Here is a 144,179-nt window from a genome sequence, read left to right as displayed (position 1 = left end):
CAGCCAAGCAAAGGAGAGGGTGTGGAGCATGCCACTATGGACATGGCCCAAAGGGGAAGCAGACAGAGCAGGGCTTTGCGGAGCAGGTGACATGTCAAGGTTTATGCAAAGTGGGTTCTAATCTAGAAGTGACAAGGTCCATCCAACCTAAATTTTTAAAAGATCCCTCGGGCTACTGTGTAGATCAGAGGAAGGCAAAGGTGTAAGCAGGGAGACCAGGGAGTAGGGTTAGAGGATGGAGCTGGAGGGGAAAAAGGGTGGTGGAGAGGTTGCTGGATTAGCAATATTAAGTGTATTTTGGCAGATGAAGTGGATGTGAGGGTGAAGTAGAGCAACAGAAGTTTGGTGAGAGGCAGGATTTGAACCTAGGATGGCCTTTGGGAGCATGAAGGAGTTGCTTAGAGTTAAAGGGTAAAGCTGTGGAGCAAGAATGCCAGGGTTCAAATCCTGGTACTGATAACTCACCAGCTGAGTGACCTTGGGCAAGCATCTCTATCAATTTCCTCAAGCATTTAAAAAGATAAAGGAAGATTGTCATTTTAAGGTTTGAATATGATGTTTATCACAGAGCCTGGGAAAGGGTAGGTACTCCATAAACTTTGGATATTATTATGGATGTTGTTGCTACTCACTCCACTCACCTGCAGCTGCCTCTTCCAACCAGAACCAAGCTCCTCCTCTTCCCACCTACCACCAACACCTTGGTTTGGAGAGCAGTTGAAAGGGTGGGGTCATTGAGAAGAGACCCACTCAGTCCTTGTTCCCTAAACTGACTACTGGGACTCCTCCTCGTCCCAGGACTCCAACTCACCATCCTGCGGTAACCCTCCCAGACCCACAGTGGTCTCAAAATGCCCCTACCCTCCCTGCCTTCTAGGGCAGTCGAGAGCATTTTATATCATTCATTCAATCAGTTGAGCGACCCTCCAGGCAAGGCTGTGGTGGGGACAGAGAAAAGCAAACCCAGGCCGTGCCCTCAGACAGCTACTCGGACAATCAACACCATCGCAGTTGGTTCTGGCATCTTGTGCCATAGGGACTCATAGTAAATAAACAAAAGCTTCCAGAGGTGAAGTGCCTAGCCCAAGATCCCACAGCGATTAAGTGGTGGAACTGGAAATCAAACCCCAGTCTGGCTGAGGCCGAAAGGAATTGAACCATTCTACCTGGTTTCATATGCTGCTAAATGCAAGGATGTCTCCAAAAGGCCTTCACCCAAAGTCCTGTGGAGGTGTCTTTTACCCTTCCTCAACTTTCCTATGTGCTTCCATCTTCATCTGAATCCTCTGGAGCCCAGCGTGGTGCCAGGTATGCGGTAGGTGCCCGAGGACTGCTTCAACAATGTAGAATCCTTTTGGCAAGCAGTGCAGATGCCTGTCCTCACCTTCACACCTCCCTTTGGGCTCTGGGCCCTCATATAGCCCATTTGGGAGCCTGTCAGAGCTGTTGACTAGAAAAAGGAAAGTTCTGGTTTGCATAATATTTGCATCTGCTTTACATACTGTTCACATAATATCAAAATGCATAGAGGTCAGGTCCTGGTACCCCATTTGCCCTCTTGGTATCCTCTCCCACTCATGACCTAGAACGGGTGGGGGTTTTGAGGAGTACCCATTTAGGGTCCCTCTAAGCTTGTCTACTTCCAATGAGAGGGCAGAGATGGGAAGGTTCCTGCTGACCTCATCCTTCCTCCCCTCCATCCTTTCCTGGGGGAAGTGTGGTGGGTCAGGGCAGGGAAGCCAGTGGCAGATGCCAGTGTGTGCATGCGTGTGCAGGTACACACAGCAGTGCAGCAGGAAACATCTGGCGTCTGGGTGCCTGCCACCCAATGACAGAGGTTGAGCAGAAGGGAAAGGAAGAGGTATTACTGCAGTGCTGCTGCTGCTGGTGATGGCTGGGTTACCCACAGTTGCATTCTCATACTCCAGCCTCTCTTCACATGGGGCCAGTCTGCCTCCCCGACAACTCACCTCACACCTACACACCCTTATGATGTGGCCGCTTGGGCTAAAGGGAGAGGAGGGGCGGGACAGGAAGAGACAGAGGTGCCAGCAATGGGATTTTAGCAAAGACTGGAAAGAAGGAAACTGTAGCTCTGTGATCCTCGGGGAAGAGAGGGTGAGTCTGTGGACAGCCTGCACTCAGCCTGGACCTTTAACCAGGTCAGTACCTCCTAGAGACCCTGACATGGGGATGTAGGAGGAGGGAGCTGCTGTGATTGGATAATAAAGTGTGACCCACGTGACTTAACAGAGGCCAATAATTGGACCTCTGATTGGACCCAGACACCATTGTAATGAGTGTCTTGAGGTCTGATTGGCCATGAGATGTCACCAGTTAAGGACTGATTTGCAGAGGCATCCTGAGCCCACATGTGGCCCTTCCCTCCACTCCAGGTTGAGATTTCAGGCCTGGAGGCACCCAGAAGCTGAAAAGGAACCAGAAATTTAGGAACTCAGAATGGTGGGCTCACCTGGGGTCATTGGACGGAGGTAAGGAAGCAGGATGTTCACTGAGTGGCTTTGTGCCAGCCATGGGATGGGCACTGCGGGTGACACAGGGTGCTGATAGGCTAACAGAGATCCTCAGACCTATAAACAACCACTGCACAAACACTATCCTTCGAGCCCTTCCTGGAGGAGGCAGCACAGGGACTGGGCTTCAAAAGGTGAGTAGAGAAAGTTACAAGACATATGACTGAAGGCACAGTGGGCAGGGACTGCTTCAGGTTTCCTGGGAAGAGCAGGGATAAAAGAGAAGGGAGAGAGGGGCAAGGCCTGGATTGTGCCAGACCTTGAATGGCAGGCCTAGGAGCCAGTACTTTGACAGGCAGGAGGAAACATGAAAGGTCAATGCAGACTGGAAGAAGAGGTCTTGAGATGCCTGACTGGCAGGGCCACCATCACTCACAGCTCATACCCCTGCCCTGGGGCAGGGAAAGTGTCAAGCCTGTGTGCAGGTCCCCAGCGTGTCATTAACTCCATGCACCCCCACGCTGCACAGTATGTTGGGTTTTGCCTCTGCAACAGACTGAATGTTTGTGTCCCCCAAAATTCATATGTTGAAATCCTAACCCTCCATGTGATGGTGTTAGGAGGTGGGGGGTTTGTGAGGTGTTCAGGTCATGAGGGTGGAGCCTTCATGAATGGGATTAGTGCCCTTATGACAGGGACCCCAGAGAACTCCCTTGCCCCTTCCATCATGTGAGGACATCTAGGAACTAGGAAACAAGGTATCACTGGACACCGAACCTACTAGCACCTTGATCTTGGATTTCCCAGTCTCCAGAACTGTGAGAACTAAATGTTTGTTGTTGAAGCCACCCAGTCTACGGTATTTTTGTTACAGCAGCCCAAATGGACTAAACCTTCATACCAGGAGGCTCCCTAGGGTGCCCTCAGCTGGGCTCCCAGAAGAAACTTCCACCCTGGTGTGGCCTTTCCTGGCCCCTTGCCTCTTCTCCTTGTGTATGCCCCCATCCCTGGACGATGCTCGGCTGAGCAATCAGGCTGGCAGAGACCTTCACAATTATCCCCTCAGCCTTACACCTCTAGGGGCACAGTCCTGGGGGAATTTCTGTTAACTTACATTCACAGAATCTCCTTGAGCCTCAGTTTCCTCACCTCAAATGGAGATAACACCAACTTTCTAAGATTCTTGTGAGAATTAAGTTGGATGAAGTCCTTCACAGAATGTGTGCATTTCATTTAATCATTCTCTATTTATTGAGTGCCTTCCATGTGCCAGGCCTTGTTTTAGGCACTGGGGTTTCAGCAGTAAATCAAAGAGACAAAGTCCCCTGTTCTCAGGGGTTTCCGTTCTAGAGAGGGAGAATGAATATAAACCACAAATATGTAAATGAGAGAATTTCACATTATGACAATCCTGTGAAAATATAAACAGAATAATGTAATAGGGTGACATAACAGCATAACTGGAGGTAGGGGAGGGTGATTTTGGATAAGGTGGTCAGGGACCTTGTGTCTGAGATGTCATTGAAGCTGAGACCTGAATAATAAAGAGGAGTCAATCATAGTAAGAGGCAGAAGACGTGTTCCAAGGAGCAGAAACAGCAAGTGCAAAGGCCCTGAGGCAGGAAAGAGCTTGCCCTGTGGGGAGGCTGGTGTGGCTAGAGTAGGGGGAGCAGGAAGGGCAGAGGCAAGGGTGTTGGGGGTCCTCAAGGACCTTGGCAGTAGTATGATTTTTATTCCAAGGGCCATAGAGAACCTTTGGAGATTTTCATCAGGCTGTTGGAAACTGATTTACACAGTAATTGTTCAATAAAGGCTTGCTGTTGTCATTATGAATAAATACGAAGCCCAGAGAGGAATAGCAATATGCCCAAGGTCACAGTGTCCCCATCCCACAGCCCCTTCCTCCTTTGATTGGCCTTCCCCCACCCCTAAGGAGCCCTGTGGATCAGCCCCAAGCCTGGCGGGAAGGAGGTGAGGGCAGCCTCCCTTCCCTCATTCCCGCTCCTTCCCTCCGGCCATTTCCCGTGCTCCCGGCGCCTGCGTCCCAATTAGCCAGCAAGGCTGACGGCCTCAGCTCCGAATGACAGACACCTCCTGTCACCCCCTGACGGGCGAAGAGATTAACTCTGAGCAGCACAGCTCCAACGGACAACCTGGGAGGGGAGAGGCAGGGGGAGGGGATGACCTGGCCTCCCCCGACCAAGGGCCCCAGTGCCTTGGAAGAAAGGGGGACTGGAGGGGACCCCTACTCTCAGAGAGGAGCACTAGCAGGCTGGGGAGGATTGCTCCCACTTTCCTGATTGGCTGCTCCAGCCACTGTCCCAACTTCCATCTTCAGCAGCTCTGAGGCCAGGGACCCTGCCCTGCCTGTGGGTGCTTCACAGCTAGATTCTCAGTTCAGGGCACAGAGTGGGTGCTAAGTAAACATTTATGGACTGACTGTGCTAAGTACCTCTTTTCATGCAGATTCATTCAATCCTCACAACACCCCCATTTTAAAGAACAGGAAACTAAGGCACAGAGGTGGAGGGACTGGTTCAAAGATTACACAGAAGGGCTGGAATTTGAACTGAGTCTGCCTGATGCCAAAGCCAGGTGTCTAACCATTCCTCTCCCTAATAGGAGACTCAGTTCATGCCATTTAGGAATTTTCAGTCCACTTTGGGGCAATGAGACAAGCCCTGGAAAATGGAATTAACATAACAGTTCTCGGCATAGACACTGAGTGCCAGGCTGGGGGTCAGAAGTTCCAGGTAACACTACCAGGAGAATGGAGCCAAGAAAGATGGGTACAGAATGGAAGTTTCCTAGAAAAGAGGTGAGCTAGACCTCTAAACACAGGTGTGACCAATGAAGAGAAGGCAAGATGAGGGCATTCCAGGTAGAGAATTGCATGGGCAAAGGCTTAAAGGCAAAAATGGGCAAGGCAGGCCTTCAGGTTGCAAGTGACAGAAAACCCAACACATACTGCCTTAAGGAAAACTGGAACCTATTAGTTCATTCTGAGGCTCAAGTGGAAGAGTATTTGACTTCAGGTACAAGGATCAGTTTCTCTTTGATGGATTCATTCATGGATATTTCTCCCCAAGTGGTGGTGGCCTCAAATTCCCACACTATCACATCAGAATAATTCCCCTCCCAATAATTCCAAACCAGTTCCAGCCCAGGGATTCCACCTGATTGGCCAGGCCCGGGTCACGTGCCCATCCCCGAATTAATCACTGTGGTCAGAGAGAAGTCTGCTGATTGACCAGGTCTCCCAGCACCAGTAATAGGTGGAATCTCTCTACAGCCCTAACTGTGGTGCGAGAGGGGAAAGATGGTCCCTGGGGGGTGGGACACGGGAACCAGAAGCCTGTCAACCCAGTTACAGGGCTGGCTTCTGGGCCCTAGATGACTCCTCCATGGGTAACCTGAAGATCCCTACTCTCCCCAATTCCAAGAGTTCCCTCCTATGTAGATGACATCCACCAGCCCACTTCAGGGCTGGTGAGAGGAAGCTCCGGGGAATCTTCTGATCCAGGACCTGAGGGTCTTGAGGGTTTCCCCTGCCTAAGCTTGCTCTGGAGCCTTGGATGTCTCCATGGGCCTGCCTGATCTCTCCACTCATCCTTCACCCTTGGTCTGGCTATAAGTTTCCCCCAGAGTTTGTTTCATTATCAGGGTCCTTAATTCCCTTTTACGAAGTCACCAGCTCTGACTGCCAAGAAGGGCAGTCTTACAACAGAAAAGACTATGGCCAGGTGCCAGGAAGGACTTCTACAGGAAGAGTGTTCCACCCTGTAGCCAGTCAGTGGCTGTCAGTGTTAGGAAGCAGAAGAACAGGCACCAGCCAGGTAAGCCCCCAGGTAAGGGTGAAAACTGCAGTAGATCTTCCTAGAGCTAATGACTCATTCACCAGGAGGAGGGGGAAGCAGTGTACACTTGGCAGTCATGCCCACAGTTTGGAGCATGAACTTGGAAGTCACACTAACAGAGATTTGAATTCTAAGTCAGCTGAGGAAACTTGGGCTTGCTCTCTCTAGCCTTGGTTTTCTCATCTGTAGAATGGGGGAAATGGAAGGCCTGACCTCAAGGTGTAGCAAAGTTCAAATGGGATATTGCATCCAGGTGCTGGCACCACGCCTGGTACAACTCTTACATAAAGGGGCAGCTCTTACCATTAATATTCTTCTAGCTCTGCCCAAGACTGGTCTTTAGCCTGCAGCTCTCCACAGTTCTTTCTGAACCTACCTCAGTCTCTCCATTTGTATTTTCAGCCCTCTCACTCAGGGCTGATCTAACTTAGGGGAGGACCCCTCCCATATCAGTCAATCCTGGGGGGGGGGGGGGGAGCAAAGCCGGCAGGCAATGCCCAACCAATGTTTTTATCAGGCTGGGCGGGCAGCGCCAGGCAGGCGGGAGCTGGTCAGGTTTTTAATTGAACGCGATGCAAATGAAATGTAAATACCATGCAAATAAGCTCTTGCCAGGAGGCGCTGGGCTGGGAGCGGAGGGAGCAGGGAGGGGACTGCTGAGCAGGGGCCCTCCCCTGTCCCCTTTTCTCTCTCTCCCGTGGCTGCCCACGCCCACCCCTGGTGCTGCCCACCCAGCCAGGCCCTTGCATTCTGGGAGCAGCAGGCACTGCATGCCCCTCCAGCCCCATTCTAGATCCACTTCCCTAACCTTGTGGCTCCTCGTGGTGGTGATAGGGTGCTCAAGGAGGAGCCAGGGATCCTGTGGATGGGGCTAGGCTGACACAGACACTAACAGTCACACAGAAAAACCCACACAGAGACATAGAGGGACACAGAGATACAGTCATGCAGAAACGCACATTCCCTCTCAAGCCCCCTGCGACACTGAGACCTACACAGCCAGCCAGTCACACATAAATATACACCATTGCACATTCAGTCACAAATACACACACTGGGACAAACAGACCCAGTGACAGGCACATGCATGCGCACGCACGCGCGCGCGCTCGCACACACACACAGACTGCCCTGCCACGAGGACTGCAGCCTTAAGTCCCTGTACTGGCCTGAGGTCAGGACTGGGATGGTGGTGGACAGGCACCCTGTGTGGTCAGAGCCTGGTGGTCTGAGTGAGGCCAGATGGGCGGTAGGGGGTGAGGGGATCCTTCCGGGTGGCCTGGGCCCTTTGCCCACCCCCCATCCCAAGACACATCACCATACCCCAGGGCTCATAGCCACTAGATAATGCCAGGTGTTGGTCCATCCCCCAAGTCCTGGGATACTGGGCCCCATCCTGGGATCTGGAATCCCCCTGTGGTTCCATAAGCCCCACCCCACTCCCAGGCAACCAGCCATTTGGGGGAAGTTGGCCCAGGTGACAGGACCTGATCTGCTAGGCCAGGAATCCATGCCCCATCCTGCCAAGGGATAGGGGAGGAAGCACAGGGGAGTGGGGGAAAGGCTGAGCCGTCTGGACAAACCTCCATTCCACCCAGGATCCACATCTGGGGGTGGTTCCAGCCCCCCCTCTGAGGTGACTCACGCCCCACATTTAACTCTCATTAGCGCCTCTGAGCCCAGCTGGGAGGGACAACTGCCAACTTCCCTCAGCAGACAGGGAGCTCTGGGTGGGCCTTCCTCGCAGCCTCAGTTTCCCCCAGGGGACTGGCCCTGTGACAGGGGCTGCGTGGGAGAGCAGTGGCTCATAGTCCTCATGTCTGAGCTAGGGCTGTCCTCCGCCCCACGGAATGAGGGACTGGGTGTGGCCTCTTCCAGGAACCCCCGCCCCAGTCCCCCACCGGATGTCCCGCAGCCTCAGATAGTCCCCCACCCCAACCAGGGCCCAAGGGTCAGGAAGGAGGGGCAGGGGCAGATGGCCCTGGATCTGCGACTGCCGAAGTTGCGGATGACCCGTCGCCAATCCGGCCCCGACTCACTCCAACCAGTCTTCCTCTTGGCCAGGGCCTTACACAGGGTGGGGGCTGATGAATGGGGGCCAGAAAAGCAGGGCCGTGGCCAAGCACCCACGGTCCTTCTGGCCTTCTTCCTTCCCGGCTTCACGGGGCGACCCTGCTCTTATTGTCACTAAAACTGCGCTGCTGTTCGTAGTGGCTCCCGGTGCGCAGGGCGCCGGCCCCTGGGAGGCCACGCCGCAGCCCCCCACCGCGCCCCAGGAGAGGCCAGTTCCGTTGCCTCCACCACACTCCCTCCCCCTTCCCCTCTCTGTGGGAAGGAGGCAGCTGGGGCGGGGGTGGCCGCGGGAGCGTCTTGCCCGTGTGATCGTGCCGAGCCGGGAATTCGGGGCCATGTGGGAAAGACATTAGTGCCGGCCGCCCTGCCAGCCAGGAATGCGCCCCCCGCTCCGCAGCCGCCGCCTGCCTGGCCCAGAAATGGTGACTCACCCGCTCCGTGTTCCCACCCCCTCATCGCGCACCCTCCACAGCCCACCACAGGCCTGGCCACCGGCTTTCCAGCGTCCCTGCCTTTACTCGGCGGAGCTGGTCCTGCTACCTGCCTTGCCCCTCCTCCATTCCCGTCTCTATCAAGCTCCTATAACACAGAACCAGATCGCACCTTCCCGGGAGTCCTGAGCCGCCCTGCCCCAGGCCTAGCTATTCTCCGGTCTCTGGCTCTGGTTAGAACACTCCATTGGGAATTAGACCCTCCGGCTGTCTCCCTCACTCCAGAGGGACTCCCCTCTGGGCCCCACACCCAGCACTAGGCCTGGAGCACAGGGCAGGTGCAGAAAAGCAAGAGTCAATGTAACCTGCTGGGTTTGGGAAGCTGTGGGGAGTCCTGTTCCTCCGACTCCTCCTCTGTGACCTTGGAATAATAAACAATGCCACCTACCTCATAGAACGGGTGACCTTGGATCCCTGATTCCCCTCGTCTGAGCCTGGCTTTCCTCATCTGATACAATGGGAATAATAGTACCTGCCTCGTGGGCTAACGGGTGGCTTATGCAGAAGCTTTTGTCTGTAAAGTCATTACTTAGCTCAGGGACTGCCACTGAGAGGGACTCAATCACAATGATGATGGTGATATCACTAGGAATCACAGCTACTTAATGAACACCTACTATGTGCCAGGCCCCAGGCTGGGTACTTTCTAGACATTATCTCATATCACCCCTGCCTCAGTCCTGTGAGGTAGGTTCTATTATTTTCCTTCGTTGACAGATAAGGAAACATAGGTTTGGCAGGGAAGGCATTGACCCAGGGACCCATAAGCGGCAGAACCTCAGCCCACATGCAGAGGTCTGGTTTCCGTACCTCCAGAGCTCTCCAGAGCCCTTCTGACTCTTCCAAAGACTAAACTGGGCTCCAGTAGGTGATCTCTTGCAGCCCTCACCCCATCAGAACCCCACAACCAGCCTCCCACCTCACCCAAGTCCACCTCATAACTTTTAATAAGAGGTAATAGGATCAAGCAGCGGGCATCAGCTTCATTTTTAATTATCTAATTTACATTTAATTTTCCCCACCAATGTGATGCAGTTTATTAATGTTTTACCTAAGAGCATCCATTTATGGGCTGAAAATATGTTCACAAAACTAATGGGCAACACTTGTCTTTTGGAAGCCCCTGGTTCAGGGTGGAGGACCCCAGCTGGAGCCTCAGGCCCTGAAACCCAGCAACCCACATAGTTCTTGACACTTGAATAATTAATGAACAAATGTTTCAGAACCCTTTCATAGTATGCCCCTTCCCTGCCAGCCTCTAGAAAGAATGATTATTGAGTGCTTACTTAACCAGACACTTTATAGGAACATCTCATTTAATCCTTGCACCAACCCTTTGAGACAGGTACTATTAAACACCTGTTCTACAGATGGACAAACAGACCTAGAAAGATAAAGTGTCTGCCCAGGGTCACATAGTAACTGAAGGGAAGAGCTGGCATTGCAAACAGGGTACATGATTCAAACCCCACTCTATGCACTACAGGCTTGAAAATCCATGCCCTGGTCCTGCAAACACCAGATCCAAGCTTTGGGACCTTGGGTCTGTGGGGAAGTGTGCCCTGTGATTCTCAGGGTGTCAGCAGAATTGGATGACAGGGCAAGTGGGGAGGAGTGGGACTCAGTGACTTGGGTCTCATAAGCAGCAGAGACCACCTAGCGGTCCTGGAGATCTGGGTCTGGTTTTCTAAGCCCCGTGGCTGTAACTTCCATGGTGGATTCCATGGGCCCCAGGAGGGTCCTGAAAATAACAGGGGCACCCATCTTTCCTTCTCCCATTGGTCCCCAGAGGAAACTAGGCCTCATCTAAAGCAGAGCAGATGAGCGAACATTCTGGTTTCCAGGAGGGAACCCAAAATGAAGTCTGAGCTCAGGGCTGCTACAAAGAAGACACAGGCCCAGGGCAAATGGGCAGTGTGGATTACGCGCCTTGACCTCAGCTCCTTGTGGGCAGTGTGGACCCTCAGCCTCAGCCAGGACTGGGTAGACAGGCAGCATGGGTGCTCACCCAACCCTTGGTCAGGCCCATGTGGATGAGCAGTGTGGACAGTGACTCAGCGCCTCGGCCAGGCCTTGGGCAGATGTACAGTGTGGACACTCACCTAAACTTCAGCCACATCCTGGGTGGAGGGCAGTGTGGACTGCTCCCCAGTCCAAGTCACGTTCTCAGAATCGGGAACTCCTTTAAGATTTGAGGGCCATAACACCTTCCCTACTGTGGGAGCACAGACTCGCTTTTCAACAAATGCCTGGGCGTCCCAGAAGCTCACCTTGGCACTGCAGTACAAGAGAAGGTCATCCTAGAACCAAAAGGCCCGATTAGCACCCCTGGAGCCACACTTACTTCTCCAGCCTCAGTGCGCTCATCTCGAAAAGGGGGATTATGACCCAGTGCATACTTCAGGGTGCTGCCAGGACTTCTGTGGTAATTCATTGAGATGGGGCGGCCAGGGCTTGACCATCTAATCCATTCCTGAGCCTCTCTTTCCTTGTAGCTCCCTCATTACACAAAAAGGAAAACCAAGGCCCAGAATGGACAAAGGACTAAGCCAAAATCACACAGCTAATTGGGGTCAGAGATGGAAGTGGCACCAGGTCTGAGTCTTACATGGGGAGGGACTTCAGGAAACTCCAAGGACCATATAGCACTGTGTGGGATAAGCTGCACCTTGGCACCTGGCCCAGGCTGTGTGTGTGTGTGTGTGTGTATGTGTGTGTTGCTGGTGGGGGGTACAGTGGACAGGGTGTCAGGGGAGCTGCTGCTGCCGCCTCCCTGGTATTTTTAGTCTTGAGAATGCGCTGAGCTCAGGGCTCTGAGCAAACATCGGCAGTGAGGGAAATGGGAAGGTTCCCGCCACCCCTCCCTACCACCGCCAGCCCGGAGCCAATTTTGGGTTGGGGGGGGCCCAGCCTGGAAAAGGGCAAAGACCTCAGGGACTGGGAGCAGTCAGGCCCTGAGACCCTGTACCCCGGTCCATCCCAACCCGTGTCACCTTTGCAGTGTTCCCTTCCGTGGGATGCAGCAGCACTCAGGCAAGCTGTCAGGGACAGGCGCCCCCATCTGACCCCCTGCTCCCCTCAGCTCCCCCTGCCAGGAGCTCCAGGCCAGTTCTCTCCTGCACCACCAGGTCAGAGCTGAGAGGTTCCCATGACAACAAATGACAGCAGCAGAGGCTGCTGGCCACAGGGTCATGGGTGAGGGGGGTGTGGATGGCAGAGCAAGGGGAGGGAGGGGACCCAGCATAGGAGTGGCGGAGGGGCTGGAGGGAAGGACCCCGAAATTACAGCTCCCTCCTGAGGCCTGAATGCCCAGGAAAGGCCTAAAACTTTGGCTGATTGATGCCGGAAGGGTCTCCATTGCACTGACTGGAAAAGCTAGTCACAGGAAGGGCGGCTATGCCTTTGGTCATGTGATCATGAAGCCAGCTAGGGGTTAGGGCTTGGCTGGAAATCCTAGCCCCTTGCTTCCCAGCCCAGAACTCTACAGCTTCTAAGTTAGGGTCTTGGGGGGTAAGAGGTTTGGCCCAGGTGTCCCCTTATCCCCATCTCCAGAAAGTGAATGGGTCCAGAAGCCCTTCAACCAGCCTGGTCATTCTGTAACTTGGACTCCCCATCTTGTAATGAGTGGTCAAGGCCTCCAAACTGACAGGTCACTTCTTGTCAAGCCTAGAGTCCCACTTCCTAACACAGGATATGTTGTGGTTCTCCTGGAAGGGAACATAGTAGGGATTATGGCCTCCTGCTGACTCCCACCCCAGCCCCAGGGACCCAAGTGCAGTTGGAAATTGGCCCCACATACTCAGGTTGACTGTAGGCTTCACTCCAGACTTATGTCTCTCTAAAGGCTGCCCAGGTTCCAGAACCATCACTGACTCCCACTGTCCCCAAGACAAAATATATCATTCATCCCGGAGCTTGACATGGACCCCACAGTTCTCTGAGCTCCCTCGAGTATGTTCTCCTCACTTCCCTAGGAGTACCAGTCTCCTGGTCTCCTAGGTAAGCAGCATAGGTAAGTCGTTGGAGGCTCAGCTCCACTCACCCCTCCTCCAAGAAGCCTTGCTCCACTCAGATCTCTTGCTCACCAAGGGGTACAAGTTTTGAGAGTTCACAAAGACCTTTCATACAGGACTTTTCATTCCATCCTCAGTATCTCTGGGAAATGACGTTACTTGCTGATGAATAAACCAAGGCCCAGAGAGGGAAGTCCCTTGTAGAAGGTCACACAGTCTGTAAGGGTCAACTTGGTACACAGCTGCAGTTCCCATTTTCTTTTGCCCCCCACCCCCCTGCAGTCACCAGCCTATGGCACTACAGTTGGGATTCTCCAACTCACACCCAACAGTTTCTTTCTCCAGCTCCTTATACATAGAGGGCCAACCCATGTCCTCTACCACCAATCCATCCATTTATTTAACATTATTGAGCACCTAGTGTGTGCCAGGTAGACAAGCTCCTCCCCCTTGGAGCTCACCTTCTAGCTGGGAAGACCAGCGAGTGAACAGGAGGGTCACCGCAGTGCTGTGATGAGGGCACCTGAGACGGTGGGTGTACAGAAGAGGGTTCTCCAGCCAGATTTGCAGAGTCGACTGATTCCAATCACAGCTCAGCCTCCCTTAGGCGCTTCCTACCTCTCTGGGGAATTTTACTCCCATGTCTAATCTCAATCCCACTAGCTGCAACCCCTAAAAGACTTTGTAAGTGGGTGACTGGCTGAGAAAGGCCAATACACAGGTTTTTGACCCCAGGGCTTTATCAACCAGCATATTTATTCTATACCTATTCAGAATCCCCTCTCTACCACCTCCACAGACCCACTGGGATGGTTTAGGGGCTGCTGGCTGGATAACAGGCCCATCAGGCCTAGAGCCAACAGATTAACTGCACTCCTTTTTGAGCCCCCCACCCTCTAGCTCTGCTTTAGGGAACTGGTAGGCCAGTGGGGCCAGTGGGACCAGAGGAGGTAGGTTAGACAGGCAAGGGTCAGAGCTTCCCCCACCCCCAGCTGCCGAGCCAAACTGGGAACAGAGGAGGGAAAGAGGCCACAGGATTGCTGCTGGGTCCTCAAGGGTCCCCGAGAGCCACCAGGAAGGGGAGAGAAAATGATAAAGGAACTCAGTCTCAGCTCCCCAAATCCTCCCACCAGTAGGACTGGGGACAATGGGGGATGTAGGCGGCAGGGCAGCCTCCTGACATGGGACCCAGTGCCCCTCCTGAGGATGGGGGAGTCGGAGCACTAGGCACCCTCGTGATGAGGCCGCTGCAGGGCGATTAATCTTGTGAGCCCTGTGCGTCAGCCCCCCACTCCTCAGCCTTCCATGGTCAACCCCGCCCGCGCTGCCCCAGGAGTTAATCTCCGCTCGGGGACTTCTCAGCCGCTGTCACGGCAGCATTAATTCTGAGGCAGGAGGAGGCAGGAAGGAGGCAAGAGTTGAGGGGGTGGGTAGCCTCCTTGGGAAGGCTTCCTGGTCAGCAGCTATTGAGGAGGGGTCCCAAAGGATGGGGCCTGGGTCCCCTTCAAGGCCAAACCCTAGAAGAAGGGGGTGTGTCCATATTATCCCCCTTAGACCTTCAGAGCCTTTGCACCCCCGGACTCTAGCCCTTGGCCGCCAGCTGAGCCTCAAATGCAGTTTACAGTTTTGACAGCAGATGTCTCTGCTATTATGATTTATCAAAATGCTTAAAGTAAATAATGCACATGTATTTATAGGAAAGGAGGGGGCAGTAGAAGGTGGGAGGGACTGAATGGGGTCCGGGACTTTGGGGTGCAGGACTCAGAGCACCCTTGTCTCTGTCCTCAGCCCTCCTCTCAGACCCAAGGCTTGACCCAAGCCTGGCCCTGGGGAAAGTGAGCTGGGGTGACATCCAGCCTGCCCAGCCGCCTGCCCAAGCTTGGCAGAAGGTCAGGGAGTGGGTGGACCTGTCTTACTGGGCCCCCGCCAGGCCTGGGAGGCGGCCACCTGGGGGAAGCAGCTAAGCCAGCCTCACACCTTGGCTGCGTTTCCATGGCTTCACTGCGTCCTGGCTCCCAAAGGCTCTGTCGCCTTATCAACAGCAGGCACTGCCCTTGCCCTCACCCTCAAAGCCACTCCCTCTGGACCCCAGCAGCTGCCTGTGGAGAATCCCACTTCAGCAGAGCTAAAATTCAGCCACAGGCAATAGGCAGGATTCAGAGCTGAGTGAGGGACTGGGAGCATGGTGGGGAGACACCAGGGAGGTGGGGGGCAGGGGTCTCTGTTGAGTCAGGCTGCACCCACTTTGGGCCCTCCCCAACCCTGTCATTCCAGCAGAGGGGGCAGTTATCATGGGTTACCCTTTCATCCCCCTCCCACCTCACAGCCCTCTGCTTTCAAACCTTTCTGGGCTTAAGAACATTTGGTTGACTAACTTTATTGGGTGTCCCAATTTGAAAAGCAATATAAGTTTACTGGGAAAAGTAAAAAACGAAGTCAGAAAGTGCAGAAAAGTTTAAGGAAGTCATGCTTACCCCCAAACCACCTCTGGGCAGGACTACAGGCAGCATGTGGGGTGCGGGTTCCTTCCAGTCAAAGCCTGAAGCATAACCAGGTGTTTAAAGACCAGCTTCTGAAACCAGAGGAACCTGGCTCTATGGACTTGTGTATATCTCTCTACCTCTCTATGGCCCTCAACCTCCACTGATCAATGGCTTCCTCGTGGTTGTGAGGTAAGCTAGTATATGCAATGGACTGGCCCAATGCCTGGCATGTGGGCTGCAAGCTCTATGCCTTGTGAGGCAGGGGGATATCGTTAGCACCTCTAACCAAGCGTAGGGATGCAGAGTATGGACCTTCCAGGGGCCTCGAGAAAGGAGCTGTTTCTCGTAAGTTTCCCCTCACCAGTGGACGGCACTCCAACTGGGGCTGGAAATGCAGGAGGAAAATATGCCCAGAAAGAGGAGGTGTTTATTCAGCCCACAGAGGTTTTCTGGTGCCAGTACCACCCTCACTGAGCTGCAGACCACACCCCTGAAGCCAGGTGATGTCACCCAGTGCAGTGATGGGGGTGGCACAAGGATACCAGACCTGGCCTGCAGGGGTGAAGAAGGCTCCTGAGGAGATACTACTTGAAGGGGGAGGAAGGCATCAGTTAGGAGGGAGAAAGCAACAGGACACAGGCCGAATTGGATTTTGGTTACCTGGCCACCGGAGTCCGCAGACCAAGCCCTCTGCCCCCCAACCGAGGGCTTTGCACCCAGGCCTGGAATCCCCAGGGCCAGCTCGGCTCTCTTCCCCTGGGCCCACCCCATCTTCACGCCCTGCTGCCTGGAATCTGAGGCAGCCCTTGTTCTCTGGCAGGAGGGGAATTTAATGCCGCTGAGGGATGGCAGGTCGACAGGCGAAGAGAGATGAAAGTGTCCGCTCTGGCAGCCGGGTCGGTGGCCTCAGGGGACCCTCCCGCAGCCCCCCCCCCATCTTCCCAGCCATTCTCCACTGTGTGGCAGGAAGAGCCTTCAAGGGGCCCTCAGGGGGATGTGGACCTCTGGGACAGGACTCCCTGCAGGGCTGTGTGACCTTGGGGGGCAGCTGGGCCTCTCTGTGCCGATTACCTGCCTGCAGGATGCCTGGGCCAAGGTCTGCATTATTAACACGCTGGTGCCTGGCTGCCTGTCCCTCCCCCACCTTGTTTGTCCTCCCCCATGTTGGCTGTCGTCAGCAGTGCCTATCGGCACAGGGCCTCCAGTGGGCAGTGGGGGGCCAGGCCGGGCTGCGCAGTGACCTCCATTCATTCATCTCTGGCACCTGGGCGGGAGTGGGAGCTGGTACTGCAATCAGGTCAGGCTGAAGTGGCCTTGACTGCAGCAGAGCCATGTGGCCGTTACCACCTCCTTCTTTGTGACAGCAGAGCTAGGCGTAGCCTAGGAATAGAGGCTGGAGCTCCAAGCCAGAGTCTGCCCCCTGGGCCACCAGCCCCATGTCCCTGCTGGAGATGCTGAATCTTGGCACTGTGAGGTGATCTCGTTGTTCTGTAAAGCACTCTGCCAAGCGCCCCACCCACAACCTCTGTTTATTTTGCCCTTCTTTCTTGGGAACAGAGAGGCAAGGGTGTTTGGCCAAGGTCATCCAGTAAGGGCACAGGCACACACACACACGCATACATGCACACGCGTGCACAGAGTGTGACTTTGACATATGGTGACCAAGAAGAGAGGAGGACCCATTGTGTTCAGACTCGTGGCTCTCCTTTCCCTTACATTGAGACAGCTGGTCCTCCCAAAACAGCTTGGTGCAGGGGTCTGGCTGCCAGGAGCCAAGTTCAAATCAGGACCCTGCTACCATCTTGCTCTGTGACTTAGGCATGTTACATACTCTGGACTTCAGTTTCTCATTTGTAAAATAGGTAATAATCCCTATCCTGCTGGCTTTCTGGAGCCAAAAAGCATACTCACTTGACAAACTGAAACCATCCCAGACTGAAGACAGCCTCCACCTAGCTGTGGGCTAAGGGGAAGTGCCCATACGGATAGTTTAGCTCCCGGCCCACAATCACCCAGTATACCATAGGAGCTGTCCTGCTTCCTTCTTCCTGCACAACATGACCGACCACAGCAAGCTCACAGCAGAGGGTCAAAGGCCCAATCTGGAGTGTTGAATCAGGCTCAGGGCATGAGACAGGGGCCCCAGTCCAAGTGGGGGGGTTAGGGCAGCAAGGGACTAGGTCAGGCCAAGCCCCACTGCAGTGGGGTAAAGGGGACGCCTGGCAGGCGCTGGGCAGGCTGGGGTAGGGGAGGCCTTTGGCGGCCACAGAGAACAAAGAGGCCGGGGTTGCCAGGATATTCTGTGGCGCTGAAGCCCTCAGTGGTGCGGCTGGGAGAGGGGCTGTGGCGGCCGTGGGAATTGTGCCTGCTGACCCCACGCCAGCTCCCCCACCCAGACTGGGCCTCAGGGCCAGGCTGGGGGTAAGAGGGGCTGCCAGGAGCCCCACTCTGTCATCAGAGTTGCATGGCTATCAGGAAATGCCGTAGACAAAGACACACAAGGCACGTAGCGTCCGCGTCACTGAGTGGCTCACAGGTGCACACCGATACACAACATCATGAGCACACACCTGGGGTTATATGGGCAGTGTTACAGGGTCACAGGGGGTCCAAGCCAGCACCACATAATCACAGAGAATCCCTGATGTCAGTCCCAGGGCCACACCCATGATGCTCTCACAGACACAATGTCACAAACAACATAGAATCATCCAGTGTCTGTCACAGGGTCATGCATGCCACAGAATATCAGTTTTGCATATCCAATGTCTCACACACAGAATCACCCAAAGTCACACATTCAGTTGCACAACGTGGATCACACTGGCTCTGTTACAGAATCGTATAATGTCACAGGATTACACATGCAATGTCACAGAATATCCCAGTGTAGCTGCTGACATCATATACTAACCCATGGCCACATGAGGTCATAGTCTACCACACAGTCACAGACCTATTTTCATGTCACACTCGGTGTCATACATAGCCACATTGCTGCACAAGGTCTTATGGTTGTCAGGGCCTTAAAGCATATCTCTCTCTCTCTCTCTCTCTCTCTCTCTCTCACACACACACAGCTGCATGGAGGCTGGGTTTGTTTCCACCCCGTGTGTACCCCAGCCTCTCAAACTACTCCCTGCCACCCAGGTGTGGATATGGGGTGATTAAGGTGAAGGCTCCCGGGTCACCAGAAGGTCAGGCTTCCATCTGTAACAGAGTGGAGCTGAGGGCACCCCCTGGGGAGGGGAATTGGGCATCCAACTCCATGGGGGAGCCCGCTTCTAAGTATGTCTCTGTCAGACGGGAGAGCAGCAGGGGTGAGCCTACAAAAGAGACACAGAGATACAAGATACAGGGAGATAGAGAGAGATGTGGAGACACGAGAGACATGGAGACATGAGAGACATGGAGACTCAGAGACAGAAGAGACCAACAGATACCATCAAGACAGAGATTCAGAGACAGTGAGCCAGAGAAACGGGGGCCTGTGGCGCCCCAGTCCAAGTGGAGGGATAAGGGCAGCAGGGGACTAGGTCAGGCCAGCTAAGCCACTCTGAGAGGTAGGAGGTGGGGTGGCTAAGGTTTTAGGGAAGATGTACACCCTGGGCAAAAGGTGGGGGACATTTTGGTGAGATTTAGGTGAATAGTTTTAAAATAGCAACACCAGCTACCATTGACAGAGCACTTAAGATGAGCCAGGCCCCTCCCTAGAGTGATCTCATTTCATCCTCAGGCAATTTTATGGGAGACTATTATCGTCCCCATTTCCCAGATGAGGTAACTGAGGATGTGTCATGTGTTCAGCCTCCAGCTTTCCCCACCCCTACCTGGGCCTCCACCAGACAGAGGAACTGGCCGACCATTTCCACAAATTAGAGTATAAGAGGCTGAAGTTGGAAGAGGTGAGGGGCTTTAAGCTTAGGGCTTCTGTGTTGGGAGGGGAGCCCAGGAGCCATGGCTGGGCTGTAAGTTGGCACACTACAAGGTACAGACTGGCTGAGTCACAGCACCCCCCTGCCCTTGGGGCTGGCACGGGAGTTGTCCACCCCACACCTGTAGGCATGCCAACGAGGGCTGGCCGAGGCCATCTGTGGCCTATGTGCTGCCAGCAGCCAGGTGGGGGCAGGCAGGGGCCTCCTGCCTGGGTGCCCCCTGCTAGCTAGGCTTCCCACCCCCACACCCCCAAAGAGGACCCTCTCCCCTGAAATTCTAAGGTGCGGCAGTTTGCCTTGTGCAGGGGGTGAGGGTGCCCCCTGCCCTCCCGCTGGCTGCAACACCTCCCCCTACTCCCAGCTGGACACCCCCCTTCGGCAGAGCCCAGAGCCCAGAGCCGCCTGGCGAGATCACAGGCAGCCACATGAAAGGGAATTTTTCCCAGGCAGAGATGGAGTTGAAAGCTGCCTCCCACCGCCCCCGCCTGCCCCCACTGTGCCAGGCCAGGCTGCTGAGCTCTTGGTGCTGGAAAGGAGCTTGTGACACACAGGAAGGGGTTGAGGGTCAGAGCTCCCTCCCAACATGGCTGCTTTTTCTCCTCCTAGAAACAATGGCAGAAGTGGCCCATCTCCCCCACCTCACTGCCCATTCAGCTTTAGAAGTTGCCCCTTCTCCCATCCCAAAAGCCCTTACCCACCTGTAGCCAGGCCCAACATCGTCAGGAAGTCCTTCCTCAAGTCTAGCCTCTGTCTTAGCCAGGCTTAAAGCAGCTGGGTGGGAATACTGCCTTCCTGTTAAGTGGATGACAGGCATCACCCTGCAGGCCAGCCTGTGATGTGTGGGGCGGAGGGGGTATGCAGCTGCCACCGCTTCCTGTTCAGGCTGCCCTGGCCTAGACCATGTGGCTCTGTGGTGGTTTCCCTAGACATCTGGCTTCTGAGGTCCCAAGACAACCTTGCGCCCACAAACGTTCAGGAGTTGGAATAGTCAAACAAGAGACAAAGCTAGGGACACTCCTAGGTCCCAATCCAGCAGCCTTTAGGCCTGAAGAGGGATGTGTGGAGGGTCTCTGTGTGTGCTGGGCATAGATAGCCAGGTCCCCAAGAACTGGGGCTAAAACTGCTCCCTGGGGACTCACCTCAGTAGTTGGGGGAGCACTAGATCCCTGCAAATAAGAAATAAGAACCTGAACAGGCAGCTCAGGCCCCACCCCCAGAAGTGCTGACTGCTTTGCACCGATCAGGCCCTGTGGACTTTAGGTAAACAGAGAAGGTGGCTCCAGGTGAGTGAAGGTCTCTGGAAGTCCAAGTTCCATGGTAGGAGGTATAATCAGACACGTGAGGTACCAGCCACTTCCAGATGAATAGCATTCCCATCCTGTCAGCTAGGCTGGCTGCTCCTGCTTGCCCTCCTTGTGGATCCAGAGGGCCTCATTTCCCAAGAGATCCCTACTCTAAATGTCCCTGGGTGATCCTTCTTCCTTCCCAAGGTGGATCCAGACAACCCTTGCCAAGCAACGGCCCCCAAAACCGGATAGCAAGAAGCCAGCGGTGCTTCGTGACACAAACATGCATTCGTTTTATTCACAAAACAGCCTGGTTTCCTAAAACAATACAAACAGCATGTTCATCAGCAGGAAGCGGGCCATAGGCAAGGGGGCCCCCTGGGTACCCACCCCCACTGGTAGGGGACCACGCAAAGAAGCCCTTTCTTCTGTCGCCATCAGCCAGGCCAGAAAAGGACTTATTTTCTTTAAGAGAAGTAGCCAGCATCAGAACTATTGAAAGATGGGCTCCCCAGATCTCAATGGATAAAACGAACAGAATTTTCATTTTTGCAAAATCTTCACTGTTGGGGTGGGGGATCTCATTGTGGGGACCTTCCCCCAAGGTGGGTACAGCAGGCCTGGCCTGGGCCTGGGGGTGAGGAGGTGGCTCCCTCCCCCTCTGTGAGCTCATCACGGAAGCTCGGCCCATGTGGATGGATACAGAGGGGCTTCAACACAGCGCCATCAACATTCTCTTTATAAACATGAGTGGGTTCTCCAGGCAAACTATGCACTATTTCATGGTCAGAAAGAATCAAAGGAAGTTTAAATGAGGGTGGAGTTAAACTGTGCTAAATTACAGTAGTGCTTATTAGTAACTAGATTTCAAAAGGTTACAGAAAATTTACATTCTCTACACAAAACTGCATCTCCTGCACAGACAACATTGACATCGACACAGGAAGGAAACTGATTGTCCATTCTTTGCCCAGGAAGTCTCGGTACTTTATCGATTCGTCTTTACCTCTTTTTTTGTTGTTGTTCTTCCGAAAAAGCAGTTAAATTTTTTTTTCTTTTCTTTTTATACTAGGGACGTGGAGATGTTAAAACGACAACAAAAAATATATATATAAAAACAGGAATGAAATCTGTGAGAGAATATTTTTGGTTCTAAAGACGGGTGCGTCCGTTTGTCTTCGCCCGAATCCCTTTGCTGGAGACCACACGAGCAGTGACATTGCACGGAGAGGGCAGCTTTGGGTTCCCGCCGCCGTCACTGAAACCACCGGAAGGCAGCTCCCGTCGGAAGCATCACCTTCTGGCGGGGGCGGGAGACAAAAACAAGGAGAGAGTTCAGTCAGGGTCCAGCTGGGCCTGGTGCAAAGACGTTTCCCCGTGGACGGCCTCATGGCGGAGGGATGGGCATGGAGTAAAGGCAGCCACCCCGTGGAGTTCCTGCCATCCTGGCCAGGCCAGAGCCTGGACCCAGTGGGATGCTGAAGGGCCTGGAGCACCATGAGCCTTCCGGAGCCACTGTGCCCAGGAGCCCTCCTTCCAGACAGGAGCACCCCTTTCCCTGGTCCAAAGGTCACAAACACCAGGTGGCTGTGGTGCAGCTGGGAGCTGTGTACACGTTTCTGGCGAATGAGCGTGTAAGCGTGTGCACCGGACACATATATGGATATGCACTTCAAGCTCTGCCAGGGAACAGTGTGTTTGGAGCTGTGGTGGAGAGGAAGGATACCTGCCGTGTTTATTAGGAGGCTGCATCTACAGTAAGCCTATGTGCACTGGGCAGGGGTGTGTGTGTGTGTGTGTGTGTGTGTGTGTGTGCATGTGTGTGTCTACACTAGACAAAAGTGAGTGCCTGTGTGCATATAGGTGTGTTCTCTGGGCAGGAGAGCAGATATATGAGGTTTGGGACTCGGGGAGTAGGTAGCCACAGTTGGGGTTGCCATTATTGTTTTCTAAACATTCTGGACATTTGCGTCAAGCCCACTCATAGAGGGGTGGGGATGGAGCAGGTACAGCGGACTGAAAAGATGCTTTTGTACCCAGGTCTGGCACCATAGCTGAGGGTGGAGAGAAGGCAGTATGGGAATTATTTGGCCTTCTTTAAGCCAATCCCATAGTGGACACGCCTTGCTCATACCCCAGGATCACCTGCTAATCCCAGGCCCATAGGATCCCTAGCCATTAGCTATACAACCAGACTGATCTTGGGGCCCCCAGGCACCCCAAATTTGTCAATTAGGTGCCTAGACCCAGGGTTTTTCCAGGCCTCAGAGCAGGATGGTCAGCACTGGGGCGACTCTATCCTTGGGTGGCCTTGGGGGAAGGATGGGCCCTAAAGGGGCTAGTGAAAGGGTTACTCCTCAAAGCCACTGAGTCCACAAGACAGAACCTTATCAAATGGGACAGGGGAGAGTCCCAGAATCTTAGGTCACAAATGGGAGGCTTTAGGACACATCTGAAAGTCAGAAACTTAGGACACATTATGGGAATCTCAATACTTGACCTAGAACTCCAGGGGGGGATTCAGAATTCCAGGGCCTTGCTGGAAATGCGAGGCCTCTGCCTGGAGTTTTATGCTTGCCTCGCAAACTACAACCTAATGGGATCTCGGGATGTGGCTCTGACCTGTGAGGCAGTGAGTGTCTTGGAGTCTGGCCTAGCACCCCAAAGCCCAGGGATTGGCTGGGTGTCCCCCAGACCCTCGGCCAGGCAGGAAAGGTGGGGTTGGGAGTTAGGAGTGGATTTGGACTGCCAGACAGACGCAAGAGCCCACACACCTCCCTCTAAGGCGCCGTTACCTCCAGAGCAGCGGAAGGCTTCTTTTTGAGTTCCTCACATTTTCTGAATTTGCAAATCTGATGGCCAGTCTTTCGGTTCCTACAACTGCTGCACTGCTCGCAGTTGATGCGCCTCCGACAGGGCGCACACATGCCGCAGCGTTTCCGCTTCTTCTTACCAGAGCTGATGGCGGAGGCCAGCTCGCCCTGCATGGGGTACTCGGCCAGCCCCGCCATGTGCAGCGCGCTCTCAGCCAGGAACACGCCCGCCGGGGTCATGATAAAGAGGCCTGGGTTGATGGGGAAGGCGCCCAGGTAGGGGAAGTCGGACTGGCCGTTGAGCGCTTCAGCGCCCGCCACGGCCTCCATGTCAGGCAGGCCCGCGCCCGCCTCGCTCATCAGCGGTAGGTGCTCCTGCACCACGCGCTTCAGCATCTCCGTGGACTGCGCAAACTGCTGCAGCGTCAGCTGTCCCTCTGCTGCCAGCTCCGTGGCCCGCTCGGCCTTGCTCAGCAGGCTGGCCACAGCACCACTTTTGTGCTTTGAGGTAGGGTTGCTTTTGTCCACAGCCATGGCCGCTGCCAGGTCGTGCCCATTGACCAGTAGGGAGGCAGCGGCTGCAGCCTTTTCAGCAGATTCCCCGCCCATCATGCTGCCACCGCCACTGCCCCCGCTGCCCCCAAAGGAAGAGTAGTGGGAGAGAGGGCGGGAGCGGCGCAGGCTCTTGTTGAGGGGTTCGCTGATGATGCCACTCTTGTTCCGACGCTCGGGGGGTGGTGCATCATCCGCCACCGTGGAGGCTGGCGTGGCAGCGACCGCCGCTGCGCTCTTGTCAGCCACGCCCACCTTCGGGCCGCTGCCACTGCTTCCATTGGTGCTGCTGCTGCTGCTGCTGCTGCTGCTACTACTGCTGCCGGTGTCCTGGGAGCCACTGCCGAGGCTCGACATGGTGGGGCCGAGGCCCAGACCCCGCTGCTGGGGGAGCCTGCCAACCGGAGGGGGTGGGGAGTGGGGGGCCCTCAGGCAAGCCCGGGCCCTGCTGCCCACGAGAGAGAGATGCCTGGGGGGCCTTGAAGCTCAGAGCAGGCACATGGTCAGGTGTCCCCGTGGAAGTGTCTTCACTCTGTCAGGACAAGATACAGGGTCAGGGCAGCTGTAAACACCTCCACCTCCACCACCACCACCACCACCAGGAACCATATTGCCACTGTAACAACCACCAGCCTGACTAGGCATTTAATAAATCCCCCCACCCCATGAGGAATTTTTTTATTTGTACTATCTCAGTTAAGACTCACAAGAACCCTTACGACGTACTAGCTAGTAACACCCCATTTTATAGAGGAAGACAAGGGTTAGGAGAAGAATCTACTAGCCATGGGTACACCAAATGACTCGGCCCAGTCTCTATAGCCAGACCTGCCCTGCGAGGGTCTGGCAGACCTGATGGAGGTAGGCAGTCCTTCCCGGGTTGAGGGTAGGAGAGAGCTGGACATGTTTATTAACCTCAGGGGGTTAGAGAGTCACCTTCTGCTTCCTAATCTTCCTCTCCTGACCCAACTACAGAGAAGAGGGGTTGGAGCAGCCTGTGAAGGGTTTGAAGGTGTAGACCAAAATGTGGGAAGCTGTCCCTGGATCCTCACTGGATATTCCTGTAAGATCAATTATTTCAAGGCTCTGGCAAGTCCTGCAGGTAAAGGAAATGGTTTGTCTTTGTTTAACAGAGGTTGCCAAATAAAGGTCAGAACCCCTATTTAAAGGAGCATGTATCCTCTTGCTAGAGGGCAGGCAGGACACTGTGCTAGAGAACAAGCCTTCTGCAAGAGCGGGGGACACTCTTGTGCACATACAGGCATACACAGACTTCCTTCTCATTCTCAAACCTCAGACCCCACTCTTGTCTCTACTCAGGCCTCACTGCTGTGCTCCGGTCTGACTCCCAGATGGGTGGAGGTCCCAGTGAGAGCCTAGAGCTGGGCTGTGGGCAGGAGGGACCTCTGGCTGGTGCAAGTTGGAACTGAGAGTAGGTGTGACCCTTCCCAAGACAGAGCCTATTCTGCTCAGGCCCCAAGACAGGGCACGTGAGCAGCCAGGCTCCTTGGCCAGGAGCTCTGGGAGGAACTGTTCCAGATGGAGCGGACTGAGTGGCAGTTTCCTCACAAGCCCTGGCTCTCTAGCGTCCCTTCCCTGTCTGCCTGCTTCAGCCTAGCAACCCCCGGGAGAGAGGTGGGAGGACTGGGCCCAGCCTGAGCAGCTGGCGGCTCAAGGGGGAGGCACACATCTGGCTGGGCCTGCCCCGCCCTGGGCTTGGGGGCAGCACACACTGCATCTTTGTCCCCAGGCAACCCCACCATCCCCCAGTCACAGGACTCAGCCTGTCCTGGGAAGTCATCTAGTCCAAACCTCTGGACTTACAGAGGGGGAAATCAAGGCCCTGCGCAGACAGGGCACCTGCCCCAGGACTGCTAAGGAGTGGCAACAAGGAGGAGTGAGTGTAGAAAAGGGAAACACAGTCTCCAGGGTGAGGGAAGTGGCAGGCAGCAGAAAGCCAGACCCTGCCTGCCCCACCCAAGTGGGCACCAGCCCACCTAGGCTCCTTCCTAGTGAAGGCAGATGAAAGGTGAGGAAGAACTGGACAAGCTGGCAGATTCCATCAGGACAAACCCAGGAGGGCCTGTCCAGGCTGGGTGGTGGGTGTCACAGACGTCAGGAATTGTAGTTATAGGAAGGGGGTCATGCATGTGCAAGAATACCTGTGCTCCACCCCACCTCCTAAGGGCCAAGCTTAGGCCAATTCTTCGGTACCTTGCCTCAGAGCATCAGAGACCCCGGTTAGGTGTTCAGGACTAGGGCAGGTGAGATCAGGGCTAGAGACCATCACCCCAAGTCAACTCACTCAGTCCCTGCCTATCCAAGCTCAACTCCCCAGCCTTGGACCACATTCCCAGCAGCCCCCACAAACAGGAGAAGGCAGGAGCCTGCAGGTTGGAAAGCTGGGGAGGGGAGCAGTCTGCGCCCTAGCCCCTGTGAGAGTCCCCCGCCTCTGCGGCCTGCTGGCTGGTGGCAGAAATCGATAGCGGCATTAACGTGCTCTTGCTCTACTCTCCCCTCCCTCCTCCCAGCTCCAGGATCTGGCTCTGCGTGCGGGGCTGGCAGGTCAATTAGAAGTCAGCTCCCTCCGACACAGCCGGCCTGCATTGAGGGCTGGCGCTCTGGCTGAGCCTCCCTGCTTTTGTCTCCATCCTGAGTCTCTCATGGTGGGGACCAAACCCGTGTTCTGTTCACCTCTGGCCCTCTCTTTGAATCTCTCTGATCTTCCATTTGTTTGTCTTTCCTCAGGGACTACCCTCTCCCAGCCCCCCAAGTTCTGGGACACGCTGAGCTTGGGACCAGAGGACGTGATGTATCGTAGAACAGGTGCTGCAGGCAAAACGCTGTGGTTTGTCAGCCACAGAAACCGAAGGTGGGGGTACACAAGGCAGACTGGCACACAGGGTAACCGTCTTCAAATTCCAGAGTGGGCAGATACCAACATCTAGTCCCCAAGGCCTGGTACCTAAGCTTGTTCCAAATCTGCCCTTATACCTCGCTCATCTCTTTCAGACCACGGAAAAAGCGGTTGCCCTGGTCCCAGTGGACCCTCGACCACAGGACCCGTTTGCCCTACTCATGGAACAGGCAGACACAAGAGAAGACCATCTCCCAGTCCCCAGCCTTCTACTGCAGGGCATGCAGCAACCCCTTTGCAGGCCAGGAAGGGCCTGGCAGTGCCAAGGCAGCAGGGGAGGAGCTGGGGCTGCGTTGAAGCGGAGCGGGAATGAGCGGGAGGGAAAGCTGGCGGGCAGGCGGGCGGCGGCGGGCGCATCCATCATCGGCCCTGCCAGGAACGCATCCAGCCCCCAAAAAGAAATACTGCGCCTGAGGAGGGACAACAAAGGGCTCCGTTTCATCAGCAATGCGGAGCCAGCGCCCCGCCGCCCCGCCAGGCGCGGTCAGCCCACAAAGGACCCCTTTGTCCATGCAGGAGCCGGGCCGGCCGGGAGCTGGGACCAGGGGCTGACGGGCGGGGACAGAGCCCAGGGGGCGGGGGGTGAGGGGGGACCAGTCATGGAGAGCTGGGGGGCAAAGGGGGACATGGAGGCAGAAGAACAGAGACAGGTGGTGGGGATAGAGATCATGAGACAGAAGCCTCAAGGGGTGGGTCAGAGAAAGGGGAACTTGGAGAGGACAGGGCAAAGGGTCAAGGCCAGAGGACACAGGGTCATGGGGAGCAGAGACTGGGCGTATGGGCTCAGAGAGACCCAGGGCACCAACCCAGCTCAGAAACTTGATGGTCTGAGACACATGGAAATAGAATTCCGAGGAGAATCCCAGACTCAGGGACCTAGGGACCAAGAGAGAGCGGTTGGACATGGCCACAGGAGAGGGAAGCAGAGGTAGAGGTTGGGATGAGACCCACTTCTCTAGGGCCCCAGCCTACTCTGGCCTGAGGCCTGGGCAGAGGAAATAGAGAAGGGCTGGGGGCGGGGGTGTCAATGGTTCTTGGCCTCAGGGCTTGGCCATGGAACCCAACCTCCTGTGGGTTCAAGCTCTTTGGCTGTGCTGGGAAGAGAGGGAGAGTCAAAGCTGGGGCGTCCCCCTACTTCTACCCCCCACACCCTGGCCATCCCCAAAAGGCTTAGACCTTGCCCCTCTCTAATCATCTCCCACCACCAAGTGATACTCACGCTCCTTTACCTGACTGACTAACCCTAGCAGCTAGTATTTATTGACCATCTACTGTGTCCCTCGTCTTGTGCTCTACATGTCTTCTCTCCCTCCCTGATTCCTCCCCAGAACCTGGGAGATAAAAATATTAATCAATTTCGAGATGAGGAAATGGACGCTTAGGGAGGTTCAAGCTGTCAGGCCAAGGTCAAATAGCAGGTGCTGTTTGGGGTAGAACTTGAACCCAAAGCTCAACTGTTAGTCACTACCCTACTCTATGACCGCCTTTGCTCACCTGGTCAACTGACAGTAGTCCAAGGCAAGGTGACTCTGCTACCCCGAGTTGTTACCATGCCTGTCACCTTTACGTGGTTAGGGGGAGAGCTGTCAGACCCCACGGGTGTACCCCCACCTAGGGGGCTTGGAGATACCCAGGCAGGAACCTGGTATGCTGACCAGTGACATCATAATGCCAGCTGGCAATGAGGTCACCAGAGGTGGTGGCCATGCCCTCACTCCACTCAGCCCCAGAGGAGCCATGAGTCACCCCCAGCAGAGCTCTGTCCGGAGCCCTTCAGGCCAGAAGATGTGGTGCGGGGGGCACTCTGGGGTGGGATGGTGCTGTCTGCACGCAGACATGCACACAGGTGGCCCACAGTGAGATGTTCTAGATGTTCACTTACACATAGCCCCATAGCCTACCCAATAGCAGCCTCATGCCTTGTGCTACTGGGAGACAGTGCATGACACAGACCCCCTGAAGGAGTGCACAGCTGGGCTACCCAATGTGAAATGACAACAGGAGGAGAACCAAGTGGGGAATGTGACGGGGGGTGGTCTTCTTAGAGGAAGGGACCACTAGCCTGTGAGTTAAGAATAAGGATGTCAGAGGGATAGTGGATGGGGGAAAGGGGGGTTCACACAGTGTGAGGGATATAAATGATAAACGTCTAAGTATTACTTTGTCTTGTGTACCTGAAACTAATTAAAAAAACAACAAAAGAATAAGGAGAGGTCACCAAAGCGGACAAAAGACTGAAAGGGTGCCTAAGAAATGGGGAAGTGGGTGCGCGGTATGGCTGTCAGGTTGGCAGGGTCCCCACAGGGCAGGGCCTTGAGACTAAGGGCAGAATTTTTTTAAAAACAGCTTTACTGAGGTATCCTTTACATACTGTAAAATTCAGCTGTTTATAAGTGTACAATTCAGCAATGTTCAGTAAATCTACAGAGTTGTACAACCCTCACCACTACCAAAGGCAGAGTATAAGCCCGAGGCCAGCCGTCCCCTACTCCTTGGCTGGCTGAAACAGCCTCTGGGTTACCCCTCCTGCTGAGGAAGGCCTTCAGGACCCTGAGCTGCCATAGCCTGGGCAGGCCAGCTTTGCCGACATATACACCCTGGCTCATCGCACCCTTCCCCACACTTCCATGCTCACTCCTGCTCCACCCCCTCACACTCCTCCACCCACCTTGGTGGGCTGGTCTCCTTGGCCTCCAAGGGAGGGGAGATGGACAGACTGATGCCAGGTGGGGAGTGCAGACCACAGGCTACAGTGGTTGAACTCAGCTGAGCAATAGGGTATGTGTGTGTGTGTGTGGGGGGTTTCCATCTCTGATTTCCATGATTCAGCCTGGGGAGTTTTCAGAGGGAATAAAAAGCCCCACTCAGGCCCAAGGAGACACACATGGGACACTGGTCTTGGAGGCTGGGGGAAATGCAGCCTAGCTGGAGAGCACAGGACACATGTTCAGCTACCATGGACATACATGAAAGGACACATTGACCACTGCTAGCACCCAGCAGATGTCCTGGGGTGGGACAGGACCTCAATACCCCTGGGGGTTCCCTAAGACTAATACCCCCAAACTGACTGCCAAATGGGGGGCTTCAGTCAAGTCTCCTGGACTCCACACTCCCAAGCGCTCTTATGCCTCTCCTCCCAGGGCAGGCACAACAGCCGTGCCTGAGGACTGAAGCATGCTGCTGAGAAAACCCCAGGAGTACATGGGGCTGTCCTCCCTTACAGAACTCCCAAAAACAGCTGGAGGAAGGGATCCGCCCATTTCATGGACAGGAGGTTTGCCCTGAGCTGGAGTTCTAGGGAGTAAAACACAGAGTTTGGACATCTCAGATAAACAGAAGTCCTTCCTCCACAGCCAGGTTCTTTCCCTAGTAGAGTCAAAGGATGAGGAGGCTCTGTGTGCTTGGCACATGGCCTCGGAGACAGTTTCCCCATCTGTACATGGGACCAGGAGGGTAGGAGCTACCATGTACGGAGGCCTTCCTGTGTGCCAGACACTGTCAATGCTTTGTCTCACTGCATCTTCATATGCACTTTCTGAGGTACTATTATTTCCCCTTTTAGAGCAGGCAATTTGATAAGCAGTTGTGATGTAGAGAAAATGATGCCCTCCCCATTTAGGACCCCCGGGATCTTAGCTAAGGTTTTGCAAAGTGATGATGTATGTCTGAGCTGACACCAACCTGGGATTAGGGCCCACGCACTTACTTAGGACCTCCCTCCTGGTAGGCTTCATCACGGGGCAAGCCAGGGAAAGCTAGCTCAGAGACACCTAGGCCAAGGAATTGGGGGGTTGGGGAGTCTGTCCTTCTGGGGCCTGTGGGGGGGTGTCAGGACTGGCTAGGACTGGAGTCCTGAGGTTTAGGTTTGGGCCTCCATCCCTCTTTCCCTTCCTGTTGACTTTGACCAAGACTCTCTCCCACACTGAACTTTAGTTTCCCATTGTAAAATGGAGGATGGTTCTTGCTCCTTACCCCATACTGCAGGAGTCATGATCCTAGAGGGGCGATGGGAAAGGAGGTAGAGCTACAGAAAAAAACTCCAGATAGTGGTCCTCTCCCACCCTCCAAATTCCAGGGCCCCAGAGGGCCTGAATCGGCTCATGATGTCATTTGCAGATAGGGAAACGGGGGTTTAGAGAGAAGGCTTTGAGGCAGGTCAACGGGTCGGGACTAAGCCCAAATGATGTGAGGCTTACTGGGGTGAGGAACATCCAGCTCCCTCCTCTCTCTCTCTTCCCAGATGATATGATGATGACAGGCCCTAATAATAAGTGCTTACTCTCGGCCAGGTGCTAAGCATTTCACATGCATTTTCTCACTGAATTCTCTAACTAGTGTTATCCCCATTTGCAGACGAGAGAAATGAGGCGCAAGGAAGTAAAGTCATCTGCCTAAGGTCACAAGGTCAATTAGTGGCAGAGCCAGGACTTGAAACCAGGTCTGTGTGACTCCAGGGGCTGGCTTTCTGACACTGGCCAACGGCTGCGAGGCACATGGAGGGAGGGGTTTTGGCTAGAGGATGACTGTTTAGATCTCAGCCTAGGGGAACACCCTAAGTTCCCATGGGCCCAGGCTCTCAGGCTCTGGTCAAAACACGTTAGGGCACTGTTGCAGAAAAGTCTGCAGCTGTACCCTAAGGCCCAGGAAAAGACAGGGGAAGGGGCTGCGGGTGGGCCGGACGGGCCAGGCTGGGCTAGAGCTCCGGGCATTCCGGCGGCCTCCGCAGGAAGCAGAATGGGACGGAAACCGGCTCCTGCCTCCTCCCCCAGAATCCTGTGGGCAGCCCAGCCAGGCCGCACAGAGGCCCTCTTTGTGCCTGCCCCAACCCGCCACCCGCGGCTGGCCCAGGGTTTTGAGTTTCCTGGGGGGTGGGGGCCCTGCCACTGCTAAACCTCCAGCTACCTCCCCCTCTCAGGGGCGGTCACAGCAGTCCACAGCTGGAGGAGGAAGTGAGAGGATGGCCAGGGCTACCCCAGAGACCCTGGGGGGCCTGGAGTCCGCCCACATATCACCCCCACCAACACTTACACACCCTAACCAGGGCCTGGAGGTGGGCAGAGGGACCTAAAGACACTGCCTGAGAGGCCACCCTCCTGAGCTTGCCCTCTCTGCCAGCGGCCACCAAGTCCCTTGTGACCTACCCGGAAGCCCACCATCCCACTCCATCTCAGTGCTCTTGGGCTCAGGGTGGTGTATATAAAGAGGCAGGAAAGGTGGGGAGGGCAGTCCATCTGTCAACCGTCATTTCCCACTCTCCAGAAGTTCCCTGGACACAGAGTGCATCAAGGGGGACGCCTCAACTCAAGCTTACTTCAGCATTTTAGGGGACAAAAGCCCTTTGGGTGGTGTAACTGTGCTCAAGGAACACTAGGCCCCAGGGAGTGAGCTCAGGCTGGAGTACGTATCGTGAGGAGCAGCACTCCTGGACAAGTATATCTGGTGTGTGTCTGCCTGGGAGGTGTCAGATACCTATGCGTGCTATGTGCATGAATATGTGTCTGGGGGCTGCGGGTATGCCCAGGTGCATGCGTACAGTCTCAGATGTCACCCTGTAGGTTCGAGCACTGATGTATACACGGGCCTTATATACCAGTGGAGGCGGAGGTCTTTGTGTGACCTCCCTGTGCGTACAGTGGAGTGTGTCTATCTATTGTGAGGTACCTGTCTGCCCGAGAGTGAATGTATGTACAAGTATGGTGGTTTACATGGTAGCTGGATGTTTGTGGGTTCTTCTGGCCCGTGAGTGTCAACACATTTCTGCGACGTGTATACCAGTGTGTGTGGTGTGTGTGCACAGGCAAGCACTGTGAATAGTATCAGGGCCTCTGAGGGGTTCTGGGATGTTGAGTCTGGGGCCCAACTGGGATGGTTATGGTGCAGACAGGAACTGATGCCAGGTGCTGGGGCCCCTATGGAAACAGGAAGCTGCCCACAGGTGTGCTGGGGCTGTGGTGGGGCGAGGCTCCACCCAGGTTCAGTTTGTCCCTGAAAAGCAGCCCAGGGTTCCACTAGCCGAGAACCTGTCCCAGCCATGAGGGAGGTACCTGCCTTGTCTGCCATTCAAGACTCAACAGCTCTGGCCAGCGTCTACCTGCTTGCCTGGCCCGAGCCTGAGCCTGAGCATGGAAAAAACTGGAAAACAAAAGCCCCCAGACCGCAGATCCTCCCTGCAGAGGCGTGGGGGAGGCAGGCAAGAGGCAGGAGGCTGAGGAGGGAGGGAGAGAAGGGGGGAGGGAGGTGTCGCTGCAGCCTCGGAACACAAAAATAATGAGGCGAGAGGGGCCATGGGGCCGAGCCGGCTGGTTCCGGAGTTGCTATCTGACCTTGACAGATGCCACAGCTGGGCGCCTGGAGAGGAGCCGCTGCCATAGTGCTGCAGAACCCCCCCACCTACCCCCCGCCACCTCCCCCAGGCCAGGTCGATGGAGGTTCAGGCAGGCCCCAGCCACAGGCAGCTACCCCACCAGGTGGGAGCAGGGAGACCTGAGTGTGTCCCATCAGGGGTGGGGGAGGGGTGTGGGTGTGGGAGGGTACGGAGACAGGAGAGTGGGGACAGGGCCACCGCAGAGTGCTACAGCTACTGCAGGGCACAGAAGGCAGCAATGGGGTCTCCTGAGGGTGCCCTGGCCCTCAGGTGAGGCTCTGTATGAGAAACACACACAGCATGCTATTGTGCTTGGGTACCTGTGAGGCTGAGTGTGTGTGGGGAAGGGAAGCAAAGTGTGAGTGTGGGTGTGACAGAGACAAAGATCACACTTCTGTGTGTGTGTGTGTGTGTGTGTGTCCTTGGGGGTCACACAAGGCTGGAGAGAGAGGCTGATGTCCCTGAAAGGGGTGTGGCCACATCACTTGCGTAGGCCCTGATCACTTCCCTACCCTATTCCAGAACTGTATCTGTCCTAGCAGGTGCAAGCCGTGCTAAGGCCAGGGTTGGGGTTGGTGGGGGGAACAAAGACAGCCACAGCCCCCACCACCACCAAGTTCTGTCACAGCCAGAGGAGGTGCCCCTGAGGCCCTTCTTAGCCTATCCTGTCTCTCTCCCACTGTGGCGGTGGTCCTGGGCATCAGTGATGGGCTCAGGGCTGGGCATCACCACTCTGGGGACACCAGTGAGGGGCTGGGGTGTGAGCTGCAGGGGGGATGCTGGGCTGGAGGTGGATTAGCAATTCTGAGCACTGGCTGCATAATTAAAAAATCATTACGGCAGGCGGGCAGGCAGAGCCGAGTGTGAGCTCACGCTCAGAGCGGGCGGGGACACTGCCATGGCACTCCCCCTCCCACCGCTTCCCCGAGGAAAAATCCCACCTGCTAATATAATTATGGAAAAACACAAGCACAGAAATTCGGTTTCAGCAAACAACGTGCCTGAGTGCCCAGGGCCTGCCTGGCCTTCAACACAGTGAGCAAGCTGGTCACTGGTGCACAAGGCTCTTGGCAATGAAGCAGGCCCTGCTGGTTCATACTCCAGAGCCTGACCTCTACTCCCTCAGCAGCCCCCAAGAGAGAGGAGTGGGGGGCATATAAAACCCAGCTCCTTGAATCCCAAATGTAGGAGAAAGCTAGTCGGTCCTGATAGTTTACAAATGGGGAAACTGAGGCTAAGGATTCTGTATGTCACTGTGTTTTTGGCAAAGCTGAGAGGAAGAGTTGGATCCCCCTACACCAAGGCAACACTTCAGGGGCTCAACACCCACACCACACCCCATCTTTTCCCTTCCCTTGTATTCCCCCCAACTTCCTTCTAATCAGTCATTCTCCCAGCCTCCTCCACTCTCGCTGGGATGAGCATCTCTCTCCCTGAGACTGAATGGGTACTGTCCAAACCATGTACCCAGTATTGCCCGGAGCCTACCCACGCCTACACCCCACGGTGGGGGTGCGGGTAGCCCCCGCCTGCCAGTTCAGGGACAGGGCGTCCTGGGCTTGTCTGGGTTAAGCCAGGCGAGCAGGGCTGGCTCCCGCCCTGAGAAATGTGGCCAGCTCTGGGGCACAGGCCCCAGAATGGCAGGAACAGCCGCCATCACCTCGGGCCTGGAGCGCGCGGAGGGGAGGGGAGGGGAGCCGGCCCTAATTAGTCGGCTTGGGACCCGGGCCGGCGGGCGCCGGGGTGGCAGACGCAGCAGCCGGAGCCGCACAGTCATGTCCGCGACCGGCCGGGAGGCGGCGGGGAGCCGGGAGGCCGTGGCGCCCTGGGACGCGGTAGGACAGGCAGCCTGGGAAGGCCCGGGCCAAGGAGATTCCGCACCGGGCAGGCTTGCCTCCCCTCATTCCTCGGGCCACCAGGAGCAGCAATTAGAGGCTTTCAAAGTTTGTCCTTAATTGGTTTCATTTTTGCCTCATAAATGATTCATGGCCCTGGAGGTCTGGGAGGCGGAGGGAGTGGCAGGGGAAATTTGGGGAGGCTTTTGCTTGGAGCCAGGCCCCCTACCTGTGGTGGGCACAGTCCCAGCCCAATGGATGACAGGGACTGGGGAAGCCTTGGGCAGGTGAAATCCTCCAGCAAAAATAAAGACTCAGGCCCTCTCTCCTTGGGCATTGACTAATTAGAAACTGCAACTTCTCTGCAGACCAGAGCTCTGCCCAGGCCCAGAGCCATTGCGTCTGCTGAGGCTGCTGGGGCCCTGGAAGCGTGAATAATAATGTGATGGTAACAAAATAACAGTGATAATAGTAATAATAATGATGGTGAACAAGTAAGGAGTTCTTACTAAATTCCAGGCATACACTATTTCTTTTAACCACCTCCCCACCAAGCATTACCAGGGAGAAATACCAGGATTCCCATTTTACAGATAAAGAAACTGAGGCTGGAAGAGATGAAGGCCTGCCCTCTAATGAGGGCAGAACTCCTCACTCCACAAGCTCTCAGGAGCACACGGTTCAAGACTGGACACCTGCAACACTGCCTGCCAGGTGCATCAGGAGCTGCAGGCCCCAAAGAAGTCTGGAAAGGTCCTGAGGTCTGCAGGACGACCCCAGATGGCACCAGCAACCCCTCTCCCACCTAGGCTAGGCTAGCTCTGGACCTCCAAAGGCTGTGACCTTGGCTGAGCAACAACCTCACTGGGTCTTAACTGGGCCATCTGTAAAATAGGAAAAGAGAAGCCCTATGACCCCAGTCTAGCATTCACTCTGGGCATGGGGTACAGAGACATGCCATGGACGCCACCCTCAGGGAGCTCCCAGTCTCGTGGGGAGATGGAGACACACACACATACACACACACACACACACACACACACACACGGGTTTAACAGTCTGTGCAGGAACCTGGAGCGCTCAGCCAATGGCCTAACATGCTGGGGTGGGGGGTTGGGGGTGGTACTAGGGAGGGCTGGAGGAGAGGTGGGCAGAGGAAGCTTCTCCCCTTTGATCCGACAGGGCCCACACAGGACGCTCAGGGAGGGGGTGTGGCCCACTAAACCCAAGTCTAGGGGTCAGTCCTTGAAGTAACTACAGACCATATCAGTGATGTGGGATGCAGTGCTCAGCTCAGCCGGCCCATGACGGTCACTTTTATGCTGAACCACTATGAGAGGGAAGGCCTACACAATTCACTGCAGGGCCCACTTGGGGCCTGGAGACATCCTGGAGATGAGGGAATGCACCGAACAAATCCGGGAGCGGATACTGTATGGACTGACTCCCCCTAGAGGCCTCAGGCTCTGGGCGGCTAGCTGTTGGCTCTTGGGTGCCTCACAAATATCACCTCCTCTTGTGTCCTTCAGGTCCTGTCTCAACCAGATCACCAGGTTGCTCTCCCCAAAGCAGCTGGTATTCTCAGGGCCTGGAGCCAGCACAGTCCTGTCAGCTCCCTGCTCTCCCACCCAGCTCGGTGCCAAGGCCAGAAGCTTCAAGCAGTCAGACGTCCCTGTGTGTCATCCCTGTTTCCCAGATGAGGAACATGAGGCTCAAAGAAGCTAAGGGACCTGCCCAAGGCCACACAACCCAGGCCTAAACCTTCTGAAAGCCCATGGTCCTCACCTTGCTGGCCTCCTACATGCACACATGGTACCACAAATGTCTGAGAGTGGGGTGAGGGGAAGGAGACACAATGGTGCTAGGCTGCCAGGGTGGAGCGGTTTGGCCATGTTCTCTGGCCCCCTCCTTGGGGAACCGAGTCAATTTCAAGGCCCCTGTCACCCACACTTGGAAGGTGCTGCCTATGAGAACGTTCATCAGTTGGGAAGAAGCCTAAGCTTTATATACACCTTACTCTATCCTGCTGGAGGATACAGCCAAACGACTTGGGCAAGTCACAGTCTCTGTGAGCCTCAGTCGCTTCATCTGCACAATGGGCCCAATAATGTCCCTTGAGCACTTTGGAAAAGCCTATAGGTATAGGTTTAGAGGTTTTCCTTAAGAAAAGGGATTCGGAAGAACTGGATAAAACATTCAGTGGCCTGTGTTGGCTGGGGGCACTTCAGATACCGGGGTCAGTGTACGGTAGAAGCTTGACAATGGCTTGTTGAACATACAAACAAGTGGCTGAAGTCTCAGCATGCCAAGTTCATCTCAGCAAATCCAGTTGCTAAACCCTTTCCAGGGACCCACTCTGGGTCAGGACACTGGTCTACACTTTGCTCCTCACTGTGCATCTGCTGGCTGTCCCAGGGCTGCCCAGCCAGGTCACTGGGGCCGCTGCTCCCCAGCCAGCCCAGGAAGCTGCACGTCTCTGGTGGGTCAGCACTGACGTCAGTAGGACCAGCTGGGCGTGGAGCCCGCCACCTCCGGAACCGCCAATTAATTAACTTTTTTGAATTAATTTCCCAAGCAAAATTCCGTAATTACATCTGTCTCAGTCAGTCCAAGATGGGCAGGAAAGAGGACCCCACAATGAGATGGAATGTGGGATGAAGGAGTGACCACATCAGCCCCAGGTCAGAGAGGCACTGGGGGTGGGGTTTCACCTCAGCAGGGTCCTTAGGGATGCTGTCTGGGAGAGGAGGGGGCTGAGGAGTCAGAGACCCCTAGCCAGGAGGTGGGGGGCTCAGGGAGACAGACCCAGGTGGGCCCTGTTCCTCCTGCCCCCATCCCCAACCCCATGCCCCCAAACCACAGTGGGTCTTGGCAGGGCCCAGGAGCAGCACAGGCACTCGGCTGCGGCGTTCTAATTTCCCAAAGGGGCTGAGATTAATTAGCTCACACACAGGCGCAGAGAGGGAGAGGAGAGTGGGAGCAGGGAAGGCAGTGTTAGGCAAAGAGCTGCCTGGTGCTCCCCCGTCTGCCCGCCTGCCCAGCAGGCAATCAGGCGGCCTTGACAGCCTGGGTGCTCTGAAGGTCAGTGGCCAAGCTGGCTGAGCCAGCAGACTGGCACTGTTTCCATCCCCAAATCCCTGAGACCAAGACTGGGGGGACCTCAACCAGGACAGGCTGGGAGGAGGGGGCTTACACTGTCACCACCACCGACTGAGTCTGTGCCAGGTGCTCTGTCCACACCATCCCAAAGAGGCAGGCACCATGGTCCACCCATTATACAGAGGACACAGGTTCAGAGCCGAGTGGGGCAGGGAATGGTCAAAGTCACTCCAGTTGTGGATGGTAGAGGTGAGACGACACTCCAGATTGGCCTAACCCTGGAGCCCACCCTGCTCTCCCCTGGACCCCGTAGCAGCATGAGGGCTGCAGGAACCTAGGAGACCTGGGGATACCAGTCAAAGGGCATGTGGGTGTGTCTGTCTGATTTAACACCTGCCTCAGAGAACAAGCAGGGCAGACTCAGTCATTTCACAGATGTGAAAAAAAGGGAAAGTTACTTGCCACATAGCACCGGGCCTCAAACCCAGAGTCTGTTTTTTATTTGAGGCCAACACCAACATAAGCCCAACTCACTGACCTTTAGTGACTGGGGGGACCCCAACCCAGGGTCACACTGTGCCTACTGCTCTCTCTTTGGCTAACAGATCGGGGAGAGGGTGGGTGGATTCCTGTGTACAAAAAGGAAGGTATCTCCAGCTCAAGGACACTCTTTCAACAACTCCCTACAGGACTCCCCAGAAAGAGGAAAGGAGGCCCCAGGAAGGTGGGAGGTTGGGGGGTAGGGGATGGGGGTGGTGTGTGACCCTGACCAGGTGCTTAGGTGACCCTATCGACTGAGTTTCCCCGAACTTGTCTACGAGGAGATCCCTAAAGGGCAGCAATCAGCTCCCCGGAGTATCCCTGGCCCCCTACCCCACTCCCAGTGACCCACTTCCCCTGAAGAAGCCAAGGCCAACAGGACTCACCCTCCCCAGGCCTAAGGAGTCCGCAGCCCAAAGTCCCTTGCGTCCAAACCTGAGGAGTACCCTGAGATAGCAGAGGTCCCCAGGAGAGTCATGGGGCTGGGCGTAGGTGGGGAGGGGGCTGGCCCAACTAGGAACATTACTCTTTGGGTGTGATTATGGGGGATTGGTGGGAGTCCCCAGAGGTACAGTGCAGACCATGAAAGGGTCCACGTGGGGTCTGGAGTCAGGGTTACTCTCTACCTCTGCAGGTTCCAGCCTAGGTGACTTCAGATCTTCCTGCTTGACCTTCTTGAGCCCATTCTCAGGTCTGTGAAATGTATGCACACGACCACCCCGATCAGGGTCCTAGAGAGGACACATGTGAAGTTCTCAGTGCAGGGCCAGCAGTAGGCGTTCAATAAATGATAGCTGTTGTTATTTTTACTGTCACCCACCAATATGAGAGTGTCAAGGACAGCTCAAGTCAGGAGTGGCGGGGAACCTAGGCTGTAACCCGTTCTGCCACTGTGTGCCTTTAAGTCTGAGTCCATCCCTCGTGCTTCAGTCTCCCCAGCCCCAAACAGAGTCTTCCCCCCTTGCCCTCTTACCTGCAATGACATGGGGAGATGAGCACACAGGAAGGGTCTCAAGGCTACAAGCATGGCAGCACTTAGGGGTCCAGGCTTGAACTTCCTTTTCTGGCCACAGGAAGAACCTACCTATACTTCCTGCCAACCTTTCCTCCTCACTCCCTGGCTCCCCAGCCCTGCCTGCTCTCTGTCAGCACTTCAGTCTCCTAATAGTCCTGACAGCTCTTCCACACACATGTGTCAAGCTCCTCACTACCCTGCAAAGGCCCCATTTGCCACCTGGAAATCCCTGTTTGAGGCTAATTTGTGGCATCGCTGTGTGTTGGGGGTGGGGGGGTGGGGGGACAGAGAAAGTCTTCGCTCTGTTTCCTCTCATATTGTGAAGCCCCCAGGAATGTCCAGACACCCAAGAAGCCTAGGTTCCTCTGCAATGGGTCCAAAACGTTCCCATCCCTCCCCGTCCCTGTGGCCCCAAGGTCAGCCTCTCCATTCCCACACTTCAACAACCATTCTGAGAACAGCTCTAGAGAAGGTGAAATCCAAGACATTCTAATTAAAGAGTATGTGTTGTGGGGTACCACTCCCAGGAAAATGCCAGCTTTAGTGGGGCAAACAGGTGGCGGGGGTGGGGTGGGGGTGGTGGGGAGGCTGATCCAGGTGTGACATGGTGAGAACCACACCCATCTACTTCAGGTCCTGCAGCTTTGAGACACAGAGATAATGCTCATACCCATTTTATAGATGGCAAAAGTGAGGCCAAAGAGGTTAGCAGACTGACACATGATTACACAGTACGCAATGACCAAGACAGGTTTGGAGCCCAGGCCTGTCCAACTCCAGAGTCCATGGCTCAGGGGACATCAAGTCCTCCTGACTGGCCACTGCTATTTGTTTTTCTCAGGAGGTTTGGGCCCCTCTTCCCTCCTTCTGTCCAGGCCTTTATGAGAGAGACCTGTGTGGCCAGGAGGTGGAAGCCAGCCTGAGCCCTAGACCTTATAACCACCTGCCCCTTGGTCCCTGTTGGGCTGCCTCAGTCCCATGGGCCCAGAATGATCTGAAGTCTGGGTGTCAGGTGACTGTATCCAAAGCCCTTCATGACCATGAAGCCATCCCCATCAGACTTAGTTCTCTCATCTGAAAAACGGTATGTTGTTCAGTATACGAAAAATGGGTATGCCCCCAGTTCTGCCCGGTCCTAGGAAAGCAGTCCCTAGCCCCAGTGGATAGCAGAAGCTTACAGGTATCCCTCCAGCCCTGCGGCCCAGCCCCTCCTTGTACTCAGGACAGCTCTGCACCATTTTGCAGGCCAGTAAGAACCAAGGGGAGATAATGAGGAGCTTGGAAACCAAGAGGACAGAGGGAAGTGGGTGCCAGGATGAGCAGACTCCTGGGGTACAACCCACTAAATCAAGGAGGTCTCATTCCTCCCACAATCTCTGGCATCCCCAACCTCCCAAGGACTGCACCCTAAGTGGGGGAAGCAGCTGGCCACTTGGCACTCCTGGAAATATCGATTTTTCCATAGCTTTCTTTCTCCAGGCTTTCCTCCTCGTGGCTCCTCTGTATCCCTCCAAATCTACCCACAACCCAACCTACTCTGCCAGGGGCTAGGGTCCACACCCTGGAGGGCGGGTAGGTTTAACAGTTCCATGCCTGATACTTGTGCGTCCTCCCCACAGAGGGCCAGGCAGCCTGAAAGATGGGGGAAAACACCTCCCTTCTCATGCCTACCATACAGAACTCAGCTGCTTCTACATGGACGAGGGTCAGGCCTCCTTTCCGTGAGCCCAAACCGGGGGCATTTGGGTGAGAGAAGCCCCAACCAGTTTGTGGACATGTGCTCCTGACCCAACTCTGGCACCATCTGGGTGTGAGAAGTGCCCTGAGGATGACTGCCTGAGCCTGTGACTAGAGAGGGCAGACACACAACTAACTGCCTTATGGAGCAGTGTATGGGGTCCGCCCAGGGGCACAGCACGCCCATGTGTGACTGTGTATGTTCATTTCTGACATATGTGCCAGTATGTGTACACACCAGAGGCCGCGGCTGTGAGTGTACCAGCATGTGTGCTTCTGGAGTGCTCATGGCATAGGTGTTTAAGCCCATACCATGCATGTCAGTTGTGTGTGCAGGTCGTGTGGAACTGTGTGTGCTGAGTGACTTGTGTCTGTCCCAAGTGTGTACCCTTGGGTGTGCCGCGTGGGGAGTGCGTGAGTGTGCTCTGCCTGCCAGGCCGCAGGGCCTCGTGGGGCTGCTGGAGATGGGGTGACTCACGTCTCCTGAGCTCATCCCGCCGCCCGCCTGCCCAGCTCACCCTGCTCTGCTGGGCTCATGGCCGCCACTACAAGAGGTGGGGGGTGCGCAGGCAGACGCGGCAGGGAGGCTGGCTTGATAAATAACTTGCTGCTTCCCCAGGCCTCTGAGAAGAGGAGGCTGCATCATGGGGCGAAGAGGGGGAGTGGGGGGGGGGGGGTTGGAGGCAGCCCTGGCCCCCCAGGCTCCGGCTGCCCTGGCCCCCACAGCCCAGGCTGCGGCTCCGGTTCCTGTTTCATCGAAACCTGAGCTGGGAAAAGCCTATCGGGTCATCTTGCCTGTCCCGACGGCCGCCAGGCCCAGGCAAGCTGCCCCTCAGGGGACAAGCCCGCAGCCTGGCCGCCCAGGCAGTGGGTGGGTGGGTGGGGGGAGGATATTTCTGTCCAGACTAAATGCAGCTCCAGGCCTCTGTCTGCACCCCCACCACCAACAGCTGCTCCCAGGGGCCCTCTGGCTCTGCAGGACTGACTAAATATAGCCCCCCACCCCGGCAAACCCCCAATGTTCACCTCTTCCCATTGGCTCCACCCACATGAGGGTAGGAAGAAGGCTGGGGAGTCCACTGTGTGACCTTGAGCCAGTGTCTCCCCTCTCTGGGCTCTCAGCTACGAAACACCAAGTATTCCTCAGTTCTAGGCCCCGACTTGCCTAACAGGCACTACTGGAAAGCAGACCACAAAGGTAACTAAATTGGGGTCTTTGTCCAGGGAGATAAGGACTGAGGTTCCCTCATCCAAAGTGACCACAACCTGCTTCAGCAAAATAATAACTGAGGGAGGCCCTCCCCAACAGCCCAAGTACCTTTAGGTTTATAAACATGGCCCCCTCCACCTTGCCTGTTCCTTGCCCAAGCTGGGCAATACCAGGCTCCTCCAATCTGCCCCAGTCAGACCCTGGCCAGGAAACAAGTTGTGCCAGGCTTGGGGTGGGGGTTGTGGGGACACGGGAGCAAGACAGCTGCTATTTCCTGGACGCCACAGTCGGGCACAACCCGGATTCCTGCCTGGCTCCACACTCTGACAGACAGCCTCTCCCAGGCTCCAGCCCTCAACAGGGCACTCCCGTCCCGTGTCATCAGACCCCAGCCAGGGTCACAGCCCCACTCCCCATACTGTACTGGTACAGGCAAGAAGGGATATACCTTCTGGTCTGGGCTGGGAGAATGGTGGTCTCTGCAGGGTTCAACAGGCGGGGGAGGCAGCCCAGCTCCCCACCTCCCGCTTGCCCACCCACCCGGCTGCTTCCCCCAGCCCCACACGCACCAAATTCCCCACATGCCTGTCTGTCTCTGACAGCTCGTGCAAATACTTGGCTGCATGGGCACCCGCTGTTCTGAGCCCGCTGTGCCTCCTCCTCCCCTGCCTTCCCCGGGGGGTTCTGCAGACGCAGCCAGAGACAGGAGGGGGCCAGAGCCACGAAGCTTGGTGGGCAGTGGGGGGGAGCAAAAGCTGGAGGGACCAGTCTCAATTCCGAAGCACCAGCCCAGGCCCCCAGGCCGGGGGTGGGGGGGGGACCGAGGGACCTGGGAGGCTACTGTGAGCCAGCTCTGGCTGGGAGGCAGCTGCTGACGCCCCCGCTGCCCCCCGGAACCTCCCAGGAGGACCTTCCGGCGGCCTCCCACTCGCCTCTGCCGATGAAACAGCATCTGCCACCCCCTCAGCGGCAGCTCAGGACAGGGCAGGGGGCTCCATGAGGCCCCTGGGGAAGGCTCTGAAATCTGAATTCTGGCGTGGACCCTCCTGGAACCCCAGCCCCAACCACCGGCTCAGCCTCAGAGCCTGGGAGTAAGGGGTACGTCCCCACCCTGCCCCTGTGTGAGGGGCACACGTGCCCAGCTGCCAGGCCTAGCATGTCTCCACTTAGACTGGCTGGGGGCCTTGTTTGCCACCAGCTACCCTCCTCCTTCCTGCGTGCCTTGCCTCCCTTCTAGGAGGCCAGTGGAGGAAACACTTCCTGAGAACGGCTGGGATTTTCTGCTGGACAATGTCTGACTGACCAGCTTCTTATCTGCCCCCACCTCATTCCTTCTCCCAGAGTCACCCCTTCAGCTAAATCACACTCCGACCTCATGTCTGCAGCCAAGGACCCCCCCCTTCCTGACTTACCACTCTGCCACTTGCTTCCACATTCCCAGTATCCACAGTACCCAGTACATATCCAGGCGCAGAGTAGACCCTAAATGAATCACCTCATGAAATAACACCCTCCATTTTACAGATGGGTACATTGTGGTCAGGAGAGAGCCCAGAGAGCTAGACCTCCCATCCACTGCTCTCTCTTCCTGAAGGAGACTCTGACTAGGTCCCTCCTCTATCCATTTACCCTCCACCACACTTTTGCCCCAGCAATCAATTCAGCCCTCCTAGGCTACTGGAGGCATTAGACGGACTCCAAGCAGGGCTTTTCTCAGTCCCTTGGGTCCAAATGTCCAGCTGGCTATTCCAGACTACGCTCTCAACACTCCCACAGCGTGACGACGGTCTTGAAAAATATCCCAACTGTTTGTCTTTGTGACACTAGACTATGGAGTACAGCCTCCTCTCCCCATTGCACAGATGGGGCTGCTGAGGCCCCCAGGGGAGGGGGGAGCTGCAGGCGATCGTGAATCAGAGGGGGAGCTGGGAAGCAGCCCGGCCCTGCCGGCTGTCGCTGGAACCAACAGCCTGCATTTCCTCCTTATACTGGTGCCTCAGGAAGCGTGGGCATTGGGCAGGCAGGCACCCCGAGAGGACCCCTCCTGTGCCTGCAGGCCAGCCACATCCCCTTGCTGCCTCACTCGGCCCACAGTACCCACTCCCACGCCGGCTAAATCACCAAAGAGCAGTAGACCAGTGGTAGAACTGGGTTTCTGTCTCAGGTATGTACTCATGTCACCTGAGGGTACCACAAGGAGGCCCCTCCCCTCAGGTCCTCAATGTCCCCTGGCGTCAAACACTATTGAAACATGACCATTCATACTCCCTCCAGCAGTAAAACCCATGGTTCTGTGATTCTAGAATCCCAAAAGCATAGGAATCCTGATTTGAGAATCCCTCTGCTCCAAGTATTCTATAATTCTAGACTCCTGTGACTAAAAATTCTAGGCCACCAAGCTCTGACACTCCAGGAAGAAAGGGGGCCAAGTCCACACTCATTTCCTGCTATGGGTCCAGCTAATCAATCTCCCATCTAGCTTTGGGGGAAGTGAGGGGCTGGATCTCTCCCACCAGGGTCAACAGGAACTGGACGTGAGACTGGCGGGGGGCGCTGCTGGGAATAGAGCTGGTCTAGTCCTGCAGGCCAGGCCAGCTCCTCAGGGCACCACAGCCACTGATGCTATAGACGTCAGGAAGCTCAGCCCTCACCAGAGCAAGAGTGGGTAGCTAAAGGTTTGTGAGCCTGCACCCCCACCCTGCAGCTCAGAGGGAGGACAGGCGTCAGGTCAGGGCTGGTCTCTGCTTCTCAGGTTCCAAGCTAAGCTCCACGCTTCATCTTCCTGTCTTCACCACCCACTGCTTCCTCCTTTCCACCAGTCCCCTCACCTCTCAGGCACCCAGGCCAGCCCCAGCCTAGGCCAGCTGGCAGCTAGCCAGGGCAAGGCTCCCGAGCCTATTCCATAGATGGAAAAACTGAGGTCCAGGGAGACGATGGGACCTGCCTCGAGGGCTCAACCCGAGCAACCTTTTGGTCTCTGGCCACATGTCTCAGCCCTGTCCCCCACCTCACTTCCTAGGGTCCTCTACAGAACCAGTGGATTTCTACATACCAGCCTGATCACAAGCACACCCCCCCCCATCCCACTCATTCCCATAACTAATCATCTGGTCATCCATTAATTCAGTCTTTCATTCACCTAACTGGTTAATCAGCCCATCTCCCCAGCACATGCCAGGAACCTTGATAAGGGTATGGGGGCCTCAAGAAGGAAAGACAGTAAAGTCTGTAGTCAAGAATCATTTGGGGAGTTCCTGCTGTGTGCCAGGCAGCGTGGAAGGTGCAGGGAAAACCTGCACAATGGACGTCCTCATGGTGTTCACAGCCAGGAAAGGGCTCTGCCAGGACGCAATCTCACTTGTCAGTTGCAAGTCCTGGCGCAAGCCACAAACTCTCCAGTCCCAGTTTCCTCATCTGTATACGCGGACGCTAACAGCACCCAACTCACTGGGCTACTGTGAGAATTAAAGGAAGCGAAGGCTAGAAACAGTGCCAGCTAGCCATTGCCATTGTTACAACAACTTATTACTATTTATTATTATCATTATTATAATAATCGGGGGACAGCAATTGATTAGAGCAGCTGTTAGAGCTCTTCAAACATTTGGCTGGTGCCAGGCACCGGGGGTACAGGAAGGAATCACTGCCACATCCCATTGCAAAGTTGGCAAGGAGCAGGCTCAAAGAATCCCATAAGCATCTGATGAATGAGGGAGTCAATGACAGGAGGCATGGCCCTACCTCCAAGGAAGGTACAAACTAGCATGTGCTCATGCATGCTGCACACGTATGTGCAAACACTTAAGTGTGCACGTGTGGCACCTGGGAGGTCCAGCAGAGGGCAAGTTATGTGGGAGTGGGGCAGCAGTACAGGGAACACAGCTGCTCATGCTGGGTGAGGCCCCCGTCCAGCCCCCGCCCTGCCCCAACCCCAGCGCTGCCAGTGATCACAGCAGAGCTGAGGGGATGTGGCAAGAGCAAGGACCAGGCCCGGTGGGGAGAGGCCCGGAAGGATGCTTTACATAGTTCTGGCCACCAGATTACAGGCCTAGGCTAGGCCCCTGGGTGGGGGGTGGGGACCTCCAGGTGCTACCCCACACAAATCAGGCCCGAGAGCCTACACTTTATGCCTGTACTGGCACCACACAGGAGTGCTCCTGCTGGCAGGCTGGGCAGGTCCGAGGGGGTCAGAAGAGGTCACAGGGAAGGGAGGGAACAGGGGGCCCAAGGACTGTGTGGGGGTCTGCTGGCTATCGGGCTCCCCTGGGGCCACCAGGCAGGCCTGGCTCTGCCCTGCTGGGGCCAGCAGCTGGAGGGGAGTAAATATAGCGCGGGGCGTCCCGGCCACATTCCTGGGAGGCCAGCACGGCCTGCCTGCCCGCTGCTCTAGGCAGAGCACAGCAGCCAGGGCCTAGAATTGCCACTGCCCTCTTCCCAAACAAACAGAAAAATAAATAAAACCAGCTCTCACGGCCAGCACAGCTGGGAGGAGGGGGCAGGAAGGGGTGGACCCAGGAGGGGGGCAGGCAGGCGGACCAGTTGCCACGGTTTCTGTTCCTCTCTGTTCCGCAGGGAAGGAGGAGGCCAACAAAAGAGGAAAATGGAGGAAAAGGGCAAAGAGATGGTCAGAGATGTGAGAGAATGGGTATGAGAGATGGAGGGTATGACAAGTAGAGGTGTCAGACAGACAGGTCAGGAGGGACAGGGAAGGTGTCAGGGCCAGTTGGAGGAAGGCAGAGGCAGCCTCGGGTCAGTAATTCAGCAATTCAGCGGCAGGCAGACAAAGGGGGCCTGTGGACTGGGGTAGGGGGCCGGCTCTAAGGGCCATGAAATATTAAAGAGCCTAGGCCAATGAGTGACAGAGGTCATAGAAATACGGAGACTAGTCAGGGAGATACGGGGACCCTGCCTCTGCCCACCCCACCCCCCCAACAGCCAGTCCCTCTCCACCACCTCCAGCAGAGCCAGTCTCCCCAGCTTTTCTCCTGCTGTGGCTCTTTTCTGTCTTTCCACCCATAAAGAGGACAGGCTGAGAGTGGGAGGGGCCGTGGGGATTAGTGGTGGCAGGGGACCTTTGCAGTTCCCTTTTCTCTCTGGCTGATCTGTGCGCAGCCAGCCTTCCAAAGCTGCCAGCCACCCTAGCAAGAAGGCCAGGAGGCCTGTCAGCATGGCCACTGCCACAGTGCCTCCTGGGGAAGGAGGGGGTAGACTTCCAGCTTCTCCTTTCCGGAAAAAAATCAGCCAAGCCACCACTTTCCACAGAGACCAGCGGGGAGGGAAGGCCATGCCTCAAAGCTCAGCTGAGCCGGTAAACAAGCAAGCAAGCCATCAGGTCATCCCTTAGCTCCCCCACCCCACCCAGGCCCCATTACCAGCCTCATGACCTTGGTCAGTCAGTCCCCTTGTCCCTGAGCCTGTGTCTTCACCAGCCCCACCCCACCAGCCCCACCCCACCCAGGAAAGAAAGAAGGCAAGTAACACGCTGAAAACCTGCTGGGGCGGCTGGGACCAAGCACCTGCATGCAGACAACACTCCCATGGCCCTGTGAGGTCAGGGCTATTATCAGCCCCATTTTACAGATGGGGAAGAGAAACTCAGAGAGGCAGAGTGATACGCTCCAGGGAGGACACCTGATGATTAGCAGAATGGAGACAGCAACACTAAGTGTGAGCCACATGTTCTTTTCTTCCTTTTCACTGGGGGACATGAAGTCCTTGTCACCATAAAAGCCAACTTTTATTGAATGCTGACTATGGGTTAGCCACTGGTGATGGACACTGCTTAACCATCCCTGTGTCCATCTGAAAATGGCCTTATGGGGTAGGCACTCTTATTATCCCATTTCAGGGATAAGGAATCTGAGGATCACAGAGAGAACACAGCTCGCCCAAAGGTCATACATTCAGCTCGACAGTGACATACATGGCCAGGATTTGGAGCCAGGTCTGACTCCAGAGCCGGTGCTCAAACACACCTGTCTGGGTGAGATAAAGGGAGGGAGTTAGGAGGACCCAGTAGAGGGGAATTCAGTGGTCCTATTGACACCATGAAAAGGTCAAAAAACAAGGTCACAATTGCTGTGCTGGAGGATGGCCAGCAACTGCTCTGGGAACAAGAGAACCTGTGGGAGCTGGGAGTGAGGGCACTGCCCAGGGGCCTGGCCAGAGTGATCTACCTGCTTTACCTAGAGCCTGGGTACCAGATAACACAAACCCCCTCCCCCAGCGTGGGGATACTAAGGCTAGTCCTAAAAGGGACAGCAGAGCCTGCCCAGTTGGCCCCCAGGGTTCCAACCTGCACCGCAGGGCCAGTATGCCAGGAACTAATCTCACCTTCCCAAGAGCCCCTAGTGCTGGCGGAAGGGGGGGACAGGATTCCCTCCCTCCCTTCCAGGCCCTTCAGGCCCAGAGGGAGGCCAGCATCAGAGGCAGGAAATGAAGAAGAATTTGCGATCTAATTGAGCTGGCGGGGGATTAGGCGGCAGAATGCAATTACAGGGGCTGGAGCGGGGCCAGGGGCACTGACACCCTGAGATGTGGCCTGGCCCAGGTGACGGGGCCTAGCCAGTTTCTGGCCAGAGACACCCCCCTGGGAGGGTGGAGGAGGATGGTAGACGGGGACTGGGGACATAGCACACAGAGGACTGCAGGGTCCAATTCCATGTAACACCCGGATGCAAGTTTTCCTGGGAATTCTATCCCAGGAAGAGCCCTGTGGACTCTCACACAGGGAGCAGGCAGATAGAAAACACACTCTAACAGGTTCTGCTCATGCATGTACACACGTGTTCATGTGCCCAGGAAAGCCCCACATAGCCACGTTCACTTGCACAGGGACAGATTCCCAACCAGCAGACACAGAGCTCTGGCCCTTTGCTGCCACCAGCTCTACCAAAGTGTGTGTGGGGGGGGATTCAAATCAAAACAAACAAAAAAAATACACCCATGACCTTAAAATCCTTTTATTCCTATAATCACAGGCTGCCATCGCCGTGGATACGCGCTGTCACCCTGGCCCCAGCCTGTCTCCCTCCACGGCTTCCAAAACTCCCAGCAGGCAGGCAGACGGAGAGGCTGCCCAGTTACTGCCAGAGAGGGCAGGGGAGGGGAAGGACCAGGTGGGAAAGGTTCGATGCTACACACAATCACACTCAGGGTCTCAACCAGGGAGGGACAAACTCAGAAAGACAGACTGGCAAACAGTGATAGAGAGAGAGAAAGGAACACAGACACCAGCTACCAAAGACGGACACAGACCACTGCCCGCACAGCTCAGACATGCCCACTCCCAGGTTCACACACACTTTCCTAATTCAGATACACCACTCAGAGAGCGCCAGACACTCCCACATTATACAAAACACAGATATACACAAATCACGAACATACACTCTACAAAATTTTAAGCATAAAGAACTCAGAATATACATATTCCCAATTTACAGGGACCAATACAACTTCAGATATACACGCTCACATTCATATCCCATGTACATATGCAATGCAGACACACGCAACTCCTCGATTCACAGATACACATGCTCAGACTCCCACACCCCAAGACAGACACACATTCAACACACAGGTTCACAGATATACATGCCTGAGTCATAAGCACACACACTGCCCAGATTCCCACATCCCAGGCCAACAGACTAAACCCACACCACCTCATCTAGCAGCTGTCCCCTTTGGCTTTAGGGGGCAGGTGGAATGGTTAGCGATTCCTGGGTCTTTGAGGGGGGCAGTTCTTTCTCATTGCCTGCAGCCTGGGAGGTGGGCTACCATTTGCGGGGAATAAAAGGGGAAGTAAGAGAAAGGAAAAACAAAACAAACAAACAAAAAAAAAAACTTGAGTGGGATATTCTTGTTGGGCAGTAGCGCGTGAGTAACTGGGGAGGCTTTTTGTGGTCTGGTGCGTTCCAGCTATGAGTGAGAGTTTAACTATTAATACACTTAATCAGGGACACTTCACTCACACACTTACAGGCTAGGGGGATAGAACGAGACCAGACCAGGTGATGAGGGTAAGAGAGGGAGAGCCTCAAAAAAGAAAAAAATGGAAAAGCCCCAATCAGGGCCCCCAGGAGGCAGGGAAAGGGCGGAGCTTCCACCCTGGGCCTGCCTCCAGAGCAGGGGCGGAGTCAGTGATCATTTCTGCACCGCCAGAAGGGTGGGGCCTGACACATAGTAGGTGTTCAATAAACATACATAGGGCCAATGAATGAACAAGTGAATTACATATAGAGTGGGTACTAACAGTAACAAGAATAAGTGAGCCCTGCCCCATCCTTGGCTAATTAAGGCATGCTCCAGAGCACCACACTTGGGGAATTCTGACTTCATGGTCACCCCTCCAGACAGGAGCTCTAGGAAAGCAAGCTTAGGTCTGGTTTATCAGTATCCCCCATTCCTCCACCCTATCTCGTACCCTGGAAAGTCAGCTGACTTCCCAAGGTGACCCCCATCTCCATTCTACCCTCCCATAATAAATAGGTGGGGTCCTAGAGAAGGTGGGGTATTTAATTCCCACCCCCACTCTCCTATGAGAGACTCAGTTTCACATTTGCCAAATGGGTAGGAGGCAGGCAAAAAGCTGGAAAGAGGCAGCACGAATTGGGGGTCACAATGGGAGCCCACAGAACATAGGCCTGTGCTGGCCTGGGCCCTGAATGCAGAATCCTCCCCTCCCTTCCCCCACCCAGCCCAGCCCAGCCCAGCCCAGCCGGGTGGACATTCCAGGCCTCACGTGACATAGACAAGGCCGCTGGCCCACGGGTAAGTCAACAGTCTCTGTCGGGGGAGAGATAGGAGGCCCGGGCCAGGGTCACCTGCTGAGCCGAGAAAACAGCCGGTCCCAAATACACACACATAAATAAGGCGCCAACGACAGCCAGCCAGCCAGCCAGCCTGCCAGCCAGGCAGCCAAGGGTCTGTCTTCTGCAGAGGAACCTCTGCCCCCACCTTGGAAAGAGGTGGCATGGGGGAGGGAGATGCAAGGCTGGTTAGGGGCTTCCCAGAAGGCTTCAGCCCTGGCCAGGACTGGGGGGTGGGAGGTAGGAGCTTCTACCAAGATCTCGAGGGCTGGACTCAGAGACCAACCTCCCTCAGCTGTTCCCACCTCTTCCCAGGGCAAAAATCATCCCTCTCCCCCCCCCCCCAAGGAGAGAACAATTTCCGTTCTGGGAGGGGGGTGACAGCTGCAGAGCGGGCCACTACGCCCCCCCCATAGCTCTTGCTTGAGTCTCATCCAGGGAAACTGCTAAATCAACACTACGCAGTTGTAGGTAATGCTGGCCTTAGTCTCTCCGCATCGCTTCAAAAAGGGGTTTGGGAGGCTTCGGGTCCCAGTTCCTGGGTTTCCCATGGCGGTTGGAACCCAGGGTACCGCGTTCTTTCGGGAGGGCGATCAGGGCAAGCCGAGGCCAGTACGCCCCCTAAAAATGTCTAATTTAAATGCTCTCAGTTGCACTGACAGACACCCCCGCCCCCGCGGGCCAGGGCAGCTGAGGTGGCGCCGGGCGTTCAAATAGCGCTCCAAACAAGTCCGCAGCGACCGCGCACGCAGCCCCCGCCAGGCGGCCCCAGCGGAAAACTTGAAAGAGACTCTGTTTGCTGGCCGCCCTGGGGCGGCTCGGGCGGGGGCGAGGGCCGAACGATCACACATGACCCCCTCCCTGGCGCTTCCTGCGCAAATGCAGGCGGGGGTGGGGTGGGGGAGCAGAGCCGGCCACAAAACCTAGCGCTCGCAACAGCGCCCGCCGCGCGGGGAAAGGCGGAGGTCTAGAGGTTGGCTCGCCGGACAACCTCCTGCAGCCCCCCAAATCCGAAGACGCGACTCTCGGACCACCCAAGGTCCAGGGGGCAAAGTAGAGAGTGGCTGCTAACCCTATAGAGCCCCTGTCGTAGGAGACGAGAGTGGGTCTTTCCGGATGAGTCTGTACAGACCCCCCCACCCCCACCCCCAATCTGCCAGTACCTCCTTGCAGCCCATGGCACTAGCCCAACTCTGTGCACCCCTTCCGACTCCTGAAGGGAAAAAAAAAAATGCGATCTTGCTCCCTCATTGGGCGCCTCAGGCTCTTCTGACAGGTCCCGGAGGCGGCCCCCCATTTAAAAACTGGAGTCACTCACTTTCGGTCGATCCTACAAATAAACAAAGCCAGGCGCACCCCGCGCTCCCCGCCGGAAAGCAGCCCATTCTGGGCGAGGACAACTTCCCCCAGCAAGAAAATTAACACATTCTTCTCGCGGCGGTTCGGCCCCTCGCTCTGGGGAACCCAGGGGGAAGAGGGGAATCGGGGCCGAACTTCATGGGTAAATGTGGGGCCAGAGCCGCGAGGAGGACGCCTGGGACACCCGCTTCTCACAGCTCCGCAGCTAGAGGAACACCCCCATTCTCCCTCCAGGGCTTTGCACGCTGTTTGGCTACGCGGGGCTCGGGAGACAGCCTGAAAGACCCCCCAAGGCTGAGGAGGAAAGGAGAGAGAGGCCGCGGGGCGTGTGGACGGGGGCCGTGATAGTTTGATGGGGAAAAAAAGGTCAAACTTGATCAGCCCGCCAGGCACCCAGCGGGCAGCGGGGGCGAAGAGCCGGAGGAAAAAATGTAGAAGTGGTCGTCGCCCCCTCCAAGTGGAGGGGGAGAGTCAGCCACGCGTGGTCCAGGGCACTCAGAGCAGTTACCGTCGCCAAAACATTGGGCTGCGAATGGGGTCTGATGGGGGGAGTGCGCGCCGGGGATCTCCAATCAGCCGCCCCCGCAGGCGGAGCGCCCGCCCAACACCGAGATGTGAGGACCCGGGCTCCCGCCACCCTAGCGCCTTACAGCTCGAGTACTTGGGGAGGAGACGGTACCCCGCAAAGAGTGCCCCAGTCCCAGTCTACGGCGCTCAACCCGCAGTCCCCGACCCTAAAACCCCTCTTTTTGTCTGAACTCAGTGATCTGAGACCGAGCCGACTGCGGCTTGGGGAGGCTTGGGTACAGCAGCGGCCACCGAGCGAAGACTCCCAGTCTCCGGAGCTCCGGAGGCTGAGGCTGCGGGCGTCCCCCGCCCCTCCCAACAAGGACCCCTCCTTCCCCGTCCCTGGCTCTCCGCACCTGAACTTCGGGGGAGCCCGCGCCGCCAAACTTTCCGCCGACTTGCAGCGAACTCCGGCCCCGGCCGCGCATCGGGCCCCGGGGGAGGAGAGGGAGGTAGGCGGGGAAGGGGAGGGGGCCGGCCTCCGGGGGGGTCGGGGGAGGGCCGTGGCCTGACACCTACCGGCTCTGAGTCGTCCTAGCCGTCACCGCCGCCGCCGCCGTGAGGCCGAGGGGGAGGGGCGGGGCGGGGAGCTGCGCTCCGCTCTGGGCACCGCCGCCGCCGCGCGCTCCGCTTCAGCCGCGCCGCCCGCCGTGCTCGGGTCCGGATCCGGAGTCACGCCGCCGCGGCTGGCCCGAGGCGGGGAGGGGGGGGAGCCTGCAGCACCTGCCCCTCCTCCCCCTCCCCGCGGCCCAAATTAAAAAACAACAAAAAGCAACTAATCACCCCCGAGCGGAGCGCGGCGAGGCGGGCGGAGGGCGCAGCGTGAGGCGCCCGGACTCAGCAGGCGGCGCGCATGGCTGGGCGCGGACTGGGCAGGGCTAGGACGCGGGGCCCGGCTTCGGGGGGCAAGGTTCGGCCGCTCTTCTTGCTGGGCTCGGGCTCCTGCTCTCGCCGCCGCCGCCGCCTCTGCTGCCGCCAGTGCTGCCGCCTCTACATCCAAGCTCAGGCTCCGCCGCCTCTGCCGCCGCCGCCGCGCGCCCGCCCGGGCAGGAGCTCTGAACGCTGCCCGGGGGCTGCTGGCAAAACCCGGACCGGACTCGCCGCTCCCTCCTCCTCCCCCCCCCCCGCCCCCGCCCTCCACCTCGGCTCCCCTCCCTCCTCCCTCCGCCTCCCAGCGCAGCTCTGGCCACTTGGACGCCGCAGGCTCTGAGGCCGGAGCCGCAGCCACTGCGCCTCCAGCTCCCCGCGCTCTGATGAGGTCGGCCAGGCTCAGCTCCCCAGCGCGCCTCGTTTACCTCTTTTCCCACAACTTTACAAAAAAAATAAGAGGACCTTCCCCGTTTTGTGAGAAGTATGGGCTTGGACACCCACCTTATGTTGAAATCCGCCGTCCCACTGCCCCCTCTCTTAAACGGGCCGCGAAGCTACGAGGACCAATAGGGAGAGTTTGGCCGCGCCTCTCAGCTCAGGTGCGCTTACAGCCGGGATCTCCTAGCCAAGGGCTCTTGGAGCTATACGCGGGTTGAAAAACCTTACCCCTCCCAGAGCGCTTTCCTGGATTCGGTGCGTTCTGGTTGCCCGGGAGAAAGGGGGCGGAGATTCCTGTCCCCATTTCACAGATGAGGAAACTGATCCGAAAAAGGACATTTTGCGTCCCACGCCTGCACCAGTCCAAGCCCTGAGTCCTGGGGCTAAGGCACTCATATTGTGGTGTCCTGGGACTGTGGCCTGTAAACTCCGAGCCTGAAACGATGCCTGGCATAGAGCATCGCTCAACAGACACTGGGTGAAAGAGAGAACAAAAGCCCAGTGGGTACAGATTTGGGCCCGCACATCCTCGCCCTCAATGTCCCTTCCATCTGCCCAGCTTGGGCGCGGTACTACTATGGCTGCGGATGTCTTCATCTTGCCATTTTAGGGATCCATAGAGTAAACCCTGGGCTAATATAATCACAAACTGCAGGTAATCCCAAAATGGAAAGTTTCTGCAATTCTGTGGAAATCGTGGGGGTGGGTTTGTATTTCCTCTGCCAGGAAGAGAAAACACACAACCCCCCAGACAGCGGCCATGGGGTGCGGGTTAGAGCAGAGCGGTTGGGGAAGTCTGCCTAGAGTTAAACGTTGCTGCCCTAGATCGATTGGGGCCCAGATAACAGGGAGTTAACTGTGGCGACTGGGGTGCCTCCAGCCACTTGTGCGGCCTGGGCTTTGGTGGGAGAAGCGAAACCAGCTCCCACGTTGCTGCTTCCTCTCTTCTACATATGCAGTCAGCTTGTCTCTGAGGCAGGCCTCGGCCGTGAGGTGAGTCTCTGGCTAGCAGCCCTGCTGCCCACCCTCCAAGCCTTCTAAATTTGGCCTTGGGACCTTGACCCAGCCAGGGGGTAGGGGAATGAGGGAGGTGTTAAAGGGCAGAGTTCATCTGGAATGTGTTGCCTCTCTACCCCTCTTGCTGACCTCCCAGGCTACAGGGCATGACCCCTCCCCAGACATCGTGGACACCCACTCCCTTCCTTCTACAGATGCTGAGAGTGTCCTCCCTTAACTACAGAGGGTGCCAAAAAATGTATACACATTTTAAGAAAGGAAAAAACTGTATTAAAATTGTAATAATATGTACCGATAACAAAAGATGAATACAAGTCATGTGTATACATTTTTTGGCACCCCCATATATGCAAGGGATGGTTCCCTGGAGGGGTGTTCAGCCTCTCCTCTCCTGTCCTCTCCTCTCTTCTCACCTCCCCAGCACCCTTCCTTAAAGCCAAACCAAACAAACACACAATGTGAGTGAAAGCAAAATACTTACTCTGGGAACAGTTTTCAGATAAGTGAACACCTCTCTAGGTTATCACCTCTAAATGGCTTAAAGACCAATATTCTAGACCCACCTGAGTGTCAGGTACTGTGTTGGCACTGACTATACAAGGAAAAAAGAGGGAGGGTCCCAGGTCTACAGGCTCCAGGATCTATAAACACTTAGCCCACCTCCATTTACCTTTTCTGGGGAAGCTGAGGCACAGACAGTGAGGGGACACCTGTTGTGCAGGAGTTAGCAGGCCACAGAGGACTAGGACACAATAAATGAAGCTCAATCCTACAGGGTTCCTGAAGGCTAGGGTCAGTGCAGAATCAGGTCTGTACACCTGAAAGAAGAAGCTGGTGTCCACAGGGGTGGGTGGGTAGTAGCTCCAGCTTAGAGAATTACTGTTAATTGCCTACTTTTTTGGGAGACCTCTGCCCCCCAACTCAGATGAGCAAGACCAAGGGGGTGCAGGCTGTAACGGAGATGAGTCAGGTGATCCCAATGGTGACTTCCTCAGGGAAGGGGTGCTGGTGTACACCGGGCCCAATTTAACAGGCAGATGTAGGAGTCTTCCCCTTCTCCTGGAAATTAAGAACTGGAGAGAGACCCAGACCCTCCCCCAACCAACCCAGGTAGGAACCAGAGGGGAGAGGGGTAGAACTATCCACACGGAAAATGCAACATGAACAGGAAATGCCATGTGCAAACCATCCACATAGAACTAACTCTCCACCATAACAAGAGACAAGTGGTGAACACCCAGGAAGGATTGGGTGTGAGGTTTGGCCTTGGGGGAGAACATGCCCATCCCAGACCCTTCCCACAAGAAGTGAAGCCACCCTTGTTCACTATTCCCTCCTTTCTCCCTGCCTCCAAAGAGGAATATTTGTTTTACATTGTTAATCAATTAGCTTAGATTCAAGAAGCAAGTTCCTTAAATCTCCAATACCTTTGGGGGAAACAGGGGTCCCTGTCTTTTGTGTAGGATTATGTCAGTCCAGCACCCTGGATCCAGCTCTCCTATGTCCTGGTTATAATATCCATGGCTGGCATTTATGAAGTCCTTACCCTAGCCAGGGCAATGTGCTAAACAGCTAACGTACCTTATCTCATTTAATCCTGACGTCAGTGCCAGTGGTAGCATCATCCCCATTTTTCAGATGAGGAAACTGAAGTGAGGTTGGCACCAAAGTTGTTCTAACCCTTGAGATTTGCTGTTCTAGGAAGATTTCTCACATACACATCCGCCCTGGGGTTCACCTGCTTCACATCCTAGAGTGGTTCCTCAGAGACCCTAGGGTTCAGCCCCAGCCCTTTCCCCAGCTTGGCCTGATTTCCCTAACCAGCCTTATTATGCCTTCCTGCAGTCAATCCCTGGGCCCTGCTGACCAACACCACCCAATACTCACGGTTCCCTCAGACATCCCCAAACTCCCCTTCAAGTTTCCATGGCTTTGCATGTTCTCTCTGTCCAGGAGCGCCTTGATCAAGCTCACCTCATGGACTCCTCACTGAAGACCAAGAGCACGTGTCACCTCCACTAAGTACCTTCTTTGACTTCCACTCCCACCCTCAGTTTGGCCCATATCCACAGGGCCACCGTTAGCCTGTGTGCAAACTGGAGAAAATGACCCCCCCTTTGGCAGATATAGGTAGCCCCTTTTTGGCAGCAGGTTATGGACTGTCTTTCAGTCTTTCTAGCTCCCTGTGCCAGGTGCCTTTCTGTAGGGCATGTACTCTGTGGCCTGACTTTGGGGCCCTTCTGTTCCCTTCTATGGCCACAGTGATCACACTGCACAGAAAATAGCTTTTATTTGCTCATTTGTCTCTCTGTTCCTTCACTACCATCACCCATGGAAATCCTTGGAGGGTAAAAGAGAATCTCCTACCTACCCTGGGCCTGAATCCTGGGCACTAAGTATGTACCATTAGTTAACACTGGAGCCAGCATCTTTCTGGGAACTTACTACTATATGTCCAGCACCACATTAATTGCTCTCTGTGCATACGCTTATTTAATCCTCAGGCTCAGACACCAGCTTAAGGTTACAAAGTAGCAAAACCAGGATTTAAATCCATGCCATGTCTGAGGGACCTGCCACGACTGCCATTTATCAGCTAATGTCGGCCATTGATTAAACATCCAATGAACTGGGAAATGGCTGCATGAAGAGGAGTTAGGGTCTCCAGTAAAAATGGCCAACCTGGAGCCTGGCCTAATGTCTACCCCTTTTGGGCCCTGGTTCCATCACTTGTATCACGGAGAATGGGAGCAAGGGCATTTGGAGCCCTGCCTCAGGGCAGGGTGCAGGATGGTTTTCAGTGGGGTCACACTGGACTGTGACCGCAGCCAAAATCCCAGGGTAGGCCTGGGGTACAAACATGGGCAGGGGAAGAGAGAAGCTTAACTGCCCAGAAACAGGCCCAGGCCTTTGGATTCTTAGCCCTCACTACTGGGCCATTGGTCCTTGGTTCTCCCCATCCGTGCCCCCATGACTTCTGAAGGGATAATAGAGCTGTGACACTAGAGAAAAATCGGCAAGTCCAGATCTATCTCTTAGAAGGCTAAGGCCCACTCATCTCTGAGAAGTCAGTTTGGTGGCCCACACCTCACCCTGAGCTGTATAAACAGGAGGGAAGGGAGGTCAGAGGGGGGACTCCAGTTGCAGAACAAAATGACTCTGGGAGGCTGGGAGGGAGCAGAGACCAGATCAACACATACACTCACAGTTCGCATTTCACCTTGCCCGGGCACAGCCACACACATGCCACAGACAACCAGACATAGCCCCATGTTCTGCCAGGCACAGGGAACTCAGCCTGTATGTGGGGGGGGCGGCGGGGGGGGCGAGGTAGGGGGGTGATGGGGGAAGAGGAATGGGGAACGTTTGGGGGAGGGGGTGTCTTGTCCCTGACAGTAAAACTCTTGGCTTCTCTAGGCACAATCATGGTTTATCTCTATTATGGGAGTGGGAGAGACTGTGTTCCCTGAGGCTAAAGCTGTGGCTCTAGACCCCTGCCCCCTCCCCAAAGACCCCAGACCAGATCCAAGGGGAAGGGTGCTTTGGGTGTCCAGAAGCCAGCCTTGCCTGAAAGTGCCCTACCCAAGACCTGCAGGCTAGGGTGGGGAAGGATGGGGAAGGTAAAGGGGTGGGGCTCAGCCTCCCCTCACAGACCTGGCCCCAGAAGTCAGAGCTAAGTAGGTGGTAAATGCCCCTCACACTGGGACTTTCAAAATGGGACTGAGCGTCTCTCCTCAGACCAGGGGACCACTCCACCAACTCCTACTGCCTTCCCCTTCAGACTCCAGAGAATGGGGAGCTCAGACAGTGCCTGGGGGTGGGCCCGGAACGAACTGCTCTTTGAACTGGCGGGACTGGTTTTGTGTCTAGCCGCCTGGGCAGTCACGGGTTGCTTGCCAGGCCTGGGAAGAGGGAGGCCTCAGGAAGGGGCCCCTCGTAAATCGTTAACTCCCAGAGCTGCTGCTGCCACCCCTGCCGGGTCCCCTTTGGCCCCACCCCCAGTCATGATTCTGGTCCTCAGAGAGCTCACCCCCAGCCCAGAAGTCAGAGGTTAGAGGTCAGAGCCAGAAGTCACAGCACCTGGGCAAGTCCCTCACCAACTATGAGTAGTGAGGTAGTGAGGTGGGCGGGGAGGGGGGGGAGGAATCAGGGAATGAGTCTGTGGGGAAGGTACTTCTAAGTTCAGAGCTTCTCACCCTAGTTTGCCCTGCAGCCTTCCTGCTGCAGCTCTGACCGGGCCTCCTGGGGCAACCCCAGGGCAAGTCCCAGTCCCAACAGACCTTTCTTCTCCTCAAGGAGATAATTATGCCATCCCACCCACTCAGGGGTGTCAGGTTGTCGCCAGGACTAGGTAATGAATGGGTTGAGAAAAATACTGGTCAGAATTAGGATAGGACCCTCAGCTTCCTGGTGCTGGGGTCCCTCAAGGGAAATAATGAAAGTTGCCTTTCTGGAGGCATTGTAGTAAGTAAACCCATTACCTGCTTGGTAATCTGTTTAGCAATCACATTCCCATTTTGCAAATCAGGAAACTGAGGCTTTGAAAGAAGAGGTCACTTACCAAGGCTGACTTACCCAGGATGTGGCAGCTATACAGAAATGGGGTCAGGATTTGAACCAGTGTTGTGCTCTCAAGCTGAATCCTTGAAGGGTTAGTTCTGCCTCCTTCTCAAAGTCCTAGACTACAGGTGAGGAGACACCCTAAAGGCAAAATGGGCTGGACATTACCCTCCCCCACCTCCAGTGTAACAGCTGGGTGTGGAGGGGCCTGATATGGGGCAGGTAGGGGAGTGTATGTGGGCAGGAGATTAGCATGTGCCCCACCACCTCTCTATGAAGCCCTCCCTCAGGCCACATACCCCCGGTGCTACCACAGGGGAGGCTTGACTGCTGCTCCCCAGACTCCCAGGAAGAATTCTGCCCCAGACAAGCTAATAAGGAAGGATTGATGGTGTCACCACCCTTTTTGGTAGGGAGGCATCTCAGAAGCAAGGAGCCAGAGACCAAAAAAAATAAAAAAAAAAAAAAAATCAACTTTTAATCGAGATTGCAGATTCAGAAAAGATTCATAAGTGAAATGATTCCCTGAGGAAATATAAAAGGTTACTTACGGCACGGCTAAATTGGGCATGCTTCAATCAGGGGCTGTTGAGAAATCATTAAGATACACAAGATGCTGTTTTAGATATATGAGTTCTCTCAGGAGGGCTGGCCACGCCCCAGTTAGAGGGGATCTGGTCCTGAGTGGGCTTGGCTTCCTATGTCACCTTGTCCCATGTAGACCCATAGCTGGGGAAGGAGAGGAAGGCAGGAGCCACGGTCCAGAGATTGCCACTGCCCTCGGGGGCCCAAAGACTCTCTAGCAAGGGAGAATGGAGTAGAAGGGATTATGGTTAGGTAGAACTTTTATTGTTTGAAGCAGTCTTTCCCCCTTTCCAATAGTATAATGGGCTGTGGCAGGGATAAACCTACTTCCCCTGAAAAACTAAAGAGGGGACCCACCCCCTTCATTTCCCAACCCCTTTCCCTAATCCTTGGCTCAGCCTGAGGAAGCAGGTACCCTACTTGGACACAGGAGGAGAATGCCCTCTCAGCCTGTGTCTGAGGGCTTTGCAGGTCATTCTGTTTGGTCTCTCTTCCAGAGAACACTGTGGGGGGTGAACCACCCCGGGCAGTCTTCAGGGATGATCACTAGCTTTTGAGAGGACATTCTCCCTTCCCCCTTGTAGCCACCTCCTTTTCTCCAGTGGCAGGCTCATCTGAGGTCTAACACTTCTCACATGCATCAACAGGTCTTTATGCCCCTTTCTTTCCCTATGCCTAGGGCTTTCAGGGTGAGGCTAGGACGTCAGTGAAACATGGTGGGTCTCTGCTGAATACTGATATTCCTTCCCCTTCTGTGCACTCCTGGGGGCCAGGACTCCTGGGGCCTGGGACAGGCTCAAGGCTTCACTCCTCTCTGTGGCCTGGTCCCCAGTAGGTGTTAAATAAACGTTTACTAAAAAGGAGTGAAAAGATCAGGAGCGGCTGGGCAACCTGTCCCAGGTGAATGGGTGTGGAAGAGAAGGGAGACAGGACATGGACTGTAGTGGCAGTACCTGGACCCCTTTTCTTAGGCCCACCTGCCTAGATAGCCCCCTCCTCCATCAAATCATCGAGGAAGACAAGAAACTCGAGCCGGATGGTGGTGGCCACGGTGCCTTGCCTTGTGGGTGACCCGAACCCGATCCTAGCCAGGACGAGGTGCTATTTTAAACCCCAGCCCCAAGCTGTCGCCTCAGCCAGCCTGGCCCATCTCTGGTTACAAAGCCACTGCCCACCTCCCAGCCACTTCCTCCTCCCCACTCTGGGACCCCCTAGGCTAGTGCTGGGTTCATTGTGTCTTGGGGCAACCCTGATTTCTGTGAGCACTGGTCTGTCAACTGGCACCAATGCCCCTCTCCATCCCCTCAGCCTTCCCCACTTTAGGCACCCTCATTCCTCTACCCACATAAGAATCCACTGACCCGTATTCTGCTTGAAATTTCCCCATGGATGAGGGTTTTCTTTCCTGGGAATAAGGCCTCACCCTGGCCACAGAACCTGAAATGTTGGGCCCTGACTGCTGGGGGCCAGAGCATGCAGTCCAAGATAGGGAGGATGCTATAGGAGGAAAGTAGGTTAGACCTAAGTAGGGACTTCCCAGCAGTGAAATTGTGCACCAGAGAACTTTTCCTCACCTCAATGCCTCCCTGTCTGCTTGGACAGGAAGAGGAAAATGGTGACTCCAGAGGGAGTCTGGCTCAAGGACTTGTGGGTTGGGGGACTCAGGCATCATTTAGCCAGCCCATAGTGCCTTCCTCCCTCCCCTTCCTGGAGAGGACAGCTTGGCACTCAGGTGGCCCAGCTGTCAGCTGGCTGTGCCTGTTGGACTTGTGTCCACAATCCTTCTCCTGCTCTGGGCAGCAGCCCCCACTGGCTCTGTGGCCTGGCAGCCCCACCCCCAGCCCAACTCGACACAGAGGGAGGCAGCAGACACTGCCAGGACACTAAGGGAAGTAGGGAGGCTGATCATCCATGCCGGCTCCCCCATCTCAAGCTGGCTGGACAGAAGGCCACCTGAGTAACCCCCACATGACCGCACCCGCTCCCTTGCCCCCATGCTGTAGAGTCCAGCAGTGAGGTGTTGGCACCAAGCCTGGCGCAGCTGAACAGTGACACCAATAGCCCTGCCATCTCAGGCAGGCATGGTTCCCTCCAACCTGGCAGTGGGGGCAATGAGGGCTGCGGGGCAGAGGGTGTTTCCCACCTTCCTAGGCCTGAGATAACTGGGACAGGACATTCTGGAACCCTCCCCTCCACTATTGCAGAGGCTCTCTGGCATCCCTTTGGGGTCTTGGCAGCCCCTTCCAACCCAGGGAGCTGGTCCTCAACTAGGGCTGATTTTTGTCTCCCAGGGGACGTTGGGCAATGTCTGGGGACATTGTTGGTTGTCAAAACTGCTGCTACTAGCATCTAATGGGTAGAGACCAAGGATGCTGCTAAACATTCTATAATGCACAGGACAAAGAATTAAACAGTCCTAAATGTCAATAGTGCTACGGCTGAGAAACCTTGGGAAGAACTTCCCTGACTAATCTGGGAGACTGGTAGGAGGCAGGAGGAGCGCGTGGGCCAAGGCTCATCTCCCACTCCACAGGCAGAGAGGGCCCCTCTGCCATAATGGCTTCAAAGGTCCCTTGTGGCCTGAGGAATATGGAAAGGCGCCTGCCACCTATCCACCCACCAGCCTCCAGGCTTGTTAGAAAAAGTGCCCACGATGGGGGGGGCTGCAAAAACTCATTTGCCCCTGTAGGGAGACTGACATATCCCACCTAACAAGCAAGCTCTACAGAGCCCCCACCCCCAAGAGGATTCTGGGCCTATGGAAAAGCATAGGGGCTGCTCTGCCCCTCCAGACCCATTCCCAGAGGACTGGCCCAGCCTGTGGCTGCTTGGAAGCTCTGGCCTCTTCCTCATCTCCCTGCCACCTCCCATCTCTATTTAGGAGGCAGCCATGGTAGCTCTGCTTCTGTCTCTGGTTTCCTAGGGAGCTCTGATGAAGCAGCCCAGCCTCCGTGGGTCCATCTGTCAGGGAGGCTGTTCCGCCCCATCGATTGCTGTTCCCAGGGGGCTGTGCTGCTCGAGGGACCCAATGTGGCGGCCAGATAGGAGGGAACCACACCGATGAGAGGGGGTTGGGGGCAGCTTGGCAGGCAGGCAGAGCTGAGGGGGGCTGACACTTCAGTGAAAAGAACAAAGCTAGGCAGGCATGAGAAATGCAGAGGGCCAGGGGCATCAAGGCAGGAGGGCTGGCTGGAATGACCTGTGAAACCAGCTGGCACTCTCAGGACCCAGTTTTGCCTTTGGACACACCAAATTCCCACTTGCAAAGACAACAAAAGCTGACATTTATTGAGCAGGAACATTGTGCCCAGCACTGAATTGGGGGCTTTGCATACCTCTGCTTTCATTTGAGGCTCACACCCATCCAAAGCAGGTGTTGTTATTCTCCTCTGACAGGGAAGCCCAGAGAGGTTGCAGCACTTGTCAGCAGCCACACAGAGGAGCTGACTTAGATTTAGAGGCAGGTCAGCCTGGCTGTGCCCCAGACCCAGACAGACAGCCAGGCTTAGGGGGAGGAGGCGTGTCTAGCCAGGCAAGAGGCCCTGCCGTGTGCCCTCCCCATGGAGCCGCCTCCTCCCCTGGGCACTGTGACATCTGCCCCGCTTCCTGGCCCCAGACAGCTGCCCAGAGCCACGTCAGCACTTCCACTGGGGAGCCTGGAAACTGGCTCTGGCCTCTGGACAGTTGGGAGACCAGGGGGGCTGCAAGTCTTTCCTAAGTCTCTCCTCTCCTAAGAGGGTGACCCACTCAGCCCAGCAGGTGCTGGGTCGGGTGACCTTGGGCTGGGCTTTGGAGCCTCAGTTTCCCTGCTCTCATGAGCTGGGGGGTGGCAGCTTTAGGAAGGGGCTCTGAGGAGAATGCAGCAGCATCCTGGATGGACAGGGTGTAAACGTTCCCATTCAGCCAGAATACTTGGGGCACCCTGTGACCCCCCCACTGTCCACTGGGGACAGATGGTCATTAGGCGGGGCTTATGAGGGGAGAGGGAGGGTGAGGAGGTGTCTGTGCCCGGCCCAGGCCCGCACCATGGCTGGCTGAGGCCAGAGATAACCGGCGCCTCCCGGAAAATCATTAGCATCTGTTTGGGCCACAGCTAAGTTGGCCTGCCGGCACCTCCACCCGCCGGAAACGGCCCGCACCCCCACCCAGCACACACTCAGGCGGTCCGACTAGGCACACCCCTTCCGGGGCCCAGCTCAAACTGGTGTGGCGACAACATCCACCCACAGCGAAGGGGGGGCCTGGGCGCAGGGCCACAGGCCCGGCAAGTGGGGTCGGGCCGAGTCTTCGGGGGCGTCCTGGCGCGGTGTGGGCGCTCCGGTCCGCGCTCTGGGCGATCCAGGCCGGCTCTTGGCAGCGCCTGCGCTGGCGGCAACCCAGGGAGTGTGTGGAAATGACACCGCCAGGGCGGCGGAGATCCCCCCTCCTGACATTGGCTGGAAAGTGGAGCAGCTCGTCAGGGACAATCAATGGCGATCGATCGCTGCACGGCTCGGGCGGATGGTGCGGAGGAGGGGCGGCGGGCCAGCGGGGGCTGAGGTCAAACAACACACAGACCCGCAAAGGGGAACAGCAGCACAGAGGGGTCACATGGACATACAATCCGTGCAGGGAAACACCACTATGGGCCACGGCTATCACAAAGGAGGCGCACACCACATCACAACAGTCTCTACACAAGTCACGACACAAGGGGGATGGGGGTGGGTCAAACAAATGGTGCGCATGCACACACACAACGGGGTCACACTACCATACAGTTGGTCACCCTGTATCACACAACCAGTTCACCCCGTAACAGGGCCTCAGACCACCACCACTGATGACCCTACACCAGACACCCGTATCACCAGGGCACAAAATGAGTCATAAATCCCACTAGCTAGTCTGAACCCCACAACAGTAGGGAGTCACATACTCTAGCTGCACAACAAAGTCGCATAACAAAGTCACACAACAAAGCAAAAAAGTCACACAGCCAAATTACGTACATCATGACCACCATCATTCAAGGAACACTGTCACATGGGCCTCACACTATGCAACAATATAATGGTGGCCCCATGTTGGCAACACAATGGGATCAAGAGCCCAAGTATAGAGCAGGGCCACGTACTCCCACCAGTTGCACCCCAGCAACTAAGACACAGACGCAGCTGTTTCACAGTCCCCAACAGGAATGTAACATGGTACAATAAACAAACACTGTGGCACAGGCAAACCAGGATTGACTCACAGGGCTCTGATAAAACCAATGAACTCTGCAGGTGAGGAGCTTAGCATAGGGCCAGGCACCTGGGAAATACTCAAAACATAGAGGGTCTTGGGGTCATTATTAATATATATTAGTAAGTCATATCAATATAATGACTACCATCAATATACACCATAACCTACCATTACACACCTGGGAAACACAACTGAAGTGTCACAAACACAACTCACTGCTGTACTCACCACATAGTGGCCACACATTATCACTTCCCCTAAGTACACAGCCATATATACTCTGGGACTTTGGTGGGAAAAAGACCCCCAATCTCTCACCAGGTGCATAGCTACTCACTCCATATCTTGCCTTTCACAAAATTGTAGACCACAAGGCACCTCCTACCCAACAGCGATCCACTCAGTTACCCAGGGTCCCAGAACTCACATAAGCTCCTTAAGGACCATCCCTAATCAGCCGCTCTCTCCATCCTACCATTTCCCCATACATAAACTGAGGCATCAGTTCCAGAGTGCTCAGCAAAGCCTTCCCTAGTCCAAATTCAAAACAGGAAACAGGGCTGGCCCCTGATTTGAGCCATCGCCCCCCACCCCCATTCCCAGTGGTACATGTGCAGGGCCAGACCGCAGGGCCAGACCGCCATTCCTGCAACACACCCTTATAGGCCACTCCTGGGGTTCTAGCTGATGGCCAGCTGGGCTGTAGCCCTGACTTCCTCCAATTAAGGTCTGACACCCCCCCAGGGGCTTCCAGGGATCCCCTTGCAACCACAGAGCTCCCCCTAAGGGTTCCACCTGTAGAGGTTTTCAACATCCCCTAGTATTGCCTGGTTTTGTGACCTTGGCTAATTCCCCAGCCTTTCTGTGCCTAGATGCCAAATCCTGCCTGCTGATCCAAGACTCCCGCACCCCACCTCCACACACTCTAAGGGGAGGGGGTTGTAGGACCACTAGGTCTGTGACCTAGAATAGGGGAAGCAAAGATCCTGGGCTCTGGGCAGTGTTACAATTACCCATGGATCATCCCTTACCCTCTACCTTCAGGTGGGTCTGAGAAACATATGGGGGAAGTCTGGCCTCCCTCCACATAACCCCTTACCTCATGGCTGGAGGCAACTCTTCCTACCACGTGCGTTAGGCTTTTATTCACCAGAAGGGGTAGCTGGACTCCCTTTTTGTCCCCCAAGAGAAGCAGAGGAACAGACAGATCCTGGGCAAGGACACAGGCCTGCCAGGCATATCCACCCAAATGCCTACCCATTTTGAGTACACTCTCGCAGGCCTTGCCAAGCAGGTATATGAGCAATGGGTCCCAAAAGAGCCCAGACAGCCTGCTCCAAGTGCCTGGGTATCCCAGGAACTGGTCCTACTCAATGAAGGGCAAATCTCTGGCTTGTACAGGAACCCAGAAAAGACATCTCACGGTCCATGCCTCCCTCACTGAACCTTAAGCACCCACAGCCACAACACTTTGATAAGGCTAATTCCCACCGAGCATTACCTATGGGCTAGGTGGGGAGCCAAGTGCCCATTTTCAGGATGAGAAAATCAAGCAAAGGAGAAATAAATTAGTTGCCCAAGAATATACAACTGAAAAGTCATGGGCCTGTGATTCAAACCCAGATTTGACTCCCGTTCCTCAAAGGTTACACAGCTTAGGCTCACACCCACATGCATAAACACTAAGGAATGTTCATACTCACAATTCTCACACTCTCACAAGTTCCTGCACACATGGGCAGCCCCCTCCTGCACACACACACACAGGCAGGCCTCCACTCTCCCACGCCTGAGGCCTGTCAGCCACATTCTCCATGGTTCCCTCCCTCCAACAGGGACAGGGGCAGGCAGAGAGTCCACATTCCCGGGTTTCCGCCCTGACCCTGACCGCCCCCCTCCCCAGAGCACACATTCCTCCTGCTGCAGTCAGATAACCAGCCCAAGAGGGAGGCCTGGGAGAGAGCAAGACATTCTGGGGACCAGGCTGCTGGCCCTACTACTATGCCTAAGCATAGCTTTGTCACCTGTGTCTGCCATGGTAGGAAGCTAGCTTTCCCTGCAGGGAGCCCCCACTTCTTATTCCAGGGACTTTCTTAGACCCAGAGCTTCATACCCCAGAAAGGGCTCTCAGACGTCTCCCAACTCACCCTTTGGATGCAAAATCCCTTATAAAGTTAGGAAATAGAGCAGGACCTAGACAATCCCAGGAGTCCCTCCCTTCAGTCTCTCAGCAGGTGAAAGCTGGACTCCAGCACCAATAGCCCCTAGGCAGCTTTTCCCATCTGGGGGTAGTGGGGGTTAATTCTCACAACTCTGCTTGGGGTACAAGCCACTTGGTGAAATTAACAAACCTGGAGCTATTTGCACACCCAGATGGCCATGTCTGGAATTTCAAAGAATTCCCCAAGAAGAGGCAGCTGGCTCTGGGTAGTGGGCCTGGAGGTTCACAGCTGTTGGGCTAGAAGACTGGGGAGCCTGGGGCCCCAAAACACAAGATAGATTGAAAATGACAAGGGAAGAACACTTCCCAGGCCCTATCACCGGGCCCCAGCTCTGTTCCTCCTGTCCCCAGGACTCCATCCCTTAGGGTATGAAAAGTCTCCTCCAGGGCTACTTGGCTAGGGTCACAGGGACTGCTTGCCTTTGGGGAAAGACAACAATGGGCATCAGGCAGAGAGCCGCCAGAAGTGAGACCCCCCCCCCACCGCCCGTTCACATGAAGCAATGGACAAGCCTTTACCGCCATATAACCTGTAGCCAAGTGGGCAAAGGCCCTGGCCTGGACCCTACTAACCTGGTCCACAACATGGGGATATGGTTATATATCAATGGGGAGGAGAGAGGGGGACTTGTGGCCTGACACTTCTGGCAAGCCTTGGGCTAGAATACTAACCTGTTCCCTAACTATGATTAAAGTTGTGATGGAACCTGAGCTAGGCACTGGCCCTTCCAGTTTTGCATAAACTGTGAACAAAGCCAAGCCCAAATAGGCCTCCCCACCCCAACAAAAGCCCCTCTCAGTTTCTATCCAAGCATCTGACCACTCATCTTGGTTGTTATAGTTGTGGGTCGCCACTGCCCTCTGCTGGCCACTAAGGCACTAACATCCACTCAGACACCAGCTCACTCCCTACCCAAGCAAATGCACTTCAAGTCACCTCCTCCATCTGTAGGCACAGAAACTTAAACCCATCTGTCACCTAAAGTCTGGGGGTGTCAGGGGGCAGGATAAGCAAGGACAAACCCAGGGACACAGTGTGTCAGAGGAGAATCACAAAGGAATTCTGCCACCCTACCCAAAATGTGTATCTGACACTTCAGAAGTGCCGTTTCTATCCAGCTGGGAGGTTAAGCTTGCATTCATGGAAATAGTACCTGCCCCATAACCCGTTACAATGCACCAGAACCTCCCCTCACCCCTTCTCTTACATCCTCTCTTTGTCTCCTCTAAAGGAGGGCCAGGTTGACCCTCCTTTGGAGATGACCTGGAGCCATCATCCTTCCAAGAAGCTCCATTTCTCTGCCAGGTTTGAGAAAGCTTTGGTTCCCCCGGTTCCATCACATTGTAGCAGGTGACTGGGTGTCCTCTGAAACAAGGACAGCTCCCCTCAATTCTTAGTGCAACACCCTGCAAGCACCCACACCTTTCAAAGATGGCAACAATGCTGACTGGAGGGAGAGGAAACTGCCCCAAAAGACCTAACCAGTATGCCCCTTAATTATTTGGGGGAAGCTCCAGACTCCTCTGCTGTCAGGTAGCCTAGTTTTGTCAATTATCTCAAACATGGTCCATCTCTCTTACCCTGAGGTGGTGCTGGCTCTGGAGCCAAAATGTCGGGTTGTATTTGTGAGCTGTTTATAGAAACCTCCAAGTCTGGGGGTGCCAAGGAACTTTAGAGCTTCCAAAGTTTCCCTAATTTCCTATGGAAAACTTCAAAGCTGAGAAAGCTGGCAATTTAGGGAGTAGTTGGTCTTGAGGTCAGCAAAACTAAACCCTCCCTACTCACACTTGTTCTCTAGGGGCGTACCCCTTAAGAGTCAAGATTTTTCAGTACTTAGGAAGAAATTCGAACAGGAGAACAAGTGGCTCAAGACAAGGAGAGAGGTGGCTGGGAAAATGTTAGCTACCATCCCTCATATACTTAGAAGTCGGAAAAGGAGCACCAAGGTTGACACTGCTCTTCCCTGGACAGCAAACATCGGAGGCATGACCCAGGCAATGAGTGGCTTCTTCTTGGCCTTTTCAAACATGATAAACCATTTGCTTTCAGAGTACACTATAGAGGAATCAAGAGCCCCAGCCCTGGAAAAGGCCGTTCTACCAGTAACAACTTATACAGGAGGCTAAAAACAAAAACCCCTCAAATGAAAACTATTAAGCTGTGGTCTTGGTGTTAAGATATTTATGTAGCCCTACTATCTGCTAAGAGGCAGGTTACACTTTGCCTCTGATCAGGTACAGCTCCACAAATAATTCACAGATGAAAAGTGATCACTTGTTACAAAAATGTCTGCCTCTGCCTCAACCAGCCCAGGAGCAGTCAATGAAAAAGGGCAAAGCTGGCTGGTGATTGTGTTACACATTCAGCCACGATGCCCAAGGCCTTAAAGGCTTTAGCAGTCAGTCCCAACCTTTGAGCTTTCCCACTTACATTAACATAAAATATGGCAACAATGGGGAAACGAATATTATGAATATTTACCATCCCATGGCCAGTTTTCATATTTCTAAACCCATCCCTGGAACTAGCCTAGAAATATTCAGAGAAGCCTGAATACCAACCACTTATATGAGTGGGGGCTAAGTAAGGTTAGGAAAAGGCTTTTAAGGAAAGCTTTTGTGGGGTAGAGAACTCAGAGCTACTTTTCATTTAAGTGCATACATAACATAAGGAAAAATTAAATAGAGAACAGGCTCCAAAAGTGTCTCCATGGAAGTCTGTTTTCTCTCCTTGGATGTGTATGAATGTATAGCTCACTACTTTCACTGTTATTTTCATATTAAAAATCTGTTTTCTCTTGTATAACATCACACCCATCAAAATAACTCATCACTTGAAATAAAGTGTTTCACAAAGGGAATCAAAAGAAGGTAATGAATGGGGTCCCTAACACTAGTGATAATTTTTTGCAGGGGGAAATAAAGACACTTATTCCTGAGTAGGAAGGAAGAAAAGATACCTTCATAATTCAGAAGACTCAGGAGCTGAAAAATGTTCTCCTATTAAAAAACTTAGCCACTGGGTGTCAAGGGGTACCGTACAGCAGACTGAGACAAAACCCAGTTTCATCTTAATTGCAGACAAGGGACAGTTTATAGGCATTCCAACTGTAATTTAGAAATCATTTCTCCTGTCAATCTACCTAGGGCTCAAAATAACTCGTTGAGGCAAAGATGACTCAAAAAGTGGAATACTAGAGCAATTGGAAGTGGAAAAAGAATGCCTCTATTGCTAGATCAGGGCATACATATCCTTCTCTCTATAGATCTCCCGGCCACTCCTTACCCCAACAGGCCTCCTTCCAAGTCTTTGTACTACCCAAAGTGTAGAAACAAGCAGGACAATGGTACCTTTGACCATTGGCTAATGACAGCATGCAAATATCTGAAATGATGTAGTTTCACCAAAAGAAACTGCTCCAACTATAACTTGACCAAGCATTCCATGTTATTAAGAAGCAAAGCAAAACAAAGGGAACCCATGCACTTGACATTCCCTTGTAACCACTGCCTCACCAAGATAATCAGGATTACTGCAAACAAGCTTTCACATGTGATCAAGCCAAGACATTCCTGTAATAAGCAATGTGAGCCCAGGTGAGAACCATCCTGACACACTTTTTTTGTGATTGGGGAAAGTGGCCTCCCTCACCAAGCCTTCATTCTGGCCAAGGCATGTGTATACAGACTGAACCAAATTAATATGCTCCATACTCAAATGAGCAAGACCAAACTACACTCAAGGGCCTAATGTTGTTTGTGACCATGTAAACCCTTTCATTCAGCACCTGCACACCAGGGTGATGGCTTTTATTTAGCACTTAAAAATACTCAAGAGCACTTTTGTGAAAATATTTACATTATGACCTAATAAATGGGAATGAGCTGGCTGCTCTCTTAAGATGACAAAGAACGGGCTTTCAGGCTCTGTGCAACTGACCCATAGCCAACACTATAGTTAATAGCAAGTCAAAAATTGATGAATTCCCACCTGCCCATGATACTGAGAATACAGGGTAATTTTAGGTTACAGCTCAATTCTAACTCCTTTCCCCACAACTATTAACAGTCAAACCTTCTTTGCAAAGTCAAGAATGCCAGAAATGCTAATAAGTAGCCAGCAGCTCAAATGCAGCACTTTAAGAGGTTTCAGGTTGTATCACATTTTAGTTCCCGCTGGAGTAGTGACACTGAGAGATAAGACAAGTTGAACAAGTTTAAAACCAAAAGCAGTGGACATTTATTCCTCAGTTTTTGTGCAAGAGTGTAAAGATGCATTTGAAAGAATCTGATGGCTAGTGGGCATCAGCCATGGCCTTCAGGCTGGCCTGGTTTACAATTAGATTAAGAGAAGGAGGGGGGAAAAAGGTAACTTGCCTAGTTCACGCGGAGGATGTTTCTGGCAAACACAGTTGTTTACAAGTTTCAAACTACATTTTACTAGAGTCAAGGGAAGACTTCAAAAAGCCACATTACAGTACAATTGAAAATTGGATGAACATCCTGTAATGTTAGTGCAAAGTAATTATGTAGACTCCCCAATACAAGATTGTGCTCATGTTTCTCAGGTTTGGTCAATGTTGCTTTTACAATCACAGAAGCTTAACTTACCAAATAGCAATGCCTTTATTTTATGTCCTATGTACCAAGAGAATGTCACAAGGTTTTGGTGAAATGCAGCTTAGTTTCATTAATAAAGCAAATTTCTTACTTAGTTTAACAGTCGTTTTCTTGGAATACTGCACATGGAAAAGCTTTTAAGCTTAGGCCCCTATCTTAGTCAATGTAATTACGTTCAAGGTACCTTTTTACTCTGTAAACTGGAATTGTTTCATGATTTTGAAATGCACCCAGTATAAATGAAAACATTCCAGGGGTGGGGGAAAATCCACCACTAATCTCAGCTAGGTAAAGTTCTTAAAATTAAAAAGCCTATTCACACCAAATTATACGTACCGACGGCAGTAATCAGTTTATTACACAGATTAATCATTCGTGAGCGTACAAGCTCCAGAGGAGCAACTGGGTCTTTAAATATACACAAGTATTTCCATCAAATGAATTTTCACCCTTACATCCAGACAGACCTAAGCAGTTAAAAACATAAGAAAAATAAGAGCTATTAGCTATGTATTAACTGAGAAACCACATACAAACCAAAGAATATGGAAGAGAGAGAGGGGCTGAAAGGACCAGGGTTTAAGGGTGGGGAGATGTTAAGAGTTGGGAACAAAGCCCATTACACTTTATGTACTAATAGCTCCAATCCATTTAAATGTTGACCAGTTTAAACTTAGACCTTAAAATACAGGATGTGGGTAGAATTTAATCTGGTTGGTCAAACTTTCACCTAAGACAGGTCCTTCGGAATAAAATGAATACAGAAACAGCTTCGCATTCTTCGCCTTGCTTTTCCTATCTGTTTTGAATTTAAAAGGATTCCACTTAAAAACAATCTCCTACAAGTCAGTAGAGTTTTTCTTCCCCATCCAAGCACACACCATACCCACCACCCCTCACCTTGCCGTTATCCAAATTTAAGTCAAAAAGGAAAGCTTTTAGTCTCACACCTAGGTTACGCCTGGAGAACTGGCTTGTCACACACACACTTCTCTGCTAGGAGGCAATGTTGGTACAGAAGTACAGTATTTCTAGTTTGTTGTTCCAAGTATGTACAACACGCAGCACTGCTGTATCAGGTAAACATGTGCACAGGGGAAGATGAGGCGTGAGCTCATAGAAAGCAGTCAAATGGAAATCAAAAGGACTTTCTCTTTCAGAGTTCCCCTATCTTTATCTGTAGAGGTTATCCAATAATTTCTTTAATTACATCGCATACTTCTGAGTCCATTCCCGAGCTATTCTGTTGTACCTGTACACACAAAGAGAAGCTTAGCTTAACATAGGTGAGGAGTCAGAAGGCAACAGATTTCATTCATTATCCCAGCTAGTAACTTGAGGGTAAAAATATACAGTACATTGAAGTGAAGCCATCTTTTTATTCCAAATTTCTAATAATCATTTATTCAATGACAGTGGTAACAAGCTGTTAAAATGTGAAACAGTGTCCTGTAAATGCTACTAATAGAGGATCCTGATTAAATTTTAGTATTTGCTGGCGTATCCCTATTCTATACTTGATTGACCTATTTCTAAGAAAGATCTTCAACCTTTGTTCATTTATTTGGAGTTATTCAAACTATATACTTCTATAGTATATGGTTCTTGAAATCATATACTAATAGTGATTAAACTGATACAATACTTTTCTCTGTCTCAATAAAATAACTAGTTCTGTCAGAACTTATTTTAACAATTTGGTTGCTAAAATGAATGAGTTTATTGCTCCAGAAGAACATTCTGGTAGTAAAATTAGCAGGGCAAAAGGCTCTACAATTCTTTGATTAAAAAAGGGATGCAGGAAATTTCTGCTGAACATTATACCACCAGAATGGCTTAGGAAATACCTTTTGGTAGGCATTCATGCCCACAATTCTAGATATTGGACAAAACAGTTCTCAAAAAAAAAAAAAAAATTATGTGAATAAATTCACAAACAGAAAAAAGCATGATCTAATTTTATTCTGAATGCAGCCAGAAATACATGACTACAGATACTATTCAGACCTACACACAGACAAAACTAAACTAAAGAACCAATGCTGTAATAATCCCCCATTCCCGGTGTAGCTCCATTTAAAAATATTTTATCTATATGCCTCTCTCATCCAATAGAATTCAAATAATTCTTTAATCCTTTATATGTTAACTTTAGAAAATTATCCACTCTTTCCCATCTACTTCCTCCTATCTTGCTGAATAATATACAGAATAAAAAAAGATTAGCGCACTTTTAGTTGCTATCTCTTTTGATATTTTGACCATTCTTAATAATTCATAGTATAATTCTAAGATATGTAAATTCTACTTAAGTTTTGTTTTTGAAGGAAATGTGGGGCTTTTGTGTCTTGTAGCATTTATTCACATTCTTTTTTAGATTATGCCAAATGGTAGGAAAACAATTTCCTATTCCCAAAAATAATTAGAGATAGTATCAGTATCATCTACTTATAATGATACTCGATGCAAATACTCCTCTTTCCAGTCCCCAGGGGACATATGTAAGTATCTGACCCACACCCAGCCCTTAGTTAAGAAATATTTGAGACAAACATCTCCACACCCCACTACAGATACTTTTCTGTCTGAGGCTGTACTTACTTTTCTCTATCTGTTTTGTAGATCCGAGCAATCTCAGGCACTAAAGGATCATCTGGATTGGGATCACACAACAGAGAACAGATGGACAAGAGAACTAGAATGAAAAAAACATATAAATTAGTAGAGAATAAAGCAAAGGATTCAAACAAACATAAGATGACAATACCTAAGAATATTCTAAGAATCTATTTATGTTGTAGTGCCTAGAAGCTTTGTAAGCTCTCCCTAACTTTATAGTAACAGTAATCAACAAAGATTCTAAGATTTCTCTATGCTTAAACCCTTCAAGAAGTTTGCCCAGGCTGGTGAAGTGACTTGCCCAATGTCACTGGTTAGTGAATAATTAGAGTGGAATTAGAATCCAGGTCTTCCAAATCCCAGACCAGTAACACATCTCATAGCTCATAAAGGTCAATTTTTAGAAGCCCATGTTCAGGGATAAATGACTTTCAACATTCCAAAGACAACCACACTACTGAATGTTCTTAGTCAGAAATGACAACCATGAAATCCAATAATCACTGCTTTTTCAATGGCAGGTACTACATTCAGGGGCAATGGAATTGTTTTATTTTCAGTTGAAAACAATTTAGTCTAAGAACATAAAGACTAGTAAGTTGCCTCCAAATGGGGCTGCTCACACTTACTACAGAGGCTACAACATACTTCTACTGAGGTCTCAAATTCTTTTCAGTGATGATTTAGAATCTCATCTAAGCCATTTCCTTAGTGACAACCTGGAATATAGCAGACAAATCTCAATAGTACAATTTCCTCTATTAAATTTGTTGTTAATTTATGCATGCCTTATTGAATGTAAAGCAGCATCCAAGGCCACGAAATACTTAAATAAATCCAGTGGCCTCTGACACACTGAAATAAATTCCAATCCTTCTATTCTGACGCTAACAGAACTTGGCTCTAATGTTCTGTGTAGCAAGAGACAATGATTCTGATCCCATTTTACTCCCAAAACATCAAATTCAGCAGGAAAAGGATTTCTTCATTTTCCTATCAAATCTATTCTATAGAGATTAAGGGCTTTTGAGAGGTGAAGAAAAGTTTATGTGCCCTTTATCATTCGATTTGTTAACAAAGAAGCTATTTCCTTGCCTTAAGAGTATATGGAAAATAAAAAACATCAGGAAAGATGTTTTCTGACTCTTCATTCCTGTTGCCCACAATTCTGGCAGATGGCATTCCCAAAACATCTTCTCTTCCCATTGTCAGGTGTATCACCTGATGCCCTCTTCAAGCACAGAACATTCTAACAGCAATTAGGAAAGATTTCATGTATTTCCTGGAAATGACAACAGGGAGTTATAGATTTTTGAATGTTCATGAAATTACTAACTATAGAAAGAAGAAACTTGTCCAGCCTATCAAACTGGCAAGAGTACAACTGATTCTTCACCTAAAATTAGACATACTACTAAATTAGTATGTTACAAATTTCCTTTATTTATAATTCCAATTATTCCATTAAAGCTACTTTTAAAAGATAAATTTTAAAGAAATAACTTGTGTTACTTTCTTTCCAGGAAAGGAAGCCAGGGTGGTGGTTATCTGGACCTGGTGAAAGGATTCTTAACACACTACTTAGTTCCTTTAATTTGAAAAAAATTGATTTTGGCTTATAATGTACTACACCTTCTTTCGCTGTAAAGAGAGTAACTCCTATTTCTACAACCTGCATAGACTCTTCACTGAAGTGACTACATTTTCATTTATGTATACATTCTTCATCAGCATATACTCATTTTCATTAGTGTCATAACCCACAATCACTTCCAATTCTAAAAACATATAGTCAAGGGACTTTATGGCACACTTATCTGCTTTTTTAGGTTTTCTTTATATTTAGTTATATACTCAACATATATACTCAAAGTAGACAGAATTTTGAGTCAAAATTATTGCCATTGAAAACAGACTATGTTAAAGGAATAATATCACACATAGGATTCAGGCCTTTCGTAGAACTGCTTGCCCATACATTCAATTTACTAAAGGGAATCATTAAAACATTAAACCCAGATGTATTGATATAATCAAATTCAACAAAATGGCACTGCAATTATTTTAAAAGATAGCTACCCAGATAGAGAAAACATAAGTCAAATTAACGAGCAACCCTTATGATTTAGAATAACTGAAAAATCAACACTAGGCATAGGAGGGGAAGAAATAAAAAGCTGTCTGTGGTAATTTCAGCTATCTAGATCTCCCCACTCCCCAACTCTCTCTCTCTCTCTCTCTCCCACCTCTCTTAGTCCAATTACTAGATTTATTTCTCTACTGCTACTTGGTGAAGGAAGAGCAAATAGGCCAGGAAATCGCAAGAACAGCTATATGAACACTTTCACAAGTAGCCCGTGAGCGGCAAGGGACCTACAAAATGAAAAGGGGCCACTTATCTGGAAAACTATTTCAATCACAAATTTTAATGTGGTCCTCTAGTTTTTCGTTTTTATTTTTGCCTAGGACTCCAGAAATTTAAATTTAATGCCCCAGAGTTTTTGTTTCCTTTAAAAAGTTAATTTATCAGAACATACGTCTTATCATAGTTATAAAAGTTATAACATGACAAATATGTAACATGTTTTCCAATAGTGCCTTTACCCAAGTTATTTGAGTGCCTACAAGGAACCAGTTAATTGTGCATTTTTAATTTTTTAATATTCATGACCACAATGAAACAGTTATCATTATCCCTATTCTATAGATGAAAAAAACGAGAAACAGGCTAATTCGTCTTATGCCTCGTACAGTAATAGGTGAACGTGATACCTGAATACAGGCAGTTGGAATTGGAATCTATGTTCTTTAACATGAAACTATCTTGCCTCGTGTCTAAATGTATGCATTAAAGAAATTATAAAAGATAGAAAAATGTTTTTGTACACCAAATTTCACCACCCAAATACCCAAATTGTCTTTCTAGATATTTAACATGCTTTCCTATATAACTCAAGTTATAATGTATACAAATTTCTTTTCTACTTTTTTCACAGTATTTTCCCATTTTTCATCGTATTTGTAAGGATCAATACTTTCAAATGCATATGCTAGAACTAATTTATTTCTTCCTCTACAGTTGGGCCTGTAAGTAATTTTTAATTTTCAGAAATAACACTGTCACAAATGTACTTGCTCACAAAGCACTTTTTTTAGCATGGTTGTTTAGCATAGCATGTAAATAGCAAGCAGATTTATTAAAAGAATGAGAATACACTCACAAAATGTGGTAGTGGACAGGCCCAGAAGGAGAGCAACTGCCTGGGGTTGTTTTCTTAATATAGAATTACTGGGTCAAAGGGTATTAATTATTAAATCTCATCTCTTAATACATACTGGTTTATACACACTGTGCTTCTGTAGTATTATAAATACTCATTTCAATGTACTCACCAGCATTTAGTTCTTTTTAAAAGGTATTTGTTAATTAAAAAGGTAAAAAATGGCAACATACTTTAATTTTTATTTCTTAATTTTGTTCCTTTCTGTCCACTCATCTGTTGGGATCTAGGTGGTTTTTTTTTTTCTCGTACTGATTTATATATGTTCTTCATATTTTATTTATTTTTATTTATTTATTTATTTATTTATTTATTTATTTTTAAGGAGGGTGCAGCTGACAGTGGCCCATGTGGGGATCCAACCGGCAACCTTGGTGTTATTAGCACCATGCTCTAAACAACTGAGCTAATCAGCCACCCCTGTTCTTTGTATTTTAAACATATTTGCCCATTATCTATTTGCAGCCTACCCCTTGTATTTGTATTTTGACAACTTTAATTCACTTGTGATTTCATTTAAGTATGATATTGAAGGGTTGTATAATTTCAAATCAATACAGAAGATGTTTATTACCTATCCATTCAGTTCACTGATATAAAAAAATGCCCAACGTACTCATGCAATTAAGTCTTAGAACTACTAGATCTTTCATCACAAAATTAGTGACTAATTTTCTCTACATATTTACACACACACACACACACACACACACACACGACTTCATACCAAAATTTGTTAGTATGCTTAAATAAAAATTTATATTAAACTGATCATGTTAGGGGGTGAAATCTATTCCTGATAGGAAGCTAAAGACAAGTGCTGGTGAAACCTTAAAGAGTCTGACTATGAATCCACCTGTACTTTGTTCTTCAAGACTTTCCAACCTAATGCTTGAAGAGCAGAATAGACGGAGTAGTCACATCACCAAGGGACACCTACGCTTGAAAAATCCAACTCTCTTCAGTGGTCTCAAGATCTAATTAGAATACGAGGGACTGCTACCTCCTCTGAAAAGGAATATGAGTAATTTTTTCAAAAATAACCTTAAAAATATAGTTGCTCTATCTTGATATCAAATATCCATTCCATTACCTTTTGAAATAGTTAGTGCTGGAGACCACTGTGACCGTAGAATGTCAAGACAAATGCTGCCATTACTGTTAATATTTGGATGATAAATTCTTGTTGTAAATGCAACCTATAGAAAAAAGAAAAAGAACTTTGTAAACTGGTTTATTAGTATCATAGAAAACACATTAAAAAACAGTTGCCGTATCTCAATTACCTTAGGTGGTTTGAAGGGGTAATCTGTTGGGAAATGAATTGTCAAGAAAAATACTCCACCCTGATAAGGACTGTCATTCTGTTGAGAACAAGGAAAGTGGTATTAAAATGAGTAAATTACATAAACTATTTATTCTGAAATTAATCTGAATACTTACTGGCCCCATTATTGTAGCTTGCCAATGGAACACTGAAAAAGAACAACAAAAAAAATCACCATGAAACAATATCCACACTGTACCCACATCATAACAACAGATCATTCCCATCTAATCCCAGTTCATTTATAAGCCATATGATGAGTCCTGAGCAGGATGAGGAATCTAAATCAAGTTTGAGTCTGAAGGGAGAAAAATGATTAGCGCGGTCTAGCACACTGATAGGGTGATTAATGAAAGTATTTGGGCTAAAACTTGAAAATTCACGTCAGAGAGACAAAATTCTTGATAAGGCCCAAAGTTCTACTTTTAAACAGGCATTTCCTCACCTCAAAGGGCAAAAAAGAACCAAAAGATTCAACTCTTTGACATATCATTTCCCCAACACAATTATATATAACATATTCCTTTTATACTACTGGTATAGAGCAGACATGTGAGGTCAAGTAGATAATACTCCTATTAGGAAAGAATGGTTTTTACAATGAGAAAATATTTCTAAGAGCTCTAATTTCTAGGTCTTTAGAATTACTGGTCCCTCAATAAATAAAGAAAACATTAGCTGAAAGCCCCAAGATTGATTACAAGCTCTAAGGATAATACAAATAAATTATAAAGTTGTTTAATAATTACATCTTCTCTTCAAACTACAAAAAAATGTTTGTTCCATTCCAAAGGTGGTGTCACTAAGTACACTACAGAGACCAAAAGCCAGTCACTTGTAAGCAAGCTATTTAGCACTTAACATTCATACCAGGATCTGGGCAAACTAAGGGAAGTTGTCACTGAGATTACACGTGAACAACCCAAACCAACTAACTCTTGTCACAAGGAGGAAATGTGAAGACTAAGAAGCCACATGAAAATCCACCGGGATGTCAATCCAAATCCTTCTGATCTCCTGCATGAAACTGTCCTTATGGTTCGTTTGTTCCTCATGGAGGCCCGAACACACAAACAGCAGTTATTTATTAGTAATGAAAAATGAAGGAGAGGAATTGCTGAGGCTCCCCTTCTTAGATTACCCATTACTAGCACTAAGAAAAATTCTCATAATTTCTGACAATCAACTTTTTTTGTGTATTAAGTAGCTAAGGAGAAAGTCACTTTGATCTGGTATCTTCATCAAAGGTCCTATACAAGACTCCTAATTTCCTGTTAAAAGAAACAAGGAAGTCTCGCTCTGTTTTTCATCACTGTGTTAAAAAACATGATTCCAGGAAATAAAACATACTGATAACTGGAGTAAACGACCCCAATAACAAGGCTGAAAACCCTATTAGACAAAAGGAGGACAAAGCCACAGGTCAAGGGACCTGTTTTAAAATGGGTCTTGTTCTCCCACTTAATCCTCTTATGTTCTTTAATTTTGTGGCAATAAATGGGAGGATATAACTATCTATACCTGCACTCTTGATCAAGACTGCAAGAGTCAAAAAACATAAGGAATAAGAAGAAAGCACTTAGGGCCAGCTGGTGGCTCAGGCAGTTAGAGCTCCGGGCTCCTAACTCCGAAGGCTGCCGGTTCGATTCTCACATGGGCCAGTGGGCTCTCAACCACAAGGTTGCTGGTTCAATTCCTCGAGTCCCACAAGGGATGGTGGACTGTGCCCCCTGCAACTAAGATTGAACACGGCACCTTGAGCTGAGCTGCCGCTGATCTCCCAGATGGCTCAGTTGGCTGGAGTGCGGGCTCTCAACTGCAAGGTTGCTGGTTTGACTCCCACAAGGGGAGTGGGCTGGCCCCCTGCAACTAGCAACGGCAACTGGACCTGGAGCTGAGCTGTGCCCTCCACAACTAAGATTGAAAGGACAACAACTTGACTTGGAAAAAAGTCCTGTTCCCCCAGTGAAGTCCTGTACCCTTTCCCCAATAAAAAAATCTTAAAAGAAAAAAAAGAAACCTGTGAGTCACTACTCTCGATAAGCTAGATTCACAAATATATTTAAAAAAAAAAAAGGAAGAAAGCACTTAGATAATATAAATATTGACATATTAAAAAATTAAGTTAAATTTTCCATTAACTATTTAAGTCCTTTTTTTTTTTCTTCTGGGTGTTTTCAAGATCAATCCTTTTCTTGTTTAAAAATATTAACAGATTTAAGAAGTTACTAGGAAAATTTTAATCAGGACAAATTATTGGCTAAAGGTAAAATACTTCTTTTTTTGTGATGTGTCATTGTTTTAATCTATATACTTCTCTTACACGTTTCCAAGCATGCTTATTTTTTCTATTTGCTGTTACATTTTTTTGGTGTGTGAATTAGTTTTGTATTAAAAAGCAATCTTGTTCAAATATCTTCCTTTTAAAAAAGGCTAGAAGATGGTATAAGGGGGGAAGGCTAAGTTGAGACAAATGGAACAAAAGGAAAATTATTATCCAACATGTGCAATAAGATTTAATTACTTTAGACAGGATTAAGCAGATAAATTGGACATTAAAAATAAACTGTACCTGTCTTCACAACTGTGTGCCAGTAGACAAACAGACAGACGCACAGACACACAGAGACACACACACACACACACACACACACACACACACACACAAAATCATCCTAAGTATTATCTTAAAGAACAATACTTAGTTGTAGGTAAAAAAGCTCAAATATTCTACCCTAGGAAACTACCCAGATGTGGTAAAGGATAGGTAGGAAGGGGCCAGAATAATTACGTAGACAATATCTGGCAAAAAAGGTTCAAAATGTAATGAACAATACGGAAGATGGTGGGATACACGTAGAAATGTATCATTCACTGGAAAGTACGGTCAACACTGCCTCTTCTCTATAGTAAAATTATCCTTCACCCAAAATAACCTTGAGAGACGTATACTCCGCAGTCCCAGAGTTCCCTAAAGGCAGATTGTTATGCTGTTTTACTTCACCATTTCTTTTAAATACTTACTATCATCTCCAACAGGACCTGCTGAACACTGTGCTGGGGGGTCCCGTGCCAGGTCATTCAATTCCTTAAGAAAGGAGAAAGAAATGTATTCAACACAAATCTAACTTTTGTACATTAAGAAAAATTTCACCACCAACATTCTCTGTCCCACCAGTAAAGCTCTTTTAGGAGCACTCCTTCAAAATCAGAGAGGGGTAGGTTAAAGTATTTTAGATTCTTAAATGCAAACGTATGTTTAAAAAAGTAGATAATTTTTGCTTTGTTCAGAGTTTAGTAGGTAAATATAAGGAAGGTAAACATGATTATGTACTAAAGAACCACAAAAACTTTTAAAAGTAAAAATGGCACTTACTAGTTTTCAAAAAATATTCAAGGCCAGTTTTTCTACCTCAAAACTATTAGGTTACACTTGGGACAAGCTCTTGAAGTCATAAATGTTCCAAATTACACAGGACCATCTGACAAGACGTTGATATGTTTTCAGCTGATATCCACTACCAGAGCTCCAAAGGGAGTAGGAAAAAATCTTTTAAAAGGATACATTAAAAAGGCTGACTGAAGTAATAAAATCCATCATAAAGTTTTATAATCAGAGATAGGTCAACCTGTAGTAATGCTCTACAACCAGATGCCAACTTCTTAGCTATTTTAACTAAGAGGCCCCAAACTTGAGATGTGTTACTAGGTGGCAACGCCTGAAAAAACACGAGGCAGGAAATCATACTATATTCCCTTTCCTCTTGGCTTGGTACTTGAGATAAAATCAAGCTCTAGGGAAGGATTAGTTTTAGATTTTATTTTAAAACTACAACAGTAAAATGTAATATTTTTAAAGTAGAATAAAAATTATTTAGAATCTTATTGAGTTAAAGGTATGATTTTAATATTCTAATCAGATACTTTTTAACTCACAGCACCATAGTTATTTCTGAAACTCCTTTCCTCTGAATTAACTTACTCAACTAGTAATTTGGTACATCAATTACAAGCTTGGAGGACAAAGCATAGAAATACAAAAATAAAGTTTTTCTTTTTAAAGTGTTGGGATTGAGATAAAGATTTAACAGTATTTACTTTCTCAAGTATCTCAGTTTTTGGATTTTGTATCTCTACATCAGAGAATCCTTGCCCATCTCAAGAAAAACTAACCTATATACAGTGCCCATTCCCAAATGTTTGTAATACAGGTCAGTATAAACAGGAATGCTTGCTTGATTAAAAAAAAAACACAAAAACTAGCCATTTCTTTTGACTAATATAGCAAGATTGCTCTTAAAATATAATTTGAATTGAACAAGCTACGCTGAAATCCTGCCATGTTCATTAAATGAAATTTTACTTGTGATTTATCCTTAGTATTTTTTTTCTTGCTCCTTTCAAATTAAGTCACCGTTTTCCATGCTGAATGACATCAAGGTTTAAACCCAAAGCTAAACTTTATTTAAGCTGAATATAAGATCCATTAGTCCATTTCATGAGCCAGTATTGCATAACTAATTTAAAAAAACCTAACCCAAACTTAGGCTATTGGACATTTAACACATTCATTCAACACTTCCTTGGTTCAAGGCACCGGAATGGATTAATCTCAAAAGCATAATGCTAAGTGAAAAGAAGTCAGACATAAAAAGACTATGTTCTATGTGATTCCATTGATATGACATTCTAGAAAAGGCAAACTTATACTGACAGAAAGCAGATCAATAGTTCCAGGGCGATGGCAAGAGTTGGAGGGGATTGATTCCTAAGGGACATAAAGAAAATGTGCAGGTGATGGAAACGTTCCGTATGAGGACTTTGCACAACTGAGTATATATTTATCAAAACTCAAACCGATAGTTTAAATTGAATTTTATTGTATATAATATATATTTCAAAGCGGTTTATTTTTTAAAAAGCATATATCCAGGGGTGGCCGGTTAGGTCAGTTGCTTAGAGCATGGTGTTAATAACACCAAGGTTGCCAGTTCGATCCCCACATGGGCCATTGTGAGCTGAGCCTTCCTTTAAAAAAAAAAAAAGGCACATATATCCATTCATCTTTACATATGCATAAAATATCTCTGAAGGGGCCGTCCTGGTGGCTCAGGCGGTTAGAGCTCCATGCGCCTAACTCCGAAGGCTGCCGATTCGATTCTCACATGGGCCATTGGGCTCTCAACCACAAGGTTGCCAGTTCAACTCCTCAAGTCCTGCAAGGGATGGTGGGCTCCGCCCCCTGCAACTAAGCTTGAACATGGCACCTTGAGCTGAGCTGCCTTCCGGGTGGCTCAGTCGGTTGGAGTGCGTCCTCTCAACCACAAGGTTGCCAGTTCGACTCCCGCAAGGGATGGTGCCCCCTGCAACTAGCAACGGCAACTGGACCTGGAGCTGAACCGCGCCCTCCACAACTAAGACTGAAAGGACAACTTGACTTGGGAAAAAAAAGGCCTGGAAGTACACACTGTTCCCCAATAAAGTCCTGTTCCCCTTCCCCAATAAAAAAAAAAATAATTCTTTGACGCTGTATAGCCCCCTTGTTTCAAGGTACATAGCAGAACTAGTATTTGTAAAGATTTAGGGTTATAAACAACTTTGATTCCCTTCATCTTTCCTAAGTGTTTCTCATCTTAGTTCAAAATCTTGTATCAATTAATTTGAACCTTCCACAAACTTTTTAAATACATTTCCTACTAGTATCTTTTTTGGCTCAGGAATATGATTTGCAATGAAGATATTCAGGGATAATAACAGTGCCTTCTATTATTTTCTTATGAACATCTATTTTCCAAAGGATTAGCCCTTACTTAAAATGAACCACTAGCAAATAAAATAGAACACTAAAACCTCTGAAAGCCTCAGATTATTTCTGTATCATAGCATTCTAGCAAAAAGAAAGAAGTATTCCTAATTCTTTGAGGGGAGGGAGTCCTGTAAAGGTGATGCAGATTTTCCTTTTACTGTAGCCCTAAGTGCTCAAATTAGGTCATTAGTTGGTAAAAATTAATGCTTCTATTAGCTATTTTTTAAGTAACTCTTTTCCTAACCTTTACAATTATGAAACAAAATACAGATGGCACGGAATAAAGATTTATTTCACCATTTTGGTCTTCACGCTGTGGGATAAAGTGAAAAGAATAAGGTGGGAACATAAGAGGTTAATTTCATAGAAAAATGGCTCTAAAGTCAAGTTTTTAGAGTTCTGAATATTGCTATACAAATGTTTGTATCTTTGGTGGTGATAACCAGGATATGAGAAGATTTAAGCAGATTATGACTCACAGAATTATAATTTCAAAGTAAGAAGAAATCATCTAGATCAATTACCAATTTTATAAGACAACAAGATACAAAATACCTAACTCAAGGAAGATATTAGCAATTAGCAGAGTAAGGATGTAGTGTTCCACTATGCCATGCTTCTTTAATAGTCTGGATCTAAAATATTAGAAATATACAAGTTAGAATGTCTGAGAACGTATATGTTGCCCAGGAAATTAAGCTGAACCTCCTTTAAGATGACTGGTCAACTGTAAAGAACGAACAGCTAGATCAGTTGTAGTTCTCAAAACTGAGGTCCTGGAATCAGTATCACAAGAAAACATTAGAAATGCAAATTCACAGGCTCCAACCTGACCTATTGAATCAGAAACTCTGGAGTGTAGCCTGAACAATGTGTTTTAACAAACCTCCCAGGAAATTCTGGTGCACAATAAATCTTGATTACCTTTACCAAGTTAAGCACCAGAGACAAAAGGCAATGACAAAAAAACTCACTGCTAGCAAGACTGGAAGGGAAGGTGAAAGGCAAAATGGTAGCACAAAATTAAGAAATCAAGAAAGGGGTGAGATTTGGAAAGATAAGGTATGTCCCATGTTTTCAAGACACATGGAAGGGAAGCAGCCTGTCATTACCATAGTACTGCATTCCCTTGCCCCAATCCTGTCTTATATGAGGGTTGCAACAGATGTTAATTTTTATTACCTGCTTATGTGTCCTATACAATACCTGAAGCTATTTTTCAAAATAATTGCTAAAATATTTAAAAGTACAAGTTCTTAAAATACAGGAATTATTAGTAACTCATAGTTATAGATGAATTTGAAAGAAAAGTAGTATTATAATCTTTGACAATTTCAAGTTATAGAATCTCAAATTATCTGGCATTTAATCTCTTGGCACTCTCAAATATTTTCTATTTTCTCTTAATAATGCTGCCTTCTATTTTAAAGACAGACATATTAATGGAAACATGGCAATATCAATCCTTCCCTGAACTGAGTATAAGCAGATTTGGTTACTTCATTCAAGATTAGTCTGTACTCCTTTCAAAAAATGAAAGTCAACTAAAAGTATAGAATATACCCACCACAAAACGTACCACCCAGCTTTACCAAATCTTAACATGGCAATGTTAACTTTGGGTCTTTCAGATGTCCCGTGTCTTATTTTCAGGGAAACACGGTATATACTTACTAATTGTGCACTTCTCTTTATATTTATATATGATATCTCACTAAAAATAAATTTATTCATAAAAAATAAAAGTCCCCTGTGTATTCTTCCTGAAGTAATGATTACCCGGAATTTAGTGTTTATCATTTCCTTGTATTCTTTTATACTTTTCTGTGTCTATAAACAATAGTCTTGTTATCGTGTTTTTAAACTTTTATTTAAAAAGTATTACATGGATGTATTCTTCTGTACGTTGCTTTTCCCTCAACATACTGAGATATTTTTCCATGAAGATACACAAGTAGATCTAGTTTATTCCTTTTTAGTGCTGTTTATTTTGCTAACTTGATGTCTAAACCACAATGGTTCCTTTCTTTAGTTAATGGACATTTAATGTACTTTCTATTTTTCACTATTACAATTTTTTAGTAAATATTCTCATTTATTCTTGTACACGTGAGTTTTTCTAGGTAAACACTTCTTCAATTTAAATAGAAAAGAACAACCCCTCCACACCTCTTCTTAACCATGTAACAACGCCTTTTATTAAGTACGTATTTTTAAAATTATTTTCTCAGTCTATACCCACTGGCAAAAAATAAGTATACTATTGAATACACTGGAACTTGCAAACTTGATCATGGCCTAGAGAAGGGAAAACAATCCCTAAAACATGCTTAACCAGGAGGCCAGTTCATGTGCCAACCTCTAAGAACATAGAGATGAACATGACCTTACCCCCCACCTGAACCATTCAGGCCCAGATCAGCAGCACATTTCTCGCCAGCAATGATTAAATGTCCAAGAAGACTTTCATAATCATCTAATACTACAGAAATATGGGATATATATTTCTTGAGTATCACCAGAAAATGTGTGGGTGCCTGAGGGGAACCCCTTCTTCTCACCAACTCTATAGTTAATGCTTCATACAATTTATTTGCTATTTATTAAACTGAAGTGCTTCCGTTATTAAAGAGGAATTTTGTTCTAAATGTCCAAGTGGATGGCTATTTTCTAAGTTTATTAAAAATAAATAATAAATAAATAAATAAATAACTCTAGGTGTCCTTCACTTGGTTCTACCAAAAAATGGCATGAAGATCTTTAGGCTGCAAATATTGAAAACTAACCATCTCACACAAGTATATTAATGAAAAAAAGTTTCCAAAAGGATTATGATGGTTATTCTATAACCTATTTATGTTCTTGCTGATATCTGTAGGGGCAATAGGCAGAATTCAGATTTTCTAAGTCTTAATGTTCTTTGATGTTTTTTCATTATTCTGTTCTTAGGGTAACTTTAAGCAAGTCATTCAACTTCTCCAGATCAGAATTTTCATATTTGTAAAACAAGGAAGTTAACCTAAATTATAAGTTGACACAGCATGGTTTGGTTATAGGTTTAGGGGTCAAATACTCGAGAAGTTTGGGAAATGTTATAATCCACATCGTTATAAGAATATTCAAGGTTCTAAGGAAGTCCTGCATAAAGGAAACACTATTGTTTGAACTCAGCACCAGGCTTTGCCTTTTTCCTTGGCCCATTCTTCCTACGCCACTGTCCCCATCCAAAATTTTATTTTCACAAAATGCCTATGGGAAAGTCAGAAATAAATCTGAAAAAAACAAGAAAAACATTTCTTTATCCTAAACAAAGAAACGTTACTGTTTTATAATAAAAGCCTTTCAAGCATGACAGAGAAATCTACATAACACAGCTAAAACTGTCCTATACTTCTCACGTCTGTATCTTGTCACCCTCATCTAGATTATAAATTATCTCAGTGCCTTTTTTTTTAATTTTTAAACTTTTATTTTAAGTGTGTTTTTTCAGGACCCATCAGCTCCAAGTCAAGCAGTTGCTTCAATCTAGTTGTGGAGGGCGCAGTTCACAGTGGCCCATGTGGGGCTCGAACTGACAACCTTGTTAAGAGCACCGCTCAGCGCTCTAATCAACTGAGCTAAGTCGCCAGCCCTCAAATTTTGTTTATAGTGGTAAAATACATGCAACATAAAATCTACCATCTTATCCATGTTTAAGTGTATAGATTAGTGGTATTAAATACATTCATAATGCTGTGCTAAAAGTATTTTAAGAGAATGTTTATACCAAGAGAGAAAGCTCATGTATGAGTAGCTTTTCAGATATAGTTAACACAACATAAATTCCCTTTCCAAGGGAGAATACATGTTTCTATTAATTATCAAACAGGGATTTCTGTAAAGTTACCTTTGTCGAGTTCCAGGAAATCCTTACAAATGTTATTTATGTGACAGTATTGATAGCTCTGGTAGTGATCATTAAATATATAGCTGATGTGTCATCTATGGCTTAAAATAGTTTTTCTAGGTAAAAAGGGGAAAAAACTATTTTTCTTATGAAGCATATATCTTTCAAAAGGAAAATGATATGCTAAACATAATGGCAAAAATTTTCATTTATATAATCCTGTTATGCTAGAAAATTTAGATAAATATTGAAAGCTTATACTATCCATATAAAAACCCAGAAATCCAAGCTAAGCAAGGTACCTTATTGCATTTATATTTATGAAATATGATCTAAAATTACGTGTAACAAAAGAGAGCCTGATTATTCTAAGCTAAAACAAAGAATTCAAAGAATTATAAAATTTCAAAGAAAATTCTTTCTTTAGACTAATTATTGACCTTAAACAACAAGGGATACACTTTAATAAAGCGGGGATGAGGGGAGTAGAATCAGGAAGTCAGAGAATAATGAGGTCTGTCACTACTGATCTGGCAAGTGGGAAAAAGACAACTATAGAAAATGAAGTCTCAAATAGATAGAAGTTAGTGAGTTCACACTTATATCTCTATAAAATAAATTATAGTTGAGTTATAAGGCACTCAGTTTTGCTTGGCACGTGGCAATTTTCACAAAGGAGAAACCAATACAAATTCTGACAATGCATATAGTTAACCCAATTATGAACATGAGGTTTAAAACTGTTTTTAAAAGGCTAGATCTTAGTTTATTTTTATCTATCTTCACAATTAGCAGAGTTACGGTTTTAAAATACATCAACTCTAAATATTTCGAATTATTAGGTTGGTGCAAAAGTAATTGTGGTTTTTGAAATTATTTTTTTGAAGGATGACTAAAGCATTTAAAAATAACCTTTATTACAACATGGATGGATCTTGAGAGTACAATACTAAGTGAAATAAGTCAGACAGAAACAGCAGAGAACCATATGATTTCGCTGATATGTGGTATATAAACCAAAAACAACAAAAGAACAAGACAAACAAATGAGAAACAAAAACTCATAGACACAGACAATAGTTTAGTGGTTACCAGAGGGTAAGGGAGTGGGGGGTGGAAGATGAGAGTAAGGGGGATCAAATATGGTGATAGAAGGAGAACTTATTCTGGGTGGTGAACACACAATGGGATATATAGATGATGTAATACAGAATTGTACACCTGAAATCTATGTAATTTTACTAACAATTGTCACCCCAATAAATAAAAAATAATTAAAAATAAAAATAACCTTTATTGTGCTTTTCTTTTGCTTTATTAAAAATAATGCATATTTATTATAATACATTTAGAATATAAAAAATTGTATGAAAGAAAAAAAAATCATCTACAATTTTACTACTTAGACATAACCACTACTAACATTTTGGAGCATTGCCTTTTACTCTTTCCACATAGTTATTCTTCTGCAACATAGTTCTTTTTTAATGCCTATCTGGCAGTCTATCATACAGCACAGTATCCATTTCATCCATGGATTTCCATTTTGTCAATGGATTCTTTAAAATTGTATTCTTTGTGTTTGTTGCGTTTTTCTCTCATTTTGTTTTTATAAAAATACTCTTAACTCTTAACAAAACATCTTTGTGACTAAATCTTTTTTTAAAATTTATTGGGGTGACATTTGTTAGTAAAATTACATAGATTTCAGGTGTACAATTCTGCATTACATCATCTATAGATCCCATTGTGTGTTCACCACCCAGAGTCAGTTCTCCTTCCATCACCATATATTTGATCCCCCTTACCCTCATCTCCCACCCCCCACACCCTCTGATAACCACTAAACTAATGTCTGTGTCTATGAGTTTTTGTTTCTCATTTATTTGTCTTGTTCTTTTGTTGTTTTTGGTTTATATACCACATATCAGTGAAATCATATGGTTCTCTGCTGTTTCTGTCTGACTTATTTCGCTTAGCATTATACTCTCAAGACCCATCCATGTTGTCACAAATGGTCCTATTTCATCTTTTCTTACCGCCGAATGGTATTCTATTGTGTATATATACCACAACTTCTTTATCCATTCATCTATCGAAGGACATTTTGGTTATTTCCATGTCTTGACCACTGTAAACAAAGCTGCAATGAACATTGGAGCACACTTGTCTTTATGTATAAATGTTTTCAGATTTTTTGGGTAGATACCCAGGAGAGGGATTGCTGGGTCATATGGTAATTCTACCCGTAACTTTTTGAGGAACCTCCACACTGCCTTCCTTAGCGGCTGCACCAGTCTGCATTCCCACCAAAAGTGTATGAGAGTTCCTTTTTCTCCGCAGTCTCTCCAACACTTGTTACTATTTGTCTTGTTGATGATACCCATTCTGACTGGGGTGAGGTGATATCTCATTGTGGTTTTTATTTGCATTTCTCTGATGATTAGTGATGTTGAGCATTTTTTAATATGTCTATCTGCCATTTGTATGTCCTCTTTGGAAAAATGTCTCTTCAGGTCCTCTGCCCATTTTTCAATTGGGTTGTTTGTTTTTTTGTTGAGGAGTTTCATGAGTTCCTTGTATATTTTGGATATTAGCCCCTTATCGGAGGCACTGTTTGCAAAACTCTTCTCCCATTCAGTTGGTTGCCTCTTTATTTTGTCGATGGTTTCTTTTGCTGTGCAGAAGCTTTTAAGTTTCATATAGTCACATTTGTTTATTTTAGCTTTTACTTCCATTGCCTTTGGAATCAAATTCATAAAATGCTCTTTGAACCCAAGGTCCATAAGTTTAGTACCTATATTTTCTTCTATGCAGTTTATTGTGGCAGGTCTCATGCTTAAGTCTTTGATCCATTTTGAATTAATTTTGGTACATGGTGACAGATAGCAGTCCAGTTTCATTCTTTTGCACGTGGCTGTCCAATTCTCCCAGCACCATTTATTGAAGAGGCTCTCTTTTCTCCATTGTATGTTTTTTGCTTCTTTGTCAAAAATTATCTGTCCATATTTATGTGGTTTTACTTCTGGGTTCTCAATTCTATTCCATTGGTCTATGTGTCTGTTTTTCTGCCAACACCATGCTGTTTTGATTATTGCAGCCTTATAGTACAAGCTAAAGTCAGGGAGTGTGATATCTCCAGTATCGTTCTTTTTTCTTAAGATTGCTTTGGCTATTCGGGGTCTTTTGTGGTTCCAAACAAACCTGATGAGTTTTTGTTCTATTTCTTTGAAAAATGCCATTGGGATTTTGATGGGGATTGCATTAAATCTGTATATTGCTTTGGGTAATATGGCCATTTTAACCATGTTGATTCTTCCAATCCATGAGCACAGAACGTCTTTCCATTTCTTTGTGTCTTCTTCAATTTCTTTTAAAAATGTCTTATAGTTTTCAGCATGTAGGTCTTTCACATCCTTGGTTAAGTTTATTCCTAGGTATTTTATTCTTTTTGCTGCAATTGCAAAAGGAATTTTTTGTATTTCTTTTTCTGAGATTTCATTGTTAGTATATAGGAATGCAATGTACTTTTGTACGTTGATTTTGTAGCCGGCAACTTTACTGTATTCATTGATTGTTTCTAATAGCTTTTTGGTGGGAGTCTTTAGGGTTTTCTATATATAGCATCATGTCATCTGCAAAGAGTGACAATTTAACTTCTTCGTTCCCAATTTGGATGCCTTTTATTTATTTCTCTTGCCTGATTGCTCTGGCGAGGACTTCCAACGCTATGTTGAAAAGCAGAGGTGACAGGGGACAGCCCTGTCGTCTTCCTGAACGTAGAGCAAAGGGCTTCAGTTTTTCACCGTTCATTATGAGATTAGCTGAGGGCTTGTCATACATGGCCTTTATTATGTTAAGGTATTTTTTCTTCTATACCTATTTTATTAAGTGTTTTAATCATAAATGGATATTATATCTTGTCAAATGCTTTTTCTGCATCAATTGATATGATTTTGTCCTTTATTTTGTTTATGTGATGTATCACATTGATGGATTTGCGGATTTTGAACCATCCTTGTGCCCCGGGGATGAACCCGACTTGGTTGTGATGAATAATCTTTTTAATGCATTGTTGTATTCGATTTGCTAGAATTTTGTTTAGGATTTTTGCATCTGTATTCATCAGAGATATTGGTCTGTAGTTTTCTTTTTTTGTGTTGTCCTTACCAGTTTTGGTATCAGGGTAATGTTGGTTTCATAAAATGAGTTAGGGAGTACTGTGTCTTCTTCAAGTTTTTGGAAGAGTTTGAGCAGGATTGGTATTAGATCCTCTTTGAAGGTTTGGTAGAATTCACTAGTGAAGCAATCTGGTCCACCACTTTTGCTTTTGGGAAGGTTTTGGATGACTGATTCAATTTCGTTACTGATGATTGGTCTGTTTAGATTTTCCAGTTCTTCATGGTTCAGCCTAGGAAGGCTATATGTTTCTAAGAACTTGTCCATTTCTTCTAGGTTACTGAATTTGGTAGCATATAGTCCTTCACAGTATTCTTGGATGATCCTTTGTATTTCTGTGGTGTCCATGATAACTTCCCCTTTTTCATTTCTGATTTTGTTAATTAGTGTCTTCTCTCCTTTTATCTTAGTGAGTCTAACCAAGGGTTTGTCAATTTTGTTAATCTTTTCAAAGAACCAGCTCTTTGTCACATTTTTTTCTATTGTCTTTTTGTTCTTTATTTCATTTAGTTCTGCTCTGATTTTTGTTATTTCCTTTCTTCTGCTGACCTTGGGTCTCATTTGTTCTTTTTCTAGTTCTTTAAGGTGTAACATTAGGTTATTTATTTGGGATTTTTCTTGTTTCTTAAGATAGGCCTGTAATGATATAAATTTCCCTCTTAAAACAGCTTTTGCTGCATCTCAAAAATTTTGGTAGGATGTATTTTCATTGTCATTTGTTTCTATGTATCTTTTGATCTCTCCTCTAATTTCTTCTTTGACCCGTCTTCTTTAAAAGTATGTTGTTTAATCTCCATGTATTTATGGTTTTTTCCTGCTTTCTTTTTGCAGTTGATATCCAATATCAAGGCCTTGTGATCAGAGAATATGCTTGGTATGATTTCAATCTTCTTAAATTTGCTGAGGCTGATTTTATGTCCCAATATATGGTCTATCCTTGAGAATGTTCCATGTACACTAGAAAAAAATGTATAGTCTGATGTTTTAGGATGAAGTGCTCTCTATATGTCAATTATATCCATTTCATCTAATGTGTCATTTAGGGCTGCTATTTCATTCTTTATTTTCTGTTTGGACGATCTATCCATAGCTGTCAATGATGTATTTAAGTCCCCTAGTATAATTGTGTTTTGGTCAATTTCTCCCTTTAGCTCTGTTAGTAGTTGCTTGGTATATTTCAGTGCTCCCTGACTGGGGGCATAAATATTGATGACTGTTATGTCTTCTTGTTGTATAGTTCCCTTTACCATTATGAAATGTCCATCGTTGTCTCTTGTTACCTTTTTCACCCTGAAGTCTGTTTCATCTGATATCAGTATGGCTACACCTGATTTTCTCTGGGTTCCATTTGCTTGGAGTGTCAATTTCCACCCTTTCACTTTGAGTCTATGCTTGTCCTTGTAGCTAAGATGTGTCTCTTGGAGACAGCATATGGTTGGGTTTAGTTTTTTGATCCAATCTGCTAATCTGTGCCTTTTTATTGGTGAGCTCAGTCCATTTAGATTTAGGGTGATTATTGATCTGTGAGCATTTCCTGTCATTCTATTTTTAGTTTTCTGGTAAGGCTGTGTCTCCATTGTTTCTTTGCCTTTTTGTTGTTGTCTATTATTTCTGTGTGGTGATATTCTATGATGTTTCCCTCTGTTTCTTCTTTTATTACAGTATATATTTCAGTTCTGGATTTTTTTTGAGTGGTTACACTTAAGTTTATATAAAAGAAAGTTTGATATTTAGAGTATTCCATTTTGTTCAGCATGCTTACTTTCTCCATTCCCATCTTCCGATTTAGGCCTTTACTCTCCCCCTTTTTATGTTTTGGTTGCCACAAATTGTCCCTGTTGATGGTGGTCAAATAGCCTCCTTTAGTATTTCTTGTAGTACAGGTTGTGTATTAGAAAATTCCCTCAGCTTCTGTATGTCTGGAAAGGTCTTTATTCCTCCTTCATATCTAAAGGATATCTTGGCTGGATATATTATTCTTGGCTCATAATTTCTCTCTTTCAATATTTTGAATATTTGGTTCCACACCTTCCTGGCTTGTAGAGTTTCATGGTAATCTAATGGGTTTTCCTTTGTAGGTTACAGTCTTCTTTTCCCTGGCTGCCTTGAGGATTCTTTCTTTGTCGTTGATTTTTGACAGCTTCAATACAATGTGCCTTGGAGAAGGCCTGTTGGCATTGAGGTAATTAGGTGTTGTATTTGCTTCTTGGATTCGAGGATCCAGTTCTGTCCACAAGTTTGGGAAGTTCTGATCAACAATTTGTTTGAATATATTCTCTGTTCCCTTCTCTCTTTCTTCTCCTTCTGGTATGCCCATTATTCTTATATTGCTCTTTCTGATGGAGTCAGAAAGTTCTTATAGAGTTCTTTCATTTCTTTTAAGTCTCAAGTCTCTTTCTTCTTCCATCTGTGTAATTTCCAGTTTTCTATCTTCGATGTCACTGATTCTTTCCTCCATCTGGTCAACTCTACTACCTAAACTGGATATTTCATTCTTGATTTCTTCTATTGAGTTCCTAATCTCCAGAAATTTATTTGGTTCTTTTTTAAAATTTCAATCTCTCGTAAAATTCTCATGTTGTTCTTTGATTGTGTTTCTGAGTTCACTAAACTGCCTTTCTGTGTTTTCTTGCATCTCGTTGAGGTTTTTCAGAACTGCAATCTTGAATTCTCTGTCATTTAAGTCACAGATTTCCATATCTTTAAGTTCCTTTTCTGGCGACTTTTCACTTTCTTTCTGAGCTGTCTTGTTGCCTTGGTTATTCATGGCAATTACTGATTTATTATTTCTCTTCCTAGACATCTACAGGAGTGGCTTCTGTAACAGGTTGATAGGAAGAGGTCTTTCTTTTGTTTTCCAGTACTTGTTAGTAGAATGTTTTATTTTCTCTCCGACTGCAGCCTTTTTTCCTCTCTCACACGGTAGTGCTATGTTTTCTCTACAGTCTTCCTTCTTCTCACACAATGGGGGCAATTCCCTGGGAGACAGGTTTCTCCTGTGTTAATAGTTCGCCTGGGTCACAGGGCACAATGTCTGTGTGGGTATGAGGAGAGCTTTTGAAGTTCCAAAGTTCTTCCTGCACCAGATTCCGAGCCTCTGAGTTTCAGCAGTTCTGTTTACTCCTGCAGGGATCCGCCCAGGTAGGTGGGGCCAGGGGCAGGGTGAGTTGTGAAAGGTGGCCCCGATCAATGGCGGCGACCACCACCACAGCTGGTTCCGTTTCCACAGCTCCCTCACCTTTGCTGGAACTGGTTGGGCTGCGAATCTGTGCCTGCGGTCCACAGTTCTCAGAACAGCAAATATTCTGTTCTTTTAATCTGACACTGCTACTGTTCCGCTTCTAGCACCGAGCAGGTGGGGGCAGGCCAAGCTTGGGAAAGTAGGGAGGGGGCGGCTAGTCTCAGTGCCAAGGCTTCCGTTCTCTGGTCAGCAGTGAGGGCTTAAACCACTGTTTTCAGCCTTCTTCCTCAGTCTTTTCTCCGAGGTCTCTGCGGTGAGCGTTGGGTTCAGCCTTGTTATATGCTGCCCCCTCAGCCCTGTGGGCCATAAGCGGAGCCCTAGCAGTCCGAGTTATTCCCTCTCCCGCAGCTGCGGTAGTTCTGGGATGCAGCGAGCTCGGAGCACTGAGCTAAGTCTGCGTCCTGCGCCCGCACTGCTCCGTCTCCACACTTCTCTCCTCCCTCTTCCTCCGCTCGCGCGATTGTCCCACCTTTAGGTGAATTCAGTAGTGGGCCTGTTCGTCTTGCCTGTCTGCTGTGCAGGGAGTCCTTTGTGGAGTTATAGTTGTTCGATTAGTTGTAAATTCTAGGGGAGATTTACAGAGGCTCACCTCACGCCGCCATTTTGATTCAGGATCCGAAATTATTTTTAACCTTTTAAAATGCCAATTACTTTTGCACCAACCTAATAAAATGAATTGTGTTCACATACTGTTTTAGGATGAAAAAAAATCTTTATTCCCTAGGGACATCCTTCTTTGTCCAAGCAGCTATGGTATTCATTTACTGTACCATATAAACCCAGTATCATATGTAATACTACATAGTAATATTTTATGTTCAATATTTTTATCCACAACTATCAAAAGTTAACTTCTGTATACCCTCACCTCCACCCCTTGAATGCTTAATTATAAATTCCTCGAGTGAGAGATAAGGCATTATATATCATAGTCTTGACTGCATTTCCGAGAGACTGGAACATAAGTGACATTCAAATGCCTGAATGAATAGATGAAATTCCCTCTCCTTTCAGTTACCGAAGCAGTGGTCAATGTTCTTCAACATTCTAGTTCCGAAATGGTGGTGGCATATAGCCAGGTAAATGGGAAGAATCTATGTACTAATTGACACATGGTGGAGCACTTATGTCGAAAGATTCCACCACTCGCTAAGCCCCAAAGAAAATACTTAAATGCTAGGAAGAGAGCTCCCTTCCTGAGATTTGGGCAACCAGGATCCTCTACACCAGCCAATTCTACCTCAGTTAACAATTACAGTTGACTCCTGAACAATGTCAGAAGTTAGAGGTGCTGAATTCCCTGCACAGTCACAAATCTGTAACTTTTAACTCCCCAAAACTTAGCAACTAATAGCTTACTGTTGACTGGAAGCCCTACTGGTAACTTAAGTAGTTGATGAACACATTTTGTATTCTGTACTCTATTCTTATACTAAAGTAAGCTAGAGAAAAGAACATATTAAGAAAATCATAAGGGAGAAAAAACACATTTATAGTATTGCATATATCTATTGAAAAAAATCCAAGTATTAGGTTGGTGCAAAAGTAATTGCGGGACAGGCCAGGTGGCTCAGGTGGTTGGAGAGTCCTGCTCCTAACGCCAAGACCGCCAGTTCGATTCCCACATGGGCCAGTGAGCTGCGCCCTCTACAGCTAAGATTGTGAACAACAGCTCTTCCTGGAGCTGGGCTGGGGCTGCCGTGAGCAGCCAGAGGTTGGCGTGAGCTGGCATGAGCTGCCGGCAGCAGAGAGATTCCAAGAGCTGCTTTGAGCAGCTGACCGATGACTGGCGACCCATTGCCTGGGGGAGGGCAAGGCTCATAATATGGGCCTGGGATCTGTGTCCTACACAACTAGACTGAGAAACAATGGCTTGAACTGGGGGGGGGGGGGGAAGAAAAGGGGGAAAAAGTAATTGCTGTTTAAAAGGTTAAAAATAATTGCAAATACCACAATTACATTTGCACCAACATATAAGTGGATCCACACAGTTCAAACCCGTGTTGTTCAAGGGTCAACTGTACATAGCAAACTAGAAACCTGAAGAACTTATTTTGTCAAATCACTGCCATATTCCTCTGTAACACTAATCACCATGTGCTATAGTCCCACATTTGAGAAAACAGGGAAATAAATTAATGTTACATAATATTGTCTTGGTGTATTACTTAAAAGTGGCACGACAATGAGGACCTCAAAAAGGGGTTAAAATGAAACCCTATTTCCTATTATACCCTGTAAAATTATGCTTCGACCCCCTCAAAACTCCACACATACTATTTTTAGTAAGTAACATATGGTTAAGTTTTGGTACTCTGATGTTCTGAAATGAAACTTAAAAGTAGTACTTCTCATGTACTTTACTCTTCACTCTTCCAAAGCACAGTTTGTTTCACAAGTTCTCTAACACTAACCTAGGGAGTTCAAAATGATGAATCTGCTCACAGTTACGTCCATCTTCCTACAGACTGACAATCTCTATGATGTAAGATAGGTGCACAATAGTCAAGTAAGCCATTAAATTTTACTATGCTAGAAGACTGGCTGCACATTTGCAAAGCTGTCTTATGTGATGAATCAAAGCACAGAAAATGTAATTCAAGTTAAAAAATAAAAAGCCAAAGCAAGTCTCAAGGCTGGGATTATATTTGAGAACAATTATTCAATTACACCACCTAACTTCAGAAAAAGATTTTTGCGTCTCCCTGGAACAGTCCAACCTCCAAAACTAGACAATAGACAGTAATAACAAAAGTGTGAATAGCTACATCTGAAGAAACGTCCTTTCAAAATTACATTTTATGTAAGCTTAGAGACAGGAGCTCTTTGTCCACGTTGAAATCACTTGATGCCCATCTAATCAAGCATCTTCTGCATAGTAATAGAAGCATGTACTACTGTCTTGGGGGTGGATATTATAGTACCATGACGATGATAAGAAAAACAGTTTTTGTTTTCCTAGGATGAAATTCACACTCTAAAAAAGGATTTCCATTTTATCTGCAGCAAGGGTTGGGAGAGGATTAGACAGAAAATTCAAGCCCTATCATAGTTAGGCTGGGGAAAGGTTTGGTACCAAGGAGTATATTCTCTGTTTCAAAAACATTTTATACTTCCTGACATTAAGAACAAAGCATAGCACTTTAAGCAGTTTTTAACATGGTAGATCTGACCAATTAACTTACAGAGAATGCTTAACTCACATAATCATTACAGTGGTGCTACTTGAGAATTCTGAGAGCATTTTTGAGATTAACAAAGCGGAGGAGGCAAGCAGAGAAGCAGTTCTTTGGTATGAAAACATTCTGAATCAAGTCAAAAAAAAAAAAGCACAGACTAGTTAGCCTTACGTTTCTTAATACATGTGTGCTATCAAGACAATGATGAAGTGAGAATCTTGGAGGAACAAAGCTAGTAATAAGAAATTCTTTCTTCCTTTCTTCCTAGAACTCAATTTTATTGACTTTCCCAGAACAGACAGGCAACCATGAAGAGAGCCACCTCCCTGGCCTTTAGGCTTTTAAAGTGCTATAGGAAAAACTTAGAGAATACCAGGTAAAAAAACCCTAGTGATTACATATTAATGTTACAAGAAAGAAATTGTTTAACCCCAGTACATGCTTTTTAGAACACTTACGTCCTAGTATCTTTTATCTTTTTAAATTCCCTTTCCTTAGTTCCTAGCACTAGGCTAAACAACGAAACTTGAAAGGGGATGAGGGAAGTGGGGAGATGTTGGTCAGACTACAAATGTCCAGTTATAACATGAATAAGTTCTGGGGACCTAATGCACAGCTTGGTGATTACAACTAATAATACTGTATTATATACTTGAAACTTGCTGAGAGAATAGGTCTTAAATGTCCTTACCACAAAAAAAAAAATTTGGTAATTATGTGCCATGATGGAGGTTTTAGCTAACACTGCATGTGCTGTGATGGAGGTGTTAACTAATACTCTGGAGGTAATCATTTTGCAATATGTAAGTGTATCAAATCAACACTGTATACTTAAACTTACACAATGTTATATGTCAGTCATATCTCAATAAAGCTAGGGGGTGGGGGTGGGATGGGAAGCAAAGCAACTTAGGAAGCTATTCTGACAGGAAAAGACTGAGCCCCAGGTAAATGGTTACACCATTTCTCAAAACAATCACATTTTTGGGTTTCACATCCAACAAGTCTTTCCCCTTCCCCTCTACTCCTCTCTTCCCTCCTCCCATTGACTGACTGGCCAAACAAATCTTCAGAAAAACTCTTCTGAAATCAACATGTTGAAAAAAAGGTTAATTTAATATCCTTCAACCATTAGAATTATTTTTAATGAATCCAAAGAAGCAAAAGTATACTATAAAATTAAATTTACAACATGTGACTTTATTCTAGCAGTAACTACTATGCTATTAAGACAACATTTACTATAATTTTCCCTGCAATAAATTATCCCCAAAGATAGTTGCCAACAATTTCTCTCCTCCTTGTAAGAATATACCACTTCTTTTATCAAGAAGTAGTCTATTTCCCTTCCCCTCAAATCCAGGTTGGTCTTGTGTCTTGCTTGACCAAAAAAATGAAGCAAATGTGACACTGTCAGTTACAAGTACAGTTTTTCTTCTTTCACTCTCGGAGCTTTGAGCCACCAAATAGGAGGTCAAGGCTATCTTGCTGAAAAGACCTTTGGTGGGGGTGGGGGGGTGCACATTTCCAGTCAACAGTCAGCATCAAGGCCCCAGAAATGTGGGAGAGGTCTTCCTGGACCTTCTAATCCTGATGCTAGCTGAATACAGCCACAGGAATGACCCTGGTTGATAACACATGAAGCAAAACTGCCTAGTCAATCCACGGAATCCTGAGAAATAATAAATTGTTGTTTTAAGGCATGAAATTTGAGTCCTTTGTAATATAGCAAAGCTAACTGATAAATATCCCCACATGTCTCTGAAGAGAACAGGACTCTGAATAACAGATCCTTTCAACAATTATCACCATATCATTTTCTCAGCAAAACAATTAACAAATTTCTAATTCTGCTAAATACTAAAACCAAAACAAATACTACCCTGTTAATGAAAGGTACTGGCTCAAGAGAAATATTTTTAATATTTTAAAATACTGTTAAGGGAGAAAAGTCATAATAAAAGTAGTTTATTTCAAGTGATCTATGTCCCTTCAGATTTAACATCCTAATATATTGTCCAGGGTCCTTTACAACACCAAACAATGTTTAATCTTAGGTATAAATACAGAGGGTGCTAAAAAACAAATACACATTTTAAGAAAGGAAAACTGTATTAAAATTGTAATACTCAAAATACACTGGTAAGAAAAGATGGATACGAGTCACGTTTGACTTCTGCAATTACAAGAGGTGCTCAAAGTGGTTACCATCAGCATCCAGACACTTCTAATTACAGCGAACTACTGCTTTAGCAACACTGACCAAAATGTCTACTTGTATACATTTTTTGGCACCCCTGGTATTTACCTAAAACCTCAAACTAGGTAAATAATAAGCTAGCCACCTTAGCTAAATTTAGAAGACAGCCATTTTTATATTTTTAAATTTATTTTTCAATTACATTTGACATTCAATATTATTTTATATCAGTTTCAGGTATACAGCACAGTGGTTAAACATTTATATAATTTATGAAGTGATCTTTCCAATCAGCCTGGTACAGCCCCCCCGGCACTATGCACAGTTATTACCGTATTATTGACTACATTCCCTGTGCTGTACTTTACATCCCCATGACTACTTTATAACTACCAATTTGTACTTCTTAATCCCTTCACCTTTTTCACCCAATCCCCCAACCCCCCCTTGCATCTGGTAACCATTAGTTTGTTCTCTGTATGAGTCTTTCTGTTTATTATTATTATTTTCTTCTATAGATTTCACATATAAGTGAGCTCATATGGTATTTGTCTTTCTCTGACTTATTTCACTTAGTATATAATATGCTCTAGGTCAATCCATGTTGTCGCAAATGGCAAGATTGCTTTTCTTTCTTTCTTTTTTTATGGCCGAAGAAGACAGCGATTTTTAAATGTTACATATTGATCTAGGAGAAAATAATGAACTACTTTGAAAACATGTAAATGTCCAATACTTTCATCAGCTACATAAAGGTAATTAGATCCACAGGGGTTTGTATTTTATGACTTTTGATGTGCCTATTCCTTTCGAGTTACAATTCCTGGAAATATAAATTTTGGTATAACACTACAGCATGTTTAGAAATATATACAGGAAGAACCACTGAAAATATCTCAGACCTTTCCAGGCAAAGTGACAGATTAAACATATAAATTTTACTCTCTCCCAAAATCCTATTACAATAAGAGTAAACAGATTAAAAAAAAAGGCTTAAACCCACAAGTCAAAGAATGGGAGAGGAAGCAACAGCAATAAAACTTTTGGAAACTAGAAAGCAGAATGATGAACGATAGTGACTCAGAAGAAGGGTGAATCCTAATTCGTGGGAAAAACTCAAGATGGAACCAAATTTACAAAGTTGACTGGGCAAGAAATTCTTGGAAGCAGGGCTAAAAACAGGAGGACTGGTTGCAAGTCTGTTTAAGTAGATGAGGACAGAATCAGCAATGTGTACAGAATGTGGAATAGAATGTAGCATAAGGGACCTGTTTTATCGAACAAAAAAAGTAAGAAAATGAGGGATAATTATATATTAACAAAGACTTAAAAGACATCATGTTTATATATTGATTCAAACAAACAAAATGTTTTTAAAAATCTCATTTGAAAGAGAAAAAATTTTAGCTGATTGGACATTTGATGTCAAGAAATTGCTCATATTTTTAGATGTGATAATTGTGTGTGTGTGTGTGTGTGTGTGTGTGTGTGTATTATTTTTTTAAGAATCCTTATCTCAACCTGGGCACTATTAACATTTTGGGAGATAATTCTTTGTTGTTGAGAGCTCTCCTATGCATTGTAGGACATTAAGCAGCTCCTTAGCTTCTACCTGCTACATGCCAGTAGCACCCAGTCGCCTCCCATTTGTGAAAACCAAATATGTCTACAAAAATGCTAAATGTCACCTGGTGGGGAAAATTGCCCGCAGTTGAGAACCACTGCCTTATCATTTAGTAATACATTCTGAACTACCGGTATTTAGAAATAAAATGATATGACATTTGGGAGTGGCTTCAAAATAATGCAGTGAGGGTAGAAGAGGTAATCAAGAATTAATACAAAATGATGGGTGATCGGGCACATGGAAATTTGTTATAGGATGTTTGAAAATTTCATTGAAGTTTACTTGATGTGTTTTGTGTATTTTTCTATAGTGTGGTATATTCATAATACGGAAAATTTAAAAGAAAAAAGTTAATTACAAACTCATATCCTGTAGTTGGTTGTCTAAAAACTTTGGAAGACAATTTGGCAACATCTTACAAAAATGAAAAGGCTGACACTCTAGAACCAAACAATTCTACTGACTATAAAGAGAAACATTCACCTATGTGCACTAAGAGACACATATGAAGATACTGAAGCTTTAGTATTTGTAGTAACAAAAACTTGGAAACTAATGTCTACCATGGGGAATAAATTTTTAAAAAGAAATTGTTGGTATATTTGTATTCATTGAAAAATGCATGTTATTTAAAATGTATACAGACAGACCCTAACTTACAATGAATGGTTCAACTTGACTTTACGGTGGTGTGAAAGTGATACGCATTCAGTAGAAACCGTACCTTGAATTTTGATCTTTTCCTGGGCTAGCAATATGTGGTATGATACTCTCGTGATGCTGGGCAGCAGCAGTGAGCCATAGCTCCCAGTCAGCCACATGATCATGAGGGTAAACAACCGATACTCAACAGTGTGCGGTGTTGCCAGCATTTTCTGAATATTGTGTTTTGGGTTTTCACATCCCATCTGTGTGTCCTGCTTCTGGTGAGAAGAAGGGAAGGCAATTACCCTTGAGATGAAACTCAAGATAACTGCCCTTCTGTAGGCTAATGTAAGTGCTCTGAGCACATTTAAGGTAGGCTAGGCTAAGCTATGATGCTCAGTAGGTTAGGAGTATTATAAGTATTTTCAACTTACGATGGGTATATAGGAAGGGAACCCCATTGTTTAAGTTGAGGAACATTTATACATTTCCATAACATCCATGTAAATTGTGACAACATCCAAAACAATACTATATGTGGTTTATGGATAAAAATCTTAAAAATAATAAAGCTAGGGACCAGCCCGGTGGCTCAGGCGGTTGGAGCTCTGGGCCCCTAACGCTGAAGGCTGCCGGTTCAATTCCCACGTGGGCCAGTGGGCTCTCAACCACAAGGCTGCCGGTTCAACTCCTCGAGTCAGTCCCACAAGGGATGGTGGGCTGCGCTCCCTGCAACTAGAAACAGCAACTGGACCTGGAGCTGAACTGCACCGTCCACAACTAAGATTGAAGGGACAACAACTTGACTTGGAAAAAATCCTGGAAGTACACACTGTTCCCCAATAAGGTCCTGTTCCCCTTCCCCAATAAAAATAATAAAATAATAATAAAGCTAAAACTTTAAAACTTAAAAGTAATAAAGTGATGCCTTGGTCATTTCCCTGACTCGGGACTCCTTCCACTGAATGCCATCCCCACCCAAGCAACTGGCCAGAGGTTTGTTCTCTGGACAGGATAAAACAGAGGTCTTAGCACTGTAAGATACTAAGTACAGTCAAGGGCATGGATGATGTATAGAACACAGGAAAGTTAAGTGAATATTTATATACACACTTTGTTCCCAGTGGTTCAGAGAACACTGGAAGCCTAGCCTATACCTTCCCAAGCAGGAGGTTAGAAGATCCTCAGGAAAATCTGACCAGCCAAAGATAAAGAGTTATACAATTCACTGACATTAGTAGTTCATCTGGAGAAATAGCCCAGCCAGCAAACCATAAATTGAATTCCAAGGGCTGCCAAACCTTACCCCAATATGTCCAGACCTTTTAATCAGCTTTTTATTGCCCTACTCTTAAATTTAAAAGGATAGAAAACTGACAATGAAGGAATCAGCACATGATGATTCATCTTCAACATGAAAGACCAAAATAATGCAGAGAAAAAAAAGAAGCTAAAGAAAACAAAGACGGAAGGAGAACTGACTCTGGGTGGTGAACACGCAATGAGATTTATAGATGATGTAATACAGAATTGTACACCTGAAATCTTTGTAACTTTACTAACAATTGTCACCCCAATAAACTTTAATTAAAAAAAAAAGAAAACAAAACAAAGACCAGGAAGGGGGGAAAAAAGTCAAAACAAAAGAAAAACTCATAAATATCCTCAAAGGTCATAGAAGGTATTGCTTCTATGAAAACAAGAACAAAATCCTTCAAACAAACATACATTCTGGGAATCAGTCTACCAGAAAATAAATAAAAGACAAAGATGGAAAGTAGAAAATATAGGTAGGACTAATCCAAATACAACCCAAATTGAGCTACAGATTCCATGCAACGTCAATCAAAATTCTAACTGCCTTTTTTTTATAGAAACGATAAGCTGATCTTAAAATTCGTATAAGAATGCAAGGGACCCAAACAGCGAAAACAATTCTGGAAAAGAACAAAGTTGAAGGCTCACATTTCCTGATTTCAAAACCTAATACAGGTCCCTCAGTGGCTCAGGTTGTTGGAGCGGTGCTTCCATTGCTGAGGTTGACGGTTCGATTCCCACATGGGCCAGTGAGCTGCGCCCTCTACAGCTAAGATTGTGAACAACAGCTCTCTTTGGAGCTATGGCCAGGGAGCTCTGTCCTACACAACTAGACTGAGAAACAACAGCTTGAACAAGAGTGGGGGAGGAGGGAGGAGGAAGTAAGGGGGGAAGGAAGCCAAAATTAAAACCAGCCACCCATTTTTAAAAAAAATAAAAATGGACAAAAGGTACACAATTCTCCAAAGAAGATATATCTATGGCCAATGAGCATATGAAGAGATGCTCAACATAATTTAGTCATCAGAGAGAAATCCAAATCATAACCACAATGATATATCATTTAACACCTACTAGGAAAGCTATAATCAAAATAATAAAGTAACAAGCACTGGTGAGGATGGACAGAAACTAGAATCCTCATACATTGCTGGTGGGAATGTAAAATAGTACAGCCAGTCTGGAAAAGTTTTGTGGTTCCTCAAAATGTTAAACGTAGAATTACCACATGACCCAGCAATTACACTCTTAGGCATTAATATATATCCAAGAGGAATGAAAACATATGTTCACACAAAATTTTTAAAATAAATGTTCATAGCGGTATTGTTTAAGTAGTTAAAAAAATGGAAACCCAAATGCCCATTAAGTGATGAATGAAAAAAGAAAATGTACATATCCATAGAATGGAATATTAGTCAGCCATAAAAAGGAATTAAGTACTGATACATAATACAACTTGGCTAAACCTTGAAAATACTATGCTAAACAAAAGAAGCCAGACATAAATGTCACATATTGTATGATTACATTTATGTGAAATGTCCAGAATAGGCAAATCCATACAGACGGGGATAGGGGACCAGTCCAGGAAGTCCAATATCTGATAAGTTTTGGGTTTTTTTGGTTTTTTTTCAAAGGGAGACCATGGGGCGGCCAGATGGCTTAGTTGGTTAGAGCACCAGCTTTGAACAGGGTTGCCGGTTCATTCCCCACATGGGCCAGTGAGCTGCGCCCTCCACAACTACCTTGAAGACAACAAGCAGCCAGCAGCTGAGCTTCCTGAGGGGCAGCAGGAAGCTGGATGGCTCAGCTGGTTAGAGCCCTGCTCTCAACAACAAAGTTGCCAGTTCAACTCCTGCACAGGATGGTAGGCTGTGCCCCCTGCCACCAAAGATTGAAAACGGCAACTGGACTTGGAGCTGAGCTGCGCCCTCCACAACTAGACTGAAGGACAACGACTTGGAGCTGATGGGCCCTGGACAAACACATTATTCCCCAATAATTAAAAAAAAATGAGATGGGGGAGGGGAGTCCACATAGTGTGAGAGATATAAATGATAAACATCTAAGTATTACTTTGTCTTGTGCACCTGAAGCTAATAAAAGAGAGAGGGGGGGGGGGGAAGACCAGAGAAAATGAAGTTAATGAAACCAGGAGAAAAGTTGATTCAAGAAAACATCCCCAAACTTTAGAACATGAATTTCTGGTTCAAAAAGACCAATGTCGAGCAGATAAATAAAAACTGACCTACACCACACCATGTAAGATGAAATTTAACAACACTGGTGACAAAGTATAACAGCAATACCAGAAACTAAAAGACAATGAAAATACTGACTGCAAAAGTAAAAAGTGCCACACTAGTGCTCCTATCTCAGGCTAAATCATGTTCACAGTTTGGACTAAGAAACTAATAGCTAGCTCCTTTCCGAATGCCAATAAAAATTGTTAGCTTCAAGTTGTTCCTCAAAGTCTGAACAATTTTGTCAATCTTTATCGATGTTGCATGTAACCTCATACAATTTAATTTCCACATCAAGTTATATTAACAGATTCAACAGAAGAAATAAGACATATACCCTGGGGGGAAAAAGGGACTGCATAAACATGTTTTGGGATTGCCACTGTAAGTTAAACAGATTTTGAGGTTTGTCCTATAGTGATGAAAATAAAGGGTGTAACTATTTACCTTTTGAAAAGATATTCAACTTTTTAATAAACCAATTTAATGAGTCTTATAAATCAATTTTAAAAAGAGCTCACAAACATGTGTGATTACGCCTATAAGCTCAATAATTTGAGGATTTTATTATTTTTAGTCACAATTAAAGCACAATGATTAAAGATACAAATAACCTTTTGATGGACAGGAATTTGGCCTATTACTAAACTCAGTGACGATATTGTAGCCTTGATGCAATACGTGAAGTAGGGGAGGTTCTACTAGTAATTCCGTATCACCCACAACAATGTACCCTTATCAAAACATGAATAATATTTCTAAATATGCAGACACCAAGATCATTAATTATCAAGAGAAGCCTTTGCTCATGACTAAACTTGAACACTAAAGCTAAATTAGGTAGGTCTGAATTTTAAGGGGGTCAGTAAGTACACAGATGTTGGCCATATCAGTGTTTAAAACTTTTTTAAACATAAAATATTTCATAATAAAAGATAAATTTCGGGACTCCAGCTATTTCTAGGGATGGAGACTATTTTATACAAGTCACTAGAGTTACCAAAATGGTCTCAGAGTAACATTAAACTGTCATAGTTTTCCCCAAGAATAGGCTATAGAAAATGCCATATTCCCTAACTTGGAAAAGTACTACGTGCTCATATCACTGGGCTGAACTTCCTCTATCTGTTTTTCTCTCCCCCCCTTTACTCCCCCACTCCTGTTTTAAGTAATGTTCTACATGACTAGCACTATTATTTCAACAGTTTTTATCTAATAATATGTGTCAAAAAGCCCTATATTTTACTTTGATTTTTAAAAATGGTGAGGACATCCACAGAGGGAGAGGCATGGCCCAGCACAGGATGTCCATGTTAGACAGTTAAGGGCATCCCGAGGGGAAGAGGAACTAGAGTGGTGTTCATGCAGGTGAGTCACAGCAATGGGAGGTTGATTATATACAGGAGAACTGATCAAATGAGTAAATATATTAAGAATCACAGAAGCCAGGTTTCCCGTTGCCAGGGGAAAAAAAGACTGAAAGGAAGAAGTATAGGGTGAACCCTATGGTTTCAGACTGGAATTAGAGGTACCAGTCTGAATTCATGGTTCTGATTACACTGAGAAAGCTTGGAAGCGAGATTCTAAGAGCAACGGGCACACCTAGCATCCAGATCTTGGTTTCTATATACCATTGTCCACTAAAAAAAACTGGGGATCCTTGGAAAAACAGATGATTACAGAGTTGTCGCAGAAGTAGAAGAAAAAGCCAGAAACATCTTGTGCCAGAATATAAAACAGTGCTCAAAGAATGATGGGAGGAAAAGAGCAAATTCGTAACAATTTGAGCATGAAAATAAATGATAATAATTATAACCTACCTGAATAAAATAGGAAATAATGAGTGCATACAAATATAGGTTTAAAAATGAGTACATTAGAATTTTGGAGTAACAGTGTGGTCCCCAGACTCCAAGTCGGCTCCCATTGACCCGACTCCTAGTATTCACACCCTGGTGTAGTCCTCTCTCCCACATTGTAGCAAGGATGGTCTGTGAGCCCAAAGGAATTAGGCTAAAGGAACGGCATGTCACTTCTGAAATTAGGTTCTAAAAAATAACGTGGTCTTTCGTTTGGTTGCTCTCTCTCTTTTCTGGAAGACTCTGAGGGAAGCCGATTTAAGCCCAGTCAGGCAGCCCTGTGGAGAGATACACGCGGTGGGAGAGGGGGATGAGTCCCTCAGTCCAACAACCCACAAGGAACTGCTAACAACCACGGGAGTGAGCTTGGAAGAGGATCCTCTAGCCTTCAGAGAACTGCAGCTCCAGGCAACAGCTTTGCTTGCAACCTCAAAAGACCCTGGGCCAGAATCACCTCGCTATAAGCCATTCTCAAATTCCTGATCTTCAGAAATTATGAGAAAACAAATGTTTTAAACAGCTAAATTTGGGGGTATTTTCCTATGCAGCAATAGATAAGTAATACAAACAGGATAAATACATTTTTTTCAAATTATTTATTCAACAAATTATTTATTCATTACAAAGGGGAAAAAAATAACTCTGTAGTAGAGAACCCTGGTAGACAGACATCCCCTTAGTCAAGTGACGAAAGTGAAAATTCTCAGTAAATGGGTCAAAGTGAACCCATTTCAGGTGCATACCACCTGACAGGATATAATGGGAAGAATCCAACCAAAATCATGCACCACTTGAGTGGGATACAGCATTGCTACTGTGGCATTCCTGCTAAAGATATAGGGCCTAAATTTTATCACAAGAAAACCAGATAAACCCAAGCTGAGGGACATTCTGCAAAATACTAATAACTGGATTATAATTTTTAAAAGTGTCAAGGTCATGAAGCCAAGGAAAGAGACTAAAGATAGATAATTAAATGCAAGGTAACTCTGGACTGGATCCTTTCCTATAAAAGGACATTATTGGAACAATTGGCAATGGGGTCTGAAGACTAGATGGCAGTAAGATCTCAACGGAAATTTCCTAATTTTGATGGTTGTATTGTGATTATGTAGCAGAATGTATTTGTAAAAAATACAAGTTAGGGTGCCTGGTTAGTTCAGTTGGTTAGACTGCAGTGCTCTTAACAACAAGGTTGCCAGTTGGATCCCCACATGGGCCACTGTGAGCTGCGCCCTCCACAACTATATTGAAACAACTACTTGACTTGGAGTTGATGGGTCCTGGAAAAACACACTTAAAATAAATAAAAGTTAAAAAAAAATACAGAATTGTACACCTGAAATCTATGTAACTTTACTAACAATGATCACCCCAATAATCTTTAATTTAAAAAAAATTGAGGAGAAAATCAAATTTAAAAAAACACATTAAAGGATTTGGGGTTGATGAGGCATCATGTTGACAACTTTGAAATGGTTAAAGAAAAGTGTTCTAAATATTGTATTTGCAACTTTTCTGTAGGTTTGAGATTGTTTCAAAATTTTAGAAAGTTAAAACAAAAACAGAAAAGCCCAATGGCAATTACAGCAATCACTTTATTAGAATTTGATTACATAATATATAGGACTGAATGGTCCCCAAAAAGATATGTGGCACTTCTGGGACCTATGAATGTTTCCTTATTTAGAGAAAGGGTCTTTGTGGATATAATTAAATTAAGGGTATTGATAAAATCATCCTGGATTACCTGTGTGGTTCCTGAATTTAATATCAAGTGCTCTTGTAAGAGACAAAAGAGAAGAGACCCACAGAGCAGAAGGTAATGAAGATGAAGACAGAGATTGGAGTGATACGGACACAAACCAGGGAAGCCAAGGAACGTTAAAAGCCACCCGAAGCTGGAAGAGGCAAGGAAAGATTCTCTCAGAGCCTGCAGAGGGAGTCTGACCTGCCGATATACTGATTTTGAACTTCTAGCCTCCCAATTGTGAGAGAATAAATTTGTTGTTTTAAGCCACTCAGTTTTGGGTAACTTATTTTAGCAGCCTTATGCAACTAATATAGATGGTATAAATAGTACATTTAATCTAAAGAAAATCAATCACTCCTGCTAGTATACTATTATTTTAAGGAATGTTTCTAAACTGTGGCTTCTGTAAAACAACTCTAGATTTCAAAAATGTCATCTGATATAAGCCCTTAAGAAGTTGGCAGAGGACTGCTGTCACTTACGCTGGCATGATGCTCTAGGTAGTAGGGGGAAGTGCTCAAAGGACAGCAGCAGATCCTACTATTACAAAATAATGTATTTTGTGTATGTGTTTCTTTTTTTGTTCATCTTACAAGATGTTAAAGAGAATCGTTTTTACTTCTAGGCCAACAAAAACATCACATGCATTACGAACACACTTACGTGACAATATTTTGTAGTTGAAGAAAAAATTTGGAATTCAGTCCCTTTTTCTGCTTTGAAAGTTTACAAAATATTATTTTTACAACATAATAGTGGCTTTTTTCCCTTTCTTTTTTGGTTGGGGTAGCAATGAAGTGAAATGCTAAACAGTCCTTAACACTGACACCCAAGATTTCAAGATTCTACCACTTCCATGGGTCAACATTACTGGGCAGTTAAACCAGCCACAGTGATAATTACTATTAAAAACTCCCCTTTCTGGAGTCCGCATTTTCTTTCTACTCATCTCCCACAGGCTTGCAGGGTGTGTGACTCTATCCCCATTCTATAGACAAGGGAGCTGAGGCTAAAGAAAACCAGTGAAGTGACTTGCCTAACCACAGGGTTAGAACATGACTCAGTAAGCATGATGCTCCAAAATCCTCCTATTTTGTCCCACCACACCCCTTGTGTTGGCATTTCGTGAATGTGGTTGGCAAAAACTGAATGCCTAATATGCATCAGGCATTCAGTGATATTCAGGGAATATAATGAATAAGACGAGAACTTTGCCCAGGAGAGCTCAGTCTAGAGGAGGTAATAATCAATCACGGCCACATACTAAGAAACAGTTCTATAATGGAACCCTACTGCCTGCATGCCTGGGGCATACTTTACAGAGAAGCCATTTCTGTTGGGTCTCCAAGGATGAATAAAGAATTCAGAAGGAGGAGGGGGTAGGGTGAGAAGACATTCTCTGGATAAGGAAAAGCAAAGACTAAAGGAAAATGATTCCGAGAAGGATCAATTAGAACTGTTTCAATTACAATAATATTTCTCATGAGATACTAATATGTATTATAGTAATAAAGGTGGCAATATTTTGTCCTAAATTTTGTCCATTTTTAATGTTTTTAAGAAATAACATAATTTGCCTTAAGAAATTTGCACATCACAAATCAAATGCTATCCATTGTTTTCTGATGCACAAACAGCATTTCACCATAGGCACTGTCTATTTGATTCCACTGGTTATCTCCTGTTTACTGTTGTAATTCAACATACTTTTGATAAGTTATTTAATCAGTTTATTGTACATTAAATATTTCTACTATACTAACCCCATTTCCCATGGATTTATAGCTAGAATACAGAAGTTTAAAAAAAAAAAGAGTCCTTTGATTAAGTCCGCAAAAGTCGGATTATTTTAAAACAAACATGAGCAAAGCATAGACTTCTATTTTTTTTTTAAATTAGGTGACCTGTCTGTCTGAGATAATCAGTAATGTTGGTACTAGCCTAATTGCATGAATATTGAAAATCTGCACTCTATATCCTCTTTTGCTACATCTGTTTGAAACATTTTCAAAGTATGCTGCAATGAAAACAATGTAACATTTAATGCAGCACCTGATGATCTCTTTTATTATGTAAGAAAAATACTATTCTTTAAGTGTTTGTTACTTTATAACAAAATGACAATGAATTATGTTCCATTTTAATATATTTTTGCTTTTAAATAATTTAATTTTGTGCTTGTGGTAGTTTATGTATTTTAATTAATTTACCTGGGACTATTTGTGCTGTCAATTTTAATCCAAGTGTGCATTGTTTTATGAACTCGTTTGAAGCTATCAATATTAGTTCGAAAAGTGTTCTAATAAAGTTGTGAAACACTAGATATGAGGAAGGAGACAGCAGTTTTAAGGGAAATGAGTGATAACCATGTTAACTGTTACAAAAGTTAAATAAAACCTGAAGTATCCATTGAATTTAGCGATTAAGTAATCATAAGTGATCTTACTAAACAGTCCCAGACAGTAAACAGACCATTCTTTTAAGAATTTTGGTACTGAAATGCCAGCGATAAAGAAGAGGAAGGCATGGGTTCTAGTCCAGGAGGAGGGTTAAAATAATTTTTTGTTTGTTTTTTTAGGATGAGGGTTAAAATAATTTTTTGTTTGTTTTTTTAGGATGAGGGACATCCTGGATAATTTTGGAAGCTGAGGGGAATTAGTAGAAAAAAGATCGGAACTAGGAGAGCAGCGTCAATTACTGGAGAGCAATGACCTGGCTGAAAGAAAACAATAAAATGGAAAGCAAAAGTTAGCCTGGCAAAGGGAAAAGTATAGCTTCTCCAGAGACAAGAGGAAAAAGAGGGATAACTAAGATGAATTTGGAGCAATGGCTGGCTCTAGAGTCAAGACTGCATGCATTGAAATCCTGGCTTTTCCTACCATGACCATATAATAATCACGGGTGGTTGTTTACCTCTCCAAGTCTCCCTTTTCTTATCTAACCAGGGAGAACAGAATTCTCCTAGGGTTGTTCAGAGGATTCAGCAATTCTGATACCAAGTGAGTATTCTAAAGATGGTAGCTGTGGGGTGGGGTTTTGGTTTTGTTTTGAAGGAAATCCGAAAGAATTCACATACAAGATTTCTATTTTCTCTGCAAAACAGATAATTGGGTCACCTACTGAGATTAAAACAGAGTGTTTAAGGAGGTAGGAAAGTGATTCTTAACTTTTGGAGAGATTAAAAAATCCATTTGACTCTGATTAAAGATATATAGAAAACAGAACATCCAAAATTCGCATTGTTTTAAGGGAGTTATAAACACCTTTCTAACAATAAAGAGATGTTGAGGAAAAGGTCCTCTGGTTCCAGGGCATAGTTTTAAACACCCAGTTGTTCGAACAAAAGAAAGAGATTGCATCCTCTGGATTTACATACCTGACAGTTATATAAGGGTAAATGACTTGCCAAAAAGACACTGGACACAATCAAGAAATCCAGGTTCTTGATCTAGCACTAATAAGTCAGTCACATGTCCTTTTCAGAAAGTAGCTCTGAGATATGTTACAGTGCTAAACTAACATTTTACAATTCTATTACTTGAAATCTCAATTGACTCTGTAGACAAAAGAACAAAAGGTACTTTATTTTCCTATATCATCATTTATTATGATTTGAAGGTTAGCCCAGAAACCTAACCACCAAAACTTTATTTCTACAGAAAAAAACAAGTGTGCTTCTGCATTTCTGGGATGAGGCTGCAGAGGTTCCTGGCAGCATCAGGCGTGAGTCAGGTATTCCGATCCTGGGAACAGCCTAGGATAGTTTAGCAGCCCTCTCTCTAAATATCCAGAATTGGACTTTGTCAACACTTCCTCTTTGTCAGTCAACAGTACAGTAATACACACAGGAGACTTCAAAGAAAACCTGGATTTATTAATAGTTCTTCAATGACAGCTGTTTAAACTACATTTAAATAGCAACATGGAAGAGGCAAGAAAGTTTCTCAATTCAATGAATCTTTTGTAAAGGAAAGAACCCTTTTCTAATTAAAAACAAAAAAACAAAAAACTTTCCAAAGATTTCAAGAAGCTTATCTTTTGGAGTAAGAGGTATGTCTGCTTTCCAAGACGGAACTAATTCAAACAGCCATCTTCAACCAACCATTTATTATGTTAAAGTTCCCAGTACTCCACAAGACCTTTTGTTTTGTCACTCTGATTGGAATTCACTCAGTTCGTACCTTTGATAATATTAATGTCATACATGATATCATACTTCTAGCACAGTATTTTAAAATAATCTTTTTAAAAATGTAGTAAACTTGTTAACAGTGTTACAACGCCTTCCCCACATCCTTAGGAATCATCCTTTGGTAATCTCCCATCTTAGACATTTTGAAAGTATGTAGTTTACAGAAAGATGATTCATAACATGAACACTTCACAATGAAGTTAAGAGCAAGATGTAAACTTCTACTGGGATCAGTGCATCTACCAAATCGGCTTTCCCTATAACCTCACACATAATCATACAAAACCTCAGCAAAGAAGTTAATTTGAAGTTTACATAAAACTACCTAATCCTGCCCAACTACCTAATCTTGCCCATCTACATTAAGCAATACTTTAGAACTTTTAAAAAGATAGAAAATATGGTTTAAATGATTTAATCCTTACACTCCTGATTACTTACTGAACCTCAGTCTTTCGTTATTTCTAATTCACACTGGTGCCTACCAACCTACCAAAAAGTATGGGTTGCTTTTTTAGATTTTTTTTTAATTGGTTACCAAAAATCTGGATTGTGGCTTTCCTTTTTAAAAAAAATGGAAGATCTGGCAACATTAGGCCCACAGATTCAGGCAATCACAACATTTGGAGAGAGCTGGGTAGCAGCTGCCCTCTTCTGATAGCACATGCAATTTTTAGTCTGTCCCCTCCACCCCCCATTCTCTTTGCTCACTTTGGTTACCTACCTGCCTGGTCTTTATAGCCAACAGGTTTGAAAATTTTATTTTACTGAGAACTAACTTACTTATGTATTGTCTCTTGAGGGGCCTTGAAAGAAGCTAGCCATAAAAATCTTTATCAGTTACAGAGAACAAACTGATGGTGGCTAGATGAGAGGGGAGTTGGGGGAATGGGTGAAAAAGGTGAATGGGATTAAGTACAAATTGCCAGTTATAAAAATAGTCACAGGGATATAAAGTACAACATAGGGAATATAGTCAATAATATTCTAATAACTATGTACGATGTCAGATGGGTATTAGACTTATCAGGGTGATCACTCTGTAAGGTATATAAATGTCTAATCACTATACTGTATGTCAACTATAATTGGAAAATAAATTTTAAAAACAATTTTTAAATCTTTACCATAGAAATAGATTAAATCAAGTGATGGTCCTGGTATTAAAGCTATGTATACCAAATGTTAACTATAATTAGCAGGATATCATTAAAATGTACAAGCACTGGAGTGGCCGGTTAGCTCAGTTGGTTAGAGCCGGATGGATCCCCACATGGGCCATGTGAGCTGCGCCCTCCTCTACAGTACTGTAAGAGAACCAAATAGCCTCCTGCATCTGTATAACAAACGTAAAGAAGAAAAACAGGAAGTTAAAAAGGTCTCTGATCAGTCAAAGAAACCACACAGTTCACAGAACACATGAAGACTTCTTCACTTGGAGCCTACTGGATCTTATTTTAGACATAATTTTAATAAGCTCTGAGATCTGGTTTCCCAGCCCACAACAGATGAGATGCAGCCAACTGGAAAAGGGCTGGGGGAAGGGGGGGTGCTGCAAGAGGGAAACACTCAAAGCATCAAAATCAAAGCTAAAGACCTATAAAGTCAGCAGAAAACGTTATAACTTAGCAGGCTGGGGCCACTCGGTGTAGCTACAAACAACCCCAGAGGGTCCCAATCCCTGCACAGAACTATACTGGATGTTCGTGACAACCCTCTTTGGTACATACACTTTGTTAAAGGATAGGTCAGGATACCTTAAAGAATGTATCAAAATAAATTCCACCAAAAGCTTTTTCCAAAAAAGACATGGCATTGTCAAATTCACAGAACACTATTTCCAGCTGTCAGAGAAACAAGATATTGAATTCCTAAAGATGCCACATGTCAAATGTATTTGGTTCTTAGCAAAATCTTATTAGAACCCAGATGCATTAGTTCATGATTATCTACAGTTGGTATTTAAGCAGAACTATTTTGTCAGAAAAAAACTGGGAAGGTTCAAGACCAAGGTCAATTATATAAGTAAGTCTTTTGGGGATTCCGTTGTAGATATATTCCTAGGGCTGAGGATAAGATAGGATTGGTATTATCCATATCTAGTAAGTCTGCATTCAACTTAAAATTGGCGTCATACAAAAAGCTTGGGGGGAAAATGATCTCCCTTTTGTTTTTACAATTGTTATTAACTAGTATACCAAAAATAAATTTTATTTTTCTAATCCCTGATAGTCTCAGAAGTTGGTCCATACTTTGAGGAGGGCTCTAGGCAATAAACTGGGGGAAGATACTGAGTTTCAAAAGTTCAAATTATCATTGTCTAAACCTGATTTTCCTCATTCAAATTTGTATAAGGGGATACTTTAGAGAAAACCTAGAGACTATGTAGCAACTCAAAAGAAACATTATTACTGAGAGCAAGCACGTTGGAAGATTAAAATGAATGTTTTAAGTGCTATTTCCCCCCTCTCTGAAAAAGATCCCTGTAACACGTTATCAATCTGTAGAAATGAAAGGCTATATCTCTTGACTGTAAGTTATCACATATACTCACTCCTCTTTAGGCTTCAAAATAAGAGCACAATTTTCTACAGGTAATAATCTCAAGTCGGTAACTTCCCGGAGACTTTATAAAAACCTAGTAACTCCTAAAACCCTTAAAAATGCATATACAGTTTTACTTGGATGACCATTCCTCAGTGTGTTCCTGCCCCTTGAATCGTTAAGAGATCTTTGCTTAAAGTTCAAGCTTCATTTAACAAATATCCTGCTTCATTTCAGTACAAGATTTACTCTGTCTAAAGACTGCCCTTTTTCATGTTAGAAATCAAAGAAGTCAAAAGAAGTTGGTAAGGATCTAACCTAATTTACAGTAACCATTGGGATTAATTTCACATTAAAGGTCTTGGATCGAGAACGGGATGAGGACCAACTGCTGAGCGGAGGTGTTTAAATTGTCCACCAATCAGCACTTTCACTAAGTGTAATGCAAGGTGAAAATTGGTTCTCTTGCCCTTGCATCTCCACCCCATCCTTCAGGATGGATAATCCCAGGATCTACTTCTAAATGGCTAGCGGTTTAATACAGCCAACTGAAACACCAAACAAGAATCACCGGTGGTGTTTCCCCACTTCTATGAAAAAAACGTGATAGTGAAAGGCACTAGGAAATTACAATATTAGAGGGGGGAACCCTAAGTGTTAAGCAAAGCCTATATTCTAGAAGCAGTATTAGGGAAACACTGTATAGGTAACTAACTGAATAATCCTTCATCTTAAAGGGCAAAGAAGTCCTTTCTAATCGAAAAATCTAACAAAATCCCTTCGAAATTAAAAGGGTCTTCCTGAATGTGTCACCTAATTTAAGCTGCAAAGGGAAACTTTCGGTAACTTCTCCAGGGGGTTTCAATGGTCAGGTTTCTACCTCTACTCCTGCCAATGTAACAGCTTTTCTAGAAGACCCACTCCTGCAAAACTGAAGTTCCTGATTACATTTGGCAACCTCAGGAATAAAACACTTCTCCCGCTACTTCCCTCCTCCCTCAAAGAATCAGTTTTTTTTTCTTTCTGAACTTCCTACTTGAACAGTTTCTGGACGAGTAGAGTGGACCAACGTGTGCGGCCGCCGAGAGGTGCGTGCACTCAAGAAATACTTGTGGATCGGACAAAAAGGCTGCTTCTGCTGCTTCTGCCCGCCTGCGGTACGGGCCCCACGCTCGGCGGTCCCGCGGAGAGCAGGCGGGGGGGGGGGGGGAGCCGGCGGGGGGGGGGAGCCGGCGGGGGGGGGCAGCCGGCGGGGGGGGGCCGGCGGGGGGGGCAGCCGGCGGGGGGGGCAGCCGGCGGGGGGGGGCAGCCGGCGGGGGGGGGACCCGGCGGGGGGGGGGCCCTCCCGACCTCGGTCGGAGGGGCCGCCCCAGCCCCAGCCCCCTCCGGGCCCGCCGGGACAATGGCCCCCTAGCGCGGCAGTCCCAGGCCGGGGACAGGCCCCGGGGCTCCGGGCCACCGCAGAGCCTAGGACGGAGGCCGGGCAGGACCTCTGAGCCGCCAGAGCACCTCCGGCCTAAGCGCGGGCTGCGCGCCCGGGCCTCCACCGGCGCCATCACTGCGACCGGGGTGTGAAGGCCGCCCGGCGGGGCCTGGGCGGGCAGCCGGGTCCGAGGAAGATGCGAGCCCGGTGGAGGCGACGGCGCGAAGTGCAGGCCTCGGCCTGCTCGGCGGGCCCGCCCCGCGGCCCGGACCCGCCACCGGCCTCCGGCCGCTTACCTTGTGGATTCTCTTCAGAGCCATCGTGGGAGGCGGGTGGCGGCAGCCCCCGGGGCGGGGACGGGGACAGGGGAGGGATGGGGAAGGGGCGAGGGGGCGCGAGGCCGCCTCGGGGAGCGCGGGTCGAGCGGAGAAGACGGCGAGTCCGGGAGCGCGGGTCCGCAGGGACCGACTGAGGGCCGAGGCCCACTCGGCTCCCGAGCAGCTGCAGCGGTCACCGCATCACCCGGCGGCGGCCCCTTTATGCGCTGCCGCCCGAGCCGCCGCCGCCGCCGCCGCCGTAGCTGCCTCTTCCTTCTCAGCTCGGCACCGCCTCCTCAGCCGGCGCGGATCCCTCCGCCGGGGAGCAGGAGCCCGGGCCGCGGGCTCGGCGGCGCCTGCGGGGCGGACGGCTGCAGGGGCTGCCGGCGGCAGGTGGACCGAGAGCCGCGCGGGCGGGCGGGCGGGCGGGCGGCGCCGCCGGGGTGGGGCCGGCCGGGCGCGGGGTGGGCCCCGGCCGAGGGGCAGGTCGGCAGGCTCGGGGATTGGAGGGCCGGGGGGAGGAGGGCTGGGTCGCGGCGCGGCGGAGGGATACGGGCCGCCCCGTGAGTCCCTTACGCGCCGTCGCCGTCGCTGTCGCCGCCACGGCTGCCTGGAAGATGACGCCGCGGCCCCAGCCCTCAGAGGAGATCTCGCGAGAGCCGTGGCGCGGGTCCTGGGTTCTCGCGCGCCGCGACTTGAGTCCCTTGCTTTTGACCCGCGCGTCATCAGAGATCAATCAACCTTTACCGGCGAGTGTTTTCCAGGTCGCTTGACTGTCCCCATAGCGTAGACAAACCCGGGAGCAGGCACGTAGTCCCACTGCGGTGTTCTTAAGGAGGAAGGGACTTGTCCAAGGTCACACAGTCCCCCCCGTGGCAGAGCGAGAACCCTTTCCCACGCCGCGTGTAACAGCCTGGACCCCTGCGAGGACTGTAGTTCCGGGCAGCCCTGCGACAGCTGTTCCGAGCGAGGCGTCAGCTGGGTGACAACTTCAACGTCTCTCGGCGTTGGCATGGCAGTCGGGGAAGTGCCCAGACCTCACTCTCTTTGGTGAATTGTTACAAACACGCGCTGCACCAATTACCATGTACAGTTTGTGTGTGCCGGTCGTGAAAACCCACCTTGTGGTTCCGATAACCATCAGGAACAAGTTTAGAAAACCTATTCTGGAGTCGTTTTTTAGGGGGTGGAGGCAAAAAGCTAACTCACTGAGCAACTGCTACTCTGTGTCGACTCTATACCAGGATCAATGAGAGGTAAGGCCAGGCCTGGGCTGGGAGGGCTTGTTACCTGGCTGGAGACACTTCCACGGGAGACTCGTAAGGAATGTTTCCCTTGGGAGATGATGTCCACATCTCAAGTGCACCCCGAGGTTTTCTGGTTCTAAAGCTGTTCTTTCCTCTATCCAGAAGGGACCTTTAAGATCATGGATTCTGACTCCTGAATTTAGACAGGAGAAACTGGAGCCCCTAAGAGAAGGATGTTGCCAAAAGTCATGCAGTAGAGCCCAGTCACTACTTATATTGCCTCACCTACTAAGTAGAGAAGGGTACGCCAATAGGGCAGGGCCACTGTGGACTCAGTGAATCAAAGGAGGGAAAAACCGTATCCAGTCATCCGGGTTGGGTGTGTTTGAAGTTAGAGGCGAAGACGAATATTCCACAGCCCCAAATTGTTTCTTCTTAATACGTGTGAGGAGAGAGACGAAAATGCCTATTGGTCACATTTTTTAAATTTTTTCTTCAACAATAGTTTTTTTTTTTGTATTAGGAAAGCAATGTATATTAGTTGCAAGAAATACAGATACGGAAAAAGAAGGAAATAAAAGTCAACCAGGGCCGGCCCGGTGGCTCCTGTGGTTGGAGCTCCCTGCTGCCGGTTAGATTCCGACGTGGGCCATTGGGCTCTCAACCACAAGGTTGCCGGTTCGACTCCTCGACTCCCGCAAGGGACGGTGGATTGCGCCCCCTGCTACTAAGATGGAAAGGACAACTTGACTTTGAGCTGATGGGTCCTGGGAAAAACACACTGTTCCCCAATAAAGTCCTGGAAATACACACTGTTCCCCAACAAAGTCCTGTTTAAAAAAAAGTTGTTGTTGTTGTTGTTGTTGTTTTTTAATAAAAGTCAACCATGGGCCAGCCCGGTGGCTCAGGCGGTTAGAGCTCCATGCTCCTAACTCCGAAGGCTGCCGGTTCAATTCCCACATGGGCCAGCGGGCTCTCAACCACAAGGTTGCCAGTTCAATTACTCGAGTCCGGCAAGGGATGGTAAGCTGCGCCCCCTGCAACTAAGATTGTTCCTTGAGCTGAGCGGCCATTAAGCTCCCAGATGGCTCAGTTGGTTGTAACGGCAGGCTCTCAATCACAAGGTTGCGGGTTCCACTCCGGCAAGGGATGGTGGGCTGTGCCCCCTGCAAGTAGAAAACAGCAACTGGACCTGGAGCTGAGCTGTGCCCTCCACAGCGAAGACTGAAAGGACAACAACTTTACTTGGAAAAAAGGCCTGGAAGTACACACTGTTCCCCAATAAAGTCGTGTTCCCTTTCCCCAATAAAATCTTAAAAAAAAAAAAAAGTCAACCATACTCTCAGCATCATCCAATGATTAACCATTTTTGATATGTGGTTTATGTCCTTCCAGTCTTTTTCTCTTACATGTAAATACATATTTTTCTTTGAAAAATATCATGTCATAATACTATGTGGTAATCTACCTTTATTTTAAAATAAAAATTGTTTATATTTAGGTGTACAACATAATGAGTTGATATACATAAACACATAAAACAAGATAATTAACATATCCATTTCCTTTTCTTTTTGTTTTTTTGCGGTGAGAGCACCTGACATCTTTGGCATCTACTTTTAAAATAAACAGTATATAGTGAATTTTCCTGTTTCAATACATATTTTAAGGGCTACATATTCTATTATATGCATGTACCATAATTATTTAACTGATCAAATTTATGGAAACATTTAAGTTGTTTCCAATTTTTACTATAAAAAAATCTTGCTACAGTGTACATCCTGTAGTTAATCTTTGTACAACTCTGAGAGCGCTTATTTAGGATAAATTCTTAGAAATGAAATTGTTTCATCAAAGAGTAATCAGATTTTGCATCTATGCTCATGAAGAATATCAGTTTATAATTTTCTTTGTAATATCTTTATGTAGTTTTCTTTATCTAGTTATTAAGGTTTTCTGGCCTCATAAAATAAATTGGGAAGTGTTATCTCCTCTGTGCTCTGAAAGAGCTTGAGTACGATTGTTATATTTCTCTTCCTTAAATAAGTATTTGGTAGAATTCACCAGTGAAGTCATCTGGCCCTGAGTTTTCTTTGTGGAAAGAGTTTGATAAGAAGTTCAATTTCTTTAATAAATATGGATGTTCGGATTTTTCTTTCTTCTTGTGTCCATTGTGGTAATTTGTGTTTTTAAAGGAATTAGTCCACTTCATTTAGGTTGTCTAATTTATTACAATAAATAATAATAATATCTTCTTATTTTTCCTCTTACCATCTGTAGCATCTATGATATCCCTTTTTGTATGCCTGATATTGGCTATTTGTATTAGATCACTGATTTTATACTTTTCCTTTTTTCTAATGTAAGTACTTTCTAATAAAGCATTAAAAGCACACTGCTTTTGCTGCATCCCACAATTTTGTTGTGTTTTCATTTTCATTCATTTTAAAATAGTCTAATTTCCCCTGTGACTTATTCTTACACCAAGGATTAATTTCAAATACTTTGGAATTTATTAGTCATCAGAGAAATGCAAATTAAAATCATAATGAGATACCACTTCACACCTACTGGAACGACTTAAATAAAAGACATTGACAACAATAAGTGATCACAGGGAAACAGCAATTGGAACTCTCATACATTTCAGATAATAGTGTAAAATGGTACAACCAGTTTGAAGAACTGTTTGGTAATTTCTTATAAAATTAAACATACATCTACCATATTCCATATTTCTCTTCCTTAAATAAGTATGTGGTAGAATTTCTTTGGTATTTACTCAAGAAAAATAAAAACGTTATGTCCCAAAACGACTTGTACACAAATATTCATAACAGCCTTATTCATACGGGTATGTAGTCCAAAAGTGGAAACAGCCCCAAATGCCTATCTACAGAACAATGGGGTAACAAATTATGATATATTCACACAATGGAATTCTACAATAACAACAAAAGGATAACTATTAATACATTCAACAACTCCAATGAGTCCCAAAACAATTATGTGAAGCAAAAAAAAAGAAAGCCACAAAGAAATATGAACTGTACAATTCCATTTATATGAGGTCCAGAAGCAGACAAATATAAATTTTGGTGTTTGAAATGGTTGCTGTTGTTGAGAAGATAATTTGTCAAGAAAGGGGTCAAAGAGGTTTTCTGGGTTCTGGGATAATGGAAATGTTCTATATATTGTTTTGAGTGAAGGTTACACAGATTATATATATGTATACATATGTATGTATATATTTATTATATACACACACTTGTCAGAACTCATGGAACTGAACACTAAATGTCTGTGCATTTCATTTGTAAATTGTGTGTATATATATACATATATATAATAAAACAATATCAAGTTTTTAAAGAATACACAGAATATTTTGATCTTTTGTAATGGATTTCTCCTTGGGGGTGATTTTTCCTCCCACTCACCCTGTATGGATCTTATGCCCTCAGTTTACCCTTCACTATCTACTGAAATTGTGAGCACACTGCATATTGGAGTTTGATCTCACTTCCTGGTTGTTAACCCAATGCTACCAGCATTATAGTATTTAAAGCCTTTTCCTTGACTAAGATGGTTCCCAGAGCTGACACCTGTGATTAAATGATAAGGAGGGCACTCTCCTCAATATAAATAGGCAGATGATTGCTCTGGACTGAGTAAAGAGCAGAGCCCAAACATTTTGGGAACTCTCTGTTTTTAAATCTCAGCAACCCTACAGAAGAGTCTATTGTGTCTTATTGAAATGACTGGTATAGACTATTAGGTAAGCCAGGAATTTATTTTCTAGCTCCATCAGTATGGTCCCTTTTTGTGATTCACCCCTCCCCTTTCTTCTGCCTCCCCCTTTTTGTGATTTTTTTCTTTTTTTGATATTTTCTAAGGCATAGTTTTAAAATATAAAAGTGACCTCAAACATTCCAGACTCTAAGATAGTACCACCATTACAGGCTATTAGAGGTTATTTATTAGAGGCTAGTGTATTTCCTTATATAGCTAGGCTTTGTGGTCAAATATTGGTGATTGAAGGAGAACTGACTCTGGGTGGTGAACACATAATGCAATACATAGATGATGTATTATAGAATTGTACACTTGAAACCTATGTAGTTTTGTTGACCATGTCACCCCAATAAATTAAAAACAAAAACAAACACTAGGCTTTGTGAGTTTGAAGTAGCTCATTTTTTCATGGTCAAAAATCAGAACAAAGGACTTGTTTACCAAGGGAATTGTACTCGATTTTACATTCTTTTTGTAAAGCTTCTCTCTCTCTCTCTCTCTCTCTCTCTCTCTCTCTCTCTCTCTCTCTCTCTCTTTTGCCACTCTCTCTTGTTATATATGATTTGGGGTATATACTCTATTATGCCTACCAGCACTTATTCTATTGTTGGGGTCTGGTCCCATATCCATGCCCTACTGCATAGAAATTGCTAAATACAGAACTGACCCTAGCTTTGCTATGTATAACACTTTCTTATGTTTGTTGGCAGCATGATTTTGGCCTAAAAGTCATCTTTCAGAAACCCAGACTAGGTTAGGTACCTTTATATTAAAGTCCTACCATCAGAGATTGATCATACTTTAATGTAATAGTTGGACAACTGTCTCATTCAACAGGCCGTCAGTTTCTGGAGAGCAAAGATGTTGTCTCTTTTTTGTTCCTCCTTTTAATCCCCAATGTCTGGTATATGAAAGACACTTGTTGAATGAGTTCATGAATGACTGGCTGAATAATGAGTAGCTCAAAAAAACCTCCTTTATACTCATAAGTTATTGGGTAAGGTAGCAGCTCCCTTTAAAAAAAAAAAGCACAAATAAACAAACAAAAACCCTCAATGGTATTCTAAGACTTTGTTGCAGAACTACAGTCTAAACCCAGTGTAGAGTGGTTCAAAAATCTAACAGGAAGGGGAAATCCATCCCCACTCTGTCCTTGGAGAGGATATCATTATGCAAATGTGGACTTTCTCCTGGTGAAATAGTTGGAAAGAAGGAGATGGTAGTGTATGCCTGTGCTTCTTTCCTTGCGGAGGTCAGTGGTGCTGAGAGGTCATGTGATAGGCGACATGGTGCTTTAGAACCAGGACTTTGCAGTCAGTGGGTTTGAGCCCTATTCTGCTATTTAGTCATAGTGTGACGTTTGCACAATTTCTCGACCTCTTGAAACTCGGTTTTTCTCTTCAGTAAAACAGGGATAATAATGTCAACATCTTCATAGGATTGTGAGAGTGAGTAACAAGGTATGCATAAAGTTCCTGGCCTGAAGGAGTGCTCATTAAATATTAGTTATGATGATGAGGAGGAGGAGGAGGATAATTTTTCTAAGAAAAGCAGTATTTTAAAAGATTGGTTCCCGCGAACCATTTGCCCTTGGGGTAAGTCTACAACCTCAGTCCCTGTGAAGCTAGGATTGGTGTCCTGTTTTGGGTTCTCAGAGCCCTCAACCACTGCTCTTCCCATGGACCTTGTGGCTGGGATGACAGCGCCTCAGCAAAGGGTCGATCACTTCCAGAAGGCTCAGCCCATGTTCCATGTGGCCGTAATTTGGGGACTTTCAGCCTGAATACCAAACAGCCTGGCCATTCAATCTAAAGACAGTCCCCCAACCTCCCTCTGTATCCTGGAGAGGAGGTGGGCAGACAAGGAACACTTGAATGGAAGGCTGTGCATATGCAAATTGTCCACCAAACCTGTTATTGGTATCACTCAAAGAGAAAGATTACACAATTTTAAAATGTTACTGTCAGTTATTAAGCCTGCTGCTTAAATAAAGGATTTTGCCTATCTGTGAAGGAGACTTACATAGCAAAGGATGTGGACAAGTCACCTCTGTGTGGAGTGGGGGAGGGAATATGTAAAGATAAAAGCAGAAAAGGACTCTGAGTTCCAGAGGAGTAGGGAACCCTTAGAGAGAAAGACAGGGGTGTTGCCCTGGAGGAGGAGAGGGAAGGTCTAAGGACAATGGGACAGACTAGGTGGCAGAGCAGAGTCATGTCCCTATTTCTGAGGACTTGTTGGTTCTCACAATCTATAGCTTACAAAGGTCCAGCCTCTTCACTACTGGGAAAAGGCAAGAACCTAGAATTTAAAATCCAATGGCTTCAGCAGTAAACAAGATGTATAGTATAACACAATTTGTGTTTTCAGTTGTGTGTAGACACTGCATTAATATAAACGATATATGTGGTACATGCATAGATTAACATCTGTATTTAGTGGCTATCAGCAGGGATTATGAAGGACGTTTGCTTTCTAACCCATACATTTATGAAATGTTGAATGTTTTATACTGAGCATGCATTATTTTTACATAAAGAAAAAAATAAAAGTTTTAAAATCTAATAACATGTAATAGCAAAAAATTGGACACAGCCTAACTATTCCTCAATTGGGAAAGGTAAATTAGAGTACTGTAATTCATACTACAGAATACTATGTCATCATGAAAAGAATTAATTAGATCCATATGTCTCATGTGGAAGAACTATCACAATATTGTTGAGGTTAAAAAAAAAAAGCAACTGCAGTGAAAAAGTATCAATGATGTATACACATATGTAAATCCATGAACCTGTACACTTGAGATTTTCACAATTTATCCTAAGTTATACCTCAATAAAAGTTTCTTTTATCTTCATGAAATTCTGGTGGGGTGTGTGTGTGTGTGTCTGTGCCTATGTGTATATGTATAGAATGTACATAGAAAAACATTTAAACAGATGAAGACCAAATTTTAAACAGCTTAATTATCCCTGTGGAATTGCATGAGGAAAGTGAGGGAAGGTTCTTTCACAGTTTGCTTTACATAATCCTACAATATTTTCATTTTAAAACAATAAGCGTGATTTGTTTTTGTTATTAAAAACAACAAAAAAAGAAATAGTAAAAAAGTCTTTTGTCTTGTATGGGGTACCTAAATCATTCCACTGATTTTAAGGGCATTCTGCCTTCCCGCCCTCTCCGTGGGTAAAGAAGATGAAGTGAGAACATTCCAAACGCTTCAGGAAAATTGTGTCCAGTCCAGATCATGGTATTGCTAATTTCCCTCTAATTTACATAAAGGAAATTGAACTTTTGGTTGAAGTCGATCTTGTTTAAACTAGAAAACAGACGAACTTGAATGCTATGGTCTCATCAGCTTGTAACGTTCGCATTGCTCTCGAGAAAGAATTGGGATTTTGACGGCCAAGCTCCGCGCGAACGCTATCACATTTTAAAACGTCTATTTTTACCGATGCCCTAGACGCTTTCCTGGGGAAAGGTTCTTGTTCCAATATAAGTGAGCCAATGGGAAACAGGCACGGGGGACCTGAGAAGCGGGGCTGGTTTTGAGAAGCGTCAGTTGCGAGTGAAAAAGCAGCCTCTGCAACCCTGCCCCTCCCTACAGCTTTCCGCTGCGTCTGGTCCCCCGCTGTCGCGGCAGAAGCAGCTGCAGCCCTCTGTCAGGGTGGGGCCGGGACCAACCGGAACAGTATCCTTTCTCTGCGGCCAGCCTCACGTGCAATCCAGTATCCACACGGGTCTAGAGGGATGGCTGGGCCTAAAGGAAGCCGAATAACCAAAGAGATGACCATGAAATAGGGTGGGGAAGGGGGGGACATCCTAAGAGAGGCTGGGGGTCACCTGCCAACCTTTGTCTTCCAAAATCATGTTGTGACTAATGTAGGAATCACCACTGGGACGTGGAAGAGGGGGTGCCTCACTAGCTTTACCTTTTCTCCCCCGAAATGAAAATTTCTTTAATATTTTATCTGATTACAAAAATGTTTGTTGTAAATGAGTCAAACAATGCAGAAGCCTATAGAACTGAAAATTCAAGCTCTATAGGCTTTTCCCTAATTCAACCTTCCTAGGAATAACCACCATAACAAATTATCTGTAACGCCAGTACAAATATTGTGTATATAAATATACTTCGGGGATGACGTAGTGGTTAAGAATACAGGCTGACTTTGACAATCAACCCTTAACCTGGACATCAGTTTTCTCAAGTAGAAAATGAAGATAATAAATAATACCTGCTGTTTTAATTTTTCTTTTTACATAACTGGACTCATACTACATAGAAGTTTCTACAAATGTACTATTTTAAGCTTTATTTTTGAAATACTTATAAATTCACGGGAAGCAGCAAAAATACTACACAAAGTTCCGGGGTGCCCTTCATCCAGTCCCCCCCCCCCGCCCCATGGTTGCATCTTACATAATTATAACACAGTACCAAAACCAGGAAATTGATGTTGGTACAATGTATACAGTTTAATGTCATTTATCGTATGTGCAGGTTCCTGTAACCACCACCCCAATCAAGATATACAACTATTCCATTACCACAGAAATCTCCTTCATGGGACTTTACAGTCACATCTGCCACCCCTTCACCCCAACATCTGTAACCCCTGTCAATTACTAATTATTTTCCATCTCTATAATTTTACCATTTTGAGAATGTTACATAAATGGAATCATACAGTATGTGATCTTTTTTGATTGGCTTTCCTCACTCAGCATAATGCCCTTGAGAGCTATATAAGTTCTGTGTATGAACATTTGTTCCTTACTGTGCAGTATTCTATTCTGTAACATACTTTTAAAAATGTTTTAAATTGTGGTAAAATGTACATGACAAAAATTTGCCATTTTAACTGTTAAAAAGTTTTTTTTTATTAGGGAATATTGGGGGACAGTGTGTTTCTCCAGGGCCCATCAGCTCCAAGTCAAGTCATTATCCATTTTCAATCTTAGTTGCAAGGAGCGCAGCCCACTATCCCATGTGGGAATTGAACCTGCAACCTTGTTATTAAAGGCTCACACTCTAATCAATTGAGCCATCCGTCTACTCCTCCCGAGGCTCAGCGGCAGCTGGATGTCTTCAATTTAGTTGTGGAGGGTGCAGCACACTGGCCCATGTGGGACTTGAACTGGCAGCCCTGTTGTTCAGAGCTCGCACTCTATCCAACTGAGCCATCCGGCCGCCCCAATTTTAACCATTTTTAAGTGTATAGTTCAGGTGGCATTAAGTACATTTACATTGTTGTTGTACAACCATTACCACCATCTATCCACAGAAATTTTTCATCTTTCAAAGCTGAAACTTGGTACCCATTAAACAATCACTCCCTATTCTCTCCACTCCCAACCCTTGACAACCACCATTGTGCTTTCTGTATCTATGAATTTGACTACTCTAGATAGCTCAAATAAGAGTAATCAAGCAGTATTTGTCTTTTTTGCCAGCTTATTTCACTTAATGCCTCAAGATTCATCCATGTTGTAGATGTGTCACATTCCCTTCCTTTTTAAGTCTCAGTAATATTCCATTGTATACACTTCCATTCATTTGTCGATGGACACTTCGGTTGCTTCTACCTTTTGGCTATTGTGAATAATGCTGCTATAAACATAAATGTTCTCTAATGTACTTTTGTTTATCAAACTATATCATGCCACTGGTTAACAAAATAGTAAGTGGTAAGTTTCTCTTTATAGAAGTATTCTGGCTAATATTTTAAGAAGGAATGGTAGAACATCGGCATTTTACAACCTCTGATGAATTAACTGATTGAGGCCTGGAGCATAACTTTTAGAAAGCGACAATCAGACATTATGTGCCTTCTGTTAGCAATATACCACACCAACTATGAAGCAGTCTTGCCAGCAGATCTCTATATCCAACTAGGAAGTACCAGGAAATACAAAGGAAAGCATATCAAGAACATGCCTTGGAAATGCAACCAGCAAAATCCAGATTGTGAGGAACTACGTGACAAACAACACGGTTTCTTCAGCAAGTAAATTACAAGGAAGTCCTCTCTCTCTCTCTCTCTCTCTCTCTCTCTCTCTCTCTCTCTCTCTCTCTCTCTCTCACACACACACACACACACACACACACACACACACACAGATGGAAGAAACATAAATCAAAAGATACTTAAGAGCCACACCAAAAACTGGTAAACAAATGTTTACAGCAGCATTATTCGTAATAGCAAAAAAAAAACAGGGGGAGGAGACAATCCAAATATCTATTAACTGATGAGTGAGTAAATAAAAAATAAAATGGGGTATACCCATGCAATGGAATATGATTTGGCAATAAAAAATGAAGTATTGATACATACCTGGATGAACCTTGGAAACATGCTCAGTAAAAGAAGCCAGTAGCAAAGGACCACATATTATTTGATTCAATTTATATGAAATATCCAGAATAGGCAGATCCATAGAGACAGAAAGCAGGTATGGGGAATTAGGAAATGGGTTGGTGATGGCTAAGGGATAGGGGTTATTTTAGGGGGATGAAAGTGTCCTAAAATTGATTGTGGTGATGGATGTAAAGCTCTGCAAATGTACTAAAATCTATTAAATCGTGCTCTTTAAAAATGAGTGAAATGTATATGATTTTATATATGTACACTATTAATAAAACTGCTAAAATATTTAAGAAGTATATCAATCAATCACAATGTGTAAATCCTATTTATATTCTGATTCAAACTAACTATTAAAAATGAAATTTACGGGGTGGCTGGTTAGCTCAGTTGATTGGAGCGTGAAGCTGATAACACGAAGGTTGCTGGTTCCAATGCTCGCATGGGCCACTGTGCACTGTGCCCTCTTTAAAAAAAAAACAAAAAAAAATAAAATAAATAATAATAATGAAATTTATGATACAACTGGAAATTTGAACACCGACTAGATATGTGAGGATATTAAAGATTTATTACTATTGTGTAGTCGTGTGATAATATATTTATTTTTTAATAGAGACTGTCTCAGAGGTACATACTGAAATATTTACAGATTAAATGACATCTGGGATTTGCTTAAAAATACTACAAGAAATAAGCAGGTAGAGGTACAAATGAAACAAGACTTCCCATGTAGTAATTGTTGAAGCTGGGTAATGGATACGTGAGGGCTCATTATAATCTATTCTGTCTACCTTTATATATTTTGAAAATTTTCCATAATAATAAAAATATGTATCCATAAACACATTTCCGTGTCAATAGATGGAAATCTACTTCATACTCTTTAAGAGCTGTATAGCCTTCTGTATTTATTAACCAATTCCCTGTTAGAGGACATCGGATTATTTCCAAATATTCAATATTCTAAACAAGGCTGCAGGAATTATCCTTGTACAAATTAACTATTTACTTAGAATAAATTCCTAAAAGTGAAATTACTAGGTCAAAGAATGTGCATGTTTTAGATTTTTGTATATATGGAGAGATTGTGTTCTTGGAAAATTCTTGAGGTTAACTATTTTTCAATACTTCTAATAATATACTGGTCATTAATAATCCTTTAAAAAAAATAAGCCTTATTGAAATGTGACTTATATGCCATCAAGTTCACTCATTCACTCAAGTGTACAAGGCAATGATTTTTTTTCTATAGGTATTTATAGTTATGCAACCATCACCACAAGCTAATTTTACAATATTTTTTTCATCCCATTTATAGTGACTTCTCAGTCCCACTCCCAGCTCTAGGTAATACTAAATCTACTGCCCGTTTCTATGGATTTGCCTTTCCTGGACATTTCATATAAATTAAATTATACAGTATGTGTTCTTTTGTGTCTGGATTCTTTTACTGAGCATAATGTTTTTGAAGTTCATCCATGTTGTAGTATATATCAGTATTTTGTTCCTTTTTATTGATAAATAGTATTCCATTTTGTTATGCATTTATCAGTTGATTGATAAATTCCCCAAATGGTATTTCCGCTTTTTGGCTATTGTGCATAATACTGCAAGTCTGTGTGTGGACTTGTATTTTCATTTCTCTTGAGTAGATTATCTAGAGAAGAATTTCTGTGTTGTATAAAAATTCCATGTTTAACATTCTGAGAAACTGACAAACTTTTTTCAAAACATCTGTATCATTTTACATTCCCACAAGCAATGTATGAGGATTCCAATTTCTCCACATTCTCACTAACATTTACTTATTTGTTTGTTTATTATAGCCATCCTGGGAGGTGTAACGTGGTATCTCATTGTGGTTTTGATTTATATTTCCCTGATGTTGACATCTTTTTATGTGCTTATTGACTATTTGTATATTTTCTTTGACGAAATATCTATTCAAGTCCTTCACCCATTTTTAAATTGTATTATTTGTCTTTAATCCTTTTATTCTTTGCCAGTCTGCAAGGTGAAAATTGTTTTCATTTGTACTTATTTAATTAGTGAGTTGAACAACTTTTCACATATTTATTGGTCAATTGTATTTTTTAATTTTGTGAATTGCCATTATTCGTAAGAGCTTTTCTTATATGAAAACATATTAATCCTTTTTTATATACAGTAAAAATATTATACCAAACTTGCCATTTTGACTTCAGCAACTATACATGCCATCTTCATTCAAACAGCCAAATACTAGCTAAGGCTAAACAGGTTAGAGACGGAGTACTTGATCCTGCCCAAGAGCACATAGAATTTACCCTAAAGTCCAGCTGATCTCCCCGTGACCCTCATCAGCCTCTATCCTCTGGCCTCACTGAAGCAACCCAATGGAGCAACAGTCCCTTGATTATGGTATCTCAATCCTGTCCTGAATAATCCCCTTTAGAGAAACACAAAGATAGTAAAGCTTTTACTCCCATCTCACACCCTCTCCTTCTCTTCCAACAAGAACCTTAATAATCTAATTTATTGAACACTTAACAAGTATGCTTAACTAATCTGCTTCAGCAATTTAGTAGATCATTACCTCTATACTGTTTTGTTTCTCAAATTATAGATGAGGAGTGAGGCTAAGGGAAGTTTAGTAACATGCCCAAGGCCACAGAGCTAGGAAGTCATGTGATTGGTGTTAAGCTGTAGTTAGGCCATGAGCAGAAACTTTATCTTAAAAGCCATCTTGTCTTGATCCTGTCTTGCTTTATCTCCTAGGGGCCTGTGATCAGCCGGCCTGGGCAGTTCTGACAACGACCTGGGGCAGGGTGTGGAGCTGGAGGGCTTGGTCCTGCCCTGAAACCCTTTGTCAACGAAAACCCCGTATAGCATTGCAGGGGGAACAGCCTGGTTTACTCCCTCCTATAAAACTCCATACCCCTCTTTGCTCGGGGAGGTTATGGTCTTTTCCCTCTACTCTAGCCTAACCTCCCGCAGCTCAAACACGCCAAATAAATTCTAATAGACCAATCTTGGTCTCCCGCAACTCATTCCTCCGGATTCCTCCGGCCGCGCCTAACAACTGGGATTGGGTCTGGGTGTTTCTGACTCCAGAGGTTGTGCTCTTGCCCACTAAGCTATATTTCTCCATTTCTGTAGCCAAGGCTTTCTATTGGCTTCAAGTGTGTTTGAGAAGGAAGGTCAAAATGCAAAGGCTGGGAGATATCCACCCAGTGAATATTTAACATTGTGAAAGAGTGGAGATTCTTAATCCTACCACGTACTGAAATGGAGGATGATCTTATCAAGAGTATCTCAATTTTCTGTCATTCTTTCAACAAATAGTTCCCGAGCTCTTAATAACACCTGCTCTATGCCTGACACATGTCAAGTGATGGATCAATAATTACTTTTTCAATGAATGAATAAACGGTTGAGTAAATGAATGAATGGACGTCTACCATTTTTCAAGAATCACGCCTGGGTCTAGGGATACAATGAATAAGACTGACCTAAAGGTGATCATGGGCAAGCAGGACCAGGATACATAGAAAATTATAATTCTCTAGAATAAACCCTATAACAATAGCAGAAACAATTATCATTTCTACTGAACACCGACTCTGAGCTTTGTCTCATTTAAATCCTCCCAATTATCCTGTGAGGTTGATACTATTTTTAGTTTACAGAGAAGTAAAGTTTCCAGATGAGGAACCTAAGGCTTTGTTAGGGGTAAAGAAAGGGGGCTGCGTAGCACAAAGGAGGAGGTTCAGGGAAGGAGTCTTGGAAGGGAAGATATCTAATTTGAAACCTGAATTACAGGTAAGAGGTAACCAGGCCTGGTGAAGAAGGGCTGCCTTTCCAGGCAGAGGAAAAATGTGCACAGAGGTCTAAGAGTCCAGGGAAGTGGTTGTGGCCTCCCTTTCCCCTGCACTAATGTCAATGGTTCAAAAATTCCAGGGTAAGTATCTGTTCTGTTCTAGCTCTTCCAGTTTTCCCCTAAAGGCCTCTTTGTCATCTTGTAGATCAGAGCCTGCAACCAAATTGCCCTTTGGGAGTACCAGGTCACTCCAAATAATGCCAGGTTCTTGGGCATGGATGGCTAAACTGAGGCCTATCACACTCAGAGTGGCCAGAGTAAGATCAGTGTGGTCAGCTGCTGACACTGAAGCCAGACAGGAAGTCCAAAAAGTGTGTATCAGTGTGTGGGGTCCCCTTGGTCATCCACACCCTAACCTCACCTGAATCTCCACCTTGATGTTCATTCCTAGAAGTCAAAATTTCCTTTCTAAAATGTAAATGGCCCCTGCAAAGGGGCATCTTTAGCCCTTAGACCTTAGAACCAATTGTCTCAGTTATTTGACAGAGAATGCTGGAGAGAATTATGTTCTCTGATTCAACAAACATTCACTGAGCAGTTACTCTGTGCTAGCCCCCATGCTAGCTCCAGGGTGTCAAGTAGGTAAAGTTGCAGCCCTCATAGAGCTCATAAACAGTGTTCCAGATACTACGGCTGTGTAACAAATGGCTTCAAAATTCAGTGGTGTAAAACAAGAATTTAGTATGCTCATGGATATCATGGGTCAGAAACTCAGACAGGGTACAGTGTTACATGCAGGACTACACTCTTGTTTTTAAAGATTATGGAGTATTTCATAATAACGATTGTTCCGTAGTTTATTTAACTAATCCCCTATTGAAGGATATCTAAATTAAGGTTAATTTTTAGCACATTTGTAGGATAAATTCCTAAATGTATTATTGCTGGGTGAAAGGACATGCAAATTTAAATTTTCAACAGATATTGCCAAACTATTTGTTAAGGAGGTTGTAAGATTTACACCTGCCACCAACAGTGCATGAGACCCCCTGTTTCTCCACATCCAAAGACGTCCCTCATCACAAATGAAGTCAGGCATGGCTTTTCATATGCTTTTTGTCCACTTGTATTTCTTGCTCAGAGACTTGCATGTGTGTGTCTTTCTAAAGCTTGGTTTCTTCACTTGTAAAAATGGGATGTAGACTCCTGGGACTCCCAGGCATGAGAATTATAAGCTCAAGAATAAATGGCAATGTCTGTACATTTCCTGCTTCCCTCATCGCTGCTGCCATGGGTGAGAATCCCACACAAGATGGCTCCCTTTCTGAGGAAGGCCTCTGGCCTTGAGGAGAGGACGCTACAGACTTCTGCTCTGAGGGGCTTGAGCCCTTTTTGTAACTTACTGGAAGCCCCCAACCCATGGTAGCCAGTGATTGACATCCCTAAGTGGACAGAGACTATAAATTAAACACAGGAATCCTTGAGAGGTATTGTGGGAGGCTCTAAATTGGGCCTACTCAGCCTCTCCCTGAAGGTTGGGTCCAAGAGGCAGAGTTGCCCACTGGATGGAGGTTCTGGCACTGCCATTTACTTTGCTGAATAATACTGGGCAAGTGGCTTCCCCAACTCTGAGGCAGTTTCTTCACCTGTAAAATAAGGATAATGATAACGCTTACCCAATGGAATATTATTGTAGGAATTGGTGAACTAATGTATGAAGAGCATGTGGGAGCATAAAATAAATAATTTTCCTCCCACCTTCTAAGTTCTTCTAGCTGGGCTAGTTAATATTAAATTAATAGAGACAGATCAACAGCAGAAAATGTACAAAGCTTATTATGGATGAACATGTTGGCATGTCAGAAGATACGAGACCCCAAATACATCGGGCAGTTGAGGCTTATAGGCCATTCTGGACAGAGGAGAAGCAGGTGATTCACAGGTAGGAGAAAGCAAACATAGGATAAACAAATTCTTGCTGGGCCATCCAGAAACAATGAGACAGAGGGAAACAGGCTTTGCTAGATTTCTTCCTGTGTCACATATATGCTAATTCATATGTGCTAAGGTGCAACATGCATCTTCGCTCCTGAAGCAGTGTTTCTATCTGAATTCCTTTAAGCAGTCAAGGGGAGGGTCAAAGTTTCTTACCAAGTCTTTTGTTTCTGAAGACCCAGTTTAAAATCAATATCCCAAAAGATATACTTGGGGGTGGCAAAACTTTGGTCCCCCTCAAGCACCAGGCACCTATACAAGCAGTTATTCTTACCGATCACCAACAGAAGGTTTCTAACCTCTCTATAAGCAGCTCACTTAACACTGCTGTCAGTAGGTAAATAAAATCCACTTGCAGTCGAATCTTAACCCCTGTCCTGCAGGTTCAGCTCATTCCCGTAAGTTTCGTAGTGAGGGGAAGTCATTTTTAGGCCCTCTGCAGCTTTTCTTTTTTCCCCCTTGTTCCAGGCAATCTGCCAAACTGTGGGACAGAAGGTGGCATGGGGGGTTAGTGCCACCTCTCACTCTTTCTTTGCCCAGCACCTATCACTGAAGACCCAGGTGCTATCTGCTGGCATGAGAGAGGGTGGAAACCTTCACACCTGGCCCAGCTTCCGTTTATGGCGTTTTGCACCTGTTTCCACCCAGATCTGTGTGCTTCTCCTGTCAAGGCCCCAGGGGAACTGATGACCCCTTCCAGAGAAGGAGGGGGTAGGGATGACTGGGCCAAGTTTGGTATTGGGCCTCTTCCTGGGGCTTAATAATCATCATAAAAGCCTTCCTGGTATGGAGCCTTGGAGCCTCCTAAGGGGCTTTCACATTCAGGATCCTCTGGTCTCTTTTGATTCCACCCCGCCACAGACACCCTGTGGAGAAGTCTAGGCTGAGTCTCCCGAGGTGGCCAAGTAATGCATAACAATGGCTTCTTGTTATGGAGCACTTACCGTGCTCAAGACTTCAACACGTGGTAACCAAAACCCCTCACAACAGTTCTGGGAGAAAGATACTGTTTCAGACTTGTAAAAGAAGGCTGAAGGTCCCTAACAGCTCAAAGTGACAAGGCAAGAAAAGGGCAGGGTAGGGGGTATGGCTGGCCCTGAAAGCCCACACTGGGACTCTGAAACCAGTACTTTCTACCTCCAGGGCGCTGCACTTCCAAGCCCGTCCATCCCCCCTCTGCCTGGTACTTCAGCTTCCCTTGACCTCCCCACATCAGATTTGTCCAGGCTCTTCTGTCACCTCCAGGCCACCCACTGGGATTTTCAATACCTCCTTCATCAATCATTGTCCCTCCAGTTATTCGAGACCCTTCTGGGGTCACAGGTTAGCTCCCCAGTCCCTCCCAGTCCAGCCACCCCCTCCATCCTTTCTGAGGCTAGCCAACCCCCTTAAAGGTCAAAGGTCACCAGTGAGGGAAGGGGCTCAGTGGAAGTCTCCCTCATCCTAGGGTCAGCTCCTAGAGAAGGTTGGGAGGTGGCCAGGCAAAGCTTCAACCCTCTTTTGTTAAGTTCCTTCTTCCCAGAGTGACCAAGTCTGGATCCAACGAAGACAGCCTACCCAGCAGGGGGGTTGGAAAGTGGGGTGGAAAGCTTAGTATCTTAGTTCCTTTGTGTCTCATTGTCCTTCTCCATAAATTGGGAATGAAGATAATACGTATGTCCTCAGCTTTGGTGAGAATTCAGTTACATCAGGACTGTAACTCATTTAGCACAAAATTAAATGCTGAGGAAGAACAGAATGGTTTGGGTCATCAGTTTAGCACCATTGGCCCCCAGTGGAGATAATCTCTCATCCCCTAGTCCCCCACTCCCCAGGGCTAGGTTTCCCATCTGTAGGAGGCCCTGGGGGATGGGGAACTGGGGACACATGCAGGGAAGCTGGATTTGGGGGCTGCTAACTACTTATTTCTATGGTTACTTTCTAGTTTTACTTCCCAGGGCTCCCTAGAAATAACTGCAAACACAGGCTGGCTTCTCTTCCTGCCCACCCCTTTCCACCTCCCAGCAGCTTTATCTCCTAATTTGACTCCTAAAATCAGACACTAAATCTGGCCCATTGTATTTTGGCGATATAGTCAAAAGCATGGTCCCTTTGACTGAGCAGGCCCTCCTCTAGAAATGGATCTTGAAATAACTAAGGAGCCTAGCGAGAATTTTGTTATAAGGGTGGGCCTCTCAATGTTATTTTTAAACAGAAATAACCTCCATGTCTAATGATAGGAGACTGGACACACACACACACACACACACACACACACACACACTCACACAATTTCTCCCACACAAGAGTCTATAGGCACTACAAATTCTGCCCCAGAAGGTTTTAATGACAGGAGCAAATGTTCAGGAAACATTACAGTATATAAAATATTTGTTCTTTGCGGCACATCTGTGGTTTCTAATTTATTTGCAATTGCGCACATATTTATTCTGTAATGAAGGGGGGCAAAACTTGGGTAGAAATGGGAGTTGATGGCTTTTGACTGGCTTTGTATTTAGCCCCTGGATGGTGTTCTGTCTCCCTGTGGCCCAATAAACTCCAGAGTAAGAAGCCCCAGCAGGTCTAAAAATTTGGGTGAAAAGAAAAGCACGAGCAAGAAAGAAGACCCAAACACTCCGTAGTCCCCTTTCTGTTACCCTTGGCATCAGCAGTTGTGTCTTTGATGATCTTGAGAGTTGAGGGCATGACCCTAGCAGTGCCATGGAAGGCTGGGAGCGCCTTCTCCCTCTTTGATATGGATAACTCAGGCTTTCTTATTCTCAAACAAGGCTTCCAAAACAAGACATCTAGGGTCCCCTTTCACCAGGTGGGCACCTTGGTGTTAGGCACCCAAAAGGCCTAAGCTACCTCCTCTAGAGGTGGCAGCCCCTCCCCCAGTCTTTCTCTCATTAACCTCCCCACTCCTCTATTCAGTGATGAACCCAGGCTCTCTACGTGTAGTGTGGGGAGGGTGCTCATCTCTGCTTAGGGGAACTGTGAAGGATAACTACAGAGATTTAACGGGGGGATAGTTCACACTTGTTGGGGCGCCTGAAGAAGGCTTACAGGATGAGCTGGACACTAGAGCTTTTCATCTTCTCTAGGCTCTGGGGAAAATAGCATCTGCTAAACATTTTGATCACTCCCTACATGTCTTGTGGGGTACTAGCACTTTTACAGGATCATCCAGTGCCAGTCTAGGCCTCTAATCACTGCACTACCCTGCCTGCCTTTAGTTCACTTTATCCTCTTACACCACTCATCACATCTTGTCCTCGTGGTATACTCATCTCCCCCACTGGACTGTGAGTGACAAGAGGGCAAGAACAATATTGTTCTGTCTGTCCCATCTATCCAGCATTGCCCAGCCCAACGTATGGCACACATATCAATAAGCACTGGGGAAGGATTGAGATGGTTGGGAAGGAGTTTCACATTCTGTGCCCCTCACCTCTGTTAATTGACCCAGTTGAGCGAAAGCTTTGGATGACCTGGTTGGGGGCCTTTGTGCATAGGCGTGCGTATATTGGGTTATTTACAGGGGTCTGCTAGGGTCTAGATTCCCCACAGAGGCTACCAGCACAGACCCTCTAACAACTTGTATGGCCTCAGATCTGGCTGACCTCCTCACATGTGCTTGCCTCTGGTTTTCAGCGTACCAGATGCCAATGGACACGTTACTCAGTGGCACCCATTCCCACAGCTGGAAAGCTGCTCAAATGGGTGTGTAGCACCTGCCTTCAATAACCTATAAACCATTTCTGTCTGGAGACCTGAACTCGTTCCTGGGGAGGTGACCTCAGGACCTCGGCACCTGGTGGGATAAGGTGGAAGTGGGGAGGCTTTTTCTTTCCTTCTCCCTCATCTTCTTCTAATATCCTCTCCAGCCATTTTTGTCCCTAAAACTAAGCACAGAGTGCTCAAGCATATTTATAATTGGAGTATATTGTTCCTTACTGTCAGGCAGGGTGGCCTGCGGGGTCTCTGGTCCCGCTCCCCACATAAGAATGCAGGATATGGCGAGGCCAAAAAGGAACACCCACAGAGCCATAGATGGGGGAGTCATACCACTATATTCTTGCTGGCGGCATCCGCTTCTCTGCAATCCGCACTTGCTAGCTCAGCCACCATCTTCTTGCTAGCCCCCATTTTCCTGCCAGCATAGCCACAGCAGTTATATTAGTGGCCAATGGCTCACTGGTTACATTGACAGCCAACTAGCCACAGCTGATGGCCAGCCAATCACAGTTGATGGCCATTTACTACCTGAGCCAGCACTTTTCTATGTGAAGCCGAGAGCCTGGAAACTGCTCTCTGGGGCTCTGTCCCCACACTTAGTGTTTCCATTTTGTTTCTGATACTGTTAGTTCTGGGTATCTTAAAACTCTGATGGGTATTTGACAGGAGGCTTTTGAGATGGGTCTCAAATGGTGAGGAGAGTTTTGGCAGGTAGAGAAAATGGGAAAAGGGTACAAAAGCGTCTATGACACAAAGGAGTCTATGACAAAACCAACAAAGGGTGTTGGGGAGGAAGAGATGGGAAATGACAGGAAATGAGACTGAAAGGGCTTTGCAGGCCAAGCTAAAGGTTTGGACTGGATCCGGAGGGTATTCAGAAGCCTTTGAAGAGTTTGGGCCAGTAAATACATGCCAGCAACACAGAGAGAAGCGTTAAAATAGCTGATATTTATTGACTGCTTACTTTATAATAAGCAAGATTATTTCATTTAGTCCTCCCAACAATCTTCTGAGACGGTATGTGGGGACATAGCCCCAGAGGGCAGTTTCCAGGCTCTCGGCCTCACGTGGAAAGGTGCTGGCTTGGGTAGTAGATGGCCGTCAGCTGTGGCTGGTTGGCCGTCAGCTATAACCGTTGAGCCATTGGCCACTAATATAACTGCCGCGGCTACCTTGGGGAGTTTAGGAGAGTTGAGGGAAGTCAGAGAGTCGGTGGGTTGGCAGAAAAGCGGACAGCAGGTCGCACGTAGTGTGAATCCAGCCTCCAGTGAGACTATATTGATATGACCCCCTACCTATGGCTCCGTGGGTGTTCCTTTTTGGCCTCACCATATCCTGTGTCGTGTGGGGAGCGGGAGCTGGAGCTGAGACTCTGCATGACACCCCGCGTGACACAGTATTATTTCCATCTAATTTTAAAGGAAACGAGCATGGGAAGAATGTTTCCTCAAAGTCACAGATAGGAGTTGATCCTGGAGTCTATTTTTTTTCATCAGCAGGCTAGCAGGTCTGAGAGAGGGCAGGGAAGCGTTCTGGAACTGGTCGGGGGACAGGACAACCAGACTCCATTACTGCCTGGATGTGGGCGTGAGGATTAGAGCGCTCGCAGGAGTGGTGCCCAGGTTTCTGACTTGCGCATCCAGAGAAGCGTGCAAAACCACAGACTGTCCGGGCAAAAGCGCAGAGATGGGCCCAGAACCAGCCAGCCAGTGGCCCCAGCTCCGAGGCGCTGACCACTCCGGCAGGACAGATCGGGGCCCGCACCCAAGCAGCGCGGGAGCAGGAGCAGGCCTGCGGGGAAGCCCTGGTGGACTGCTGGGAGCAGTGCCACCTAGCGGAGGCCGCGGCCTTGGCACCCGAGCCCCCCTGAGGTCACCGCCAGGCGGCATGCCGGGAATGGCAGCCGCCGGGAAGAGTCACTGAAGGTACAGAGGAAGGGCATGCACTCAGCTGCGGTCTGGGCCTCTTTGGTCTCCGTCCAGCTGTGGACTCAGCACTCACGCGAGTGTGGGGCCTCCGGACTCTGGGGTCCTGGACGTGCAGTATCTTCCTCACCCACAGCCTGTGTCCTCAGGCAACAGTCTCAGCCCCACAGGGGTCAGTCCCTCTCAGACCCCTCAGATCCACATGGGATCCCTTCCTCCCTTCTTCACACTCCTCCGACCGCCCTCACCAGGTTTCGGTTCCTTGCCACCCGTTCCCCTACCCTCTGGCTTCCTCCCTTCCCTTGTCTCTCAGCCAGGGCATTCCCCGGTCCTGAGGATGTTTCCATGCTCCCCTCCTGTCCCAAATCCAGCCACTTCCCTGTCCCCACTGCCTCTTTCTTAATTCAGGCCAACATCCACTCAGGCTGGAAGGCCACATCAGCCAGCAGTCTGTCCTCTTCAACCCATGTTCTACCCTGCAGCTAGAGAAGGGATCTTTGTAAGGATCCTGTTGTTCTCAGGAGGAACACTCTTCAGTGGCCTTCTGAGTCCTTTGGTATAAAGATCAAACTCCTCGATGGGACCCACCAGCCTGTTACAGCCTGACGCCTGCGACCTCATGTTTCACAATGCATCCCTCACATGTTGAGCCACAGTCCCACCTGCGTCAAAATCGCTGGTGGAGGTTGTTAGGTGTGCAGAGA

The 144,179-nt window shown here is 47.1% G+C and overlaps 2 protein-coding genes across 8 annotated transcripts; both read right to left on the bottom strand.

The window, feature by feature from the left end:
• Nucleotides 1–20,881: 20,881 nt before the first annotated feature.
• On the bottom strand, nt 20,882–54,538 carry CXXC5 (CXXC finger protein 5). 7 transcript variants are annotated; one of them, XM_081034828.1, is made up of 5 exons: nt 54,347–54,538; nt 53,959–54,153; nt 39,362–39,466; nt 23,408–24,509; nt 20,882–21,912 (listed from the first exon to the last, which is right to left on the bottom strand). In XM_081034828.1, the coding sequence occupies exons 4-5, from the start codon at nt 24,332–24,334 to the stop codon at nt 21,868–21,870; spliced, it is 972 nt and encodes a 323-aa protein (XP_080890954.1). In that variant the 5' UTR covers nt 24,335–24,509; nt 39,362–39,466; nt 53,959–54,153; nt 54,347–54,538; the 3' UTR covers nt 20,882–21,867. The 7 variants fall into 7 exon arrangements, with proteins under 7 accessions (XP_080890954.1, XP_080890952.1, XP_080890953.1 ...); XM_081034826.1 differs by having other exon boundaries at nt 53,959–54,475; XM_081034827.1 differs by lacking the exon at nt 39,362–39,466 and having other exon boundaries at nt 54,347–54,473.
• An 18,037-nt stretch (nt 54,539–72,575) lies between these two features.
• UBE2D2 (ubiquitin conjugating enzyme E2 D2) lies at nt 72,576–120,922 on the bottom strand. The gene is made up of 7 exons (XM_081034824.1): nt 120,600–120,922; nt 83,231–83,294; nt 80,323–80,354; nt 80,166–80,243; nt 79,973–80,078; nt 75,581–75,674; nt 72,576–74,231 (listed from the first exon to the last, which is right to left on the bottom strand). Exons 1-7 carry the CDS (start codon nt 120,621–120,623, stop codon nt 74,186–74,188), a joined length of 444 nt encoding a protein of 147 aa, XP_080890950.1. The 5' UTR covers nt 120,624–120,922; the 3' UTR covers nt 72,576–74,185.
• Nucleotides 120,923–144,179: the final 23,257 nt, after the last annotated feature.

The sequence above is a fragment of the Rhinolophus hipposideros genome (genome assembly GCF_964194185.1).
Source record: "Rhinolophus hipposideros genome assembly, chromosome: 23".
Classification (NCBI taxonomy): domain Eukaryota; kingdom Metazoa; phylum Chordata; class Mammalia; order Chiroptera; family Rhinolophidae; genus Rhinolophus; species Rhinolophus hipposideros.
The sequence above is the reverse complement of the archived record's forward strand: the minus strand, read 5'-3'. Positions and strand labels throughout refer to the sequence as shown.

What these genes read in the sequence shown, in the direction of transcription:
- CXXC5 (XM_081034828.1), bottom strand. Translation starts at nt 24,334, where the DNA reads ATGTCGAGCCTCGGCAGTGGCTCCCAGGACACCGGCAGCAGTAGTAGC. An exon ending in AGCCTTCCGCTGCTCTGGAG is followed by an intron (nt 21,913 to 23,407) that starts GTAACGGCGCCT and finishes CGCCCCCGCCAG; the next exon opens with AAGGTGATGCTTCCGACGGG.
- UBE2D2 (XM_081034824.1), bottom strand. Translation starts at nt 120,623, where the DNA reads ATGGCTCTGAAGAGAATCCACAAG. An exon ending in CTCTGAAGAGAATCCACAAG is followed by an intron (nt 83,295 to 120,599) that starts GTAAGCGGCCGG and finishes TCCTTTCTTAAG; the next exon opens with GAATTGAATGACCTGGCACG. An exon ending in TACAAAACAGATAGAGAAAA is followed by an intron (nt 74,232 to 75,580) that starts GTAAGTACAGCC and finishes TTGTGTGTACAG; the next exon opens with GTACAACAGAATAGCTCGGG.